The 134,636-nt window shown below is 45.9% G+C and overlaps 3 protein-coding genes across 3 annotated transcripts; all 3 read left to right on the top strand.

The window, feature by feature from the left end:
* Nucleotides 1–42,311: 42,311 nt before the first annotated feature.
* LOC1270272 (peritrophin-1-like) lies at nt 42,312–43,167 on the top strand. Its single transcript, XM_308954.5, has 2 exons — nt 42,312–42,427; nt 42,493–43,167. The coding sequence occupies exons 1-2, from the start codon at nt 42,421–42,423 to the stop codon at nt 43,110–43,112; spliced, it is 627 nt and encodes a 208-aa protein (XP_308954.4). The 5' UTR covers nt 42,312–42,420; the 3' UTR covers nt 43,113–43,167.
* An 843-nt stretch (nt 43,168–44,010) lies between these two features.
* On the top strand, nt 44,011–45,289 carry LOC1270273 (uncharacterized). The gene is made up of 2 exons (XM_308955.5): nt 44,011–44,362; nt 44,429–45,289. The coding sequence occupies exon 2, from the start codon at nt 44,431–44,433 to the stop codon at nt 45,055–45,057; it is 627 nt and encodes a 208-aa protein (XP_308955.4). The 5' UTR covers nt 44,011–44,362; nt 44,429–44,430; the 3' UTR covers nt 45,058–45,289.
* A 2,233-nt stretch (nt 45,290–47,522) lies between these two features.
* On the top strand, nt 47,523–111,758 carry LOC1270274 (protein glass). The gene is made up of 2 exons (XM_308956.5): nt 47,523–50,540; nt 108,058–111,758. Exons 1-2 carry the CDS (start codon nt 50,042–50,044, stop codon nt 109,950–109,952), a joined length of 2,394 nt encoding a protein of 797 aa, XP_308956.5. The 5' UTR covers nt 47,523–50,041; the 3' UTR covers nt 109,953–111,758.
* Nucleotides 111,759–134,636: the final 22,878 nt, after the last annotated feature.

Here is a 134,636-nt window from a genome sequence, read left to right as displayed (position 1 = left end):
GGGAAAAGCGATGGTATGGTCGTGCCGTGACAGAGTCTTTTATCGCCAGTACGTCAGCCCGGGCCACTGACATACTGTCAGCCTGACAAACCTGCGTTCTCTTATCTGCTGCAGGTCACGACACTCGGGGTCTCGGGAAAATGGTGCCGCTGTCTCGGTGGGGTCGGATTGCCCCTGCGTTGTAAGGGTGTAGTGTGAAGAAAAATAAACAGCGCTGGTGTTGTTCGGGTTTCGCGCGTCAAACTCGCTGGCAAACTACTCGTACTACCGTACTACGCGCGCGCCCGGCGGACCATGTCTGCCACTCTCATGAAATATTCATGCGAAGCAAGTTGAGGCTGCATAATTTACGGCACAGGAATCATTATATTAAAATTAGCCAATTCGCAGCTTTTCTCGTTCGCCCACTCGCTGGTCGAGGGTTCAGGTTTTTCTGTGAAGGGCAAGTTTCTGCTGGCGCTTACACGGCCAGCGCTTACACCTGAGCTGGCTGAGCTGATGGAAATCGGTATTGGTTTAACTGCACGCTCCGTGTGGAAGCATCCTGTCCGCAGCAATTGTAGCTTAAAACGGGCAGAAAATGTTGTGTGCCAATCAATGAAAAATGCAAACGATCCGTCGATTGTTTTTTCCTTTATTTGTTGTCAGTATGCTGCCGTTCTTGATGCGTTCATCAGTTTCATACTTTCTCGTGCTCAATTAGCAACAATTACAGCAACATGAGTATGGTTTGCGCGCTTGGCCGAAGTTGACACGGTGGCGATGTGTGAAGGGTTTCATTTAATTAAAATATCCTGTTTTCTTTAGCAACAACCGGTCAGCGTAATGTGTCGGTGGGAAAATATTGTAATTACAGATTCACATATCAGGAACGGTGTGAAAGAAAAAGCGTATGCAAAACATTGACAGATTAAGCGTTGGTGATGGTTTTATTGGTTTATTGTAGTTATGGGATATTTGACACATGTAAAGGGATGAGATGAGTTGTTAAAATGAGTGTCTTATTAATATCCTGACTGATTTTTCACTGAAACAATGGTCCAACAAAACCATTCATTAAAAACTGTTATACAAATACAATGTTTTCTACGCCTAAATGTATGCAATCCGCTTGACTTTATTTAAATCGGCCAAAGAATGAAATTTTGGTTGGTTCTTTTAATTTTATCAACGTATGAAGAATGTATTTCCGATTTGAAAAGCAACTGATGTACTAATTGGAATCAAGCATAACATTACAATACCTTTGTTTATTCTTGCTGTATACTTCTTTGAGTGTATGTACGTTACCATGCGTTCTCGTTCGAATGCTTACCATTGTAACAAGCTAGTAAAATCGGACAGAGCTGCAACACCAACAGCCCTGACGCCTGTTAGCATCGATTGGCAGCGAACCGGTAGCAACAATACTGCATTGTTTGGAAACTGTTGCTGCGCTACAGACGCCCTGCTGCGCAAAACGGACGCATGATGAACTTTTACGCCAACATGCTTACCGTACCGACCGCCGTAATACGGCCGAACGTACCGATCCAAACGGAACGACTCGCCTTTCCCCCAACAGCTTGCAAGAGCGGTGAAGAGCGTGTGGAGGATGATTACAACACCTACGCCTTTTCTCAGTCCCGATGCCGGCGGGGTTTGGCCGGAGGACGTTAAAGCACCAAATTGCATCAGCATAAATCAAATTAGGTAACACCTGGTTCATAAATTGTAATAGTGCCAGTAGAAGCGACGGTTTTCGGGACGGGATGAAAGTACTTTGGAAAGTAGTTTTCATTCCGCCGAAGTGCCGCACGGTCGCACGGCACTCCGTTCCGTACAAAGCCGGTTGGCTGGTAGCGAATGAACATTTTTGTAATGAGTCAAACGAAAGGACGTGCAAAGGCCGGTTGGGAAGTGGGCGAATTGCGAATTTTCGTAGCAGAATGGTTAGAAAAATATCGTTTCCTGCCAGTCCTGCAGCAGGAAGGTGAAGGATTCGAGTTCCGTTTGCGTGATGTACGGCCACATCAGTTACCGGGCGGGTGGTGCTTAAAATTTTGGCAGTTATCAACTTTGGGAAAGTAATCAACCACCGCTCGGTAGCGGTGGCGTGCACGGATCTGAGGCGAGATGTATTATCACCTTTGGGGCTGTAGTGCGAAAGTTCCTCTGCCCCGCGTGCATTCGCCACCTTTCGGGTGGACTTTGCGGTAGTGTGAGATGATTTAATAGACGTCGGGAAAGGATCAGCTAAGGTGAAAAACGACTCCCATACCATGAAGTTTTTATAAAGCGGTGTAGATGTTGTTGTCGTTTCTCTAAACCTGTTGCATGCTGTGAACGTGAAAAACAGTTTTTGCATTACTTCTAGTTTGATATTGCTTTGTCTATTTTGAATGCACCTTTCTACATCCAGTAGCAAGGTTTTTTTTCAATACTTTATTGCCTATAGTGCAATTTACGCCTAAAGGTATGCAAAAAGAGACAACAAGAGTAAGATAAATAAGTTTCAAAACCAAATATCATGTTTAACTTTCATGTTTAATGTTTGTTTGTCCTCTTTAACATGTTGTATTGAACATTTCTTAATTCAATCTCATATTGTCAACCGTTGATATTCAAATCTTTTACATTAGTTTATATTTTCACCTTTCTTTATACTAATCATTCAAAAAATTATGTATTCGTCATGTAAAAAGTTTGTTCGTATAACATTGTTTTACACATTTTTCGTTTAGTTTTATCGCGTCATTATCTTTCCACCGACACAAGCATTCCAAGCTACGCTAAACTTCCACACATTGCATGTCTTCATCGCAGCTAAAGTGCACAGAAAGTAATACGATACAAATCTTTATCGTTAACAAAACATCCATTATGATTTCAGGAGTTGTGTGTTTTCTTTCTCTGCCCTCTTTGCTCGTCTCGCAATCGCTGCATGTTGCATGCTGACTAACACAAAACACAACAACCTGCGCTGAAGAACAAAACTCCTCAAACTACAAAAAATCCCCCGAAACTAAAAACGAAAAAAAAAAGAAACTTCCAATATCTGTTGTTATTTCTCACTCTCGTTATCACAGTCCCGGTTGGAGTCGGAGTCGGTTCGGTACTTTACCGATCTTTCTCGGCTTCAACCGTGCCACAAGCACAACACAGTTCACACCGGCCGAGAGCAGTTTTTCAACTTAATTATCGTTTTGGTAATTGCACCTTTTCAACAGTTGCAGTTCGCCCAGCCAACCAAACCGAAGCGAATTGTGACCGGTGGACAGGACAGGAACACGTTTTGCGGTGGTGCGTCCAGCGGTCTCGAATTAGGTGCGGCAGTTCATTCGCTCGCGTTAACCAAAGTGTTGTTTCGGAACGATGCAAAAAATAAAAAAGGAGTAACAGAAGGGAATAGGACAGAGAGAAAGTGAGAGAGAGAGAGAGAGAGAGAGAGAGAGAGAGAGAGAGAGAGTGAAAAAAAGAACTTAATAAAGCAAAACTCTAGCCAGCATATTCATTCGAAACGGGTATGGGAATCATTTATAACACGAACATCCACTCTACTTTTACATAGTTTTGTGTACTTGTTTGTGTGTTTGTGTGTGCGTGACTCTTTTTTGTTGTTGTTGATCGGACGTATTTTCACCTTTCGGGGCCCTGGAATGAACACCCCCAACGGAGGGTGGAATGAACTCTGGCAAAGCGGTCGTCGTGGACGTGGTAGAGTTTGGCGTAGTTTGTTTTTTTCCTTCCCTCACTTTTTATCCGTTAGTCAGCAGTTGTCGACATGGCACCCGCGATTTGGTCGCAAGGAAAACCACCTGCATTCGTTTTCACTTACCACTCGTTCATCGTCAGGGTTTCGTGCCGTCCGGATGGACGTTGTTGTTTTACCTACCGTAGAAGGAAAGGTGGATAATTTAGCGAAAACAATAATTATTAGCGAAGGATTTCGAGCGTAGCCCAGCTTCGAGCGTCAGTGTGATAAGGTGAGCTGTTAATGTTCATCGTCCGAGCCTTTTCCTTGATGGCTATCGCGGCGTGATTATGGCGACACTGTTTTCCAAACGGATGCTCGCGAATGCGTGCGGGAGCGTTTTTGTCGTAGCTCTTTAGAGTCTTTTTTTTGTGTGACTGACGTGGAGGTTGATTGAAGGAAATTAGGTAGCAAAGTGTGGTGACAGAATCAGTTGTTCCAGTGACAGATTTCATTTGACAAAGCGGTGGTTTGCACTTAGTCATGAGCCTGGCGTGTTGGAATTTGGGCGACAATGCCAAATGAATAATAATTGGATGACCATAAAACGACGGCTATTGTTTTACATGAAAAACAAAATTGAAATTAAATTGCTTTAGATTCCACACAAAGTGTTCATGTATCTGCCAAAGTAAATTCTGACTAATCGGCTCTTGTTGCAAAATAGTAAGGGGCACACCACTGACGGGATCCTAAATTGAATAAAATATATTCACGATTTATTTGCAATAATTAACCACCATCCAAGCTAATGACTTCCCGTGGTTGACGTTCGATCGAGCCCACCTATAATTTAGCAGGCGGTTAGTGGGCAAATCGGTGGCGAGTTGTTTACCGACCGCACCGGGGCGTATCGAATTTGATTGAAAGAACGGGCTGCTCGCCAGGTGCGGGTGACCGGACGGAGGCCGATGGAGTCGCGTGAGATAAAACAAAACAACATTAGAATCATATCGGGAGGAATGCTGCACGAGCTGTGCACAACAAAGCTAGCAGCAACAGAGAGAGAGAGAGAGAAAAAAAGAAAGATGAAAAGTCAATTCCATACCGGAGGCTACATGTGCTGCCACCATCCCCCCCCCGGAACAACTGTGGCGGCCGGATGTGCAATTGAATTTTGTGTCAACTTTAATTATTCAGCCTAAGCAAAGCGAATGCATAAATAATGCGGCACTGTACCGCTGCACACGATTTATGCCGCAGCAGGGCGTGAAGTGTCCTGGGAGGCTGAAATGGTTGAATCGTTGTGTTGCGGAATCGTAGCACAGGATGCCGGTGCAGGTTCGCAGCCCGGAGAGTCCCCAGGTGGTGGGGCAGGGCATGCACAACGCATCCTTTCGGGGCGGGCGGTTTGGGATCGACATTCGTTTTGGCGTTTGGTTTTGATTTTCCAGCATTATTGTTTAGAATTTATGCGTTATTCATTCATCGTCAGTTCCGGCACTTGCCCGGGTTTTGTGTTAGTGTGTGTGTGTGTGTGTTTGTGTGTGCATACGTGTGGGAATGTAAAGTACCCTCCGGGCCGTGGTTCCTGTGTGCACCCGGGTGTGCACACACGTTTATCAAACGCTTCTTGACAATGCGACAATTTATGCTGCACCTAAAAGTATGCAACAAAAAAGAACCAAACGTGTGTTTGTTGTTACGTTGTTGTGGCGGTGGGGAAGATGGGAGTGGTGTGGAGCCCATCGGCGGAAATGGCTCTAGGGGTAGGAAAAAAGCCATCACATTCACCGATGAAGTATGTTAATTGAAACGCATTAGAATATAAAACAAAACATTGGTTAAAGGGCAGCACTGGGGGCGATGGGTGGGCTGACGTTTAAGGGGCAAGGATGTGGTGGCTTTTAGGCGGATGTTGAAAATCATTAGCTTATCCACGGTGTGTTAGCTATGAATGCATTATGATTCATTGCACACGTTCGTTTTCCGATTTGTTTCACGTTTACATGAATGAGCGTAATGGTATAGGATTTATTTGTTTGAATTTGGATTGAATGTAAGTAATAAAGGTTCATAATTGAAGGTAAAATGGTGAAATTTTGATACAGAAAGCACATTGATTTTATCAAATTGTTTAAATGAAGCTTGGTACATCTACAGTAGAACGCAATTCAGATAAATTGCATACATTTAGGCGCTACGTATTCAATCTGTATAACAGAATGTGGAATGACAGAAGCTCGAAGTTAAAAAAGAATCGGGCTAAATTAGTTGTTTATTGGAGAATTTGTTTATCATTAAATAGTTAAAAGGTCTATACGGCTGTTTTTGGACCTTTTCTCCTGAATGAAAAAAAGTAAAGATTTTTAAATTAAAATTTTACTTTTTTTTTAAATATTTGAAATATTAACGTATCATCCACCCGGTGCTTTGCCAGAGTGTAAGGCTCATTTTAATTTCCTACACCTCCCATGTTCTTCTCCCACTACCAACTGCTATTTCCTGCCTGATATGAAGCGTGTTCTTTAGCATCGTTTACTGGGAGGCGTTGTCGCCATTAGGTGCCACCATACGTCATCGGCATGTTGCCAAGGGCTTGCGAAAAGCCTACACCAGCTTTCAAAAAGGCTGATGACCAACGATATTGCGCCCAGCACGTTCACAAAAGGCATGCTGCTCTTTTTCTATCTGTTTACTTGTGTATAATAGCAAAAGGAAAGAGAACAAACCTTCCATCACAGGCGACAAGGACGCATGCAGACGGAAGGATGACTAAAGTGATGAAAAATGATTGCATGCAAATGTGTACGGGTTGGAGCGGACAGCTTGCCGGAGCGGCCCAGTTTCGCGAGTGATTGAAAGGTTTGATAGAGGATGGTAGGATGTTCCAGCCAAGTGGTTTGTGTAAAACGCTAATTTTGAGAAGAACATTTTCAGGATTTTATTACATTAAACTGAACAAAACTTGAACTGATTAAAAATTATAAAACAGACCTTCTACTAGTAACTATGTCAATAGAAATTAACAAGTTAGTTTACGGCAAAATCAAATATCGTTAGACGGCGTCGCTCTATTTGCCATGCAACGCATAAATCCTTTGAAGCAGGTGTCTTTTGTGATGATTTGAAACTGGGAAGAATAACTGAGGTGGCGCTAAAAATTGCTCTAACCATATCCGCTAGAGTCTCGATTACATCGTCCGTCTAGCGTCGACGTACGAAACGAGACATGGAAGCTACCGTGCTTCCGGACACATTGCCACCTTCTATCATCGGGCTTCATGCATGCTGTACACCACTATACACCCTTATCTGTCTGAGTCGTTCGTGTTTGTTTACCCTCTCTTCACTCTAACGCCGGTTTGGCATCAAAATCAATCTGAGAAGGTATGAGGAGAGAAAATGTGAAAATCGACGGCTAAATGCCATCGACAGGTTTCGAGCTTTTTTTTTTACATTGAGCTGGAAAGCCGCGCAATGGCGGCGGTGGGTCACGTAATGGAGTGTAACGAAGTGGTGGTAGCAAGAGACGAAAAAAAACCCTTCGATTGATCCACCAGCTCCTGGTGGCTTGATATTGACATATTTTGATAGATTGCACACTAAACGCTTCATAATGAGGGTAAGCGTCTGGAGGGAGAGCAATAAGGTAGGACAAAAAAAGAGCCCTCCAGTTGACAGTGTCAAAACAAACCGGCATTCTAAGGGAAGCAGTCGGTATATCGACTCCCTGGGATCCATCACAGCGCCGCTGTGGACCTGCTCCGAAACGAAGGTGTGCTTCGATCATCATCAGCATCGACAGTAGAACCACCAGCAGCATCTAGCTGGGCTGATTGAGGCGTTTGTTCGTTCCATGGTGAACAAAATCACAAGACAAAACGAAACAAAGTGGTTCCGGGTCACCTGCAGTGGTAGGTTTAGAAGGAGACCCATTACCAGCGCACATCGACGTTGCTGTGGACGCGGCGGTGAAGCAACTGAACGGAAAAGCTTTTAATAAATGCGCTCTATGTGAGCAGAGCGAGCGCAGCAACAGCAGTAGCATCTTTGTGAGTTCCACCGCGATAATGGGGGCAATGTTGGTGAAATAATTGAAGCTTTACCGTCAAATGATGTTGTGCTCGTGGAGTACTTTACTCGTTGATCGTAAACGGGAAGACCTTCAATGATGACGGATTGCATGGGATGATTTACGGTTGATTGCAGAGGGTGTCAATGTGAGCGTTATACGCGCGATGAAGTCATTTGCAACAAATTGTGGAAGTTATGGAAGGGAGGTAGGAGCTGTGGAGTTTTTTTTTTTTAATTTTGAACAAGAAAATAAGCGCCTGAAGGTATGCAATTGCAGTATTGAAGAAGGACTTATTATACATTTTTTATTGTTTAATGTTGAATTTCATTCATAGATATATTTTCGATTTATCTATTTTTGAAATATTTTAACAAGGAAAACTATTGTATGTTATGGTAAAACTTCTTCTTCTTCTTCGTTTGGCTCAACAACCGTTGTCGGTCAAGGCGTGCCTGTACCCACTTGTGGGCTAGGCTTTCAGTGACTTATTGATCCACCCATAGCAGGATAGTCAGTCCTACGTATGGCGGCGCGGTCTATTTGGGGCTTGAACCCATGACGGGCATGTTGTTAAGTCGTCCGAGTTGACGACTGTACCATGAGGCCGGCTATGGTAAAACTAGTTCTGTCATATTTTGTGCACAGATCATGCAAAACAATCAATTCCATTCTACCTTGTCTGTATGGTTTTGCACCTTAAGTGCACCACGTCGAACGCTCTCAAATCAAACAGGCAGCATCTCCCCCCCCCCCATTTGGAGGCAATTCTTGAATAAAGTTTCCAGACATCATCATATTTTAATTATTCAAATCAGTGTAATTTTCTTTTTCTCCAAGAAGGGGCATAGATCTGCTCGGCTGCCAACAAGATGCGCCCAACGCCAGCAAGACCAAACCGGGCGAGCTAAGAGTCACTGGTAACTGAGAATGACTTCTCAAAGTTGTGAAAGTTGGCAGAATTGGCTTCGGATTTAGCTGTCGGCAGAGTGAAAAGCGAAGGGCTTGACGGGCGAATGGAATGGAACAAGCCCTCGTTTTGGGTGTTGATGCTGCAGCGAGCAGCGCGCCGTGAAGCAACTGGTTGGGCACTGGTGGTAGTGAAGAATTTGTAGTTTATAATTTATTTCTACCCCAAATGGATGGGTCCCCTTTTCTCGGGTCGGGCTGCACTCTCCGTCGTTTCGAACTTTGAATGATGGCCGATCAAGCAGCTTGATGGTGGAGTGCTGTGGTGTCAGAAAGTTCACCCGTGATGGTCGAAAGTTCTTTGTCTTTCGACAGGGTTGTGGCGTTGTTTTTTGGCTTAAGATGCATGATGCATCTGAGCAACAAAGGGTGTAGCAAAGGAGTTTACTGCATATCAGTACGGTGGTTGAGATTTTGGATTGTAGATACTTGAGCAAGGTTCAAGGAGAAAGATGTCAAAGTTTATGTGGCGTTTTACAATGCGTTTTGAGAGTTTGAGAAGGAAAAAATATATATTTCGCTCCGTTTTATTTGTGTAGAACGTATCTACGCATCAGCTGTGATCATTTCGTTATTTTGAATTGTTCTAGATATTTGTTTGCCGTGAGTTTGCAGTTTGCAGCTGTAAAACTAGCGAATTATGATCTTGCGTAATGCATACACCTAGGCGTATAGACATTTAGGCGTATTCTATTCTTGCAATAGAGTCATTTCAACGTGGAATTGATGTTTTTCTTTTAACGATTTGTAGGGTAAACATTCAAGTTGGTTTATGTTCTGGTATCGCAAATGTTTTGGAAGTTCACAACCGTGTTTTCCATTTACGTTTGAGTTTTATATCAAAGCTCAAACGTTAAAAAATAATATCCTTCAGAATATCATCAATCCACCATACTATACTGTACTCTTGGCCTCCAAAACCATTAACCATTATGTGTACTGTTCATGGTGAAATTGTAACCCGAGCTCAATCAGCTTTTGCCGCGAAAAATCTCCCAAAAATCCCATGCTGCGACAATGGTTCAGGACAAAGAAATTTGAACTAATTCGCGACACAGCGTTCTTTCAGCGCTGCACCGTTGCTGGAGAGATGAAAGTTGATGGAAGAGTTGACACACGAGCTCGAACCGGGGAGCGCTTGGGAAAATGCAAGCGACGGCAAATGATGGTGCAAAAACTTCTTGATATCTTTGCCCCTCCCCAACCTCCGAACGAACCGAAATGAAACACATGTCAAGGTTTCAATTAGGGGATTTATTCTAGTCATATATGTTTACGGTAGCCCCCGTTGCCGCCTAGCGCTCCGGTGTGATGGTGGTGGCGGTTGGTTTCTTATGCTGTTGCTGCTGGAAGTTAGATGAGCTCGTGCACTTGAATTAGGAACGGCGCCTTCGTAGGGCAGCCGGTGGTATGGCGGAGAGCGGTAAACTTAAACTTTGGAAAGCACGCCGCTAGCTGGCATTGGCTGTCACGAGAGTGACACGATAGTAAGGATTTCGTTTCAGCAGTCTTGGCGTCTGGCAACAAAGGGAGAGAGAAAGAGAAGGATCGGGAAGGAAGTGGAACGGGGAGTAAGCGTGTGTGTAACAGCAGAGTTACAAGGTCTCATATGCTTACGGTTCGAGGTTAGTTTTACAACGGGCGCATCGGTTGGACTCGATTCTGCCCTACCCCATCCGCCCGCGCTGTCATTGGTGACTAGCTATGATGGGAAAATCCAATGGAAAGTCTCACTTCAAGGAGTGCCAACGCTTGCTCGTCACTACAAGTGTAGCATGTTGCTGAGGAGCTGCAAAAATTCCATTTTAACAAAGGGCAAAAAAGGGACGACAAAAACGAACCTAATGTGTGTGTGTATGTGAGCTGGAGAGCTTTAACATTTCACTCGTTTTTGTTCCACTTGATAAACAAGGGTTTGGGGAAGAACGAGCAATAGAAAGAGAAAGTGTCACCCAAAACGGTGGCAACGGGTTTGGCCTTTTGGCAGGGATGAATGGGGAATAGTTTTTACGGCGCCGGGATGCACACAACTAAACAAATGATGGATTTTAATCTTTCATAAGCATAATTAATTTAAATCTGAAGTAATGATTTACCCACGTCACTCAAAGGGATTCCGGATTCCCACCGGAGAGAGAGCGAGAGAGTCTTCCGGGACAGAAAGCGTGTGTTTGGATGACACAAGGTATGCGAAAGGATTTGGGTATTTGCGGAAAAAAGGGTGTAACAGATGGGTTAAGCATTTATAATGTTTGTCTTTAGTGTGATGGTTCGGTTAGTTCAAGGCTGGCATTGGAAGCGTTCTGATCGAAAGAAAGCTATAAATGGTGATATTGATGTATACAAAAGTAGAAAATAGATGAATGAAAGTGCTATTAATAGGGTAAAGGTAAAATTTAGATATGAATAAACGTGAAAATTGAGATAAAACGTAACTTAAAATGGATGTTTTTTATTCAGCAATACTCTATTTTTAAGCATCAGGTATAAGCATTAGAAATAATGTACCATAAAACCTTGAAGAGTTTTTGTTTTGAACATGGTAACTTCTATTACTGAAGTCGTTTTTTATGTTTTAAATCTTACACAAACTATTAGAATTTCGTTGTTGTATTAAACTCACATAAAAAACATCTTTCCTTACCGCCTGATAGCTACTTCACCTGAGTTCAAGCGAAGCAAGGCACGCATAATTGCATTTGTACAAAGTTTTCCCGCTAGTGTAGTTCCTTCCCGATAGAGCCGTATTCAACAGCGTTTATCTCACGTTCGCCACTAACCCAAACAACCGCCGCCACTACCGGCATGGTCGCCATCGCCGTTGTCGTCGTTGTTGTCGTTAACGACTACGGTTTATGGTTTTGACTTTATTTACAATACACACACAAAAAAACGACACGCTGAAATGAAACGAATCGAGTAAAAATCTGCATCGTCCCACAAGTGGTGAAACGTCCCGGCGTAATTCGTTGCCAGACGAAACGAAACCGGGTGGAAACGCGTGCGCGCGGCCAGTGCAGCCCACAAACGCAACCCGCTTTACATGTACAATATAGGGAGCAACGCGACGCACCCGCGAAACTTTGCCACCGCGTTCGCAACCGCGTCGTTATTCAACCGCGACCGTGACGACGCTGCCAACGAGGATAGGGTTTGTGATGGTTGGGTGGGTTTCGGTTGGTACCTAGAACACGGCTGGCAGGAGCAGCAGCAGCAGCAGCAGACAGCCGCATGCAACAACAGATACATAAATCCTGCCGTTTCCCCCTTTTTCCGCATAATTTAAGAAGGAACGGTACAGGAGGTTTGAGTAGAGAAAAGAAAGAGAGCGCTCCGGCAAACGCAAATAAGCTTACCAGCACACAATCGTACACAGACACATAGAGAGAGAGACGCACGCCGATTTGGTATAAGAGACGGTTGATGGGGTTTTTTTGTTGTTGCCTGTAGTTGTTGTTTTGTTTGGGATTGGCTGGTGGAAAGTCACACATGTACCGGGTCACCGCAAAATGGGCACGCGTACGCGCGATCCCAGTGCGAGTCCGTGGATCGGTAATACAGGAAAGGAGGTAGAGGGGTAGAGGGGTGCACGTGTTTAAATGCAGTTAAGTAGGTATTATGCAGATTTGCATCGTCGCTTGTGCGCGGCATCGAAACCGAAAAACACCGACAACATTGTGTATTATGTTTTATTTCCTCACTCCCGGTCCGCCCCTCGGTGTTTGTGAGTTGGAGGAAGAGGAAGGATGAGGTAAGTGTGTGTGTTTTTTGGGAACATAGAGGTTAAGCTACGCGGGAAAAATTTAAAAACATCTCATCATAGCAAAATAATGTTTGAACAAAGTGAGTTTCTTAGAAAGTCATCAAAAACGTACCATTTCTTCTTCTTTCAAACCCCAAATAACGCACGTATTGCTACAGAAGTTAAAATGGACAACAGCAAACCACGATGCATTAATACGCCATTGACTAGATGCACCGGGAGCGACACACTCCATCCCACATAAATCGGAACATGCATTCACATTGCGAGGCAAAATTGATGGCCTTTTAAAACGCGTGTTTCCATTTCCATGGCCCTCAGTGACGGGGTAGGGTGGGTTTACAACAACAAGACACAGAGGGCCGATGCTGAAGAAGAAGAAGAAGAAAAAATGGTGCAAAAATAATTTTGGCGAAATCCCAAGCTTCAAACTCCAAAAGCAACTCCCCGTGCTTGCGAGCTCCTGCAACTGCCGCCCGTTTGCCGCTGCATCTAGTGCGCTACGGCCGGTTGAATGCAGGCAAATAAATCGTACTTCCTATGCTGCACTTCCTGTGTGTGGTCCGGTACCACGATTTCGTGGGCGGCACTAGGCAGCCGGCCCGTTGTTTTGCCCACCCGGCCATCAAGATGGAGCGTGGAAAAATGTAACAAAATAAAAGTAAAAGCCAAACCGATCGGCGAAGGGTGGCATTGGGGTGGTGGTGGTGGTAGTGGTGGTGGCAAGAAACAACACAAAACTATCAACCTGCTGCAGCGCTGGTTTTGGGGCGGCGGGAAGAGCCGGGGGCTGATGCACTTTTGTGTCCGTGCATTGCTAGGGCTCCTTGCTCGGGGCTGGTGCTCCTGAAAACAAAATGTATGCTTCCTGCTTACGCCCACCGTTTGTTATCCTTTGCCGCCGGCCTGAGGGGCGGCAGTGAGTATGTTTTGTCAATAATCGGACCCTTTTTGTGTACCGTGTTTAGGGTAGCGGTAGCGACGGTACGGCTTTCGGTGTGCGCGATGCCATCGATATCGGTAGGCAGGTGCATTTCTTGCGGAACGGATAAGCTGTAGCAGGATACGGTTTGGTGCATTATTTCAGTACTTCCGGCTTTACTGTTCCAACGATTGCAACAGTGTGTATTGATTTTACGGTGGTATAGATTGTTGTAAGCATGCAGGAACTGTAAGAGTCGAATTTTATACTTTAACTGTCTGGTTTACTAAAACAGTTTACCAAAACATTTACTAAAACACACGCCACCAATTAAGGATTGTAAAAAATATATTCAAACGCCTAAATATATGCAAACAGCAGTACTCTTGGTGGTTAAGTATCTTGCTCAATGAAATACATTAAAATGAAAAATCCTTTTGCATACATTTAGGCGCAATGAATGCATCAGTTGTCAGCGAAATGTATAGTTAAACCATTTGAAACCATTTGAAGTTTTGGTCTATTTTGTCGTCCACTGTAAAACCAATGGAAACGTTTTGCTTGATCCGTTTAATAAACAGGTGTAGTATGTGCTGCTCCCATTACAAAGCGCGGTACAGTTTAACTCCTCGTAACATCAAACGCGGTGTCGTTGTTGTCCTCCGGACTAGAAACGAAAGACTCCCCCTTGGTAATTCGGAATTTGTATGTTTTTGTTGTGGCATTTACTCCCTCATTTAAGCCACGCATGCACTAAGTGATGCAGTGCTTTTTTTGTTGTTGTTAGGTTTGGGGCGGTGCTGTTTTCGTTTCGGTGCAATTTGATCGTAATTAAGATCATCGTGTTTCAACTATCAGCTTGCCCGATAGTCAACAAACACGTCATGACGCCGTGACGCCAAGCGCCTAATGCGAGTCTGATGTGTCAGCCCACGCGTGGTTCGGAAGGAAAGGAGCAAAGGTGGTGTAACAAGCGACAAATGCGACTCAACTGTCCAGCCACTACGACAGTCTGCGAAAGGCGGTGGGCGCTATGCCAACAGGCAGCGTGACAATCGCTGGCCACCTAGTTTACCAGCTGCGCTGCTCATCCATTCGTTCCACTGCCACAAAGGACGCCTTTAGTTTTTTTCCGATATCTTTAAACGGTGTTTATGCTGTTTTAATATCCAGTTTTTCACCTCACAAAACGCATCCCGAGGCACGGAAGCATCGTAAACAAAATGCATTATAATGCTCCCGGGCGGTGCCATTTGCCAAACGGCGTTGACCTGCGTGCCGTTTCGAATTTTCAATCGGTTGTCGAGACCTTTTTTTCCCAACAGCCAACAGTTACGGCAAAGCCTGTTAGTCACCCTTTCGGGCTGCTCCCTTGTTGATGCAGCAAAAACAACTAAATGCGATCGCCGTGTGCGTAGATGTTGCTTGCGTTTAAACAGACGGGGAGCGGAGGGCGTCAAATTGATCATGAAACGATCGGTTACTATAAAAGGGGAGGGGTGGGGGGGGGGGCAACAAACAACAATGGCCAGGACACATTTCCACTTATTTAAAGAAAAAAGCTTGCTGTACGTTTCGTAAAATACAGTCTGATTGAGTGGGCTTTAGCCAGTGTGATAGATTGGAAACGCAACAGCGCCGGGGTAGTGTCAGCTGCAACGATTCACGCGTCACTATTTGGCCACGGGTAGGAAACTGTTTATTTTTAATTATTCACTCTCGGGATACGGGAAAAGCGTTTTGGTGCCGAATCTATTACGCGACGTTGGACAAAACACGCAACTAATCGTTGCGCACAAATCGAAGCACACAGCGAAAGGGCAAGGGTAGCGATGGAAAACCCCCATTTCCAATCAACCAGCCCGGGGATTGAAATCGTAAAGTGCAGGATAATTGTTTGATGGCAGAATTCTAGTTTTCAATTTCCTACTGCTGCCATGGTAACCCTCGAATGGCTGCAAGGTTTACTGTTGTTGTTGTTTTAAAGACATAAAGAAGTGATGGGGAAGGTTTTTATTCTGCACGGTAACAGTAACTTGTTTGAAGGTTTCGAGTGGACAACTATAGAAGTTATTTATTTTGTTAGCAATAAAGTGATTCCGTTTTAAGTTTGTTGGCCTTTCAAAGCAATTTAACTGCTTTTAGAAACGTTTTATCTGCCTAAAGTGTCTCATTCTCATCTGGTGTTGTGAATTTCTCGAGATGTAAACGGTATATTTATTGAAACGCTTTATTGCTGAATTTTGAGGTGCTTTTTGTATCTTGCGAGGAGAAAATTTCAATACGTATTAGTTCTGACAAGAATAAAAATATATTTCTATGTGAAATAATGGCCAATGTAAGCTCAATGAACTGTAAGTACACAAAATGAAACTGACATTTTTTTCTTCTAAATTTCATGCATTGTTTCTGTTTGGATTTGGTTTTTAGTTGGACTTAATATCCAGAAGATTTTTTTTCTTTGCTTTTTTTTAGATATTGCCTTCATTCTTGCCACCAAAGGGTAACTGATGGAAACGTGCTAGATATCGAATTGAGCATTCTACCCTTCCCTTCGAAAGGTTTCCGGTCGGGTTTTGTCGGGGTTCCTCCAGATTGGTGGGATTAGAATTGTCTCAACCAACAGACAGACAGGGGGGAACAAGCGAAGCCCTTGAACAACTTTTTGTCACATTCACATGATTCCGGTTGCCTTTCAGTTCGGTTCCGAGTTGGGAAGACCGAATCGTCGTACTGCATGCAAGTCAATAATGGAAGCTTACCCATCGAGGGTGACATGTGTTCGAAATATCATTTTGATAAGGAAATGATGACCCAGGTGCCATCGGGTACCACTCGGTTCCGCCAGCCGAAGCATGGTGCTAGGAATGCGGGCCCACTTGAAAGACAATGAGAGTGTTATGTGATATGTGCTGATGTTGGCTAAAGGGACACCACGGAAGGAAGGAAGCCAAGCAGGGGAAGCGTTTGAAATGGAAAGGAACTGTAGATGCAAGAAAGGGCTCCCTGAGAAACAAAAAAAAAAATAGGGGGAACTAATCCCAACTGGACCCAACTGGGTGGGGCGTGCTGTTGCTTTTGGAGTTGAGGTTCGATATCCGGAACACATCCTCTCGGTTGTGACCGTAAAGTATGGTAACCCGCAGGACTATTTCAACACGTGAGAAGCAGGTTGACAGGAAGGAAGCCGGATTCGAGTGGTTCCTTCATTAGGCGCAAGATGGTGGGAGGTAAGCGGAAGACACGAGTGCGTTCTTCCGTTCGTTTTTTGTTTTGTTGCTCAAACCCCGGAATTAGGAGCACGTATAATCGACACTCGACCGGATGGTATTAATTACAAAAATTTCAAGTGTAATTTAATAAACTCGCTCACTCGGTTCCTGATCCGGTTCATTGATATTTCGGAGGTGAAGGTCTATATGGGGTGTGCTTTTGGGAGGATGGGGAAAGGGGATCGGAATAAAAATGGCACTGAGTGCTCTTGATTGTGTTTACATGTATTTAATAAATTTAATGAATTAAATGTGGAATTAGTGGTCTGAGCCTTCATTAACATATGGAATAATATTCAATACGTAATATGACAATATCCATTCACTTTGGAAACCGCAAAACTCTATTTTTATGAGCATAACTATCTAAAAATACCATTTCCGTTGAAGAAATCTTCTTGGGTAATTCATAACTAAAACTATTTGCAAGATTGTGCTCAATGTAAATTTAAAGTTCTTTTCCAAGCACAACTCCAATACTTATCCATCAAGTGTAAAAAGGTAACTAAAATACCAATCAATAGCCAGCCCGTGCCATCGGTAATCGATACCATGTTTTGTATCCCTTTTTTGTGAATTCTCTCCAAGAACCAACCCAGAAAGGGCTAGCGAACGAGGATCGATAGTTTTCTTCCTGTCCCGCCATAAAAGCTTCCGTTTCTTGCATGTCTTCCTCCATCCTTCAAACGTTCCATTGATAAACGAAGATAACCACTTCGTCACATCGGGCACGTCTCGTTTCGGCTCCCTTTTGTTTCTTTCCATACCACTCGACAAATGACAGTTTTGAAAAGGTTTCTTATGATCGGAGATCGGGCCTGCAGCTTTTAAAGCGGAACGCATTTGGAGCGATACACTCGATATTGTGGTGTGGTTTGCCTTCCTAGTTAAAAAAACTATAACTATACTAGTGTGCCTTTAGTTGGTGGACTATCAAATGGGTTGCGGTGTATCTAAAACTCGCAGCATGACTATTACCGGTTGCGTTCACGAACGGGGTTGAGTACGCACGTCAATGACTTCGACAGCATCTATCAATTAACGGACGGAGATGAGACAAAGTTGCTATAACAAAAACTCTTAACATATTTCCACTGATCGATGCGAGTGCGTTTGAAGCGGGAGGGCGCTCCGTGAGGTGACTCCGCGAGCTAAGCGGAAATGTATAGTTGAGGGACAAAAAAATGACGAGTAAATCCGGCAACAGACTACCGCCAACTTTGAATATAATTAATGACTAAACTCCATTACGCAGCTAAATCATAGTCAAAGATGGGTTACTGCAAACTACGACGACGGTGAAGGCGACGACGACGACGACGACGATGATGATGATGACGGCGCCAAACTGGGGAACTTCTTTGCTCCTTGTGTGTGTGTGTGCGGGCACTTAAGCCCTTACAGCTTGCTTGACTTTGTGGCTAGAAGGAAGCAAAGATGTTTTTCTTGTCGCGGTTCGTATGGGTCTCTTTGGAGCGTATAGGAGGTTTTAAATAGACATTGGGGGAAAGCGTTTGTTGCTTAGGTGCAGTGTTGTTTTCGATTACACCGGTAGCGTTTAGAATTTCATAACAATTTTAACAAAAGTAAGAACTCAAGTCATTCATTTTTATCACAATTAAACGTCGCTTTAGAGTTAAATGTCAAAATTTTTGTAATCAGTATTGAATCGATAGAGATATTCAACGCATAGCATAACCTTTAGAGGGGTGTTTATTTTCTTCCAAGCGAATGTGTGCGTGTGAAAGAGAAAATATCTCCCATTCTTTCTCCAAAAACATCACAATCTTCCTATAGTCTTGCCAATGGTGTAACAATAACATTTCTTCTGCCTACAGTGCAGAACTTCTTTCATCTAGTCCCATGCTTCTCTTCCACTTGCAACCTGTCCACTAGTAACCTTTCGGGAAGACGAACGACGTTGATAGAATGGGGATGGATTTATTTACAAAAAGCCACTCCGCAACACAATAGAAGCTTTTACAACGTGTCGGGATATTCGATGAGAGAGCGTGCGCGACCATGCGTAATCTTCAAATCATCATTCCACCAATTCGGACGAAGACAATGACGCGTGGGTAGGTTGACTGCATGTGGGCCGGCGTTGGGAAGATGGGACTCTAGGTTCAGACGGCATGCAAAGTTTCTCCTTGGAAGGATTCGACAAAGAAAGTTGCAAGTTGTGACGCATTGGTGACCTTCCCGGTGAGGACGACTATTTTGTCGATAGTCGCTAATCACGCGAACGGTTTTAAGGGATCTAGTTTCGGAGAAATGGGATACGGTAATGATGGAAAGCAAGAGTTTTGCATTAGAATGTGTGTTTCACTGGATTTTCAAACATTAATGGAACATTGGAATGGGTATGTTTGTTGGGAATAGTAATTGACATATTGGAGAGATTTAAACATGGAAAGTGTTTTAGATATAAGACCTCTGGATGGATTCTAGCAGAGGTTTAGTTTGGCTTTGTATTTTGAGTAATATTGAGGGTTCACTATAAAAACCACATAAATAAAACAGTAAAATGAAGAAATTTAATGGTAGATAAGGTCCAATAAAACTAAAAATATAGAACTTTCAAGTACGGAATGTGTTCAACCTTTAAAATGATTTTCAATATAAGATCAAAGTGATTAACTTCTTGCAAAATTCCCAGAATTCGTCAATACACCTTTCAACGCAAGATTTATTACTCTATTCATTAACGCCGAGCACACCGTTCCGTTCCTTTCTTCGCTGGGGTTCCAGCGCAACCGACAAGGGTTTACTTCCCGCTTCATCAATAATCTGTCCCGCGGTGAAGAAGCACCTGCGCGATGGCGCTACCACCGCTGTCACATTAAAGTAAAACAAATTGACAAACTTAAAAGCCTAGATGCTCTGTCACCTTCCCGCGGTGTGCTCTGTCTTATCTAGTGTACCGTCGCCACTGCCAGTGAAGAATTTTATTTCCCATTTCTGCACCGAAGGTAAGGTGAATGCGAGGGATAATTAAAATTAATTATCAACGGTGCGGGCGGAGCGCGTTCAGCACGGAGACTTCCTGATTCCTGTGGTGTGTGCTCGTGCTCCCGACCAACTTGAGCTCATATCGCCCATAGCCCATCACCCTCCCACAGACGGCACACAAGATGCCAGGCTAGGGCCAACGTTGACCATGGTGCACGTGTGGTGTTTTGTTTTGTTGTTTTGAAGTTAAGTACTGACACACGTGTCGACTGTTGGCCCCTCCGTCCGATGCCATTCGACCGGGGGTTCCCCGTTCGCGTACTAATTATCCTTCCGACCCCATGAGCTTGCCGCCGTTCCAGCTAGCGCAGGCAGTCTTCGTAAGGGAAGTGTTTTCTTTAGCACTTTTCCCTCGCCCTATGAGCTGCTGGAATTATTTTTTTTTTGGTTGTTTGGCATCATTAGGTCGGGCGTCTGATTGTAATGGAGATCATTTTTCATGCGTGCCATACAAATCTCATCGACTAGCGTCAACCGGAATGACTGCGGCGCACGCTCGTGTGAGCGGTTTAAGGTTCATTTGTTGATCTGTTTCGGAGTGTGCTTATCTCGGTGGTGGTTTTAGCTGAAACGAATGCACGGCGGAAGAGATATGGAGCTACGGGCAGGGTTGACATGAATAGGACGCATTGGTGTGGTTAACAGAGTGTAGGACAATTGATGCTTGAATATTTCAGCATAATTAGAGTGAAGCAGAAAGGTTGTGTTTTAGCTTTAATTTGTAATTATTTATAAGAATAAACCTGATAAACTGTATGATTGTTGTGGAAATTATGATGATTGAATTTAAAGATTTCTGCAACTGTCTTATCGTGCCGGCCTACATTAATCTATGACGAATGTCATGGGATGTTATAAATGTGATTGACATATTTCAAAATATTTTTTAAATTTAAATATCGACTGCAGAGCCTTTGTATAAACTTCTTCTGCTTTTAGTGCAAAAAAAGTTCTAACTACCATTTAGCTTTATTTTAAAATACCCCTTATCTTCATGTCTACAACCTCCCTTAAGCGTTTTATCCACCATAAACAAACCAGTTCCCGTGGTGTAAGCGTAAAACAAATCCGATAAACCGGAACGACTTCAAACGCAACAGACATAAGGCCTCTTTTTTGCAATTTTGTGCAAACCAAAGTCCCCCTACCAAACCATTTCCGTACCGGAAGTGAAAAATGGCAAAAATAGCCCCTTGCATCCTACTTTTCGTCACTTCTATAATTTCTCAGGCACCACGATTGAAAGGCAAAAATCTTTTTGCACACAGCATAGTGTGTTTATGTGCTTATGAGTGTGTGTGTGTGGTTTTAAAACCATTCGCTCCCACGTCCCTACCATTCGCCTGGCATCGATGACGCAAGCATAATCGCCGCGGAACGAAATATGCCCATTAAAAACACACACTCACACGGCGCAAGGACGATGGGCGTACGCAAACGTACTCAGCAGAATGTTCCTCCCCAAAAAATGTGTTTGATTGTTGTTTCTCTGTCGTTCTTCTTGTGCGTGTGAGTGTTGGTGTGTCACAGTGCGAATGAATGGAATGGATTTTTCATACACTCGGTGCGTTGGTAAGTGCGAATTCTCGCTCTCCAGATGCCAGATTGCTGCGCGCGTACACAGCGCCCTGTAAGGGATGGAACTAATGAGCCCGTTCCGACGACCGTAGATGGTCCACGGATGTGGTGCTCCGGTGAGCTAATTTAATTCCCACACTCGGCAGCACGCACTGTCACTTGCAATGACAATTTCAGTTCACTAATCAGTTAACATTAATCAGAGCGAACGGGGGCAGGCGTTATAGCGTATAGCGGGAAGCATTGAAAATTGGACTCACCCTCTCGGGCGGGGTGCGAATAGCGGCGTTTGTCGGAGTTAGGAATAAGCCTTACCGCACACAAACTCACCCATACAGATGATAGCAGGCAGACACACCAGGGTTGGTGGTTGATGAGCTGGACAGATTTGATAGGATTTATCCCCCTTTTATTGTTTGCGTGTGGGATGTTGATTTTTTTTGCTGTAACGCATCCTGTTGTAGGAATATCTTTTGCAATGGCGTACCGTTTAAAATAAGTATGAAGGAACGACATTCTGTACGTTTGGAACTCGCGATTCTTTTTTTAGTACACTTGTACATGGTAACTGGTTTGTTGATGAGACATTTGGGATTCATCTGAGGTCAATTTAGACAAATGAAGCTTGTTCACGAAGAGATATATTCTGAGTGTACAGGCACAGTTGTAATTACAACAAAAATAAATTGAGTATTGGAATAAAAGAAAGTTGGGACATTGTTTTTACTGTAAACAGAATAACATGAACATTGTAACGTTTTAGACCAAACAGAAGTCGTGTTTCGTACGCGCAGGGGCTTTAGCAATTCTTAAGAATAGCTCAAGTAAATCTTATAAACTACAAATAGATGAAAAGGACAGGAATAAACATTTAAACAATGCAATACTGATGTTAAATTCTAAAAAGTAACATAGCATACTAAAAGCTGAACACATCGAGTAAAAGGGATAGAGTAAAGGGAGCTTCTCTGTATGTTAGAGATCGATCAATTATGAACAGAAGACGGGCTACAGACCCAGTAGAAGCCATATAGTCTCATATGTTAGAGGATATGTCCGTTAGCTTATTTTAAGGTTCTAAGTACTACAACAAGCACCGGGAATCCTTTACATATTCGTAATTTTTGACTATATGACAAGTAAAAAGCATATCTGAACACCCATACCGTTCTTTTCATTAAATTATGATTTAGGTTTGATGAAATTTAGTCCAAGTAATACCTCCAGTTTTCCACTTTATTAGATAATTTAAATTTATATGTTCTAAAAAAGACTCCAGACATTGCGGATCCTTTAGTTCTAAGAACCTATTCTAGATGCATGTCTTATGGCGTCCGATTAAACTAATACACCTGATTTAGACCCCTATTTGGAAAGAGCAAAGTACTGATCTTCTATTTATTATCGTTACTCTTCTTCTTCTTCTTCTTCTTCTTCTTCTTTGATGGCACTCTCATGGTTTAGCAGGTCGAGCTAATATGGCAATGATGGCTAACTGTTTCACATGATTCTGTAATGATGTTTGATATTTTGCTGCAAATTGTTCATAAAACAGCCAACATCCTCATAATATTGCTTTAAAATCGCTTCCCCAAACATTGCTGCCAATGCGTACAATTTAGATTCCTGCTGCATTTGCTAAATGAAACCGACACACACAAAAGAGAGAGAAGAAAAAAAAACACATTCCAACGACATATGCAGCACACGACGCTGAGCGCAAAATCCGTAGGAGTGAAAAAACTCGAATCGAGACATCATGCAACAAATGCATCCCGCACAATGTAATCAATGTAATAGGATACGCCACCAGTACCTCGGCCGATTCACTCTTTCTTTCTCTCTCTCTATCTTTCCTTTTCACCCTCAGTACGGTTTACCGTTGCGGGAACTGATTGCCGGAAATCCGTCGTTCCTCCGTTATATGCTCCGTTCCGATGGAAGCATATTTCTCCGTTGTAGCTCATCGCTACATTCGCTGCATATTTCTGCACGATGAACTAGTGCCGCCCTGTTCTCGTCCGGTACTCTCGTTGTCTATGCTGTCTTCCAAACGTCGGGCAGACGATCGATGCCGGGCTTCCCAATCCGATATCCGGTAATAGCTCCCGCTCCACGGCACACGATCTTTTCCTGGGCGAAACAGCTGTAGAACGAGCTGTTGCCATTCCGGATCGGCCGAGAGACACACACAGCTAGGCGGTGCACTCACAAAAAGGCACAAAAAATAGCAATGATAGAAAGTTGCTTGCTAGTGGGAGGGGAAAGTGGATAAAGGGTCGTACACATTGGCTTGGCAGAAGGAATTGAACTTCTCCACTTGGCTTCCCCGGGTCCGTCTGTGTTTCCCCGTGCGATCTGGGGCGGACCGAACGGAACAAAAATGCAACCATGCACTGCGCATACACTGCACATTGCGAATAATGATATTATCGATATATTGGTTTCAATTTCTTACCGTACGCACGGTGTGCTTTTTTGCTCTTTATTGGTTTGATTTTCGCAGCACACACGCACACCCACCCACACACACACTCACACATTCGAAGGCTCTTCTTCTGCTCCTTGGAGGAAGCATTTTACTTGTCTTCTAGCACCTTTTTGTACCCGTTTTCCTGCCGACGTAATCCAAGGGCGAATGGCGTGTGTTGCTACTTTCCTCTAGGATTGCTGATTGATTGGCATTCATAATAGAGTATTGTAATTGGATTTGAGTGTATGTGTGTGTGTGTGTGTGTGTGTGTGTGTGTGTGTGTGTGTGTGTGTGTGTGTGTCTATGCTCTTCTCTTGTTCGTCTCGCCCAATCACCGGTCTGTGGTCGGAAGCATTTTCGATGCAGATGTTGCACAGCAATGCGAAGAAATGCATCCTCGACGATTTGGCGGTAGCGTACGGTGGATGGGATGCAAAATCTTTAAAACTAACCGTCATCAGCAGCAGGTGGTGGGCATGGGCTGTGCGGCGGACCGCTCAGTCCCGAACGTGATCAAGGAGAATCTGCTTGGGCTTGTGCGTTTTGTGTGAGGTGAAGGAATGCTTTGCCGGTTACCTTGGCCCACATTGTCGTAGCAGATGGTTGAGATTAGACGATTGTTTGCGTACTGCTGTTCTGTTTGGTTTTAGGCACAGTTGAATATGGATGTGTAAGAATTAATAAGAAAAGATTTCACGAGGAGAGTTATTATTGATGAAGCATAACAAACGAAGAATAGTTTTAAATACATAACTTATGAATTATAATCATCTTGTTACATTGCAAATAATACTGGTCTTAATTAATTTCACTTCAAAATGATGAATAATAGTTGTGCTCAGAAAATCGAATGTTTTCTCCTCGATTTTGTCGTATTATTGTGCCTCTTTTTCAATGCATCACAAAAAAAGGCAGCACTTTTTTTCCATTTATCCGGAACTGTATCTCCCTGTTATTGCAACAGGAGTGCAATTGAACTGCAGCACGCCAGGCGTACGTACACATCGGATGGCGGAACATCCTTAGACCGGCGGTACGGCGGTACATTGTTATCCTTATAGCCATCCACCATCCAGCATGGACAGATAAACGAGATTAATGATGTCGGGTCGAGCAGAAGTTTTGCATTAAAATAATTTATAGTGGTCGGACGGTTGGCCAGGCTCCCGGGCTGCTCCCCTTCTGCCGGCGGCGCTTCTCCGGATGTTGTTTGCACGCAGTTTGATTTTTTGCAGTAGTTTGGTGGGATGGGATGAACCCCCTCCCCCTCCTCCAGGAGAAGTCAGCACTCTATAGAACGTGCAGTGCAAGTGCGAATAAATCCATCGGGAAACGGGAATAGCTGCAAATGGTTAAAACACACAAAAAAAAAGAATAACGGGCAGCGCCAAGGTAAGGATTGGGAAATGAAAATTAACGAGCATGATCCGGCGACGGAAGCCCACCGAGAGTGTATCTATGCTCTCGGGGGTAAATAACTCATTGACTTTTGGTGCTGACCGGATGGGTGTTGGATTTATGAGGACCATTTGGAGAGCAAAAAAAGGTGGAAACCGGTTGAACCGCTGGGCGTGCTTTTAAAGCAGCCGTGGCGATGGGGGAAAACAATTTTTGCGGATCACTTTATCCAGTGCGCTTCGCTGACTAATTGGAGGTAAGATTTCAAGTGGATTTGGGTGTAGATGGATAGAGGTTTTTGTTTAGAAAATTTCATTAGTTTGTTTATAGAAAAAAGTGGGTAATTTATCGACCATATGGATCGTTCGTTCATTAACCCCTACAAGAGTAAGACATTATTTTGGAGCACAATCATGTAAAGTAGGGACGCATCGCCGACATTCATCAATGCCACGCTCACCTCGATCAACCAGTTGCATATCCACAGCGGGACACACCTCGATGGGGGCTGCGCGTCATAGGATCGGTAAAACAAAACGCCCGTTTTTGTGTTTCCTGGTTCGTCCTCATTTTTTCCCCTTCTCGAACGTGCACAATACGTAAGGATATGTCATCTGCGACCGATGATGATGATGAAGAACTGCGTCAATCGATAGTAAAATTCGAGCTCTCTCTCTTCTTCTCGTCCAGTGAAGAGGAGACAGAGAATCGAAACAGAAGGGAAAGCAAGAATGCATATGCGACTCTCCCAGCAGTTTCGGGGTGCAATGTGCAATGCCCTGTGTGTGGCTGGATCAAGTTGCACCCGTTGCATTTCGTTCCACGCCCTTGCTACTTTCTTCTCGTTCCGTTCGGTTTGCCGTGTGTGCGTGTGTAGTTTTGTTTGGGTTTCGATGAAAAAAAAACCTCCCGACGTGGCATATGGGCTTTGAGGAGACGGGACCTAACGGAAGTTTTAAGGGTGTTGCAGCTAGGGAGAGGAAAAGCAATGCGGCAAAACTATTAGCATGTGCCGTTTGTTACTGCACACCTTGTTTTCACGATCGGTTCTGCATCATGTTGCATCGTTAGTGGGGAGAACGCATACATTTGGTTTGACCCATAGGATGGATGATTCTTTTTTAATATCATTGTTGTAAAAGGAAGTTTATAAACAAATAAACCAATAAGTTTTTACAGAAACTTTTGAGGCCTCTTTTTAAGCTACCTTGCGGTTCAAAACTAACTAAACTGAGCCACTGTTAAACTGTGATAAAGCAAAGGAAAACATCGTTTACTGTGATTTTGCACGCATACAGTCCTCGGAAAAAGGGTTCACCCCGGGCATCGTTAACATATTTCAACTGCAATCGACAGTGTTGCATCAACAGCAGCACTAATGTACATACACACACATACAGAGACGCAAAGAAATAATAGCCACACGTGGCGAAGGATCACCACACTTGGAAACACGGTAGCCCAAAACACCAATCATCCAGTGTCTCGTGGGGTTCAAAAACTCGTGGCGATGATGAATGCGCACGGCTGGGAATTCGCTGGTACGAGCGAAACTCGAAAGGGGAAAAACGTGTAACAACTCCCCGGCAAGGGTGTACGTATGCATGCGAGAGATTCCCACTCAAACGAATAACGTATGTAGGCATCTTTGGACCGGGTCGGTTGGACCTTCCGGTTGTGGATAAGTTTTACCCCTTTTTTGTTCGGTGTATCGGGAGGACGTAATAATTCCTGCATGCAGTCCAGGGGAACCCGTGACACTAGAGGGGCGAGAAGTGTGTGCCGTCGTCTCGTGTGGCTGCCTCGTTCGCAAGGTGATAAATAATTTTTAATAATGGGAGGGAAATTTGTCAGTAAGATGCTTTGCACCATTTATTTGCACCAGCTGGTAAGGTGAGGGTTTCTGTTTTGGGAATGGAGCATGAGCGGGGATGAAGTGTGGATGGGTTTGTAATAAGGATTCAGCCAAAATTGGCTATTGAATAAACATTGGCAGTAATGGGGGGAATGACAACAAAACCAGGCATTGCTATGGGGAGATTAATGTGTTGAATTTTGGGATATATGTTGACTTCTGTTATATGAGATCAGAAGACTTCAAGGATACAAAATCCCCAAAATTGAAGAATTTCATTAAAAGGTTTGATCTTGTCGCTGGAGTACATTTCACAAGAGTTTATAGGTAGCATTCCATGACCTGAGTTGTATACTGTTAACAATTGATTGACAATGATGTCGAAGAATGAGAGTACAGAGCATCAGAAAGCATTCGGCATGTTATAGCATTTTCAAAGCGTACCAGTGACTTTCCCTATATGTGGATAAAATTTGGAATTACCTCCGTAACGCAACAAAAAAGCTCAACAGTCGAACTGAACGCTACCAACTCCTTCCATCTGCTTATCTTTACTTTATCTACCGATGCATGGCGATGCTAACTCTACGGAAACGGTTCTCCCTGTCCCGGAGGGACCAAACTCTAACACCAGCCAGTGAAGCTGGTGAACCTTCAAAACTCGACTCACCTAAATCATCGAGCACTTTCACCAATCTGGCCTCGGAGGAGCAATTGAAAACGGAATTGTAAATGGTTTGCCCAAAAACAAAGCAAGTGCGACGTGTACGACTTGCCTGCACGAATGAGCCGTCTTTCGTCTGTCACTCGCAACGTTTCGGATGGGGCGTCCTCTCCCATGTGTGTTTTGGCGGGCCGGTGCGTGTTCTACGCTTCGTGTGTGCGTGTTTCGGCAGATCTATTTTGGGTTGGCAAGGGGTGGTTGGGTTGAATCTCCTTCCTTCGATATCCTTTAACGGGCTAACTGACGGACGGATGGACTGGCTGATGGGTTGGTAAATCAAAAAGGCGAAAAAAGTGCTCCCACAGGAATTACGCACAACGGTAGATTTGGTTCTGGTCGCCGGTGTGTCGAGAGTGTCGTTGTGTCGACCACTGCCTGTCGCATCCATCGGCACCGTCCGAATGCCGATCCGGTGTTCTCGGCTGTTTAAGCTTCACTGTGAGCACTTGTGTCATTTGAAGAAGCAATACCTCCCACCTCTGTAGATCCACTCCACTTAGGGAAGGCACTGTTGATCGAGTGTCTTGCAATGGTATTGTGGAGTAAGCTGGAGGTGGCACCGTCGGCACGGCACTGTCCCTTATCGCTTTTATTTACTGCCAATATGTTGACTGACGTATCGATTTCGGCAGCGAAGTGAATCATCCACGATGGTAGCGAGGGAAGAAGGAGAAGCAAAAAAAACTCCTCCGAAGCAGACATTTCTTTGCGAGGGGGGGAGTTGCGCCACTGTGGTCGCCGAAAGTCTAGACCTTCCTTTCGAGCGTATTCTGAAGCAAAAAGGGATTTAGAGCGTGAAGCAGCAGAACGGTTGGTGAGTGACTTTCGACTTTTGCGATTGTGTTTGGTTGGATTGATGCTTCTTGCAGGCTATAAATATATTCAGAAGAGCTAGGGTTTGAACGGTCGAGTAGATTTTGTGGCAAAATAGTGTGAAAAATTCTTGGTTTTAACTGCATTTTTTGCTAAAAGAGTAAATATTTTATGTTCATTACTTATGCTCAAGCAAGAAAGAATGCTTGGGTAACTCTAAAAAAGCATAAATATCAGTTTTGTGTATGTGCAACAGAACTGTATAGACGCATTAATTCTATCAAAACAGAGAAACTATGTCAAAACAAAACATTTGAACTTGAAGATCTCATATGAAACACAATATCAAATGATTCTTCACTTCCGTAGAGAAACATATCTCGTTCCTGTTGCTTGTATTCAAGTATTTTCTAGCTTTGTTCGCCCCATGTTCCCTACACCAACTGACCGTTTGTCTTCCCACGAGGATGACGATCGTAGGGCTTTAATTGCGTTTGATCCCTTCAAACATGACCCCATCACCATGCACCCCACCCATATGTACCGGCGAACTTGATACCATCCCTCCCGTGGACTGTCGAAAGGGAGAAAAATCCAACCATTTGAACCATTCCTGGGTCTTGGGCACACTGTTAGACCGTCCGGTAGACAGACGACGGAAGCACCTACCGTGCAACGTCTTCCCAAGGGATCAATTGGAAAAAAGTACAATTTTAATCTAGTTGCAACAAAGTCCTGCAAACCGACGACCGGTTTGCCTCGATTGCGAGCATCGTATCTACCCGTTGCTCGTTTGAAGACACAGGTTGTTTGAGTTGTGCTTCGCTGAAGATGCGTTTTGTTTTTAAATTTATCGACCCTTCTGGGTTGTAAAACTACACAAAGTGGTTTGAAATGCCTTTTTGTCTTGATTTGCTGGAGTTTAAAGCGATAGGAAGTTGTACATGCGATTGAAGTTGATGCGATAAAAAGGTCGATTTTGTTGTTAAGCAACTTTTGATGCGTGATTTCAAACGCGTGTTTTTCAAAAGAGCACACTTTACATGCTCCTATAACCACGTGCTGTGTTGTGGAAAATAAAAACACTGATTTGCTGCACAATAAAATAGTTTCACTATCATAAGAGGGCGCTCCCCCCTTGGCGCTACTAATTAAGGTCCTTTAAAATGAACGGTTACATTTATTTCACGTTTAACCTTTCCTTGATAAGGGCATAGTTTTAGATAGGATGTGGACTAGTGAATAAAAAAAACCTCACCACCCATCAACCTTCCATGATGGGACAATATGATGGACGATGGCGCAGGACGACGATGGCGGACAATAAAAACTAATTTATTCACCACGGCGCATCGGAGGTTCATCAGATGCCCACTTGTCCCGTGGGTCGACAAGCATGATTTTAGGTAATTTCTGGTGTTATGCATCCTGATTGTTCTTTGCGGGAGGGAAAACACAAAAAACCACGTGTCCTTAAAATGCAGAACGAAAAAAAAACACAATTGAAAGTAGTTGAAGAAGCGGAAAAGCGAAAAAAAATACATTAGCCCCGTTGGTAGACGGTTTGCCCGCATTTCGTATGCATACAGTCGGTGTTCTTGATGTCCCAGCCTGCTAGATGGTGTACGCTTTTTATTGCATTTAAATTTCCCACTCACCAACGCGACCAAAAACACAGCGGGCCGTAATTTTTAATTCAACAACAAACGTTGATTACGCTAAATGAACTCGCGTAAAAGTAGTACGTGTGGGCTGTGGCGCAAACGGAGCGCTGATGTACGTGTGCGTGTGTGCACCTGGATTTGCGTGAGGGTGCGGTAGTGTTGGATTGCTTCCTGGTGGGTGGGTGGTTTTTTTTGTTTTACTTTTGCTTGTATAATTTTTCCGATTGTTCCAGCTGCTCTGTTGCTCTGCATTGCTTTTCCCTTGAGGAAGTGGTTCCGTTTTGCTCCAAAATAATGAAACTGATAATTCTAATACTCATTACCAGTGCGGCACGGGCCACAGCGATAAGGATAAATGGGAGTGGGTTTGTGTGTGTGTGTGAGGGTAACAAATGTGCCTGCTCACGCGTCCTGTGTCCTTAGCTGGGGACGGTGTAGTTCGTTGGCACGGGTCGGGCCGCGGTACGTGCTTCCTGGGCCGCGCAGGTATGGGCCCACTCGACACGAAGGGAGTCCCCTCCGAAGGCAACGCAACCCGCGAATGTCGCGGCCCTAATTACGGTGTATAAAACACATGGCGCGGGAATACAATTAACTTTTACCCCTCCCCTTAACGCGCGCGGCAACGTGAGTACTGCCGGGTGAATTACTGCACCAGTCCTGCCCCGATCGTTGTTTCGGGCCGGGGCCGAATACTGGGTGCGGTGGAAAACTTGCACCACCCGGAAGAGGGGAAACTGCGGAAGTGTTTGCGTGTGTGCGCGTGTGTGTGTGTGAGTAGGGCAATTGTTTTTTCCTGTTGTACCTAGTGATAGAATATTTTGTTTAATTTCCTTTCATTTCCCTCGTTGTTTTGTCGTGTTTTGGTTTTTTCCTTCTATTGGGGAAACATTGTTTTATTGCCATCTCGTTCGCACCTTGTCCATCTTGCTGTGTTACGGGGCCTTGCAGGTGTGTGAGGTGAAGAAGGTGACACGCGCTGGTCGCATTTGATCGGTCAAGGTGAACGACACGGCCGCTCTGGGCCGCTCTGGAGGGCCTATCTTTGGACGCGTGGCATTATGGATTGGGCTTTAAGAGGTTGGTGGTAGGAAAATCCGGAAGTAAACCGATCCGGTCCGGCGCGGGCTGCAATCGGCTGCGTATTAATATTTAATGAGCAGCGATTGCCGGTCTTTTTTTGCATAATGAATAAATAAACAAATGCTTTGTTTGTCGATGCGGGTTTCGGGGAGATTTCGGAGGAGCCTGAAGTGTGCAAGACATTGGAACAAACTATTTTATTTTAAATCATATTTGAGTAGTATGTTTATATCCCTAGTAAAGCTACTAGGAGAGGTAAGTCAATCCGATTTTTATTTAAGTATTTAATAGTTTTTATTCATAAAATCAATTACTTTCATAGGTTTCTGCTTCATAATCTTCTCATAAAACGATACATTGTTATTTAACCATACATTGTAGCACTTTTTAAGTCTGCGTCTAGCATAGAAATTGAATTAGGACGATAACTTACAGAGCGCAATAAAATGAAGTATTCTGTAACGTTGCTGCTAGTTCAGTTGGTTCAGTGAACATAATTTTGTGGAGAAAATGGTCGGAAAAGTCATCGCTGTTGCAGGGTTGTTACAAGTTTATTTAGAGTCCATCAACAAGCGATGGGATATAAAGGTGGTATCGTTTGACAGCAGTAACGCCACACCTGTTTGTTGCTAGGAGGGTGTTGAGTTTTCCCAAATAGTTAAATATGTTTTGGGGAAACACATATGAATGTGTGTTGAACACACCCAGAATGAATGTGTCATGTATGTTGAAAAAGAGTTGAAAAATGACTTTGGGAATTGAAGTTATATTGTAAACACATTCTACAAAGATAGGTAGCTGCAGTTAAAACAACATCTGGAAAAACTGTTACGTACAAATGATCCAGATACATCTGTTAAACCCGCGGGCAGTATAATGCTACCCTTTTCTGACAAAGTCAATACAGCAGACAGGGCACAAACATTCTCAGGCTCTGTTTAACCACCAATCAGCCAATAATAACTACTATCAACCTGTAATGAGGTTAGCGTGAGGTTAGATTGTGGTTGACGTTTAAGGTACAATGCTAACCATACCATTTTTTCCCACCGAAAGCATTCCACTGCACGGTAACGATCGTCACCGTGTAGCACGATCGTGCAACAGACGTCCTTCTTAACGCTACCCAACAGATCGAAAACAAGTACAGCTGGAGCTTTTGTTCAACTTCATTTCCACTTATTTGCCTTTCTTGCTGTCATCGTTCGGGGCTGGTTTTGTTTCCCAACACACGGGGTACATTATTGGAACTTCAGCATGCCGTTTCTCGCTGGGCGCAGGGTGCAATGTGATGCCGTTAGGACATCTGGCAAATCATATGGCGATTATGCCTGTCAGCTAATGCACAATGCACTGCACAATACGACCTCAATAGAGCGAGCGATCAATAGACGTAGTCGGCAGGACGCACACACAAAAAATGCATCAGTCACATTGCTCGATAAAGCGGTTGCATAGTTTTTGACCGTGAAATTAGCCGTATCATTTATGTTCACGCATCGATACCGGAAAAAAAACAAAGACCTTTCTGTGGGAGGGAGCAAAACACAGTGAACACAGAATACAAAACCTATTTGCGGTCGAAAATTGATAGTTGGCCGACATTCGATAATTGCGGTTGTTATTGCCGTGAAGGGATGGGAACGGTATCGGTGTTTTTGTTGTTTAGTGCGTTATGTCCTTTTGTGTCAGAGCATAGCGCAGATCTTGTTGGAGGTGTATAATTAATGGAATTGGCTTTTGGGAACATTATGAGTGATTTTTTTCTCTCCTTTTTATAACAAATGCCTCATGTGTAGTATCAATGCATCATAAATAGAAATAATTTATTATTAGATCCACATGTTTCTTTTCTCCTACTTGATTTGCAAACCGATCTCATCAAGCTGAAAGTAAAACATTAATTTTGGGTAAGTAATTTTCAGAGTTCAAAGACCTCTCGTTTCTCGTTCCGGCATCTACCCTGCACGGCAAACCCCTCCGGCTAGATCCAGCTGTAGGGTCGAACGTCTAACGAAGCCGCAACAAACCGATCCGGCACAAGGGATGCGCATAAACAAAAAGCAGACCGACGCCCGAAGGGACGGGAAACGAGCGAGAGCCAAAACAGTTGAGCGTGAGGAAGAATGACGCGAAACGAATCGGAACGGAGCGTCTGCTGAACATACACACACAAACACACGGAGGTGCCACGGAGGCAAGGACATTACGGTGCATTTGAGCCGCTACCGAGCGAGCAATAGGTAACAGCCAGATGCAACAGTCGTCGCCAGGGCAGTCGAAAAAGGGCAACTGACACGCGCTACGATTCGCTTCCTGTTACGTGTTGTTTTGCCGCGTGGAACGCATTGCGCTATTGTGCAACACAGCATGGAATCACATCTTTTGGTCGCGATCGGTCAACAGCAGTCTAATGCACATGGGCTCGATGAAAGCTGAGCCCACGCGTTCGCTGCCTTCGGTGGGTTTTGAGTCGATCGCGATAATTTTTACGCGGTAGCACAGCTTGCCTCTTGCCGGCTGTCAAGGACAACAGCGGGCCGGGTTGTACGCCGCTCTAGCTGTAATTTTGGGAAGATGTAGATTTAACCGAGCGGAGACATATATCGGATTACGTATAACTGTAACCTGCACCCGCTGTAGGCTCGGCTTCGTGAGCAGTGTTATTGAGTTACGGTTGTGATCTTGAGATTGTGAAGAGGTTGTGAAGCACTCGCAAAGGCAGATGGAAGTGGGTCGGCTGACATCGGATGAAGGAGCGTATATGAGGCGTGAGTTTGCGAGTGGCTTGGAATTGTTTTGAAAAGATTTAATGCATTTCAGATGGAACAACATGTTTGGTACATACAATTAAGGATGGCTCATGCAGTTGTCTTGGTTTGTACCTTATTCCGTGCTTGTTATAATGTTTAAAATAACCTTTGAAATGCATTTATGCAGGGATTCTTGCTTTGGTTTTTTAAAAACAATGGAACTTTTTCGCAATTCAGCATCTTTGCTCACGTTATTAAATACACTTACAACAGAACATTTGTGAAACAGCTGTCAAAAGCAACAACAGCATTCAAAAAGCTTATCTAAGGAACCCTGATATGCATTCGCATAAGCACCTGCATTCCTACAAAACAAGCCCGGTTCAAGGTAACTTGATCTCCGGCACCCTTTTAATGTTTAGAAAATGTTATTCCCATTGACCCGCCAGAAGTTCAGAAACACAAAGAAACACATGATTTATCTAAAACACGCATCTATTTCCATCGCAGCAATTTGGCACGCTTCTCAACCCGTGCCAAACAACGCATTTCTCGCCGGAGTCGTCGCAAAAGGATCGTCGCATTAAGTGCTACGTGTTTTTTGTCCAAATTTTCGGGAGATGTTTGTTACAACACACAGCCCAGTTCGGCCAAAAGAATAACATGTTTTTCCCGTTTGCTGTCGACCCTTTTGTGTCCCTCCAATGTTTGAATGCAGCCAGTCAGCTGCGTTCGCCTCGTACACGTTATTAATGAAAATCTATTAGGATGTGTAATTATGTAAATATGCTGCGACTGAAGTAACGCAACACTGGCGACCCCTTTTCGAGTTTCTCCTTTCTCCCCGGCTGGTCGGTCGGTCGGGCACGTTTCGTGATTTTAATGTCCTGTTTGTCGAACCGCTCATCCGAACAGGGATAACGGAACCGGAACACTGCAAACGGCAAGCAAGGACGGTGAACTACAAATATCCTTATTTACCGTTTGGTGGTAGATGGTTGCCAAGCCCATTTCTTTTGCCGAACTGTGCCATATGGAAATATTGATCTTCGTCATTCGATCTTCGACCGCACCCCGGAATTCAGCCGGCCGAAGAAGACACCCTTCTGCGCTATCCTAGCTGCTCTAGTCATTACTAAGATGAGTTCGTGTTATGACTATGACCCGATACAACCCAATCCGGGTCGGGAGGAGTTGCGCTTGCTCGGAATGAATAATGTGATCAATTAAGTTATTACACTGATTGGAATCCGGTTCCTGCCTGGTTTCATCTTGACGCGACTGTTATCTGGAAGGTTAAGCTCTTGCCGTACTACGAAGGGATGTTACACAGGATGATAGAGGTGTATGTGTGTCTGTGTGGGGTTAAGAGAAGTGTGATTTATTTAAGTGGCGCAGTGTTTGGGCCGCACCGTGTCAGGCCGTAATTGATTGTGATGTATCAATCACGGCGAGCCTTGGAGTGGAGGGATGGGCAATAATAGTGTGTTGGATTGTAGGATGCATTTTTAATACATTCGCTCATTAGCATTGAAAGGGCAGTGTTTGGTGTGGCTCTGTGTTTGCTTACTTAGAAAACTTAGACAGTGGTGCATTTGTAATGAGTTGGGGTGGTTTTCCAAGGATTCCAAAGAGCTAACAAGATATGTGACTGATTTGGGTAGCGTTCATACAGCTTAATTATTGAACTGCCATGGAAAAGTCAAAGAAAGGGGTGTATAAGATATGTTCTTAATAATTGAAATTGGTTCAAACTTCTCTTTAATCTTGATTCATCAAATTAAAACTGGTAATTTCTACAAAATCTTTTGTTCAAAACTATGCAAAACCACTTTTTCGTAATGGTTCCGCTCCTAGTCTTCCTGGCAGGATGTACGATGCCAAAGATCGTTAAACTATTTCGACCAAACCGGTTGCTTCGAAGCCAACAAAGCACCATTACACTGGTTTCGGTAGTTGTACCTTATTTTATTACCCGGTCGTCCATAACCCGCTGTTTCGATTAGGGCGTGAGTGCGAACAAAAGTGGCTAGATCAGTCTCCCGAAGCACTGCTGAAGCTGCAGTAAAAGATTGAGACGTCTGCAGGCAAATGTAGCGAGATGCAGCTTTACATAAATGCTTCGGTCCGAGCGCTGGAGCTCGTCTGGCGGCTGATCGAGCTGGACGGAGTGCTCTCCCGGTTTGGGGTAAGTTTTTAGTGGTCGAAATGTAATTCAACACATGGCTGAATTTTTATGAGCTTGAGCATTCCTGGAAGTGATCAAGGCGGAGCAAAAAAAAAGGGACCAAAACCACAGACAGAAGCTGGAAAATGGATTGGTCACTTTATAAACTCTATGACCGCTTTTTTGTTTTTTGGTGTCGTACTGGAACTGGACTGTACTGTACACGCCAGCCGAGGGGTTTTTGGTTATTCGTGCGTGCGTGTCTGCGTGTAAATGAAGTTCTCCGTTACCGCAGCCCCTCTACCCATGTTGCTGTTGGAAACGATAACGCGCTCGGTGATAAACAAGCGCTCGGACAGCGATAGTGACCGTCAGGGGGTTCCTTTGCAAAGGGTGATCATTTTGTTTTTTTTTCTGTGTGTTTTGCTTCTCTCGTTTTACGGGAAGGTGCACGCATCAATGCGCTGCACTTTTTAGTAGCACGCTGAACGTCGAGGGTTTAGCATGAAACCGCTTGGGAGAGGTCCACCAATCTAGGGGTGGAAATTGCAAAAAGGACGAGAAACACCGTAGAAAGAAAACAACGCATGTAAAGTGGCCCGCTCGCTGGACAGTGCCGGGAATTACATGTACCTTTTTATGACAAGTTAATGTACACGGCAGGCGGGGTGGGGGGAAGGCCGACTGGTGGCGGTGAGATTTACGGACCTTCGGGATATGGTGTGCGGGATTGTACCCGACCCGTTGGGCGTGAGATCAATCGAAATGGGTGGCTTGGTTGCCTCGTTTGGTGGACAGTGAGAGAGAGAGAGAGAGGGGAAAACGGATGGTTTTAATAGGATTTCAGAAAATGTGACTTAAATAGACAATATTTCACCGCCGATAATTCACCTCGTGCGTTCGGGGTGTTGGCTATTTCGAGCGTGCATTTACTCGCACGGGAAGAAGATGTTGGACGATTGGTCATTAAATTATGATGGTAATTTTATTCTGATTGGGTGCATTTGTTGGTACGGTTGGCCAGTTATGGCGGAAACAGTTTATACAGGAGGAGTTTGCTTAGTGAAATGTGGTAGATACCTAGGTTTATATGGACATTTTTTACGTTATTCTTTGGTCAACTTTTCGGTTTGGATGAAGAGAATGCAAATATTTTGTGAAACCAATACTGCTTCAAGGTATATGCACCACCGATTCATATCTTGTGTTTCAATATTCAATTTAGTTTGAATTGTTGTCTCTAAAGCATCAATTTTTTATTTAAATGCTTCAGTTGAATAGCTTTATTTCGTATTTTGTTCTGAATCTTTCTAATTTTAAATTCGTTCAATCAAGTCGTGTAATTAATAATTCAATCACGACTAGTTTGAATATTACGATTAGTACACAGTTATTGAATGATCTTATAAAGTATCTCAAAATTGAACCGTATTCTAGCATGACGAAATGGTGTGAGACTGTATTAAAATTAAGTCAAGGTTTGCTAATAAATTCATTATAAATTATCATTTAAGCAGCATTTTTTATGGTAATGTAAGTAACGCAGACATTGTGAATAGGCAGCTCAAATACCTTAATTATAAAAATAAATTCTAAGAATGAAAAGAAAATGTTTACTTGTAGACAAAAATATGTGCATTATTAATAATCATCCATATAAACACAATATTCATAGCAAAACTTTGTAGCTACGACAACGTTGAATATTGTTCGAATACAATTAATGAATGTACTGTTCAGAACTTATTTAATTTAATGAATTATTATTAATATCTAACAGCCCTTACTTAAAAACAAGAACATGTGGTGTAGAGCTAAAAGTCATAACTATCTTTCTATTAGGCTTTACTACGACTATTTCCATTCATAAATGTAAGTATATTTCTTATCAGCAGTATTACAGGGTTTCCAACGATTTATTTGCTGGTTCTCCTAATTTTTTTTATTACTTCCCATATCTTTTGGTGTGCTACCACGATTTTTTGGGCATTTCCCAGAACTTTTTGGTTCTCTCTTCTTCTTCTTTGACTCAACAACCGATTTCGGTCAAGGCCTGCCTGTACCCACTTGTGGGCTTGGCTTTCAGTGACTAATTGATTCCCCCCCCCCCCATAGCAGGATAGTCAGTCCTACGTATGACGGCGCGGTCTATTTGGGGATTGAACCCATGACGGGCATGTTTTTAAGTCGTACGAGTTGACGACTGCACTACGAGACTGGCTCGAGACTTTTTGGTTCACTTCTATTAATATCTAATCAGCCGATGCCAATAAATTATGGAAACGAACTAAAATTCTATGGGATATGATGAATATGTCGTGAGACGAGCCCAAAAAATTATGGGAACCCGCCAATAAATCGTGAGAAACCCTGTAATCCTTATATCCTAAAAGTAGTAGTACTCGGAAAGGGTGCTTATCCTAAAAACTTTTTTTTTTCATTAGTATATAATTCGTTGGACCAGAATGTCGTTAGATTCTGGCGATAGCTGGTTGAAACAACCGATCCTTGTTCGTTTTGTTAAATTTCAATGAGGCTTTTGCTGACATTTTGAAAATCAAAATCGATAATGTGTTTGCTAGGAGAATTCTTTAATTGCAAAAGATTTCTCAAAGTGCCTCGAAAAATCTGTTAGTCAGCAATAAATAGTTAATTGATTATGAGTAGAAGCTGCACTCAATCTTCCAGTACATTAAGGATCTCTCGGCCAAGGTAGTAAAAGGAGATATGTTATATAGTTCAGCCCAAAACCCCCAAAACCCTTGGCTCACACGCTTCCTAGCAAGTGGTCAGCGTAAGTGGTACGGTCTGAGTGTGATAAATTAAAAACCTGCCAAACGCAAATCAAACGCCCGCACTGTCACACACGGTTCGCCGGAAAACCGAAAAGTAGTGAAGCATCCAACTTTGCCGCATCCAACAGCCCGTGCACCGGAAACGGAAGTACTTTGCGCTGTCACCTTCGACTGCCGTCCTTGCAAAACTTCTGATGCTTCCTTCCTTCCGTACCTTTTCCCGGCCCCGGTCCCGGGTGCCCCGTTTCGTGCCCGTGTATCCATGGTGATAATATATGACATTTCTTCTCCTCGTGCTGCGCGACAACGTGCTCAAATGTGTTAAATATTGTTACATCAGCTTACACCCATTGTGTTGCGGTGGCTGGAAGTGGCGCAGTGGGTGGGGCTGTCGGGTGTATCTTCCTTATGCTGCTCCGCTTTTCCAACCTCCGCTCCCACTGTGCGAAAGTAAGCGGATCCTGGCGCAACAAGGAAAGCACTAAGCACAGGCCACCGTAATATCGGTGATTAATGATTCTGCACACAATTCGGCACTGTTGTGGCTGAGGAAAGTGTACCGCTGCTTTCTACCGACTGCTTTCTGCCGTGCGCGGTTGTTACTTGCAGCATTGTGTAGTCGTCGAGTGGTGCCAGCCCGCGGTGCCATCAACCTTCACGTTCCTGCACTCATGTCGCACCCACACGTGTCCGCACTTATGAGAGGTTTTTTCTTCTCTCGTGTGTGTGTGTGTGTGTGTGCGCGCCATTTTAGAGACATCCAGTGAGCCAGTTAGGATGCTGTACGGACCGGGCTGGGACGCTGCAGTGGATTGTGTTTATTAAAAATTATACATGATTAATAGTGTCGTCCCCGTGTTTGCAGGGAGGAAGTTCTTCGTACGCAGACGAGACGGATCCATCCATCCATCCGCTCCATTCCGTCCATCCATTCGTTCTGCAGCTTCGCTTCTAAAAAGGGAGCTGGCAATACTCCTCAACTAACTACTGTCGTCCCCTTTGGGGGAGGTGTGTCCCACTGTGAAGTGTACGAGATGGAAAAGAGAGCCTTTTTTTTTGCTACCCATCATCTGAATATTACTGTGGTAAATTGTACGCCACTGATTACACTGCTCGCTACATTGCGATGGGAACTCTTTCTCGGGCAGGGACATTATAATCGCGGCAAGTAATAAAACTCACGTATGCTTTTCATGCTTTTCCTCCAGCGCGGTTAGCGTATCCGCTCGCTTTCCCCGCATACGGTGCTACGGGATGATTTTGAGCAAGCACTTCCGAATGTGTCATACAATGCTTTTGGGACGCAATGTGCAGGAAACCGGCGGCTTCAACGAATTCGGACGCAGCCGTTTGCCAATGGTGGAAGTAATGGATCTCGATCGGACTTGTAAGAGCTCCGGCGAGAGAGTGGGAGTGTGATTTTTTCTTACTTATTCGGGCTCATGCTTGTGGTTTCGGCAGGGGGAGGCGAAAGACATGTCTAGCAGTGAGGTTATTTGGCCGGATTTGATTGATGTCCCATCGGTGATGGGAGTGGTGTGGTAGGGGTTGGTAGGTGAAATGATGTCTCGTGGAGAACCCTTTTTGGCACTGGGAGACTAGCAAAGGAGGGCGAAGAAAACAAGATGAATGTAGGAAATGGAAGAGGTTTTTTGCTGGGCGAATCATCTATAAAACGTCAGCCAGCACAAGTAATGTTAACAATCATGCGAGATGATGCCAATCAGGGGGAGTATGGGAGGGTAAAGATGACAAATAAATCTCTTGTATGTATTCATGTTGGCACGATAATTTGTGAAACATGCTTAGAAGGTTTCAGTTTTTTGGTAGAATTCATGCAAGAGCTGTATAAAGAAGAGTTACAAATACATTCTACATTATTTATTGAAGTATTCCTTATTAAGCATAGAAAGTTGAAGAAAAACAGTTAAGAATAAATAAAATAAATAAATAAATAAATAAAAATGTCAATTATTTTGTCTTTCAAACCCGTTCAAAAACTGCTTATACGCTCAACAATGAAAGGGAGAATTAACTTTACTCTCTCTCCTTCGCAACTATTTATTGTACCATTTCAAGCGCAAGATGAACCATTCTCCAAAAAGGACATGTGGCTGCTAATGAAAGGAATCGCTGACACCTATGCCTAGTTCAATCCCTCCGCCCTCGGAAACACTCAATACGCACAGCACTCAAAAGGGCAAGGGCATTCTGGGACGTGTGGTGTGCGTCAGTGGCCCCCGTGCACAAATTTATGTAAATGTAACCAATTGCGTTTGAATGCGTAATTTAATCTGGCGTACGGTGTATATATATATATATTCTAGCAAAACACAGAAAAAAGCGAACCCCCCCGTGTGAGGTTAAAGGTGAGCGGGAGGACAGCCAGGTTCAAATCCGGGATCCGGGACACACAGTGGCAACCACGACGATGAGTAGAAGAGAGAGAGGGAGAGAATGCTCGGGTTTGGGCCCGTCAAAGTGGTTGAAATTTGAAAACTGGTGGTTCCCGCTGGTTGAAAGGGTGATTCAGCGCTGAATGATAACAGCGCGACCAAGGGTCTGGTCGGTCGGTCGGGCGGGGTTACAGGTGGAAACCAATAGTGGTTTAAACTGCACCGTGATGCATGAATATTTTTGCATACGTAGCACACACACACACACACACACACACACACACACACACACACGTCCGTTTCCGATTGACACTGCTGGCTGGCACGGTTGTGTCGGTAATCTTCCTGTTGATATTTGAAGTAGCTATTATTGTTTAATTTTGGAGTGAGCCGGTGTGTACGGGGTTGATAGTGGGCGGGTAAATGTATTCATTTTATTTTCGGAACCATTTAGAGGGTTGTGTTAGGGAGAAGCTAAATTGATTGGAAGGGGTGTTGTTAGAAGGAATGTTTGATTATATTTAATGTAAGGGATTTACAGTAAATGATAGTAATTATTTGGAGATTTTATAAAAAAAATAAAAATAAAAAAGGAAGCAACTCTTCTCAAGCAACCTTAACGCTTGTTACTTATCGTACATTCTTTACAGTAAGCAAATAGACGTACAACCAATGACCTTCGAACTATGTAGTGCGGCACTGCACTGTGTAGATAGTGAAATTGGCTGCACTAATAATAGCACACACCTCGATGTCGCTATCCCTCGTGGCCCATGACGTCAATACATTTGCTAGAAGTAAAACAAGAAACACTCCAGTGCAAACATTACTGAGCAAATGGCGCGTGGTGACTTACATCGATTCACTCTCCGGCCACTTGACTGCATCACACTTGATGTACGACGACCGGCATGGCTATAAAAGATGATATCATGCTGATTGTATGTGGTCGATTGTTGGAGAAAAGTGTTTTATCAGTCTCACTATTGCAAGTTATCGGTGTAGCACAGACCTCACAGATTCGACGCCGCAAAGATGATAGGTTAGTTTTCAAAGATGAGCATACATTATTTCAACTAAATCTTACAACCTTTTCGTCTGTTTTAGGTTTAGTCGTTTGTTTTCTGGTGAATTTTGTGTCCGGTTTTACGGCAGATGTTTCACCCTGCCTGGGAGATAAACCCTACGCGCCACATGCAACCGATTGCACCCGCTACCTTGTCTGCAGCGGGACAAAGGCGATCGAACTGCGCTGTCCACCGGGCTCGGAATGGGATGCTGACGAGACCACCTGCCTTCCATTCACGTCCGAGTCGAAGTGTGCTGTGTTGCAGTCACTAGCACTGGATGCACCTCCGATAGTTAACAAGTGTCCACCGCAGCTTTCCCGCTGTCCGGTGTATGCTAATCCGGCCAAGGAAGTGATCTTTATGCCGCACAGTGATTGTAAGAAGTTTTACGCTTGCGTTTCGGCCGTTCCGGTTGAGCTGAGCTGCCCGACCAGGTTGTACTGGAACCATGAGTCATGCCAGTGCGACTACGCACATTCGGCTGGTACGGATTGCTTTTTTGCCGGAGGTCCACCGCCAACGGTACGAGCCGCTTACAGTCGGGTGCGTCGGTCGGATGAGGAAGCGACGACAACGGCACCGGAAATGTCCGGAGCAACCATTCGTGGAGTTTCCTCTGTGCTGGTCTTGATAGTAACAGTGGTGTTAAATTTATGAAGAATGTTGTAATGGCGTGAGTAAATAAATAGCTTCAATAAAGCTGTGTAAAAAATATGTTATAAATTAGAACTAATTATTGCACTTCAATGATTCAACAAAGATATTACATTGTTTCGCGATTCCGTGGTATAGGCGTCAACATGCACGACTCAATAACATTCCTGTCCTGGTTTCAACTCCAGAACAAACCGTCCTCCGACTGACTATCCGGCTGCTTGGTACTGAATAAAGTCTTGAAGGCCTGTATAGGCCAGCATGTTCGCGTATGACGTTTACGTCAAATAGAAGAAGAAGAAGGTATATTGTTGCGCATAATTGCGTTTCAAAATGATTACTAAATAACTAGTCTAGTAAGTCTACAAGTCAAACAATATGAGCAAGTTGTTTGATGTTATAAACAATTACAATTCTGCAACAAACTGTTTCCTTCTGTGCCATGTTTGTTTCCATACATTGTTAACTAAAAACATGTGCAGGTTCTTGAATGGCAGTTTTTATTTACATTTCGATATAGAAAAAATAGACCACAACATTGAAAAGCATAAAAAAATAACAAATACACACAGACGTACGCACGTGTGGCAAATAGCTGGTGTGAAAACAAAACAAACAAATTGTACCAACCAACGTTGGTTTGTTGGTAAATAAAGCTGTATCGGGCGGCAACCGTTGCAGTACTGTGGTGGAGAGAAAAAAACAAGGCATACATAGTAACGTAAAGTAAGCATTCGTTTTTTTGCACAAAAAAAGGTTGGGTGTGTGTTTGTGGGTGAAAATTATGCAATAGACTTAATTGCAGCTTAAAACTTACGTTGTTACACGGTGATGTAATGGCTCAAAATATAGCAATAGGAAAGAATAAAGTCTGTTGAATCGTAACATAATAGTAAAGTTCCACCTAGACAGTAGCTCCCCTGACACACGTGACGTTCGCGGGTTCTCGTTTTGGCAGTAGTAACGACGAACGATGCATATTTGCGTCTAACGACACGTTCTGGACGAGATTGTTTAGCGATGTAGTGGCTAACACCTGCGGTGATAAGAAGTCTTTGGATCCGTGTGTCTCGGACACTGGTTAAGGGAGCTCGTAAGAATAAAGAAGCCTATATAAAGTGGAGGTCTTGCAGAATGCCATCTAGCATTAAGTCATAGAGGGTTGCAAGTAACGCACAAAATTTGGTTTGCTGTGTGAGAGATCGTTAGCGTCCTGGGAGAACCCAATAATTACTCAGTACTACCATTTTGCAGTAAGTGTATTGAAACGATGATTGATTGATTTTACCAGTATGTAAACATCAATTTCTCTTTTACAGAAATGAAGTATTCGTTAGTAGCTGTGCTTATTATAGCAGCGATATGTTCGTCTGCGTTAGCCTCTCCGAGGCGAGCTCGTATGGCCCAGTCGGAATCGGACTCTACTACAACTGCTGCTGACGCTACTACTGCTGCTGATGCTCAAGATGTAACGATGGCTGATCAGGAAACTGTATCACCATCAACGGAAGCACCCGTTCAAGCGGAAGCGGAACAAGCAGTAGAGTATAAAGAAACGGAGCAATCAGCAGCAGCAGCAGCAGCAGCAGAAGAAGAAAAGACAGAAGCACAAGAAACGAACCCAGTCGAACCTGTCCCCGAGGATGAGCCCAGAGCTGTTGAAACCGTAGTGCCCAACGTTGAAGAAGAAGATGCCCAAAGCTACGCCAAACCAGCTGAAACAGTGCAAGAAACGCAACACCACGAAACGGATCATGTGGAAAAGAAAAATGAAAGTGTTTCCGAAAGCCAACTGAACGATGAGCAGAATGCAGAATCGTTTTTGAATTTGCTCTCCGGTGGGCTGCAGCACGTGAAGCGAGCTATCAGTGAGCTGCAGCTGAAGGTGGAAAATTTCTTTACCTCACCAAGTGCCGTTGAGAAGCTGGGCGAAGAAGACAAGCAATAGAGTGTGGTTTTTTCATTTGTATCACAGTGTGTTGTATGTTTGGTTTTTGTTTTTGTTTAAAGCTACACTTGAACAAGCTGTTCAACACATTTCACTTTACAAGTGAGACTGTATAATAGTCATTAGATGTAAGGCGAATAATGTTAGGTGGTCCATTAGCCAGTTTTTATATGGTGTGAACGTTTTAAAATTATATTCGATGAATAAAGCGTAATACAAGCATTTAAAATATTGATTTTGAAATAATTTTTTTATGGTTTGGACAGTTTAGTCTCTAATAGTTCGATTATTGTATACTAATTGTTTTTTTTAACTCAGCAGTTATGCATTTGAAAGGCTCAACCCATTTGGAATATTATTTGCGAACATGGAATAAGGACTGTGATACCTTTAATTAAAACGTGTAGTGTTAGCAAAGATTATTTAAGATATATATGAATTAACGGATAACAATAATGGTTAATAATGTTGTACGACAACCTGGTTTTCTTGTCGTTGAGATATTCACATATTCACAAATAATTACATGTATTTAAAAGAAAATACAACACTAACATCCTAAAAAAGTATTACATGATTTACAGAAAAACGTATTTACATAGAACATAGAAATAGAAACATATGTACAACATAGAAATACTTGTATACAGTTATACATGTTTCACAGAAGTACATGAGTGTTTAGTTACTTTCATGCTTTTATTAGTTAATTTGAACCTATTACCGAGCTACGTAACACAATTTCTAGATTTCTTTATACTCCGAGGTGCACTCAAAATAAGCTGCTAAAAAACCAGTTCAAGTTTATGAACTAATATTGGATCTTTTATTGACCCATTACAGAAAGTGCACCCTGGTATATATCTGGGTGTCTTGGAACTGATAGTAAATATATACCGGTCATGGAAAAGATCGCTAATCCGTACCGGTCCTGAAACTGATGCAAATTTCAAATCGATTCTGGAACCGATCACGAGCCCTTAACAGCCCTGGAACCGATTACGCACTTATACCGCCAAACCAGTCATGGAACTGTAACTGAATGCATTCTGAGCTTGGATATGATATTGTATATTGAATTGTTCTAGAATTTGTTCCGTTTCCCGAAAGAATCGTAAACTTAGTCTGGTGTTGGAACTGGTTCATAGCCTATTCTGATCCTGTAAATGGTTTCGTTAGTTAACGAACCATTCTTCTCAGAATATGTTCAGTAAAGAAATCAATATAGAAACTAAGCGTACAAACTCAGTGTAAAAAATCTTGGAAGAATTAGCTTTGAAGTTAGTGTAGAAATTCAGCTCATTTTCTACAGCGATTAGTAGACGCAGCTGTTTGGATATTTTCTATCTGAATTAAAAGTAACCGATGCTTTTCAGAAATTTTGTTGTTTTGAATACGATGGGAAAGAAAAATGGACAAAAAGTATGAATTCGAAAAATTCAAAGCACGTGCCGAAACTTTAAATGCGTTGATAACGCGCGTTAGATGTTGTGCAACATGGTGACAAATATCACCAAAGCGTTCGTGTGAGAAGCATGTGAGCTGGTGAGAAAACCATGCGCTCACTTATACGCCATCTAGCAAACCGAGTGAGAAGAACCAGTGTAACCAACAAGATAGCAGCATAAATTTCATTCATAAGCCCGGTGTCGAGTGAAAGCAACGGAAAGAGACGGAACATGTTGGTTGAAACAGAAGCACGATAGAACAGAATTCAATGCTCGGTTCTTGTATGGAAACAAAACATTAAAAAGGGATAGAAAACGATGCATGCAGCCTAGAAATAAGATATCAACAAAGCAGGCTCGCGTACGCTGGCACACGTCAGCCGGAAGCAAAGCGGCCCGACCAGAGCGAGCGAGAATGAGACAGTCGAGGCACGGACGCCGCTGTCGGAACAGGGAAAGGAAATGAAAGAAACCACTGAAGCATAAAGCATAAACTACACCGGGCTACAGGGACATATAGGGTGGCCAGTTCGTGCTTCGGCATACGCATATGTTTCTGTGTGTTTGTGTGCCTTCGTGAAGGGGAAAATCGAACCGAACCAACGTGCCCCGAACTAACACGGTCCACAACGCACACGCACAGAGCGTTACCGACAGGATTTTGTAAGGTTTCTGTTGCCAGAGTGTCATTTGTTGCGTGGTTTCGGTTTCACCTTGTTGTTGGTGTGTGTGTTTGTTGTTAAGCCAACGTGTTGCTGACGCGAAGTTGTGCAACTTGCATACAACTCTCCGCTGGCTGTTGCCGTACGGGTGACTGCAACTTGTTTGCGAGCACGAACCCTACTTCCCCCGTTTTTGCGTGTGTTCGGGCACACACACATCGAACCCTGTAAAATCCAAAAAGGCGACCGAAGGCAACCCGAACCAACCGCGGCAGGATATTGCCCGCCTGGGTCGGGCACCGTTCGGGCTTCGGGCCTGCCGAATGTTCGGTTTCATAAATGCAACCGGACGGCGCCGGCCAGGATTCAAACGCCCTCGACGGTTCGTACAGTGCGGTTGTCGTGCCGATACTTTTTTCTGTCTCTCGTATCGTCTCTCTATTGTATCAACCTGTTTTCCTGTCTTTTTGTGTACACTTCCATCCCATACCTAACCTACCTGGACTTCGGTGTCGGCCCGCCATTTCCTTTTCCCCCGGGGTCTACTACCTAGTGCGCGGCTCTTTCCACACTCACCGACAAAACAAACTGAAAAAAAAACCAAAGCGTCACCATCATCTGTCACGAGCTAGTAGTGTCTGCAGTACGGTGCGTGAGTGTTTGTGTGTGTGTGTAAGTGTTTACTTTCGCTCGGTTAGTGTTTCTCTGTCGTCTGTCAACGCTTTCATCTACTCGATAGTTGCAAACCAAAGCGTGTAAAATTGTGCAAAAAGAGAAGATAAATAAAGCCTATCAGTGGAAGTTTAGTGAAAATCGGTGCTGATCGATGTACTAAGCCCGTACTATCGCGCACAGTGCACCGTGAATCTGTGAAATCAATGGTGAAAGAAGAAGTGGCCGGGCAAGTTCTAGTAGTGGCCAACCAAACGATCGGCTTGAGGCAATGAGCGCTAGCAACTGTGCGGGACGCTGTCGCGTGTTTGGTGTCGTTTCGGTTTAACCACCTTTAGTTCGTCGGTGTTTCGGATGAGTTTTTGAGTGCAGTTTTGGTGTGTATTGTGTGCCTGGTCTTGTCCCACAGCAATTGGGATTCAATGTTTCGTCGCATCCACCGTGCATTGGTGCGGGCTGCTGCGGCTGCTGTAACGAGCAGCTAGAAAGGGCATAAACGGCCCCCCCCGCTCAAAACGCCACCATGAACTAGGATAACGCCCTTCGGTTCGTCCTTACACTATCGGTCGTTCTACTGTCTCTCTTTCCCTCCAGCTCTGTCTCGAAGACTGTCTCGGATCTCTGCCTGTACCGTGCAGTTGACGAGGCTGATGAACTGTGTCGTACCGCTTCTGCTCCTCTGAGCCTGTACTGTACTGTAACACACCTCCGCTCAGAACGACCGAAACGACGAACTCTCTACCGTAAAGCTGTCTGTGCTTATCTCTACAAGTCTGTTGCCGTTTCGCTGGCAAACCGTTTCGTCTATCCTGAACTGGTACTCTGAAGTTGTAAGCTGCAGCAACCTGTCCGAGCAGCGACTACCGCTGTTCCCTCTAGATGCAGCAACAACAACAACAACAACAAAAAACATCGGATTAAGCCGCAGATTTGCAGACGAAAGTAAAGTCCAATATTATTTCCACTGCTCGCCAAACGAGCGGCAAACCGAAAAGCAATAGGAAGTAAAGCAATAAAGCTGTCAACGCAAAAGCAACCGCAGCAGGAGCCGGGTTGCCACAGCAAGTAGGCTGTGCGATCGATTTTCGATGCAAACGAACGAACCGGGCTCCGGTCGGGCGGTGTCCGGTAGGTGCTGCCCCGGCAGTGGCATCGTCCATCACCACCACCACCACCACCACCAAGTGCTGCGGCTTGGATGAAGCGGTATGGCGCCGGCCCCAGTGCCACCAGGTTCGATGTGTTGGGTTATGTGTTAGTGTAAGTCTGTTTCCGGCCTGTTTCGGTTGATTTTGTCGGGCATCTTCTGCTTGATGGACTAACCTCGTTCGAATCTCGCCACTATCTGTGCCGTTGTGTAGCGTTTTACGCGTCCGTTTTTAACGCAAACATTCGCAGTTCTGTGTTGGTGTGACGTGTGTAGCGAAAACGAAAGAAAAAACTGTCCCACCATCCTCTCCCCCCCAAAAAAAAAGGACTGCACAATTCTTCATACTCATCCGCAGTGCACGTGCTCGGTCTTAAACTGGTTCCGGTGCGGAATAATACTGCGCTCCCTTCGTTGCGCCACTCTCGGTCGTGCAAAGTGCTTTCGTATCTGTGTCACGTTCTGGCGTAAAATTTATTCCATTCTTCTGCTGCTGGTGCCTTCAGAGGCGTCAGCGTAGCACCGGAATTCCCCCACGGGAGAATCCACCTCCCGGAGCAGTCCCAGCACGTCCTGAGCCAGGGCGGATATAAAACTGTACGGTAGCCTTTCACGTATCCGGTTCGTGCGGGTGCCACTCCGGGTGCTTCACCTTAACAAGGATCGAAACGCGGGGAAGAATCAACAATTGCTGAACATACCAAGTGGTGATATATCGTGCTGAAAGTCGATCCTGCTCGAAGCTCTGTGAGTGGTGGCGAGTATTTACCTCGAATGCAACCAGTAGTATTGATTGCGATAAGGAAGAACCGAAACAATCGCTAGCTCGCCATGGCACGGATGGTTCAACCGTGAGGAGCGCGACGAGCGATGCACTTGCTGCATTTGCAGGCCAGTATTTAGAAGTACCTGAACGACAAAATCCTCATCAGTCCCGAGTCCTCAACGGGGCATTATTTCGGGGTAGCGCGAGCACGACTTGGAGCTCGCGGAAAGTTTTCGTCCACATTCTTCATTGACGCCCACAAACAAACAAAGAAACGCCCACTCTCAAAATGCCCCGCTGTTTGATGGCGAAAAAATGGAAAGCCTACCCGTGGCCGGACCGGGCAGAGGAGCAACCGACCGGCGAGCAGGAGCAGCTGGACACGGTCCCAACCGCGGGCAGCTCTCACACGACGACAGCATCTTCACCCGCGACGGTGGACCGAAGCAGTAGCAGCAGCAGTAGTAGTAGTGGAAGTGGTGCCGGTAGCAGCAGTAGTAGCAATAGCAGTAGTGATGCCAGCAGCACATCCAGCTCCCCTTCCACGATGGCGCCTGAGTGCGGTCAACCGCCGGCAGCGAGTGAAATCGTCGAGGAGGACGAAGAGATCGACGTGGTGGGCGATTCGCCGGCGGCAGCGACGGCCACGGCAGCCAGCAGCAAGTCGACCGGCAGCACCGTAGCCACCTGTTGGGGTCCCTCCTCACCGACGGCCGGTGCAACGGCACCGAGCCCGCCGCCCCACTCGCCGGAAGCGGCAACGCGCGAGTCGACCATCCTGTACAACGGTAAGTTCGTTGCTGTGCCTCGTTCTTCTCGTTATCGTTATCGTGCGTGCGTGCGTGTGAATACGCTCTCGTGACAGGCGAGTCAACTCACTCGGGCAGCTCACCGTTTAATTGGGATTAGCTAATGGGCAGCGACGACAACAAGGACTGGACGTGTTGTTAGGTGTCGTGTTCGGTTGGCACGAACTGCACGTTGCACGTGCCGTGAATGGTAACTGGAGACCGTGTATCCTTTGCTGGCAGGAAAAAGCTCTCCCCACAGCAGCGCCATCGTCTTCTCGCACTTCTGGGAGGTTGGGCATTAGGGGCCGGCATGCCGGCGGTTCTAACATAATTCTAACTCTCTGTAATCTGCTGTTGATGGTTAAAGTGATACGCATTACAATGCTAATGCGCCGTTTTGTTTCGTCCGCCACGGTCGGATTGCGTGAGCGTGGAATAGCCGTGCTTGGGACCTGGGACGGGAGCCAGCGGCATGGGAGTACAAGCAAACGTTAAGTGTGCACTGCGATAGTGTTTCCGGTTGGGGATTAAGGGGGATTACAAATGTTTGATTAGAGGAATGGCTAAAGAGGGTTTTTGTTCTTCCGTTTTGTTCGTTGAATGTTGGTGCGTGACGCGAAAAAAGGGAAGAATTAGAGCGTTTTGTGCACGGGAAACGATATGTCAGAATTAATTTTAAAGGTGAAATGCTTCATTTTTTTAAATTCTGCCAGCATCAAAAATGGGAAAGTCCCAGGGACTTATCCAGTGGCAATTATTTCTTTATTCACGGCTCCGGATATCGATTACCAATCGTGCTCAATGAACCGAAGCATCAATTCTTAACACTCCCGGTTTTATTTGGTGCCTCATCCGGTTTCGGTTACACCCAAGAGTCTAATAAAAAAGCAACAACAACAACATACAAAAACCGTCCATTGACTGACCTCGGGAATGCGATCGATTCCGGGGGGAAAGATGCCATTTCCGAACCGTAAACATAATCAAAATCAAAGCCATGTGCCATTTCGCCCCATGAACGGGCACGGTTCTTGGGGGGGAGGCGTTGTCCTCAATTTTTGTTGCATCATCCCACGGGAGCTGACCGAAGGAGCTGACCCGAAATGGGGCTGGTTTTGATATTTTCTAGTCCAACTTCCCTCCAAACGCTTTCTTTTTCACAGGCGGAAAACTGAAAAAGAGAACACAGCGAAAATGGCCCGAAAGGGCAGTCGTGGAATCATCCTGGTGGCTCATTTTCATTAACACGCACTTCTGTCCGCTGCTGCGAGCTGGTACAAAACGGGGCAGGCCCCAAACCATGTCTGGCTGGCGTGAAAGTGGCAGAGACCGCGGGGAGGGGGAAAAGCTAACATTTATTTTGCTTCCCCAACGCTTCCTCACCAAAAATAAAAGCGACGAAACGCACATCTTCTGGATGTGCCGAAAGACCCGTCGGCACTCGCCCGGCTAGGTGGCAATAAAAACGGGAAATAAAGCAGCGGCGGCAGAATTTAAAAGCATCCGCGCGTCTCCGTGCTGCAGCTTTACGGCCCGTCGGGATTAGGGGCCTGGCCCGGGGTTTGCCTTGGTGCTGCAGCTTAAAGGGCAGTCCGAGCGCGTTTGTTTTTTTGTTGTTGTTGTTGCTTCCCCCTTGATTCCTAAACATTCACTGGCCGCTGGGGTTTGGGTGGCGCGCGCGAGAGAGAAAGTCGCCACTGACGACGTGATGTTGTTGCTTTGAAGGTGGAAGAACAACCGGTGGAAGATATTCCCCAAACAAACCCGGCCCTGGGTCCTTCCATCGTCCATCGTCTGAAACCGGACATGGAACGGAGAAAGGAGTGGCGGAGTTTTCTTTTTATGGAAAATTGGAAATTCGCAATCGGCAGTGGTGCGCTGCCCCCACTGCGCTGGACCGAGTCAAATGAAGTTGAAAGGTTCAGTTCATTCGGCTTTCGGTGTTGCAAAAGTTTGCGTTCTCGTCGGTGGCGGGGAATGGAAGGCAACACTGCGGCATTCCAAGGGTCGTTCCAAGAGGCAGGAAGCTAAAAAGGCATTGGAAGGGGGGGGGGGGGGCTGGGAGCGTTGACTGCTTTTATTGTTATTCCGGCCGTTGCTGCTAATGGGCACCGAATAGTATTAAGTAGGAACGAGCGCTCCGGCTCTGTTGTTCCGTCTTTCGTCTACACAGGGCGAGAATGTGAATTGAATGTGATGCTACGGCTACTGCTGCTGCTGCTTCTACTTCATTCCAGGAGTGTATTCTCACACCGCCACACCAAGTCCGCTCGTCAGCAGACCTTTCGCCAACGTTCTGGGTGGGAGGAGGTCATTCAAACTGACCGGTGGACGGGCGACGGGCGTCGGCCGGCCGAACGAAAACGGTATCAAATATCCAATTATGTTTGCGTCATCTTGTTATACATTCTGGCGACTTTATGTCTATTAAGGGACCCATATAACAGGTCTCCCAAATGGTTTGGGCGATTCGAGAGTGCACCCGCCCCATGCTCACCTTCGACCACGGATCCCGTTTCCTCTATTTCCCTTTCCGCACAGTGACCGATCTGCCTTTCGCTCGCTGTTGTAGTGGAGCGGAGATGTTGGCTGTTTGCTGAAACTACTCAAACTACCATCACATTAGCTGTTGCGATTTTTAGAACCATAGAAACCATAGACATCGGTCGGAAGGTTTCGTGATTTTTTTGTGAAAAGCAGTGTGACTGTATCGCACCTCGCAAGATGTTTTCCCGTTTTCGAGAAGGTTTTGGTTTTTTGTTAGTTTGTTGTTTCGAAAGATTTCCACCTTCTTTTCGAAAGCGTACACATGGGACTTCTGGGGACAGAAGTTGACGTTTCTCGTTGGCTTTCAGGACGGAATTACGGACAGCCGAAAAGCAAACGCACATTTAAAATGGAGGGAAAACATTTTTGCGTGCTCTCGCTGGGCTAACGGGCGAAACTACATTGGCAGCAAATTATGGTGCGACGTGCATCCGCAGTCATACGTGACAGTTGGACAGGGCGGTGCGGCGCACGATTTTGTGCCGATATCTGCTCCGGTAATCAGTACGGGATGGACCTTACATTCGTTAATGCTTAAAGGGACGAAAGAGTGCTGAACAGGGGGCAGTAAATTGGTGTTTCAAAATTGGGCTCCAAAAAGGTTTTAATGGAGTTTTATGGCAAATCGATGTGCGTTTCGGCGTGCTCCGGCAGCTAATGGACACGCAAAATCCACTACGGAAAGGCGGATTGCATACTGTTAGGCGCTTTCGCTTGTACGGCAATGACAATGCAGCTTCTCGGCTCATAAATTACACACACACACGCTCGGAGCTGTGAGCGGAGCGAGGGGTGGAAAAATATTGAATGAAAACAATTATCAGACAGCGGGCAAAAGCGTAATCGATAGCGAGTGAAAGTTGTCCCGCAATCGGGGTGTAAAAATAACACAAAAAAGAAGGCTCCGGTACGTTAAAACAGCAAACACTTTTCTCGTTTGCACCGATTATGTTGCCCCTGTCGCAGCAAGCAGTCGCCATAAAGAAGGGCAAGGTGTCAAGGGGTAGCAGGATGGATTAAAAAATCAATAAAAACAGAATTTTTCTACCACCCTCTACCACGGGTGCGTGGAATGCGGCGACGGCATTCCCAATCGCAGCGCGCAAAAATCAATTTCATATTCGCCCATCCGATCGCGCTGCCTTGTTCCACTTATCAATGCATAAAATATGCAAATCGAACCGAAATCCAAATAAATTTACACCCAACCAGCGCTTCGCCACCGAGCGTTCGGCAGCAATGGTAGGGGACGCGTCTGTTTTCCAGATTCCTTTCACGCTGATGCGATTTATCGCACTCGCTCGCTCGCTTCGGTGTGTTCCATTTTGCATCGGACCGCTATTTTCCAATGATTTTCCACCGATTGACGTTCGGCAGTCATTTGCAGTGCAGTGTTGGGTGCCATTTAGCTTCCTCTTTTTTTGCGTCTTTTGCCTCTCATGCCATCATGCCGTGCCGTTGTGGGTGGGCATAATGCAGCGATTTTACGATTGGCGCTCACTCGATGACGACGACGCGTGACGATGGGCGAAGTGCTGCAGTTGTCTCGGAGTGTGGAAAATCACTCGAACGGAAAGTCGGAAAATCTGCATTCTTATGGCGATGCTTGGTCTCTCCCACACAGACACACAATCACACTCTCTCTCCCACTCTCGCCTTTGTGAAGGCCACTTCTCGTTCAATGGAATGGTGAAGTGTAAAGTGTCGGAGACGGAGATGACGGATTAACGGACGTGGATGAATTTATGGTTTCTGGTTCTGTTGTTTTCCGTGAGCGCGCGCGTTTGCCTTTCAATCGAGCTTTTTTTCCTTTCTGCCCCGAGCATGGCCATGCCGGTGGTGATGCCGGCGGAAAAGGATCAATTTTCCCACTCTTCACCGTTCAGGATGGGAGTTCAGTGGTATTGTAAAGAAAAAAGTAGAACGCTTTGTAGGACGCCTTCCCACCGGTAAGCATTATGGACACGGCTACCACAGTTGATTTAATGACCGTAATGTGTGCGTCTGGATAATGACAATCATTTCCCCTCACAAAAGGGGAACAAAAAATGGAAATAAAAACAGGAAGGAGCAGTAAAAAAAAGCAACCCATCATTGCATGAAAAAGCTTTAAAAAATAACATCCCTTTTTTTTTTTTTACTTTTACGCTTAAGGTACTTATCTGATTCTTGGCGCTGTGTGTGTGTGTGTGTTGTATGGAAAACAGAAAAAATACCGTGCTTATGCCAATCGATCGGTTTCGAATAAATCGATTCCATGCGGCTTACATTCCTCACACGAACGCACTGGCCCCTTTTGGTGCTGTGCGGTGGGAGAAATTATGTACAAACGGCGCGGCCATGGCGTGTGTCTGCCGCATCGGCTACGGTTTTTATTTAATCGCGGAAATTGACAAACGATAACCTCAGGTTCAGCTGCTGTTGCTGGGGTTGGGTTCGGTCCCTTCGGACGCTGCACAGGTTGCCAGTTTCCCTCGTTGCATAATCGATTCGTTATCGAACGGCCCGGATGGCACGGTTTTTATTTTAAGCTCCGCGTGTGCGATGTGTCTGCCACGGTGGGCCGTGCCAAGAATGTTTTAAGATGATGCAATTGATCGGCCCGGTTCAGGGACGCAACAGTTTTGTGGGAAGCATGTCGCACTAAAATATTGACCCGTGTCGCTAAGTGCTGGAAAATGGTAATTGGTCAATTTGTGCTGTGTGTTTAGACAAAGTTTTCAAATGATGAGTGAAGTGGCTCAAAACTAAAGTGTTGTTTGAGAAATTGTCAGTATTGTGTATTTATTATATAAATGTGAATAAACAGTGTAAAACAAACAAACCTGTCTAATCGTATGTTATGATAGAAGAATTGATGTCTTTTAGCGAAATAATGTATAGTCCATTGCATACATTTAGGCGCTATTTGTTGAATTTATTTTTTATGTAGTAATTGACAATTTTTGTACACATTATCTGCCTTTTCAAATGAAAACCTGATTGAAATGTATTTGTTCCTGGCGAAAATTTATTATTGTTTGTATTGGGTAACTTTTTGGATTTAGCTCGGTTCTATAGAAAAAACGCCTAAAGGTATGCAGCACATTTGCTTATTGCCTCACATGGAAAAGTCCGTTCAGCAATAGTTGGGCCAGAGATAGAAGAAATATGCCTCAATATTAACTGAAAAGTTTAAAACAAAATGCAAAATGTTGTCTTTCTTCCAATATATCCAGCAAATCAATTGAAACATCGTTTTTGCAATCAATAACACTTACCAGTGGCCTCACACAAACGGAAGAGTGCAAATGCTACAAGCAAACGATTGCTTTCGCTGCCCACTCTTGAATGCGCGGGGTCATGATCGGTAATTATTGCCATCCAATAGGCAATAAATTATTAATCGAACATTGCAGCGCAGAACACTCCCGCTTGGCTCTCATTAGCCGTGCGGTGGAAAATGAAACGAAAGACGAAAGCAGCGACTAAAAGTGCGACCGAAATGCCACACATTCAATCAGCCTACAACAACCGCTGGGGGGCGCGCATAAGACCACCCTGTTGCCCCTGTGGGTTGTTTATAATTACTAGTAGCGTTCGGTGTGTGTCCGTGTTGTCGCGGGCACGGAAACCGATAACGCTGCGGACGATTTGCGTGCCAAATTGTATCCATTTTGAAAGCGCATCCTGAGTGAAAATAGACACCACTTCGGTGGACAGTGATAAGGTGCACTGTGCTAACACGAGGAAGGAAGACAAAAAACCACGCCAAACTGGGTCCGGCGTGGCATGTTTGATTATTTATACGAGCGCCCTGCCCGCTCTGTACATGTGCATGCAGAATTCATTCTTCGCTCGTTATTAAATCGATTTACGTTCGCGCTCGGCGCGCGCGATGAGTCCCGAATCGATGACGGCGCTGCCCAGGTGTGCACGGTCCAGGTATCGAATGTTCAATTTGGCCAGTACATGTTGCTTCCGTCTGTGTTTTTTTTTTATTGCGCGCGTATGTGTTGCAAACGTTCCCGTCCCCGGCTTGAAGGTGAAAGTAAACCCCATCAGAAAAGCGGGATAGTGTCCCCGCGTGTGTCTGGTTCGATTGCGGAGGACTTTGCATTTTTTATCAACAATACAACAAACCTCCGCCCTGCTCGGTGGGTTTACGGTGTCGAACATCGAAAGGTTACCATCCCTCGCTGGGGGAGGTATGTGTTTTTTTTGTTGTTTTCTGAACTGGAAATTTGCATCCTTTTTACCCGTTCAATGTCCTTTCTGGCACCTCGGATCGGAGCGGCATTTTCATTGATTTCATCGCCTGGAAGTGGATGGGGGATGACGGTTGGTGGGTGGTACGGTCGGGATGTTTACCTGCCCAACCGGAGCTGTCTGTGTCCGCTCGTCACAGACACAGTGAGGGTGGGCAGGTTGGGTTGGTCCGGGTTCACCCGAACCGTGGCGTTGCGAAATTTGTCTGCTTTAGTTAATTTTAATTTAATTTTCACGTACAAGCATCGGAGATGGCCCTCGATTGGGGGCGAGGGATTGTCCATGTGGAATATGCTCTCTTTCGCCCTTTCTCGCATTGTCGCTCTTCCTCTTACACAAGCGAAGGTTGCTGGATGGTTGCCGAACCAATAAAGCGATCCTTCATGCGTGGAAAAAAGGACATGGCGGAGGGTGATGGAACCCCTAGACACACAAAACGCTGATGTTGTTGTTGTACTGTGACCGGGAGGATATGCTTTTTTTCTCTCTCTCCATACATATTGCCAACCCACGCATCTCACCCCCCTCCTGGCTATTTGTCTCTCGTTAGCACAGGTCCACGCTCGCGTTAGGTTTGCTGGCTGCATTCATGTATTATTACGATGATTATTGCTGTCGTAGCTGGTCCGGCGGACACAAAAACGGACCTCGCACATCCCTCCCCTTTCTGGGCACACTTTTGTCCCCGGGGTTGCAGTGTTTCGCGTTTTTGGCTTCATGATTTATTTCTTCGTGCGCTTCGGCTCGTACAAATCCCTCGCCACGGCATCGGAAAAGAATCAGCATCCGTGTGTGTGTGTGTGTCGTTGTTGCTGATCCGAGTATTCGCGGACCAAAGGAAATGGGATGGAGTGGAGAGAAAGCAAAAAAGAAAAAGAAAACGTCTCCATGTTGGACCGGGCGGCTCATTTCCATTTACGTTTTTTTTACGTTTTGGGCCTTTTCCGGGGTACTGGAGAAGCACTGCCAGCACGAGAGTGGCATCGTTAACAAAATCAGATCCGGATCCGCCGGTACGAATCCGCGCCGGCACGACCGGAACAAACCGTTCGGACAAGATAATTTATGCTATAAATAATTCCACAATCGGTAAATCTCTCCTTGCGTGCGTCCGTTTGCCCGTTGTGGGCAAGCTGGGTTAAGTGTATGTGTGTGGGTGTGTGTGAGTGTTGTGTTGTTGGGTTTTGATGTAGCTGTACCGAGAGGATTGCCGTGCTAAAGGTAGCTGGTAGAATGTTGTCCCTTCGTTGGGCTTTGTATGACAAAACTGAATAAAAAGAGAAGGAGTTTTGTTGTATTTCTGTGTGTGTGTGTTTGTGTCAGAGCATTCCACAACCATTGTTGTTGTTGTTGTTGTTGTTGGACAGGGACAAAGTGGAGTAAAAATTGACCGTGAAAAGCCATGCGTGCGTCCTGCCCGGGGAATGATGCTAGAAATTTAATCCCCCCAGCCTAGTGAAGCCACCATTACAGTGGAGGTTGAAATGCTTTTACTTATTCTACACAATGTTTGGGTATTAGAAAAACGTAATATAAATGAATGTATTTTCAACTCCATGCAACCGCTCGGGGCGGGCAATCTAATTTTGATTTAAAGTCAAGAGGATCGTATTATTTCATTGACAGTTTTACAATGGAGCTAATTTAATGAGGCATTCCGGGATTCAGTCCAGGACCCGGGTACGCTTTTTTTTGCTTGCTTGCTCCCTTATATCCGGAATGATAAATATCGCCGAGACCCGAGACGGAAGGGAAAACAATCATGACCATCATCTATTTCACTCACGTTCCCTGTTGCGCCCGGAAGCCCCAGTACCCGGAAATGTCAACCCGTTTCAGTGGAGGTACTGTTGGACAGTGGGCGAAGCAGAAGGATGTTTGGAACAACTCGAGCGGAACACCTTAAAAAACTGAACCGATGAAAAAACGAAAAAAGAAATAAATCGTTCAATCCGGCCTCTACTAGTGTTTCGTGGAGTATCAACTTCACCAGCTCCTGTCATTAGAGTTTTGGTCAAGCCAGCAGAAGGCAAAGAGAAACCTTCCTGCTCGCTTCTGTACACCCTGTTTGCCGCAGCGCAACACAGTGAAAGTCTCCGGACCAAAACTAAGGATTGTCGCTTTTTCACCGTCCGCTTTTCCCGTTTACTGCTCCCGGGAAAGAGAATTGGGGGGAAGCCACTGTTGCCTGCAATGTCCTGTTGTTTTTTTCTTTCTTCTTTTTTTTTTTGGGTGACGAAAATAATCGATCCAAACGCAACAGAGCTCCTAAAGCGGGTCAGTCGGCTGGGGAAAAGGAAGGGGCGAAAAAAGGGTTTTCCCCAAAGATAAAGAACGTGCGATAAAAAGCAGTTGGCCATAACCATAACCATAAATCCCGTCACTTGCGTCACTTTGCCCTGGGCGGAGTGGGGAAGAGAGGGAACTGCGACAAGGGCCCGAAAGCCCCGGTGGACAATCCAGAATGGTGGTACACTTGTACGCTTGTGCGCTTGTGTTTCCCAAACCCAAAGCGGTGAAGCTCTTTAAGATCGGTGGCAGGAGCACTGATATAACCGTAATTCCTCTATCTTTTGAGCTGTGTTTGCCGAAATCTATACCCAAATGGCAAAGGTGAGGACAAAGCAGACCGAAGGTATGGCCCTCACAAACACATGAGCCCAACAAGTGAAAAATCGCGTAATTTTGTTGTTTTTTGGTGCTCAACAAAAGGGATTTTATACGTCAATTTGATGCAACCACCGAATTTAAAGTGAAAATGCGTGAAAATGCGTGGCACAGCGGTGACAATGCTTTCGTTGCCCGGGGCGTGCAAAGTCCGTGTGTTCGGATCGTGTGCAGGGATTCGAATCTTTTTTTTTACTTTACTTTACTTTACCCCTCAAATATGTAACTATCATGCGAACGGGGGCGACCGGACTTGTGGGCTTGCCGAAGTTTTACCGCGCCACCTTTTGTCGCCTTTGTGTCATGGTCGGGCACGGTGGGTCCCTGGTGCAATCACATCAGGAACCGGGGTTGACACTCTTCCCGACACTTCCGGTCGCATCCAGCCCCCGTCCCACATCGAATAATTTAAGCTTCTTATGAGGATTAATACCTCCCTCCCGGTGCGGCGAGGGGACGGCACAAATCGTCATGTAGGTGGCCGATAGCCCGACTCTACCAGCCATTTGTTCGTCCGGCATTCCGATTCTGGGAGATCCAGCCCGGACGGGACAGGCGCGCAGCGCAAAGTTTGGACGCCACAAACTTTCGGCCCAGGGCCCGGGGCAAAACACCCAGGGGCAAGAAAACACATTTCACACTAAGCTGCTGCCGGGGGGTGGGGTTTGGGCCTGCCCACATGACCAAACTCAACCATGGCGGTTGGATTTGGTGATATCGGGCCGGCCGACCCATTCGGCCGGGTACCGTAATTTTAGTTTTGCGAATCATTAAAAATTCATAAAATTTTATCGCAACTGCTGCATGCATGCAAAGGCAGGCAAAGACGAATTTATTGCTGTACGGTGGTGAGTTTTTGTGTGCATTTTTACGACGCACTTGTGTCGACAGCAATGGCTTACTTGGTTGGGTTTTGGCTTTGTTGTTTGTTGATATCATGATGCGATTGCATACTTTTAGGCTCATATGGTTGAAAGCCGGACTGGAACGGTACTAACGATTACAGCACAGTCTTGAAGTTGATGCTCACATAATACCCCAGCAATGAGGTTGGAAAGGGTCAAAGAAGGACAAATGAAACTGTTTCCTTAAGAATTAATTCACCCTTTACGGTGGACAAATTAATTAAAATAAATTCAATTTATTGTCTCCAGGAATGCAGTCCGAAACCGTTCTTGTTTGAAATGATTTTAAAACAACTAGAATTCAGTAGAAAATTAACAAAAGAATGAATTGATTCCAGCAGCTGCATTCGATTCCCCTTACTGCTAATTAGTTATCTCGTCCCGCTCGGCAAAAGTTTGCCTCAAAACGCTAGGCCTCCGTTTGCACAACAAAAACAAACGGCACTCAACCCTCATCGAAATCATTCGATTTACACGATTTGCTACGTGCCTGCATGTTTTACGTTGATTAAAGATTCCGTTTTAATTATCGTACGGACCAAAAACTCCCCCTTTCCCTTTGGCAGCGTGAGCCATAGCTTCAGAAGGATTAAACCGGCTGTGGAAGCCTGCAACTTGGGAGTTTGGGATGCAATTTGGAGGGCTGAAAAAAAAACAACAGCAAAAAAACCTCCAACGCAAATCCGGAAGATAAAAGAACACTAGCCGTGTGCGTGACTGCACTTCAAATCGACGGCTGCCCCCGTGATTTGATGTCGAAGATTCGGAAATTCCACCTTCCTGCTCTTTGCATCGGCACAGGTTTGCTGCCGCACGTTCGCACGTTATTTGATTGTTATTTGTGTGCCGGCTTCCGTAGGCCTTTTTCTTGCCACCACGAGCTGAGCCAACCCCAGCTGTGTCCCTTCCTTGGCTTCCTTTTAACACCCCCCCTTGTGCTTGATGACAATTCCAATCTCATTAGCGAAAGCGATACTCTGTGTTTCCCCAAGCAATCGGAAGAGTCCCGAATGTGTCGAAGACGAAGAGAGTTCATTGCCTGAACTCTACCACCGTGTGAGGTGTGATACAGAGCTTGGGAATAGTTTTTTTTCTTGAGGTGACAGTTGCTGTTGTTTGCTGCTGCTACTGGCTATCGTTAAACTCAAATTTCAATCACCCTAAAACGCACCCCGAACACCCTTATAGCCGCCCTGCCCGAAGAATCAAAGGCTCGGAAAAGAGCAGCTTCGTTTGTACCTTTTCTTTTTTTTAACTTCAATGTGCAAAGCATGCCGGTTCTAATCAACAGTTCCAACCGGGTTCGGATTGCGCATTTCCTCCTCAGATTTCCCGCCTTTGCCAACGGTGTCATGAATCTGGAGAAGAGTTGAAAGATCTCTTTGATCTATTATTCGTGTTAATAATTTAAATTCGCATCGGTAGGGAGCGCTCACCCACACGCGGTCCTTTGCTCATGCATACACACACACACACACACACACACACACACACACACACACACACACACACACACACACACACACACACACACACACACACACACACACACACACACACACACACACACACACACACACACACACACATACACACACGCACACGAGAACGAGACACTGGGATTTACCGGGTAGGACTCGATGTCGTAGGCTTTACTGGCCCGAGGTGATGTGCCAAGCAGGTTGATGCTTCTCCTCTGTACGTGTGTGTGTGTGTGTGAGAGAGAGAGAGAGAAAGAGCGTGAAAGGATTGAAAAACAATCTGCTAATAGATTGGAAATGGAATGAACTTCGCCCCGGTGTCATCTATATCTTTCTTCCGTGAAATGAAAACCGGCCTAACGAGAGCACACGGGTGTGCACGAGTGCCTGGGAAAAAGAAAGCAAAAAAACGCAAAAACACACACACACACACACACACACACACACGAGAGCTTTACAGTAATGGAAGAGTTTTTTTTTTGCCGTAACGAACGTGCCGTGGGATTCAGGACGGCAGGTGGCATTAAAACGAGTCGCGACTGCCTGCGCTGGTCACGGAAGCAAACACGCGTCCCCGAAGCGCTTTCCACTGTACCGGCCGGAGCACGGGAAGGGAGTCTAAAATTGATTACATTCAGCGATACTGCCTGGCAGTCGGATACTTTTGATCTGTATCGTGGTAGCCGCGATTCGCACCGACCACGGTGTTTGAGAAGCGAGCAGGTTGAATGAAAAATTTAATATGCCCACGCAAAACAGCGGCTACAGCCGGAGGGTGTGGGCACCATATACCGAGAAGCGATTGAAATTAAATTTGGCACTAATTAACAGCGCGTGGCAACAGGTTCATGAGGGGGTGGAGTTGAGGAAGACATGAGGGGAAAGGGGGGGGGGGGGATCATATCCTCCCTCCGTGAAGTGTTGGTGTAAAATTTAATTAAGAGCAAAGGTTGAGGGAATGCCGCGAGTCTGGAGACTGGCGATGCGTGGATGGTGTTTTCGGAGCATCGAGGGAAATATTTACGTGTATCGGGATTTTTCTGCAGCCCCAACCCCCACCGGCCCACGCCGTCTGCCAGTGTGTATGATTTGTAAATGGTTCGACGAATTATTGAGCAAAAATTATCGCTCACAAAGCGTGTCGTGTGTAAAACGGGGTAAACGCTTGGGCGAATTCGTGCTTGCTGTCAGCCTAAATATAGGCAATGTGTATTACTTTAAGCAAAGCCTGCTTAAGAGGGTACCGTTCGGCTTGCAAAACGATTTGTTTAGAATTTAAACAGAAGCAACAAAAATGCAAAATGTTATTCTTTTGCTTATTTTTTCTGTTTGCTTGTCTCATAAACCCTTCAACGCTTGAACGGCGTGTCTTTAAGTCCTCACACTATGGTATGGATATTTTTCGCCCTAATACACACACACACAAGCCAAACACAGCGGCAGTGTGGGAAAGAATTTTTAATCAAATAACTTTTCCACTCCTCGCTTGCCAATCAACGGCGCAGGCCACTGAAGCAGCGCCCTAGGGTTTGGCACCGGTAGATCACCCAGGCCCGGCCTGAAACCCTACCAGGTCCCGGGTAAAGGGAGCAACCCCGAGGTTTTATCTAACCGGGAGGTAGATTCGCTCGGACGATAGGCTTTGACAGTGAAAATTACGAGCCGGAAAATATTCGTTGATTGAGAATAGTTGACGAGGTGCCTTGGCACGCTTGACATTGGTCGTCCGTTCGCCGGTGGGGCGGAGAGTTTATCGGCGAAAGGATTTCTGCAGCCAAAAGTAGCTGGCTGGCTGGCTGGCTGGCTGAGACTGTGGGATGGAAAGAGCGCGTAGCGCAGTAGTTTATCTTTTCGCCCGTGAGGGAAACGAAAAGCAACCTTCAGCAAAGACCAGAGGGTTAAGGTTGTTGATTTGACTTTCTTGAGAGGGTCACCGACACGGGTGGCTTTTGCCCGGGTGGCTTCCTACACATGCCGGCAAGGAAGCCCCTTTTGCTGCCGTTATTAAGATACGCTGCCGTCGTATTGATGTTTTTAATTGGATGAGTGGAAAGTCATTTGTTAATTTGAGGCGTGCACGGAGCGCCCCGTAGCCTAGACCCAATGACCTCCGCCCCTTTTTTCCGGAGCGTCATACCCGAGCCTTGCCCGGGCGTGCGGAGCGTTCGTTCCGGTGTCTTCCCGTTTTTGGGTAAGCAAAGCAAAAGTTGGTTAATGCAGGGCTTAGCAGGGAAGTGCGGGAATATTTTGTAACGCGTAACGACACGCAACTGTCTCCGTTTTAGTTGAGGTGTTTTTGGCAAAAGGTGCTGGGGGAAGCGATACATAAGCGTGTGTGTGTGTATGCATGATTGCGTCTTGGAATCGTGTCGAATCGGGATTGCAAAGTTGAAAGCCTTTAGGCTGTCGGTTAAGGTGGCAAAGACTGGAGGTTGAGCTGCTGTTGGGTTTGAAACTGTTCTCGCTTGCTCCTTCCAGGAATGGTTTCATCAACTGGATAAAACTTTGAAGCTTCCGCTCGGTTGCGGTAGCTCTCGTTAGAAAATTAGAAAGGAAAGCAATTTTCCTCTAATGATCTGTGTCGAACGCGCGCCGTTGATGTTGAAGCGACGTATGTTACATTTTTGAAGTTTATTAAAAATCGTCAAGAAGTGCTAGTATGTGGAAAAAAGGAATTTGCTTTAGTTTGTTCGTTCCTCAGCGGAAAACCTTTTTTAATGCAGAAAAATAGGAAAAGTAGATCCTATCTTATTCCTCAGGAGGAAGTCATCTGGTTTTTAATTGAAACTAAACGAAGCATTTGTGAATCAATCTGTCATCCTTTATTTTCCATTTTCATTTCCTCGCCAGCGGCTGTCACGATGCACAATGCCATCATTTAGTCTTTGTTTTGCGCAATTGGTTCATAAGAGAGTGTATGGCCAACACACTCACACATACAGAAATAGGACACGGAATGGACAGTGTTTCACTCCAGCTCCAGGGATGCTCATGGAAAAGTTGGCCACAGGAAAGCATCACAACGATACAATGATGAATAAAAATTTCATTTCCACTACCAAAACCAGGACGGATCTCACTACTACAAAAAAGACACAGTGAGACAGAAGACGAACCCTTGTACGAAGGCGTGAAACAATGGTGCGGCCTCAAACGTCACGAGCGCGTGGGCACCCGGGCGCGTTCAACCGTTCTCGGACAGTTTTCATCTCGGTCCGGTGGAGTTTGTCTCGCGCGCTCGCGCCTGCTGACCTTTCCTGTCCAGCGTCCGGAACCTCTTCCCTCACCACCATCGAAAACAATGGCGCAAACTGAACCATTTCCAGTCCAACACATTAATCAAAATGTATGCTCAATAAGACCACAACAAAGCTGAACCATTTTGGGGTTTTGTATGTGTGTGTGTGACTGTTCATGTCCTTTATGTTTTTCATCCCTCCTTTTTTTTGGGTGGGTTCCCATTTCCCACTGCTTGCGCCACTGTCGCCTTGGACTCGGATGTCGGAAATAGCGAAACCTGTGGCTGGGACGGAACCCGAGTGGAAGGGCTTTTTGTTTTCTGTTATTGTTGAAAATAAAGTAAAAATAACATGTACCCAGCTTTTGGGGTGCTTCCACGGGGAAGGGCAAGCCTGCCGGAACAGACATTGGATCCGTTTGGCTGTTCGCGAATGTACGTGTGTGTGTACAAACCGCGGAACCGTTTGGAGGTGAGAATCGAACAATGCAAACCATCACCGGGGCCAGTTTGGGCAAACCGAACGAGATAAGCGAGAGCGAAAGGGTGGGCGCAAAAAGGATTCATCCCTTGCGGTGCGGTGGAAAAAGTTTGCTCATTCCTCGCAGTGGTCAAAAGCACTGAGCCGTAACTTCGACGCTCGGAGAGGCGGCGAGGAAAGATGCAAAAGTCTCCCGCTCGAATGAGTCCGAAACTGTGGCAGAAATGGCAGCGAGAGAGAGAGAAAGAAAAAACGGGGCCAGCTCGGAAAACTTCCAACAAGTTAACTGCCGTTGCCACCGTTTGCTACAACCCGTAGATCTAGTTCGTGAAGCGAAGGCGTAGTGAGGACGAGCAAAGGGGCAAACCGGAATGATGACGTTCAACTGGAAACGTTTGTTACGGTGCAAAACAAAGCGAAAAACGGGCCAGGTTGGTTGGGGTATTATACCTTTTCTCCTTTAATTTTTGGTACAATGGAATGAGCAGCAGAACTAGGAGAGGTCCCACGAACCACAGGTTTTGCGGTGGTGGTAGTGGTGGAAAGCGCTGCTCACAGGTTTTCCCGGAAGCATCTCATCCGGCAGCTGGTCGTGTCCGGGACCGAGACCTGCCGGGAGGTACCGACCGGAAACGCTTTCAAACGGCGTCTCGTTGGATTTCGTTTTTGCCCTTTTTTTTGCTTTTGCCGCACAGGACCTGCCCGATTGTCCGAGCATACTTTCAGGCGGTTTTGTGGTGCTCGTTTCGCAGCATCGCTGTAAAGTTCGCGTGCGTGCTGAAGCGGTGAAATTGTGAGCGTGCGGGCGGCACCTTGACCAAACATGGAACAGCAAAACATGAAAAATCCCGCTCTCCCCGGCAACGGTGTGACGGAGCGGAAAAATTATGATCACACATGAAGGCACACCGCACCACCGGCCACACAAGGTACACATGCCTGAAGCGTGTGTGTGTGCGAGTGAGAATGGTTGTTTATTTGGTGGTTGGCAGAAACATCTTCTTTTCCCCCTTTTTTTTTGTTGGAACGAATGTACCGGGGCGATTGTTTTTCCCTGTCGTCCATTACAATCGATTCCGGTATCGGTTACCAACGGGCAGTGCAGCCGGTTGATAGGTGGCGAAGGCTTATCCTCCGACAGCGTGACGATTGGGCCGACTTCAAAGCATCGAATATGGCCCCGAGGCGTCAGATACTTCACGCACCAGGCAATCAATTAATTTCTGTCGCACTTTAGCTCATTCATCCCGTCCAAAAAAGCATAAAGGCCATAAAAACTTGTTAGAACCATGATGGATCGGGACCCGCGCCTGGTACATTGCATGTTATCCGTCTCTTTAATTTGGTTAGTTTTATGTTTGCTTTCAACGCAGAAGCAAAGTGTGAACCACAATCAGTTTGTAGTGCATGTAGATTGGGGCTGATAAAACGAAAGGCACACACATACAATCTTAGTTCTCCTTCTTCGCGTCACTCCAAAAACAAACATTCACTTCTAATAGAGCAATAGCCAGCCCGGTCCCCGTATCACACACTTAGAGGGTTCGCAAAGCAAGGTGCAGGGTTTTAATGTGAATTTTTAAGAAAGCCTAATCCCTCCCAACTACATCCTTTCCCAGTTGGTGTGGCGTCATATTTTAGGGCTCCTTTTGGCTCCGCTTGATAGGGCCAGGCCCTCGCTTCCGGCAGCACTACGGGTACATTGACGCTAAGCACGCCAACTGGCGTCGCTGTCCCCCTCCTTCCACCGACCCCTGCACTATCCCTCGAAACAGGAACCGGATGTCCGGTTTTGGTTTGGGGCCACTTGACTCGTGATTTTTCGGAAAGGACAGAATGAAAACTTTAGCGCGGCGAAATGGTGCCTGCGGGCTTTGCCTACATTTAGGCGCTTTTCGCTCGAACGCTGTCGCTAACTGCGGGAGCGTCGGTGGTGGCCGGAAACGGGTGGATATAAATTTGAGCACCCAAATAACATACTTTACACGTTGGAAATCATTAAAAACACACACACACACATACACATTTACATACGTAAAGTGGCAATGCAGAGCGGCGCACGTGGGCATGGCGAAAGTGTCCAAACAGGCGGAACATTTCCATTTTATCCCTTCGCAAGGCAAGTCGGTTGCTTGCGAGGGTTATTAGAAATGCTTCTTCTGAGTTACTCTGTTTGTGTCTGTATGTGTGTGTGTGTGGAGTGGGGTGGGATCGTACAATCGTTCTGTTATTGCGACATTTCTCTGACAAGGTGTTTTTGCTTTTCCGAAAAAATAAAATAAAAATAAGCGTTGCTGTCTTTCGTACCCAAAGCAACGACTTGCTTACAGCAGTCCAAACAGGTGTGCAGGTGTCGCACACCGGAAATGGCACCCGACCAAAATGCTGAAGCATGGGGTGCGCATGGGGCGTGGTGGGCGGTACAGGCCGACGTTTCGCTAGCGATGGCAATTCATTTCATTCCTCTCCCTCACCGTGTGGATGTTTGTCGTGTTGGGCCGTAAAGCTCTTGCAAGCGTTCCGCCACGATCATATTTTATTCTAATGTGGGACACATCGAGTAAAGGATGCGCACACCCCCTTTTGCCCCGTTCCCTCCGCGTGTGCCATGGCTAGAACAATCCTTATGGATCCGCATGTTATTCCACTTACTGCAACAGCTATTCCGCAACGGGCGCGCGAGCGAAATGCCAACCACACGCGAGACGCACCTTAGTATAGCAACCCTTAGTATAGTATGCCATTTCAGCCATGCCATGGTAGTACAAAATATGTCCCACGGTAAAAATGTGCACGTTTTGTGCCGTTGTGCTTTAATATTCTTATTTACGAAGGGCTTGTTTTTCGGCGCGGGCGAACGGGGTGAACCCGCCCTTTCGTCTAGCGCGTTAGCAACGAGCCGCACACACGAGCTTTGTGGCTCGTCGCCGACGGGCACGGGACTGGGCAAAACAAAACGGGCAGGTGAATTTGTAACTGCGCGGCACCAAACGGTAAAGGTTTAACGTGCAAGGTGAATTATTGGGAAAAGCTTTAAGGTGTTTCGCACGCTTTAACTTTGGGTGAGCTGAGTGTGCTTACACGCACGAATCGAAAACGCAAAAACGCACTGGATTAAAGCGGACGGCAATGTCAACGAGTGGCTCGAGTCGAACGGTGGATTTCATGCTTCTTTTTTTCTCTCTCTTTTTCCCTTCCGTTCCAGGTGAGTGAAAGATTACGCTTTAGAGCACCGAGCGTAAGATGGATAATGGTATTTGGTAGCGGCGGCAAGAACAACAGACCATTCCTTGATGGGGCCCACTCGAGGACTTGGTTGGTCGATCCGCGTGCGTGAGTAATGCATTGAGGAAACTGGGAAGGATATACCTTTCCACCGTTATCTTGGGAGAGGGAGTGCAACAGGGAACAGGGTATAAAATTTGAAAGTATAATGCCGGCCAGACCTTCTACGCTTCATCTTCTACGCAGGGACGCGAATTTCCAATTTCCAACGCCTTTCGTCTTGTGTTTTGCTTCGGTATGGTACCGGTGAAAAACCCATTTTTCATCTCCCACTCTCTCTATTTCTCTGTCGCTTGATGCTTGTTCTTATCAAGCAAACAGGAGCCAGTGTGCTTACGGGTGCTTGCGGGCCCTGTCACATCCCATGAGAACCTTTTTGGGGACCGTCGAAAGATTCATCTTAGAAGAGATTCGGGAACATGGGGTCGAAACAAAATGATTCCTTATTAAGTGCTTGTTGACTATGACAGTTTATGAGTGTGTTGTGTGCCCTTTCTCAAGCCTCAAGGAAAGGATCGCACCGTTCTTTATGTGTTCTCCTTTTATCTCTTTGCTTGCGCTACGTACAAAAAAGGACATCGTTAAGGACATTGCCGTCTTTCCGGTTTCCGGGTAGGCAGGCTTCCAGAGGATCGGCTTAAGCCGCTTGTTGCGTCTCCATAGATCCGTGCACTGGCTCCGGTGAGAATTCGGTACAGGTGGCCGTTCCGGTTGTGGCCCGGTGGGACACGTTTAATGATGGTTCGCTGTTTTCCATCAGCGTTTTCGGAGCACTAAAAACAGGGGACATCGAGTACGCGGCGCCAGCGTTTGCTGTTAAATTGAAACATTTCTCCCACGAGTGACCATCATCATCGGTACACTTATGATGAATGATATTGACTAGAGTGCGAGAGAATAAAGGTAAAAAAAAACACATAAAACAAACCGAAAGCAAAAAGGAAAGCCACCACTCACAACAGTGTCTGTACTCGCTGGCTCGTAATGTGTACACTCATTGCACACATTAAACGCGCCCTGGTTTTTTTATTGTGGTGAAGGTGTGCTTCAAGCCTCCAAGGCTACACCCATTCCACCTACCGAAAAAATGGACCCACAAAAAATCAGCGAGTGTGAGGGAATGTGTTAAAATAAAGGATTTATATGATCCTCGTAAAAACCGCCCATCCACGGAGTGCCAGTTAGCGGCGCAATTTTTCGGGACCTTTATTTCGCGCACTGAATGAGGCAGGCTGGCAACCATGAACGACAGGGAAGAGGGAGACATGGAGAGAGAGAGGTGAAACGCGAATTGCTCAGGGAAGCATTAAAATGAAGAGCAACATTGTGGATTTGTTTTGACTGCTACTTAACTGAATTTCCTCTGCCTCGTGGTTTCCCTCGCCAAAAGGTAACCCGTATCGCTGTCACACGCGCGTGTGTGTGTGAGAGAATGCTGGGGCATATCAACCTTCCCCGGAAGGTGTTATCTTTAATCCCTCATACATCTTTTTTACAATCTCCCAGAGTATGTTTTCGTTTGTGTGTGTGTGTTTCAGTAGGTGGTGAAAATAAAAATCCCACCCACCTCAGCCCTGGTTGTGGGCACAATAAAGAAGAGTGTTAAATGAGACAGGAATGGTCTCCATTCCATCCATTCGACCGCTCCCGTCGGTAGATCGTAAAAGAAAGAAAGCTCGGAAGTGTTGCATGTGCTAGGTGTGAATCAAAGAACAGAACAAGAGAGAGAGAGAGAGAGAGAGAGAGAGAGAGAGAGAGAGAGAGAGAGAGAGAGAGAGAGAAAGGAGAGTAAAACGAGGAAGTACCCGGAAACCTTTTGGCAAACAAAACCAAGGATTCTTAAGATTATGATGGCAATGATGAGGGTTGTGTTGTGAGGGATGGTTTCAGCGCCCGTTTAAGCTGTTTTCCTAGCTCCAGCTACCGGCAGTACTAAGGTCTTATAATCCGGAGATACAAATCGTAACACTAGGTGGGATGCATTCATTTCCGGCAGAAATGGTTATATTGCTCCAAAGTTTTTCGCTTTTTTCTGAGAGCGTTTTCCGGGGGGGATGGGCGCGATAAGGATAGGATGGGCATTTTTATGAAGCGTCAAACAATTTGTTTAACATTCCGATGCAGGTGAAATGGGTTTGATTGTGGCTGCGGTGGGTGTGGGTTTTGTGATCTTAAAATTTGAAGAGCTTCTTCGCATTCGACGAAGTGCGAATGCATAATGAGTCTTGGCATAAAGTGCGTTTTAATGCGTACGTGATGAAGGTAAAGTGCTGGAAGGTAATGTTTCATTTTGAGGTTATTGTATGGTTCATATTTCGAACAGCTAGGGTGCGTAGAGGAAATTGCAGAAAAATATGATAAATGAACATATGGATGCACTGAGTCATTGAGAGGCATCGTAATTTTTTCTTGCGAGATTAATCCAGAGGCACAGTGATGGATTTCCCTTTTTATTGTATTTTGTCTATTCAAATAAGTAGATAGTAAATTCGGTTGCCGGCGCCTAAATGTATGCATAAAATGTGTTGATTAATATTTTTATTGCATATCGACAGGCGCTTCTTAGATGATATGCAATTATGCCTCATATTTTTAATTACAAAAAACATAATTCCTGTCACTCAATAGTTTCAATGGCAAAAGCAAAGGAAAAGAATGAGCAAACATAATGAATTTATGCGTTTTTTTCTATTCCAATCATAGGCAACAGATGCAAATGACACTTGAAAGTTTTTATGTTCCATGATGGCAAACGATTCGTCCTGACTCGTCAAGAAATTTTTAATCATACGTTTGCTTCTTATTTGAATATTCTACAGACAAAAAAGCTAGAAATCCTTCAACGATTTTTTTCTTCTTGATAATCATCCTCTTGAGAAATGAATTTATTTCATGTACTGAAAAAAAACCAGCATTGATGTCAAGAAAAAAACACTAAAAGTCGTCCAATCATTAGAAAGATACGATATTAAAAAAAAAGAACAAAACAAAAACACTTGATGTAACGAATCATCCATCATTTGACTGCATTTTAATTACCACCCAGTAACGCGATAGCCTGTCCACCCTTCCAGCTGTCAGAATCTAACCAGCTGACACTCATCCTTGTCTGAGAGGGTCCAGCCAAGGGACGTTCTTGTTTCTTTTAACTCTCCTTACTCTCGTTTCGCGTTATGATAGCTGTATTATTAATACCCCACCAAAGTGTTATTGTTTTGTTGCATGGGCCATGGAAGCGCGGTTCGTTGTTAAAATTTCCCGCGCGCTTCAAGTACATCCTCTCTCTCCCCTACTTCTAAAGGGGACCGAGGGACACGATGGCATTGACTTTTGGCTCGTGGGATAATCACTAATTTGCAGCTTATTGCGCGTGGCACACCGAATGGCCCGAAGGGCTACGATGACTTGCTGCTTTGGTTTGGTACCCTTCGAAGAGAGAAAGAGCGAACAAAAAAACTGTCAGCATGTTGTACGAAACAAATCAAATGGACGAACGAGGCATGAAGAAAATGGATAGAAGAAAAAAAACAACGAACCCAACCATTTCGCAATGTCGTGGATGTTGCGAGGGGAATGGTAGCACACAGAGGACACAAATGGAATTACAAGGAAGAGATGCATAAAAAAACCACTCTCTCACACACGCACACAAATACCACGCAAGCGAATTTTGTGGAGAAGGCATTTGCGTGTGTTTGTACGCTACACCTCTCATCCTCGAGTGCGCAAACCATTATGAACCTTAAATTCAATAAAACCAACTTCCAACCTAGAATGAGAGCTCAGCGCTGCGGGTGAGAAGAAAGCTGCGAAGGGACGGGTACAGGCGGGGATATATTAGGAATTCAAGCGAGCCACGGGACTCGAGGGAACCTTTGCTTTCCCTGCCTCCCCGGAGGAAAGTGAGAGTGTGAAAAGAAAAACACACTTATCCCACCACCGAAGTCTCCGAAAGCGACGAACAGAAAGGAGAAAAAAAAAAACAAATTTAACAGTAACGCATTCAAACCGTTTCCCCGTAAAGACATCGGGCTGTTTTTTTTTCACTCCCTACTCCCATTCCCGCTACAACTTACAATGAAAAGCCACACGGCACGACGTCCATCCATCAACTCAATCATTAGGATCTATTCATTACACGCGATTCGCTGCTTTATTTGATTTTTGCTCGTTGTGGGTTTGGCGCTCGTCGGCGGAGTCGTCGTTTGGCGGATGAGTGTTTCCTTTTTTTCTGTCATCCACTTGCTTGCTGAGCGTCCTTGCTTAGAGTGTGCACAATCGTTCGTTGGTTTTAAGGTTTAATACTGCCAGAGAGATGTGTGCGGTAAAAGGAGCGCAAAAGCAGGGGGAACGAGAGTTTGTTTTTGTCTCTAAACATGGTTTTGTTTGCAATAGCTTAAAGCAAGAAGAGCACGTATTGAAATGAAACGTACACGCTTATCGTGTGGGATTTGTTGTTAGTTGTTGTTTTTCACTAGCGAACGTACGGTGCTTTTGTCCTGTTGATACTTTTCTTCCGAGACTGGCGCTCGGTTGAATTATTAATTTATGCATCGTTGAAAGAAGTCGTTTGCTGCTTTCCACACGTGATGACTTTCTTACCATTCCAGTGGCTGACCATTTCTCCCTGTCCGCTGGAGGATGATAATCAAAAATTCCTACAAACAGCCATTTTCGGGTGCGCTTTCGAGCCAATGAATTGAGCAACTGTTTTTTTTCCGGCAGGATTAAGTCTGCCGCCGAAGCAAACGCCGAAGAAACGAACGAACAAAACAAACACAAACAAGTGAGCAACAACGACAATGAAACAAAAAGTGTAGTCCAAAATTAGCCGAAAATCATTTGTTGGCCTTCATCGGTCCCAAATCGCTCCCTGCTCACGCTGGTGGGAGGGTTGAAATTTGTTTGACTTCCTGCAAAACCATGCCGGCCACCGGTGGCTGGCAGCGAGCGAAGAAGAGAAAGTCGAGCGGATTAAGTGGCCATACGCTTCGGGAGGCGAGGAGTAAGATGATGACGATGATGATGATGATGGTGGTGGCGCTGGTCCATGGAGAAATGGACGCCGGGCTAAAAAGCGACCATTGAAAATGGTAAATGTTGTTCTTTCCTTGCCATCACCAGTTTCGCCCCTTTTAGAGCTCAAAAAAAGACGAAGAAATTCGGTGTGTGTGTGTTTTTGTGCTCTTTCTCCAGGCTTTGTTTACTTCGTTGTGTTTTGCCCCGAAGGGTGAGGTGCCTTGATTCATTCGCACCTTTCGGAAATTCTGTGTTTTGCTCGCAGCCGGGCGCGTATTCTTGCATCCGGCTGCGATATGAATAATTATTACTTTGGCCGAAGAATGGAAATTAGGGATTTGAAGCGGATGGCGGGGAGTGCGACTGCTGGCTGGGACCGTAAGCGTTGTGGGTTGCTTTCTGCCTCCTGCTGACTCTCAGGAGACTCACTTCTGGCCCGAGTATCTATCATCGTTGGCTTGGGGGAATATACAAATAGCACAAACTTCCTTCCAAGCCTCGGCGAAGGACCAGCGGGAGGGATGAAAAAGACGCTAAAAACACACAAACAAGTCACACAAATTTGGTGACCAATGGTTCTTTAAATGTGTATGTGTGTGTGTGTACAAGGTTTATGTTTGCTGGTTGAACGAACCAAGCTAGAAAGGCAGTAAGGCATACAACTTTCACTTTCCAGTAGTTGAGCGATTCGTTTTTTTCACCTTTTCATTTTTGACTAATTTCTTGCCTTCGTTTTGGGGGGGAAGAGAGTGCCCGTGGAGAGGGTTTGAATATTTTAACACTACCAAACGACCGAGCGGCTAGTTTGATTTTTCACTGAGCAACAGAGGGAAATGTTTGCTTTTTGTGGAAGGCGGGAAAAGAAAAACAAAAACTAAAATTAGAGTGTTCAAATTTTGTCTACACTTTGGGTATGAAAACGGAAACGGATCGGTTTCGTGTCTGGCGAGAGTTAGTGCCAGGCGGCTGAAGCTGTTTGATTATGAAATTTTGTTAAAGTGAGGACTGATTTTATTGTAACGTGTGACTGTCACGATAGCGTCGAGATTTCTCAACGACTTGTATCTGACTTATTGAAGTTTAAAGCAGCGCTGAATTTCAAATTTTCAGGATAGTCACTTTTTTAATGTTACAGCAAACCAACAAAATTATAAAGGCGGTAGAAAATGATTTAGAATCGTGCGATTTCTATCACAAAACTGTTGCATCCGATAGCCCCGTTACGATAAGATAGCTTACGCTACAGTTTACACGCCTAGAGGTATGCAGTTTGTTACTAAAACAGTTTTATTTGATCTGTTACTTTTATGGTGCATACTTTTAGGCGCTCAGTATTGATGTTTTGCAATATACGAAATAATTATGCTGGAAAAGCATTTAATTTATTTAAGGTTTTAGGGATCTTTGAGAATATTTACTAATAACAAAGTTCTATTAAATCCTGCACAGTGCTAGCTAATAAATTAAAAGTTGTTACACCATATTAACTCAGAATCATTGTTTCTCGCACCTTCTGCCACAAAGATCGACAAAAAATCTAAAACCCTATCAACCCCCGTACTTTCCCGTACAAATCCAATTCAATGACGGAACCGGGAAAAATGACGCACCCGAAACAAGCGCGCCACAGCAACAAAACGGCGAAACAATTCGCACCGGAATAATTCCCAATTATTTCGTAATTCCAGCCTTGCCAAATCGCTCGTCCGCCACCCGTGCCACCACACAATGGTGCGATGGTTGTGCGTTTAATTTTCAATCAACACCGAGGGTTTTCGATTCCACAGCCCCTTCCGAAACCCCTCACCACTGGAGCGGCAGTAATGTCAGCAGGAGTTCACAGCTCATATTAAACGCACACCGCATACACACACACGCATTCATGGCTGGTAGGCATCTTCGCAGCGCAAATTAAAGCCCAACGGCGGCTGTTGCTCGCGGATGCCAAATCCAAATTTGCCAGAAAAATCAACCAGTCGAAAAAATGAGTTCCTCACCACACCGCGTGCGCGGCACCGTTTTCAATGAAACAAAGCGATACGGTAGAACGGGAGGGGGGTAGCGCGGGTAAGTGGTACCAAACACAGGCGGGAACCGGTACCGGCACTAGAATGGAATGGAGAACCAAAGCAAAAAAACACAAAATCACTCAGCCTGTGTGCCGTGCCGTGTGTTGTGTGCCGCGGCAAAAATGCGCACCCCGCGGTTTTGCTTCCGTTTGATTGCTAATGAATGGTAATTTGCACACCAAAGAATAGGAACCGCTCGGGTGAAGGTAGTTGGTGAGCTGAGGGAAACCCCAGTACACAACACAGGATGGAAAACAAAATGCAAAAATATCCCACACTAATCCACTCTGGCACTCTGGTTTGTGTGTGTGTGTGTGTGTTTCTTGGTGTGGAGTGTTAGTTTATTTGCGAATATCGCGCGCTCGCGCGCCAACGTTCACGTAAACCAATTCGGTTTCCTCGTCTCGTTTATGCCATTTTTTTTTTACGGTGTGTGTGTTGGCGTTGGTGCCTTTTCTTGCTCCATTTGGTGTGGGGCGTTGTTCGTTCCTTTCGCACCTACCGCGCGACACCTTTTTTTGCGGTGGGTGTAGACTACAGAAAAGCCCCGAGGCCATGATCCGCCGTGATCCTGTTGCTGTTTGGCGGTTTTTTGCAATCACGCCAAGGAATGAGCGCTGGAGCCGAGAGGCGAGAGTGCTAATCGGCGCAAAATGGCAAAGCCGGTGGGGGAAATTGAGAATGGGGGGAAAACACAGTAGAAGCCCTCCGGTGGATCCGGTTTTATTCGCTCATTTGGACCATTGCTGTGTTTGCGGAGTAGAGTTCGTTCAATTTGGTTGCTTTTGTTGTTGAGATGCTGTGGCGTTGCGGCAATGTGAGACTCGAGTTCGAGTTTATGTCGTGGTATTTTTCATGGGAATGAGGTATTTGTTAGGTTAAAAATAATTTAAAAAATAATAGTAATAAGGACATTGCTAAGGCATTTTCTGTTGGCAAATATTTCTTATGTATTTGTGCAATTCGTTCTTCCATTTATTCCACTTCATTTCCATACCTTAACACTTCAACCTTCAACACTTTTCTGGAACGGCTACGCTCAGCCCCCTTACAAAATGCTTCATTTGTTTCATTCTTTCCATCCTCTCCACGGCGTAATGAAACGCTACCATCATTACGCACAACTTGAACGGCAAATTGAATGCTGTGCGCGAACCAAAGCAGCCCGGCGAAGGCGGCGCTGCACGTTTGCATAGCTTCAGGCGCCTGTTTTCGCCTGAAAGGCCTCCATAGACGGGCGGTGAAGTTTGTCTCCCGTGCGCATTAAAGTATCCGTGCGCCTGTTGGTGGTTGTTTTGAATGAATGCTGGAAAGCGAAAAGGAGCAGAAAATGAAAAAAAAAACATTCAACCGCTCGCAACGACTTGTTGGAATCACGCGCCCGTTAAACAAATATACATTTCAAAAGAAGTTTTCTTATTCGTTGGGTGGAATGGTGTGGTGTGCCGACGAAGGGTGCATGAATTGTTGGGGGACTTCATTCCCCTTTCTTCATTCTTCCCCGCGACAAAGTAATGTGAAGAAACGTGCAGCAAAATATGACTGTTGGCATTTTGCAACACCTCGCGACTTCCAGTTAGCTGCTGTGGCTGCTGAAACACACCCAGCAAAAGCTGGCATTTGGGGAGGAAAAAAAAAGGAAAAAACCCGCGAGTACTAGCACCACCTCAAAGCGTCTGAACGTCTTTGACTTTGTCCCCCTCCACAGCACTTTCCGTGGTCCCGCGGCTTGGCTGTGGCCGGTGCGGTGCGACGGGCAAGAAATAGCACGGTACGTTAGCGCTGTCGCTGAGTTTCCGCAGTTCCGCAGTTGGCCGCTCGGGCTGTGGTTTGTGCTGTAAAGGAGGAAAACGAATGGCTCGTTTTGCACCCCCCCCCAAACACGGCGCTCGCTCTCTGTCTCCTGCCGCCCGAATTACGCTTTCATCCGTCAAGGATGTCCATCCATCCGTGAAAGGATGCCATGAAGCGAACGGAGCGGAAAAAATAGTACAACCCGAGAGCACGGGAGCACGATGGCGCCGAAACGAATTCAACGGTCGGAAGTAAGCAGCAGCAGCAGCAGCAGCACCAACACACACAAAAAAAGGAGTGAACGTTGGGGATGAACGCAAGACGCAACCAGTTTCTTTGGGGTAAGGTGTGAGCGACCAGGCTGCTCCATCGTCCGAAGGGAGCGAACTGACAGCGGGCTGGAAATATTATAATTCCAATAACGAAACTCTCCACCCTCCACCGTTCTTCCGGCTGGCTTCGGGCGAGGCGGACGTGTGCCGTTTCGGGGCAAACCGGAAGCGAAAGCGTCGGGTGAAAAACCAACTGTTGAAACGATGGTATTCTCGTGCCTCGTTTGCGTTGTTTTGTGGCCTGTGGCGAGCCGGGCGGCCGAGATACAATGGGGAAGAAAGAGAGACGAAGATAGAGGGAGAGAGAACAAGAAAAAGTTCCTAGAGGTCGGTTACTGGCCTCGATCGAGGTTGAGAGGTGGCTGAGAACTTGCTCCACTTTGAATCGAAATGGTCTTTCGGGGGCAGTGTTGTGTGTGTGTTTCTTGTTGCTTGTATTTCTTCTTTGCGTTTTGGTTGGTTGATTCTGCTTCGCCAACTCAAAATGCTCCTGAGTGAAAATGCTCTGAAGAATGAACGGGGAAATGGTACGAATCGATGGAGCGAGAGAGAAAAGGGAGAAAGAGAAGCCGCAACAACAAAAAAGTGTGCACGAATGTCAGACGTGGAAATATTTAATTTAATTCCGAGTGATTTTCCCGTTTCGTTTTCACCTGCCCGGGGAACGATTTCCCATGGAGCAGGAACGATTCCACCTGGTCCTGGTCCACCGGTTTCGGTTTGGTTTGGAAGTGCAAGGGGGTGTTTTTTCCCATTTTCTTTTGCCTTCATTCCCGCCCGAACTGTGGCATCGTGGTGTGGCTTGTTTCCCTTGTCAGGTTGCAGTGTAACATTAAGCGTTCATCATTGCCCTGTGGAAGGAAGGAAAGAAAGGGGGGGGGGGGGGGGGGTCAGAACGAAGCAGGCAGTAGATAACCATCGGACTGCTTTTCCCGCGACCAACTGGAGAACGGTGGTGAGGCGGCGCAGGTGAATGTTGCTTTTTCGTTTAATGTCATTAGTTGGGTGAACAAACTGCTGCTGCCGCCGGTGCTCAGGCGGAAGTTCTGCAGAGTGGCTGCGGTGTAGCGCATCCCTCAGCATGGCGAAACATAAAGGAACGCAAGCCGCTTGGGTTGGTGGTTTCCCGGGAGGGGGATCGTTTTGCTGATGATGTTTCGGGCTGCGAGCCCAACAAAATGCCATTAACACCTTTTGCCATTTGCGCATCGTCCGTCGGGTTGCGTAAAGGGGGTGGGCTAGAGCGAACGCCCAGTATACCATGTGACGATAATTTCGCCCTTTACACGCTTCCAACGCCACTTCCAGCTCGTGCACAAAATGTTGCAATTCTCTTGCCGTCTCCTCCTCTGTCCGGCCGGCGTTGCTTATCATGCACAGTTTTGTAGGCGTTCAAATGTTCTCGCTCAACGCGCAACTGGTATTGGCTTTGGGCGTTGGACATGTTCAGGAAGAAGTTTTTGGGAATTCCGAACCTTTTTTGGGACAGAGGTAAAAGGAAGGAGCAACAAGAACAAAACTGTTGCTATTTTGATGATAAAGGTTTGAGTTGCTCCCTCATGCAAACAACCGACGAGGGCTTAATTTCCGAAAATAGAGCTGCTGATATGAGAAAAGACCAATTTCGTTGAAATAATGGAACGACCAATAGGAGGCTAAAAAACTGAGACACAACAAAACAATTGTGTTTTTGATTATTTGTTAGAAATGTTACCTAATTATAGGCGTAAAGCACATCGCAAGATAAACTGTCTACAAAATGAACCTTAAATTACGCAATTATTAAAGCAAAATTCATCTTTTTGCCTTATGATTATCAAAAAGGAGCAAATTTGCAGATGAATAGCATAATTTCAGGCGTAAAAGTACTCCGTAAGACGAGCTGTCTGCAAAATCCGCCCCGAAGTATGCAATTTGCTGAACAAACTCTTGTTATTCGCAAATATTTAGCATTTCCACTGTCGAATGGACGAAACATTGCCGACAAAAGAGCTAATTTGAGCCATTTGCTATATTTTTATCACAAAAACAAATTTCGAACAAAACATCTATTCTTCAACATCCGCTTGCACGCTATGAATACCAAAGCATTCCGCTCGACTGACGGTACGTGGTTTACATTTCCAATTCTGAAACAAAAACCAATTACTATCGGTAAGCGTTTCCCGCTCGGGGCGCTTCCAACGGCATGCCACATGCATCCCAGTCCCGAAGCGCAGCGATTTTATTCACCCACGCAACTGCAAAAGGACAGTGAGCGAGCGCAAAAAGAAAACCGATACCGATAGCTGTGTGCGGTTAGCATCTTCACCGCAGTGTGCCGCAACCGAGCCCCAGTCTCGCAGCAGGTACGCGATATGTGTGTGTGTGTGTTTCCGTACGGATTCGAGATTTCACCACCCATGAAGCCGATCGTCTTATTGTCAGCGCAAGGCAGCCTGCTAACCAAAACAGCGAGCCAGTGAAATGACATCGACCGCACTGGAAACCGTGCTTTCCGGGTAAACCACAATTGGCTCAGTCCGGGGTGGAAAAGCGGGAAAGCAACTTCATATATGCTGTTGTCGTGTCGGGGAGGTTGTTTTTTGCTTTACTTTACCCACTTTTGGTACGGTACGACGATCGTCCACAACGGTGAAAACAATCGACTAAGCACCGATGCTGCCGAGTCTGCTTGCAGAATGCAACCGGTTGGTAAGCAGGGACAATAACACATGCACACCTTTGCAGGGAGGAAGGATGGATCGATGCGACAAAACTGTAAATCCCGACCCATTCCTGCCGAGCGCGCACACGGGGAGGAAATTGTACCAGAATGAAACAATGGAGCGCCCGGAAACCGAAACGAACCAACTGTCGAATGCAAATCGTTTGTGTCGGGCAAGGAGTTGTTTCGCCCGTTTCGCGCACTGCATGTGAGATTTTTTCTCCATCTCGTGTTGCACCAGCTTCTTGCCCTGGCCGCGCTGCACGAGAGAGCCGGTGTTGCAGATGGGCGCATAATGGTCTGTGTGCTGTATGCTGCAGAACCTGCGGAAGGGTGGTTTCCGTGCACGTTATGCCATTGTGTCTATCGTTGGGTAAATTGTTTCGGAATGGAATAAGCGATCAGTTCAGCGGCAGGATGCTACTCGGATCGGTATAATTGCAACCGGAGACACGTAAAGTGTGTTTGAGGCGAGTGTTTAGGGAAGGTATTGCAGCGCAGTCTCTGGGGAGGTATGAGCGAAGGCAAAGAAAGCAGTTTTTTAATAGAGTCCAATGTTTGGAGCGCCTGAAGGTATGCTTAGCAAAAAACAAGTGCTTTTTAACAAAAAATATACTGAATTTAATAAATGTTGAAAAATCAGAAGCAAGTTAAAGAAATTAGTTCTTTTTTGTCAATTTTGCAATCAAAATAAAAATAGTGAAAATAATCATTCTTACGACATATTGCATACCTTTAGGCGCCATACAAGCGCGACACAGGGAATCAACCAATTAAATCTAAACATTTAGTAAACTTTTCCACACTCCTCTGCTATTTGCATCCAAATCAAAAGTAATAATACACAACCTCTCAAAGCTACAATGATTCCTTCTCACAAACTAGCGAAAGTATTTTCGCGTCGAGATAATGGCGTTATTCCAAAAAGTTAGTTTACACCGCTCCAACGCCTTGCACGGCGGTGCAAAATTCGCTTCACCAAAATCGCTCCCAAAAATAAAAAAAAGCGACCGGCTGCCAAAGTGGATGTTTGAGATCCTTGTAACCACTTGAACCTCCCGAAATTGGTTAAAGTCTTCTCTGCACTGCTCGCGTCAACGCCGCCGCAGCCCGTACTTTCGGGCATACTATTCGGGCCAGCTGTTGCGCTTAGCGTTTGGTACGGCCACGCCACGGCTACGTGTGGCACTTAGCCCGTGCAACACCGTGCTCCATCTCCTCCCCCTCCTCCCGTCTGTGCCTTGTTCTGCATTTTTAAAAACCCTATCCCTGTCGGAAGGGAAAGGGCTACACAGTAAGGTAAGCAGACGGTATGCCCAAAAGTTGTCTCGTTGTCCCGTTTCTCCCCTTTATGCCGAAGGTTTGCATTTTTCTACACATTTCAGCAGGGTTTCACCATTTGTGTAGTCGTTTTCGTGAGAGGTGGTGGTGCTTTTTTTTCTTCTTCTCGGGCTCTATGGGAAACACACACACATATAATTGTCCTCTGCAGTCTGGATGCGGATGTGAGAAAGAAGAGAGAAAAAATGCTCCCGAAAACCACTTGTGCCGCTTAAAAAGAAGCAACAGCGGAGAAATGCAAACTATGCTTACTTCCATTTCCGTTCATTCTGGCATGTTCTGGTGCCATTTTTTTCCGGAGCACCTCTTCCTTCCCCTGGTGGTCGTGATTGTGGGGCGGTCTTTTCGGTGCCCGAAATGCCACAGGTATTTTTTACGACCGTTGGCGGAGTGGGGTGGGTTTTTTTCGTCTTCCTCCTGCCTTTCAGGTTGGTTGGTAGGGTTGCATGATGCAGCCAGCTTTGTCAGCGTAAAATGTGGCGGGAGAAATGAGGCAGGCAGGGGGGGAAAAATGTTGTGCAGAATGGTGGAAACCTCATTGCGGGCTGACGTGATCTACAAGGACATTCGGCAGAACGGGTGCGGTGCTGTGTGCAGCGTAGCGGCAGGGTTGCATCAGGTTGGGAGTTTGAATATTTCTAGCCTGATCTCTGTAGGACTCGCTCTCGCTCGTTCGTACAGCAGCAACAACATACCTCATGCTCATATGGAGGAATGCAACCTCATCCTTCTCACAGACACACATGGTTGTACGCCCGTTTCGCTGCACAATACGCTCCCTCAAAAACCGAAAACCTTAATCTAAATCGTCCCGTGGCGTCCCACTGTGAAGCTTCGCCGGTGCCGGTGGTCTCCGCGCTCCCAAGCGAACCGAGGAAGCGAACGTGTGCTGTCAGTGGCACGTTTGCTAGTTTCATTATTGGTTCGTTTTCCACCCACCCGACGTCCCATTACCGTCCGGGGAGGGAGGAAGCGAAGAAGGGCGAAGAGCTTTTGTGTGTAAAATGTGTTGCTTTCTGTGTTGGAGCAACTTGTTGAAAATTGAAATTTTTACACATTCACCTCGCCATCACCGTTCGCTTGCGAAACCTCTTCCGAGAGCCGTTTGGTCGGGAGAGTTTCGTTCGTTCGTTAACTTACCGGCCCGGGGAGGGGGCACGTAAACGAATTTTCCAACTCGAAAACCTTTCCCCACCCCTACACCACACAGCTGATGGGTTAAAGTTGTACCGCGTGTCTCAGGCGGCAGAAAATAGCAGCAGCGGCAGCTCTTAAGCAAGAAGAATTTCGAGTTTTTCGGGAAGGCCGAAAAAAATGATGCGACTGTTTCGCGTACTGTTTTGTTGGAGCTTCCCGAAGCTGTCAGGTGTCGCGTGTGGTTTGGAGGGGCAAAAGGCCGTCTTTTGTGCCGATGGTTTGATTCCTAGCGGGCGAAATGTTGAGGATTGTGAAAGATGTGTGTCACCGTTCGAGCGCGCTCGAACGCTGGCAAATTCCTTGCGGCAACAGCTGTCCTCCTTTTTCGGTGTGTGTGTGTGTGTGTGTGTCTCCCAAGAGTTCCTGGTGCTGCTACCTGTTATTCTAGCGTACGTAGTAAACACGCCACAGAACAGCACGTGCGAACTTGGAAGACGAACTTCACCCCCGCAGCACACATCAGACCATGGTTCGTCCTCAAACTTTTGCCACTGTTGCTCAAGTTAGCGCACAGCACAATGGTCCCACCCGATTGGGAGTTTCGTCAGTCGCAGTGTATGTGTGTGTGTTGCCCGTTATTTCATCCCCGTGACTGCTTCCGGCAGTCGACGTGTAAGTTTCGCTCCCAAAATAAATGACTTCAAATGGGGTGTACGAGGTGTGCAGCAGTGTTCGAGGTGTAATTTCCTCTCACCATGGAAGAACGGTTGTATGTGTATGGTGCTGGAGTAACATATGGAGCAATTTATAACCTCCACAACCCCGATCCATCCACCCGGGGCCTCGGACAGGTTATTATCCTTTTCCTGCGAGTAACATTAAAACCTCCTCACGAGGAGTTCGCGATCGATGTTCGGGGTCTCTGCAGAAGGAGCTCCAGAGTTTTCTGTTCGATCCAGAACGACATTAGAACTGTCGCTTCAGCCAACTCCAACTATCACGCCTGAAGAGATGACTGCCTGAAATTGCCTTGCAAAAAAGAGAGGAAAAAAAGAACGGTGCATCGCTTGAAAGGCATTTGCATCCTTTCTGAGAAGATGGCTTATTACGCTGTATGGGAGCGAGTGAGAGAGCGACTAGAAAATACTAATGGCCAAAAAAACGGCAAGGCAAATGAGACCGAAAAACGAGCGACGGCAATGGCGAATCCGAGACATCGGCGAAAACAGGAAAATTAAATTGAAATCCATATATTTCGCTGACGTTCGCTGAGCCCCTGCAGCGGAAAATCGAAATCCAGCGTTCCAGCAGTCGAATACGGCGAATGCGGATTGAGGTGGGTTTTTTTCAGATTTCTCTCCTTCGTTTCGCTCATCGCTGGGTTCGATGTTCTAATTCGCCGTTAAAGTCCCTGTCGATTCGATCGATCAGCAAAGGTTTTTGTCACGGGCGGGACAAAACAGACGGGTCGAGAATGTTGGTGGTTGCGTCTGCCCCCAAACGGGGGTAGACGGGCCGGGACATTTATCCTGCTGACTGGGCTCATTTACAATTGGCTTGCTGGGGAGTTGGGAGTGTTTGGGTTCGCAGCGAATGCATGCTGCTTTCGGTCGGGTGAAGATTGACGGGGGACGCGGGCGAACGAAACCCACGTTTTTTTTGTCCGGAAGCATCTTTTCCGATTTTCCGATTAAACTGATATCTTTCAGTCAATCCCTCGCTGGTTGAAGCGAGCGAAGGTTTTTTTTGTTCGCTCCTCCCGAACTGCTGAAGATAAAAAGGGTTACGGATGAGATGAATGCCCCAGCTACTACGAGCGTTAGGGGTGGAGGAGAAATGCAAATTTCTTTCGAAGAACATCATCTTTCGCTGTGTTGAAGAAACTCGTCCACCATCTATCGCATTGAAACTAGTTAGCCTTCCATTTGCTTCCTGTTCATACCATCTTGCCAGCGCACGGTGTTTTAAATTATAATGCTCATAGTGGTGGAGATGTTTCTGCACGCTCTCGGCAGCTACCTATCCACTAATCCAAAACGTCGATGCATGATTAATGCAACCGCTTCGGGGAAGCTCTGCTGAAACGGTTCTACCGCGTCTTTCCATTCTGCGAAAGAGATGGTTTAATTTATTCCAATTAATTAAAATGCCAAATAAGGAGCGATGGAAACGGCTGTCTGCTGTACCTTCGAAGGTTGTGTCTGTGTTTTTGTTTGCCAGGAAAAGGATTCCCCAGTCCTGAATGGTTTTGTACCATGTTGGATGCTTTAGCGAGAAACATTGATAGTTTCTTGGATTGGGTTTTGATTCTAGGGAAGAGTTTTCCTTCCCTTTAAATGCAAGAACGTTGTACTGTAGTTTCCGAGTACTTATTAGCTTGTAATGAATTTCCTGAAACATTCTCGTTTCTCTATTTCAACATGCAAATAGTGTTAAAAATGTCATGTTATGGACATTTCAGTACCTTTCAGTTTGTCTGGTGCAACGGAAATCTGTCGATGAATTTCTCCTTTCAACACTTATGTCAATACCCCTTTCTTTTTGAAAATCGTTCACTGAACCTTTCTAAAGGACCGTTGGAACGGATCAAAGAACAGCCGTAAGCTCCCAAGTACACTTCTTGCGCAATCATTCCTACCGAACCGTGAGCAGGAACGTTGGAAGAAATCTCACTCAGCAGACCTGTAAATATTGGCAGTCCGTCCGTCTGCTGTAAGCGCCCAGTGACAGTTTGACAAATCAAGTGTGTTTGCTTGTCTCACCTTTCACCGCAGCTGGTTCGTGGTTGAGTGGAAGTTGTTTGCCCGTGGAGTGTGTTTCAGCTTCAGGATAAGAATGTTTGCCCGGGACACTTTTAACCATTAAGTATATCAACAGCAAACGGTATTCCCATTCGAATGTGGCAGAGAGATGAGGGTGATGGAAACTACATTGATATACCTACTACAACGGTTTTGCGCCCTGAGTTAGGCAAACAGCGTTGCAATCAAGGAGCTGCAGATGCGCCTAAAGATATGCAATATGGTTAATTTATTATTTTTTAATGTATTTTATAGCGTTTCGTTGAATTAAACGGTAATTGTGTTTTAAAAAAATAGGTTATCAATTTTTATATAGGCAAGGATGCAATATTCATCAAGGATTTTAAACAAAAACTGCAATCAGCATTGTTCAAAGCAACTATTGCAAAAACAGAAACATGCACATCGATGCCGCATAATAGTGGAAAATTGTCCTGGAAAGTACAAATTCCAAATCGATTGTTTGCCACCCAGTGGGGGTGCTTTTGAAACGACCCGATTTAAGTGGGGGAATTGTTTTGGTTCGTTCTGTTCCGACCGAATTCCACCGAGACGTCTCATTCCAACGGCCCCAAGCACGTATGGTGCAAGGTTACGCGTGGAGCAGCATGATCATAATAAAAAAAAACGGAACAAAACCCAAAAACGGGGGAATCATATCTCCAATCGATGGAATCAAAATAATACCCCAATTGGGCAGTGGATGGGCAATGTGAATGTGGAGATCCATCGCCAGCCGTTTCCCGGCGCTTCACGTGCGTTCGAAAAAGCGCGAGCACAGCGAGTGCCGCAGAGCGCCCGCCCGTGTTTGTTAGCTATAATTAAACCAAACATCAGGCCAGCGCAATGATGATGATGGTGTGCGGTGTGCGGTCGTGTATCCCGTTGCTGTCGTGCTTCGTGTCGAGCCCTGCCCCCCCCCCCCCCCCCCCCCAGTCGCCTTGGTGTGTCAATTTGTGTGTTTTTATTTGCGTTACCTTATAACCAAACACACACACACAGACAAACTCGGCGTGGTGGGGCGGGTGGAACGAAAATGGACAATCGGCCACACGGTGTGTGTTTTGGTACGTTTGATTTCATTTTTTTTGTTGCTGTTGCTGTTGCTCGCCCTACCATTTCCGTGTGACTGTTGCGCTCATTTTCTCATTCACGGGGGCTCATCCCCTATACCCTTGCCTCACGCGAAGGGCATAAAATGCCAACATTTCACAGGGCAGACCGATTAGTATCCGAGCCCGCCCGCGGGGGGGGGGGGGGGGGGGATGTGTGGGGGTTGACGCTAGAAGAAGAGGAGTGGAGGGGTTTGAGGGACACGACAGAAAGGATAACATACAAAATTGCTCCTGTCAGTGTGGCTGATTGGCGCACATTTCGCTGACGTTCGAATGTGTGGGAGGCCACGGGACAAGACCGACATGGTTGAGTGTTTGTGTGAGGAACGGGGACGAGCCCGCATGCAGTAGACCACGATATTCGCACGTCCTTGGCGTACAGGTCCCCTTGTACGCTCTCACCCTCTCCCTTCACTAATCCGATAGACCATTTGAAGGGAAAACGCCACAGCAAGCACTCACACACACACAAACAAACAAAAAATGACAGAAAACTGTACCAACGGTGGCGATGAGTTATTAATGCCCTTCTAGCTCTCCTTCGCTTCCCTTTTATGCCCACCCCACCAACCCCAAGTGCATCCGGTATGAGTCGCGTTTCATCAAAATAAACAAAAAGCCAGCGTTCTTCCCCTTGCTTCCTTGTGTGCTTTGCAGTCGACCATCGAACCGGGGCCGTAATTTGAACGCGGTTTGCAAAAGGATTTTCCCGCCCACCCCGTCCCAACCCTGTTAGGCTGTTCAACGGGAAAGGCAAAACTATGTGATTCAAGTAATCCTATCACACACCGGACTGTGTGCTGTGGCAGTGCAGGACGAAAAGGGACGACCGAAAAAGCGGAGCGCAACACCAGCAGCAAGGGAAAGGCATAATCTCGGTTGAAAAGAGCTCGACGGACCGGACGACGACGACGGACGCAATGGAAACGGTTGTTTGTCCATTAGTGAAAGGGATGCTAAATCAACACACACACACTGCGGAACACTTTCCAACCCTCGCCGAAACCGTTTCCCAATTTAGTTTGCCCCATCGCTCCATTTTTGCTCAATTTAACCACCTGCTGGGGGTTTCTTTCTTTTTTTTTGTTTGCTGTGTCCCTGCCCCATTGCACCAGACGGAAAATGTGCCAGCATGCTCCACCCATCCAATCATTGGTGATCATTGTCCGTGGGTGGGTGGGGAAAGGTGCATTGTTCGTCACTCGATACGATATGATTGTCTGCCACCTGCTGCGGAGATTGAGGCCAACGAGCGTATTTGAGGATGGCCCGGGGAAGGCCGGTACGCGAACCGGCCGCACCAGGCAAGACATGAATGATCGAACGAAATTTGCAACAGGGGAAAAAAAGACAAGCGAACGAGGAACCTGCTAAGCGAAAATAAAAAAATAAAAAAAACCGGCCAGCCCTGCATGATGGCAACTATATTTACCAATGCTTTGGCTCCCGGGTTTTTGTACCCAGCTGGTACCCTCTACTTGCCTTTTTCGACCCCCCCTCGTTCGCGCTTTGCTGTGCTGATTCCAATGCAGTCGCGTTTTTATTTGCGATGGCAAATGGCATAATTGCAATGGCTGCATTATTGATAAATTTCAAATAAAACCCCCCGCTTTTCCGCCCCGTTCGTGCCACTGTGTACAAGCTTGTTTGGCGCTCGGCCAGCGCTGTCTCGAGTGGAAAGTGCAGCGGAAAGGGAGGAACAAAAAAAGCGGCACATGCGGGTCGGAACCGACCGGTGGTGCAGAGAAAATGCACCATTATGTGCACGTGGAGAATGCCGCTGGAGAAGGGTGATGGTAAATGAATCAAAGAGAAAAAAGGGGAAAAAGAGCACACACACACGTGAATACGTGGGTAAACGTTGCTGCAAACTGCAACAGGATGAAGTGAAAATGAAGTGGTTGGAGCAGAAAAAAAGGGAAAAACAAGTGCCGCAGTGTACCGATTTCGAAAACGGCACCGCAGGGAGAGGTTGGTGTGGCCGCGACAGAAAGGGGGAAAGACAAACACAAAACAAGACCAGAAAGCTGAAAGGCAAGAAAAGGGAGGAGTTTTCTTACGCGATCGAACGTGCATGCCGTGTGCCGTGTGTGTGTGTGCCGGAGCAAACCGAGACAGACTGATCGATGCCTTTGTCGATGTAGGGACGAAGGTTGTCCTGGTGGAAACGGTGCCGGGTACGGTGTGTTGCGCAAATGTCAGAACACGACAGCCAGTGAAAGAAAATCGAAGGTAAAATACCTCCCTCCAACCCCCTGCAGGTCTTGCATACGGCAGACTGCACCATTTTCGTGCGAAACATTATTGAGTGTTTGAGAGGAATGGCATCGTGTCCTTCAATTTCCCAATTTCCAAAGCACTATAGCTCCCTGGTGCGCCCATTTTTTGCTGCTACCTTCCCCGTTCCGATTCCATTGCAGACCCGTTCAGACCTTCAAAGGACAATTGGAGGCAGTTTCGGTGCCTTCGGAACGGGGGCGCTTTCCATTGGCGTGTCCTTTTTTTATGAGGTGGCCTTTGCCAAACGGAGCCCGCTGCTCATTATAAATTAAAACGTAAAAGTTTTTAGCAACAGGAACAGGTTGCTCACACACACACACACACACACACACACACACACACACACACACACACACACACACACACACACACACGTGCTCTGTGGTTCTCTCTCGTTCAATGCCATGCATCAATTAGACGAAAGTCAGAAACAGGAAAAGTACGTCAGAAGAGAACAGTTTCTTTCTATTTCGTCGTCGTCGTTGCTTTGGGTCCGATTTTGTGTGTGTGAGTGTGTGTGTGTTTTGTTCGGCACAAGCAACAGTGCATTGCAAGCAAAGAAAAGGCCATTTCGAAGCAGAACAGAACACGACCAGCAGACGGTAGAAGCAACAGAACACAAAAAAAATATAACCAAAGAAACAGAAACCTCACTCACCACTCACAGGAAACATGCAACGGAAAAGCGGACTCACGAAAGCGATTGAAACTGAAGGGGCAAAAGGGGATACAATGCTGAACGGAAAGGGATGAGAAACCCCCTCACCGTTTCCCAAAAACGGAAAACATATATTAAACATAAATTTATCTGTTTTCCGTTGATTAGAGCAGAGCGTTTTTGTTTGAAACCAACTGCAGACGGAAAACAAAAAAGGCAGCCAGGGCCAGGGATTGCCGTGCACGGGATGCATTCGTTGCATGCAACTGACGTTGGAGCTGTACCCGTGCGTCGGTTGGCGCTTTGTTTGGTGAGGGGACTTCGTGTTTTTTCGTGTTTAGGTTTAGGTTATTTGTACTGGTTTTCCTCTTTATGGTTTTGATATATTGCATGTGGTATTGTTTTTTCTTCTGGTGAGTTACCGTCTCCTTGTGGCTTACTGCTGGGTTCAAGTTTCCTGTAAATAATGGTTGATTGGTTTAGAGAATTTACTGCTATTTTAAGAGTTTAATGTTTTGTGTTGATAGTTGCATAATTTGGGAAAAAAATTATGCCATCCAACTGTTTATCCAGTTGCATTGTGGAACATTGCATACACTTTGCATAGATTTAGGCGCCGATCGTTCGAGTCCTTAATTTAATTTATTTTAATTAAAAAAAAGTATAGAATATTTCTCTGTTCTCAAGTAAACCATCAAACTAATCAATTTTGCAAAGTCCAGTTGGAAATGATGCAGCCCTCAAGCTCACCGTCTCCCACTATGAGCTCTTCCACCGAGCAATCACTTTCTTCGATTGACCGAAAATCCTGTCCATCATCGTAACGACTTCATTTTGCTACCCTTGCGACCGTTTTGCGGCATTTGATTCGGATTTTTTTGCTTCTGCTTGACGCTCTGCGGCAAAGCCTACACACATTTAATACCCGCCAATGATTCAGTAACGGCTAACGGAAGGGGAGAAGCGTAAGCGTTCGCATAAGAACAAAACGGAACGGGCAGAACGAACGCAACGGCAGAACAAAACAAAAAAAAAAAACCCCGCAATCAAGTTAATGCGTATCGAGATTACTCATTCACTGTCTTGGCGATTTTTTTTTGTTTTGTTTGTGTGGTATTGCTATTCCTCTCCCAAACACTTTCCGTCGATTTGTGGCTCGGCATCACGAAAAAATATCAGAAACTATTAACGAAAAACCGATACATTTGCAATGGATCGGTTTTCTTCCCACATGCAGGGGTGGCAAGGCCGAATGAATGGGAGAGGGTCCCCTCTCCCCTCTGCCACTACTTTGAAGGCAACAAAAAAGCGGCGAAGAAAGCGGAACCACCGAAAGCAATCAAACGATTTTCCATCATCGCTCATTTGCTAAAACCGTAACAACCGAAGTCACGAAGGCCCCTCTCGCCAAATCTCGCCTCACCGAAAGCCGGCGAGGGAAAGGAGGAAGCACGTGAAGTCAAATAAAACCGTTTGTGGCTATTTTATTTCGTGTGTGCCATACCAAAAAAAAAAAAAAAAATGGGGGAAAATATAAAGACTTAGCAATCGGATTGAAGAAAAGGAAGGAAAATTCTTACCATTTTTTTTCGCTCCATCCATCGACTCAACGAAAGCTTGAGCGTTGTGCGACTAGGCCATAGGGCGCTTTCTCTCCGTTTCGGAAGTGCTTTCTTGGCACGTGTGTGAGTTTTTTTTTGGTTGTACAATGACCTGAAGAATCCCCCCCCCCCTCTATTCCAAAACCGGCACGAGTTCGCCTTCTATTGTTCGGCCATTGTTCACCGTCGGCGGTGAGCAGTCGTCTCGACAGACTGGCTGAAATTTCACTCCAAACCTCCTCGCAAGCTCAGTATCCTTGCCATTTCCCACCTCAAAACCTCGAAACCGTTGTCATGTGGGAAATGGCAACGATGGGAATGGCAAGAGAGAGAGAGGCAGAGAGAGAGAGAATCGAGCGATTTGAGCCTGATTTTCCTTCAAACGCGCGCCTTTGCCCACTAAAACCACGACAAAATACATGTTCGCGAACCAATAATGGCGAAACGAGATTGATTGATTCGTTTTCTTAATGATTTTTTTTTGTTGTGCTCGATCGTTCGTCTTCCTATTACGGCTCATCGTTGTCGTCGCTATCGTCGGTCGGTGGCGGCTTTTTACTTCATCACCGTCAGCCTGCGGAACATGAGCGGCTTCCTGTTGACTTTCGCACAATCACGTGGTTGTGCGCGGCGCGTTTTTGCTCCGATAGAATGGTGAGAGGCGGCCAGAAGCGGAACCGCTCTGGCAACAGTTCGTTTTCGTGGGGAAGGATGTGTTGTTATTGTTGCTGCTTACTGCGTTGTGCCATTGTGCCACCGACCGTATCGGTTACTGTCCATCCGATAACGGGGCCGCCACGCCAGCTCCCTTTCCCTTCCGAGGTTCGATTCTGGCGGGGGCCATTTTCCGGACCGTCTTTTTTTTTCTCCTGGAGATGTCCTGCTTCGGCAGTTGTTAGCCATCTTTGTTGTTCAGCCATCGCGGACCATCAAACAATGGTGTGTGCTGGTGGTGAGTTTTTGTTTCTCCCCGATATCGGCACGGTGCGTTCAGTGACTCGTACTTTATTGTTTCCTTGCATCGTTTCGGCAACAGAGCAGCCACCGGTACCCAATCCGCGCGCACACATAGACAAAGGTCAGATCGATCGGATGCCGCCTCGATGGGGATTGATGACGGAGGGCTTTCGCGTTGCTGAAGGCGAGAAAACCGTCGTTCCGATCCGAAACCAATTGTTTCCTTGTCGAAGGAGATGGGCAATGGGCAAGAGGAGGGAGAAACAGAGGAAAAACAACACGGGAATAAAAGAAAGATAAAGCTTACCAGAGTGGTTGCGTTTGTGGCGAAGCTGGAAACAATAAAAACATAGGCGCCAGCTCAAATCAACAGCGCGTGCGGGAGGGCATGCGGACAGGAGCCACACTTTGCTTTCTCCTCACTCAGCCATGAACGAACGGTGTGTGTGAGAGAGAGAGAGAGACGATGAAAGTGAAAATCGCTTTTACAATAGCCCCAAAACCGACCGAACACGCTGTGAAAGTCATGATGAATTTGTTTTTCACGCGTTCGATGTGTTTTCTTTCTCCTTTGCTCCCATTCATCTCCATTGTGGTGGTTGTTTTTCGAAGCTGCGATGAGCTGTAACGATTCTAAAGTGAGTTTTCGGGAGTTTGCGGTTACATTTAATTTCTCAAGAGCGGTGGAAAGCCACGTGTCCGTCGATTAAGGTCAGTCTCGGTGGTATAAGATTTCCATTTCTGCGACGAGTTGGCAGAAGCAGCACAAACAGAAAGACAATCAGCAGCGATTCGCATCGCATTGCCGATAAGATGCATTTAAAGGGAAAGAGACATCTCGTCAGAGTTGTTGACAAATTAAAGACACTCTGTCATGCTTAGGGCATCACGCGCTAGATGGTTTAAAATACATTTAAAGGTTTTTTTGAAAGACTTTTTAACTCCAGCAAGTACTCGTTCTCTTTTTAAATACGAGCTCCTTACAACGCTTGCCGAAAGTCTCCCTAATCAGAGAGCTGCTAACACTCACTGGAACGATAAAACGAATGGAGGGAGAAAAAAACAGGAAGCAATAGAAACGGGACCAACCCTGAAGAAGAAGAAGAAAAAGCAAAAAACCTCATCATCAAACGATGTCCTCCTTCCGAGAGTCATAAAAGAGCGTATCGTCCCACTTAAAGCCGCCCGATAGTGTGAAACAAAATGAAGATATCATCGAAACGCCGGGAGGCGCCCCGTGTACCGCTTCACCAAATGGTGCCTCTGCGTTAAAGGAAGAAACTGCAAGCGGGAGGAAAAAGGTTCTCTGCCCCTCCCGGAATTACTGACATCGAGTGTGTCATCCTGCCCACCCGGGAGCAGAACCCGGGAAGAAAGATTGCAGCTTTGTTCTGTCTGCCTTCGACCGAGGGATAATTCTCACCGTGGTGGGCTGTCCGACCACCACCAAACAACGGTGGAATCGTTTGCTATTGATTATTCAATGAGGATCAAATTGTCATTGAAAATATCCATTAATTCGACGAAACCGGCCCGGGCTGCTGGGAAGTGCAACACACCGTATCTGGTCTGGTGAACGACCTGTAGCAGCAACAGAGCCCTTGGTCGATGGTTCATCATAATCAGCATCATTACGTGGAGAGCCTACACCGTGGCTCAGTTTCCCCTCAGGATCGGTGCGCTACCGGGCAACAAGAAAAAAAAAAACCTCACAGCGCATTTCCACGGGTGGTTTTGATCTCAAAGAGAAGAACAAAAAAAAAAAAAAAATAGGTGCTCAAGAGAAGCTGTGTGTGTTTGTGGAGGGTTCGTCTCTTCATCCGTTTTTTTTTTGTGCTATTTGCTACGCTCATGCTGTGACCATCCCAGGCAAGCTGTAAGTTGACGCTACTTGTCGACATAGCGGAGGACGTTGTAGCTTTTTTTGTTCGCCCCGTCGTTCAATCTTGCTTGAAGATCGAGCTTCACGTTCACGTCTCTTCACGCAAGAATGCTTGTCTCCTGGTGGCCACGTGATACCACCCGTTGCGGTTTTTAGGACAACGAGGACTATGTGTGTGTGTGTGTGTTTTTTTAAGTCATTCGTTGTCCTACCATTTTTGTTATTTTTTCCTCCCGGTGGTTGTAAGTGCCCCGTTTGAGGAGCGTAGCCGAACGAGCGCGCTGGAAGATGTGGCTTGCGTCCAGCGGACTGAAGTGTTTCTTTGTCTTGTTGCTTACGGCCGCATGGTGGAGGATGGAGTTGAAGGTTTTGCTTTCACCTTCCATCCCAGGACCCAAGCGGCGGTAATCGAGCGGTTGCGGCTAAAGATGTTGTTGGTATCAGTTTACTCTTATCGGGGCAATTCTCTGTTGCCGTTCGTTTAAGGAGCTCGTGCTCGTTTTTGCCTTTGTTTCGTACTTTAAAACACACAGCGCCAACAAGTCTTTAACGAAGACAAACCAGTCAACTGTTGGTGTCCGGCAAAGTTGAATCTTCTCCAAAACCAAGTCCATTTACTGTTTCGTTTTCTCATTTTCGCACCAAACTCCTTCATCTTGGCACAGACGATGGCTCCACAATCAACACCAGCAACGCAATGGGGGAGGGCAATGATCGGAAACATCAATGGCTTTGTCAACGGCCATTCTCTCCCTTCTGTTCCCATACTCATCAGTGCCCGTCCCTCGTTCCGATTTCCATTCCGATTAATGGCCAAATAATACACATTTTCGATGCGTCATAATCGCTTCATCGATAAGGCTTAATGACCGGCCTAACGATGCTGCTCCACCCCTAACGAGCAGCTCGTGGCCATCCTGCTGCAGTTCATTAGCTCTGTATGTGTGTGTGTGTGTGTGTGCGGGGGGTCAGATTTGGTCGCTTCCAAAGCCACACCAAAAACGGCAAAGACACGCGATCGAATGCGGTCGGTGGAGATCTGTGCCAGGAGTTGAAATTGATATCATGACCGTCAAGACTAGGGGGGACGGGGTTTATCCCCACAATGAGTGAAACTTTTACACCCGCTTCCAGCAGCGAACTTACTCACGAAACCCTTGGTGAAGCGTGCGGGGGCAAATGGACTGCAAATCCGCATTTTCTCACCTTTTGGCTTCACCTTCGGCGGCCAGGGATCGGTATCATTAAAACAAACAGCCGTTGGGTGCTTATCCAGCAGCAGTAGTGGAAGTTTTCCCCCTTTTACATTCACCTGTCCAACTCCCTTTTCGGTGGGGCGTGCGTACATGTATTTAATTAAAACCTTTATCGAGCTGACTTTCTGTGAAGGTGGGCCACACTTCCCTCTTCAACTACACCGAACGCTTGGGAACGCTTGGGACGCAGTATGTAGTAAGCGTACGTACGCCGTGTTTACCATTGAGCAGAGCTTCACTTCACAGACGGCGGCGAGATGCTTGCCGTGCCAGCAAGACACGTTCTCTGTGTGTATACAAGTTTATCAGTGTTATTTCAACGAGTCTGCTCCGGTCTGGAGTGTCTGTTGTGTCCAATTATTACCATTATTATTATTATGCACTCGCACGACAATGGACAGCGCCAGAAGAGCGTTGGGCGAGCGTTTTCGCAGGCGAAATTTGATACGTCCCTGCTTAAAGTTTTTCCTCCACCAACCCACCAACCCGGAAAAGTATGTTCTTTGGTCGCAAAATCTCAGCCAACCTACACAATATCCACTTTGCGCTGCCAATCGCGTCAGTCTAGCTTTAAGCTTTAAGAGCTAGCACTAAGAGGGCCGCTGGATGGGCTGGGCTCAGCGGAAGTACGTTCGAAGTGCACGTCAGTTGTGCAACCAACATCAACAGCCAACAGATGACGATGATGAAGACGGTGCTGGGGGTGGTGATGAAAAGACACCTCCCCCACCATTCCTTGAAAGTGCCAGCTGCAGCTTTCACAGCGGCAGAGAGTTTTTGGTGCCTTTAAAATAACGTCCCTACGCCATTGTTCGAAATGGTGCAGCACTAGTTGCATTGCGCTCGATAGCTTGCACCACCACCACCAGCAGCAGCAGCTGCCAAAGTTCTTCCGGTCTTTTAGTAATTTTCCTTTCTCCCCACGCTTTGTCACAGTCTTAAAATCTTCTTCAGAACTTTCAGCACTGTGTGGACTGTGTGTAGTGCCTTTCCCTCATGCTTTGCAAGATTGCAAAAGATGGCTCGATATAAGAAACGGGAAGCGCTATTTTGGCACCGAGATTGTGCCACTCGAGCTAGAGAGTCGCCTTTCTTCCTGACAACTCCCACCAGCAGCTCGCTGAGCTGCTTGCTCGTGAACTTTGGGCCTTTCCGCTCCGCTATATTTGGTTTTAGAACGAGGACTCGCTTTCCAGCGCTGCCTTCCACACCACCCGGACGGATAATGATGCTGGTGATGCTCCCAGCAGTCGGGAAGCAGTGCCACAGGACGCTGATCGGATAGGACGGGAGGAGCGTTGAGAATTCACTTCCGGGTGGCTGGTTCTCACCCACACTCAGACGACTCCTTCACTGGGAAGCTTTTTCGGATCGATCGAGAATCGTGAACCAAAACAGGGCAGCGCTGGCATCCGCAGCCACACGGAGGCAATAATTCTTCTGCAGTCTTCGGTACTACACCGAGTCTTCTTTGGCAAATCGTCATCATCATCATCATCAACAACACGAGTGGAGGAGAGTGGCGGCGGGGTGTTCTTTAGGATGAGTTTCGCCCTTAGTGAATCCTTTTTTCCCTTCCCCTTGGTGTGCTGGGTGGGAGAGCCCGTTTGAAGAATTTATGGGACGGCGTCTTCCTCGGCACCATCCTCTGGCCGGGCGGGAAAAGATGTGCTGATCTGATCTATTGGATTACTTGAAAAAGTCCTCGTTATCCGGAGGGGGAAGGGAGGGGTTGGGAATGGAACTATGGGTGGGGTTTCAAAGCCGGGTTGGAAAGGAAAGAAGAAGGAACGTACTTGATCCGATCCAAAAAGCCGTGCTGTGATGGAATTTCGTACACATAGTATAAATTTAGGCGCAAGATTGCGATTGCTGGGTAAAGCCGGCTTTAAAGCATCAAAACCAGCCCGAAAACATCGCTCGTTTATCGTAAAGCGAGTAACACAATGCTAAAAGAGAATGATCAGCACAAAAAATCAATTCCATTAAAGAAAAAAGCAACAAATATCAACGTTTCACCGCACTGTGTACAGGTGATGCAGCGAATGGTAGGTGATTGGAAAAAGAAACCATAAACGCTCTAATTGACACACAATGAGCGATTAGTTTGGAGATTAAATTTAGGCAAAATCGGTTTTCCATTGCACAGGCAAATTGTCAATCAACGAGCGAGGAAGTCTAACTAACAGCCCACTTACTTCACGTGGAAATGGGGAAAATTTACGTTTTATGTGCTGCATTTTTTTCCCTTTCGCCCTTTTTTCGCTATCGGTGCAAATAAATGCACCGATGTACCTGTGCGGAATGTTTCCCCCGCCATTCACAGCATATTTGTGTGTAGTTTGCACATCATGTGTGTGTGTGTTTTTTTTTTCTTTCTCTTTGGTAACAATCAACGATGCAAAAAACGCACCATTAGCGTACAGCGTTTTGCGCGTCACATTTATTGAAACACGCGTCGCTGGGGCGAGTTTTTGTTGCGTCTGTCGTTCCGTTGCTGTGACAAAATCCATTTGCAGCACGGTTTTATGCACGATGTGGTGAGGGTTTTTTGTTTTCGTTTTGCTGTCCTTTTCGGTTTTAGTTTCTAGCTTGATTATCCATTCCTGCTCAAAGGCTAGAACAGGTGCTGATGAGTAAAAAATCCCAAGTGTTGTATACGAAAAAAGGCCTTTTATTCGTTGTCTCGTTTACTTACACACACTGTATTGCACAGCAGTTGTGCAAAAAAAAAACAAGAGCTAAATTAGTGTTAACGTGCAGTAAACAAGTAAAGCAAAAACTAAAATGGCAAATGAATAAATTCAAATGGCAAAATAAAGAAAACCAACGACCAACAAGCACAGTAATGCGTGTTGTCCATTGTCTGCTGCCAGCTTCATCGAGGGAATTTGCTTCCTCCCAAGCTCTCCCATCTCCAGCCATGTACGTATTAATCCATTTGCTCTGTCCATCGTCAGTTTGTCAGTCGGGCAAAAGTGGGCCCGGCCCGACCCAGGCACAGCCTGCCCGTGGCCGCAGCGTGCCATTTCGCGCCGTTACGCGCTGTTCTGCTGCAATGCCATTTACGATTACATTATAATAATCATAATAACGATTATTATTATTACTACAACTATTACTGTGCACTGGTCGCACACGGCACCACCCCCCCCCCCCCCTTCATGTCGACCGCCATCCTATGGGGTTGGTTTGTTGGTTGTTGGCGCGAACCGTCATCGTGGCCGTTGCTGAGGAAATAAAATAACAAATGATTTTTTCTCGTTTCTCGCTTGCGTGCGCCGTTCCACGCTGCCACTGCTGAATCATTCGCGAACGCGGAACGAGAGCTGGACACGCTGGAGTTTCGAGTTGGAGTTTCTGTTTGTTTTTTTTTTTTATATACACTTTTTTATTATTTTATTACATTCCATCAGCTTTTTCCTGGTGCGGCGGCACAGTGAAAACCCGTTCCCATGTGGTTTGTTTCTTTGGTACCGATTCCATTTTTTTGTGCCTTTTTGGTCAGAAAAGTACTCACATGAGTGAACGCGAACGCTTCATTCACTCCAATTTTTAATGTGTTCATTTTCGACGCTGACCGGGGTCGATGGTGCGATGGAAAAAGAGAGGAAATACAAAACACACTTTCACACACACACACACACACACACACACACACACACACACACACACACAAAGCGCACACCCGACGGTACGTAATGAAAATTCAGCATCAAGTGGCCACCGCGGTTTTGGTGCAGTTTGCTGCCATATTTTAGCGCCACATGTGGAAAAAGGGGGGTAACGCGTTCACATCCTTTTTTTTAACGCAACATTGGACATTCACAAAGCAAAGGGACCCTTCTTACATCCCGTCCAGGCGACGTCAGGTTTTAACGATCCTTGTTTTATTTTTGCTCTCTTCCGTTCCACACCCTCCAGCTCCAAATTGGCACGCCCTTATGGCGTCTGAGGCGTACCGTGTGTGTGTTTGCTTTAATTTCAATTTTCAACCTTTCGGCGGTCGCAGAACGCAAATTTGAAGAACGGCGAACGACCAATTTTATTGGTGGTTTTGCGTTTTGCTCTCTCGAAATGCTTCCACATAAAGAAAAAAAGCCCCGCTGCAAGGTATGCAACCTTTCTGTGGGTTTTTGTTTTTATTTCTCCACTCCCCGGTGAGCCGAGATTACCAAGATAATGATGATGAAATGAGCGAAATAAGGCACTGCTCATCATGCATATTGATGCCATTGTCGATTTTGCCATCAGCGCGCGGGCAAACGGCCTGCGCCTGCAAGGTAGGCTAGCCCGCATGACTTGCTGTCGAAATTTTAGCCAGTCAGGTGAAAATGTTCACCTTCTTCCACCCAGCAAACAGGTACGTGCAATGCAATGGAGAACGAACGAAACGGGGACGAACAGCTTCACCGTTCCGACCGAGTCTCCTGCGCTGTGTTGTAACGGCCCCCCGACCGTACTGACGCACCTCGTCATATTTAAATTGCTTTATTATCCCGTCCTATAAACATGAAGCTTTTACGATGCCTTTTCTGCTTTGCCGCACGCTTCCTATTTTTCTCGCTTTACTGAATACACACATACACACATACACACACAAACGTGAGGCTTGCTTTCCCTGCTAAGCTTATCGTACTTTCGCAACAGTAATGATTTTCCACCGCAACGCTCCGAGCCGGATAATGGATGGATGGACCGGTGTGGCGGTAGAAGCTTTTTATTTTTGACTTCCTAACAATATCTCTCTCCGTCAGTATGTGTGTATGTGTGTTTGTGTGTTTTACAAGCCACATGTTTTCGTTTTTTTTTGTACCATGATGAGCCAAATTATGAGCAGCGAGATATTTTAGTACGTAATTTTGTATTCAAACCTTCAAGTGCCTTCAAGACGGTGGCGAAAGCGGACGAAAGTTATAAATACCGGATCGTTTCACCATAATGCAAAGAACAGTTTCAAGTGGTAAAAGCGAGCGAACGAGGCCTTAAGCCGGCCCCGTGCTGCACGAGGTGCAAATAATTCATGAACCGGGGAGCTGGGGCTTGAGGCAAATGAAAAGTGCTTCCTTAGCGCGAAATCCACTGCAAAAAGCGCCAAGCTTGTTGTCTTCCTGCGGACACCTTTGCCTCGGTGGTTACGTTATTGTTAGGCAAATCAGGCTCCCCCAAAAGGCTACCTAAATAGACGACAGAAAAGAAAATGGAGCTCCATTCACAGCCACAGGTTGGCACCGGCACCGGTGCTGCGGCGCGATAAAGTTACATGAATAAGGGATGAAAATTCGATTTCTACCCCTTGTCCGCGGGGGGTGAAGCCAGGTATCCATCGATGCTGAAAGGGAGCTTGGGGAGAGGACAGAAAAAAAGAAACTTCTACCCTAACCTGTAGACAACCTGTCGACAGGTTCTCGTTTTGCACCTCGTTCTCGTTCTGTATGATGCGTGCCGGGCAGCACGAGATCGCTTCCTGGTGGCCCAAAGGTGACCGAAGGGTTCAGGTGCCGGTATGGGACGAGCCCGGCAGGCCACCATTTCGAACGACGCTCGGCTCATTTTCTTCGCACAGCACACCTTATAGCTTATGCTGCCCGTCAAACACTGGGCGTCCCCAGTCCCCCCTCTCCCGCGCGAGCGCGTACATAAATAATCAGAGCACGTGCCCGGCTGGCTGAGCGGCTCGTTTGCGAAGGAAAGTAATAAAAATCTGCCCCACCTTTGGCTGTGTGAGCGACACAGGAAGCAGTAGCAGCGTGGGCAGCGTGCAAATGTCGATCACGTCCACCCGGCGGATGGGGGATCTGGGGGAAGAGCAGAACACTCAATGGAGCGAATAAAATAAACAACATAAATAACGAACTTTCTATCGTCCATGTCGCGCAACGTCTTCGCGTCGACATCGTAATCGTCTCCGGGTGAGCGGTGGGAGAGTCGTTTTGCAAAAAAAAACCAACCCCTGCCCTTCGCACTTTGCGTGGCCAAAGCATTTGTGACCATATTGCCCGCGGCTCCCTCGGAGTCTGTCACGAATTGCACGCTTATGAAAATACTCCAAAAACAGTTTTTTTTGTATCTGTGTGTGTGTGTGTTTGCTTTGCAAAAAATCGAACACATTTGTGACCAACGATTTATGCTACGATTTGCTTCATTTCTTTCCTCATAAGCAACTCCCTATTCGCTCAACTGTTGCGCTGTGCAAGGGCTTCAAACTCATAACCGTGTGGACTTTCTTTGTTCCCCGGGAAGAAAATTCGCTTGCTCGATCGTTACGATAGCAATTTTTTGGCTTTTGGGCAGAGGTGGAACGGTTGACGCTTGCTGGGATTTGACTGAACTGCAGGCATGCTTTGCGCAATCAAAAATCGATTGCGACGCGCCAGATGGTGATGGTGGCAAGCACGTGTGTGTCACCGATGCGCCCAAAGTTGGCATTATTTATGGTTGCTAGCTGTGGAGCGAGGAGTTTTAAAGTCATTGCACTTTTCGCAGTACTTGTTGGGTAGATTTTTGACACCGTTTTACAAAGCGTTCATATATCGAAATCATCAAGAAATAGTGTTTCTTCATGATTTCTGATGTTGACACACACCCAGTTTAATCCTACACTTTACTTTAAGAATTTGTCAATGTTGGTTAACTTCTTCATCTCTGCCTTTTTACTGCACTGCAGCGTTACATCAACCCAATCTATTGAACTAAGATTAAGTAAGTCCAACCTAACGTGCGAGTCTGACGCTACGCTTCTTTAAGTTTGATGTGCATCAGCATCAACTTCTCCTTCCTACGTCACCAAACCTCCTCTCTGTCACACCACACAGGGGAAAAGTTTTCGCTAGAAACCCCCGGCCAGAAGATGACACTACGTGGCCCGTACCGTCACACCAACTCACCCCCAGAAACCCGGAACAAAAGCCGGCACACTTTACGAAAACACACACCCTGCGTGGTCGGGAGTGGCGAGGGAGAAGGGGATAGTTGCGGCACTGTCTCTTGTTGCTTCGGACGGTTGTTGCTGCCGCGTTGCCAACTTCTTATCATACTCACTCGCACACACACACACACACACACACACACACACACACACACACACTTTCTGCACACTCCCGAACGGTCGAGGAATTCCCGTGGTGTGGTTTTTGCGGTGAAACTTTTCGCCTTTCCCCGCGATCCTGCCGGAGAACACACTAACGCTTCATCGGTTGTTAGTTCGGTAGCGCCGCGCACTTGCCGCGTAAGGAAGCGCCAACCACATAAAGCAGCGCGCAGCCAGGCAACGCAGCCAAGGTGAGTCTTCCGGCGACGAACGCGAACGGTGAATCCACTTTGCGCACAGTGGCATCATAATTTATAAATTAATGTAAATAATGAATGGCACAACTGTCCCGCGCACGTAGCCCCGGGGAGTGGGGAGTTAAAGGGGGGGTGTGGACCCCCAACCGCTTCGCTCGCAAGGAAGGAAGATATTTGTCCCACCTGTCCTGGAGTGAAGTGCGCTCCGAAAGCAAAACAGGGAAACGGGAATGATGGTACCAAGTGGTACCGAGCGGGTGGGAAATCATTTGTGACGGTGGTAAAACTTTGACAGTAAATGAGGAGTCGTTCCATTTCTCCCCCGGAAGGAAGGATGTAGCCCTTGACTTTGGTATTAATGATGGTGAAATTACTGTTATGTTTATTGAAAATTATGACAAGTTTTATCTCGGCTCCCCGGGGGTGGAGTCTCGGCCTGCAGTGTCGCAACAGGGACGGGATGCGGGTAATCCACCGAAAATCGGACGTTGAACGTTGTTCGTTATTTTCTGTCCATCATCCATCCATCCATCCAACCGTCGATCTATTCGTGTTTGAGAGTTTTTCTTTGGCTCTCTCTCTCTCTTCATTTCGTTACTCATGCACCTCACAAATCGATGGCTTTGCAGCACGAAAGGCCCACCACCGCACGCCGCAGGTTTGCGGTAACTATCTGCGCAAACATTATGCAAATTTCTCCATCATCGCCGCCGCACTCTCACAACAAGCACACTCACACCCCAGAGCCAGTGGTAGCGGTGGAGGTAGAGCAAGGGGAGGGCAGAAATCAGTTCCCGTTGCCTACGATATTCATCATTACTTATGGCGGATTATGAAGTCATAAATTACTGTAAATAAACGTCATTATAACAGCGCACTCGGTTGTGGGCGTTCGTTTCTTTTTCCTTCTTTTTCTCACTTTTGTTCGCTCTCTCTCTCGCTCTCTCGCTTTCTCTCTCACTCTCCCCTTAATTTCAGTGCCGTGTTGGTTTTGGTTGTGTGGCAGTTTCGACGAAAGCTTTCCATAAATATCGGTTGTTTTTTTGCCCCAAAACACTCACACTCGCCTCGTCTGTCCTGTGTGTTGGAGCTACCTTCACACGCAAAGCTCCAAAAGTACCCTCACAAGGATATTAAATTATGACCCTATGGTGGAATGAATGAAAAGAGAGAGATAGAGAGAGCGAGAAAGAGAGAGTTTTTTTGGTTTCCTTTTGACTGTTCCGTTTGCCATCGCGCCAAAGCCAACGTTGTTTACTTTATGCCCTACCCAGGAGCTATGCTAACCTGCCCAGTGGAACATATTTATCACTTCGGACTGTCGGTGACTGTGGGACGCACGGGCCGCAGTCACCTAGACAACATGGGCAACGTCTTTATTATGGCGATAAAGATGTAAGCAAAACTATGCAGGAGGAAATAAAATTAGCTTCGAAGTTTGGAGAATACTTGCCGGAGGGTCTTTGGATAATGGCCGCGAATTCCGAAGTGGATTATCTACAATGGCGGGAGTTGTAGACTGGCCCCGGAATGTATTACACTTAATTGACGGAATAATCGTACTAAGAAACATTAGGAAGTGTTAAAAAGCAATTTCAGAGGGACTGAACTCATGACTACTCTATTATTATATCTCAACTTACTTCTAGTGTGTATATTCTTGGTAGGAGTTTAATTAAAAATTAAGTCCACTAAGCACTCGCAAGCTTGCACCACATAAGCTCTTGTGTGTCCTCTGTCCACAGTCATATCAGTGCCCTCCACTCGCACTAAAACCTGCAGTGCCAACATTCCCATTCGAGTGCTCTCATTCGCCTGCAGTGGAAAACCCCCGTTTCGCTTTTGTTACGGGCAGTCCGTCTCGTTCGGCAATGGCGAACAAATCAAACGCGCCCGTTGCTTATTCAGTGCATGTTTTGCTGTCATCATGCAGCATCATCTTCGTCGGCGCAGTTTATCATTGAAGCTTCTCTGCGCCCGTCTCCTTCACCAAAAGCGGGCCAGATTGTTGCTTCAGGTCCGTAATCCTTTCGAAATTAAGTTTTTCGAGTGCGGCGTGTGCAGTGAAGCCGATTCGTCTTATCCGCAACAAGGCCAGCACCAAGACCCAAAATGTTGGATGATGTATCTATTTCGTGCTGTGTCCCATCCTCCCCCTCCGCTCAAACCTAAACGGCGAGAATGGAATAGTGCTGACTGGCGCTGCATGATTGAGGGTAAGGTAGAGAACACTGCAACGCCACTCTTTGCTCACACTTACATTTGCCGAGTCGGACGCCACTCGTGTTGCTGCTGCTGGTGCTGCTGCACACACTTGAACTTTCGCGTCAAAAATTGCTGCAGTTTTGAGCGCAGTCTTTTAGGGTTTTTTTGTTTTGTTTTGGCTTCAAGTGACCCGAACATCACAACCGCAGAAACGTGAAGCGCGATTAAAATATTCGAACACAGATTTTATAAACACCAACACGCCGTGCTTCGGCTGAGGGCCAACAATTTTGCCCCCCCAAAAAAAAAAAAAACCTTACCACTCCTCCGTCCACAGAGCGTGTGCCACGTTTCGTCAGTTCCCGGTCGCCACACACACACACACACACACACAAACACACAGAGAAACCTCCGGCAAGTGCTGGAAAGTGCTGCAATGCGGTAGAAAATCCAAACCCATCCATCGGCTCGTTTCGATGTGCAAAAAAGGAGCGTACCGGAACCCATCCGTTTCGAACCACTTTCTTTCGCAAAACGCAAAGTCTGGCCCTCTCTCTCTCCTTCTCTCGTTTCCTTTCCACGCTCTCGCACCATGGGCTGTGGCATGGCATGGCTGGTTTGATGACGTGACATGCCCTCCCCCGAGATGCCGAAAAATGAATATAAATGTGGTACGGGGACGAGCAGACGAGCGCCAAAACCAGGGATTGGAGGTTTGGGTTTGGGAAAAGTGGATGGGAAAAAATAACGAATGCCCGTACCAGTGTACCTTCCCCTGCCTCTATGTAGGAGGCTTCTACTGTTGCTGCAATCCAACCAAAAAACCCCAAGTCCTTCGGATTGACATTTTGGAGCGGCATGGCCTGGACGACCACGTGGCTACGACCTCGGCTCAACAGCGTGAGCAGTGAGATCACCGGAGATTGCCGCCGTCACCGCCTCCTACCTTTCGGGGAAAAACTAAAACTAGCCACTCTCCGCGCCCGTTGGCGCCAGCCAGCGATTGGAAAATGAAGTTTTCCATTCACCCGTGTAGCGGGGCAAAAGCTTCGGAAATTTGCAATTTCGTGACCGAGAATGCATGAAACCAGACCCCGACGATCGCACCCGGAGCAAAGCAAAGTAGCTTGAGCAACAATTTTCTCATTTTCCACTCCAAAACAACACAGCAGAAGAAGAAAAAAAAGGCAAATAATAGACAAGAAGGATTCCACGGTCCAACGGCACGCAAGCGACGACCGCATCGAAGAGTCAACGCAGTTCCATCATCGACAGAGCAACGGTGGGGAGGAGGTAGTGGGGTAGAACGTTTTATTCTTGCGGTCAGACGAAGCCAAAACCAAAACGAATCAAATGTCAGTGAAATGGCGAAATGGAAATGGGTGAACGGGTGGGTATGGAGCACACATACACAGAGAGTTTTCTTCGCCTGAAAGGATCTGCCTGACGACCACGTATGAATGGGGAATCGTCCAGTGTGTCGTGAGCGGTGGGTTGTTGTTTGGCGTCTGTGGAAAACATCTTCAGCCGCTCATTGCGTGTTCCGAATGCTGTTCTTCGGTTGAAGATGCCCCTCCAAAAAAAAAAACTGGGGAGTAAAAACGGGTCGTGGTGCGGCACTGCAGTAAACGGTGCAACGTGACCAGTGGAGCGTGTGTGTGTGTACAGTGGTAAGAGCAACACATATAGCTCATCGTGTTGATTTTGGGACGGAGTGGAACGACTCAGCAAAGGCAGCAGACCGTTGCAGAATGCTTGCAGCCTGGTCTGTGCACTCGGATGGAATTGGATTGTTTTTCGTCTGGGTGCAGAAATCCCTGCCCCATCTAGAAGCGACACACCGAGCAGTAGAGTGGGGAGATTTATAGCACTGACGCATAGTCAGCTGCTGGAGATGATGATGGGGATGGGGGGGGGGGGGCAAGGGGGTTGGTTGCTTTGATGACGACTGTTGCTTCCACTGGCGACGCTGGGCTCGTTCCGAATGCCGGATTTACGACTTTGGGGAGCAACTTTGCCAAACATCGGGCCAATGAAGTCGGCAGTCTGACTGCACTGGACGACTGGGACCTGATGACGTTTGTCATTCGTTCTCTTTCTCTCTCTTTATTGATTGATACAGCACACTTTAAGCAGAGCTGTTTGCTGGTGTGCCTGCTATTCCCAATGTCCATAACACTAATCGTCTCTTTTTGTTTATCTTTGTTCCCCTCGTTTCCAGGTTACGGTCAGGACATTACGCATCACTTTACCGCCTACCTGCCAAAGCTGGACCCGGAGTCTTCAAGCTACCAACAGCAGCAACAGCAGCACCAACAACAACAGCAGTCCTCTTCACAGCAACAGTTCGTCGCACTCGCACCTGTCCAACACTGTGCAACACCTGCAACCGCCTCTTCCGCCTCACCCCCAGCGGCGCCCAGTGCCGCCACGGACAGCCCACAGCGTTCCCCCACGCAGAAGAAGTCCCTCGCGATGTGCTTCACGAGCACCGGCACTGCCCTCTCACTCCCTCCCAAGAAGAAGGACATCTACCGGCCGTACTCGCTGGACGACAGGCCACCCCGGCCGAGCTACGAGCTGCGCATCCCGGCCGAGGAGGACCTGCACGCGGCCCACGCCATCCTGGACCTGAGCGCGTCGACGGCTTTCCTACCGCCGCCGGCACCGCACCAACTGCTCGCCCAGCAGCAGCCGCCCTCGCCCTCGGTGCAGCAATCCACCCCGGCCCCGGTCGTGCTAGTAGTGCCCCCGAAACCCGCCATCGCCGAGCCCGACCGGCGGCCGCTTCAAGCACATCCTCAGCAGCAGCCGCCCCAGCAGCAGCAACAGCTTCATCAGACGGCTTCTCCCCCGCCCCTACCGCTGCAGTCACCGCCCGCGACAACGGTACCGCAATCGCTCGGCTCGCCGGAGCAGAACGAGAACCGCAACAGCACCAACACGCTGCCCGGGTACGCGGCGCACGATGCCACCAGCATGGACTCGTCCTCGGACGAGCTGGGCCAGTCGGCCGAATCGTCCGACTCGGAGGGCAGGAATGGGTCGAAAACGGTTGCCTACACGTACGAGGCGTTCTTCGTGAGCGATGGCCGGTCGAAGAAGAAGATGGCCGACCCGAAGACGGCCCTGGAGAACAAGGCCAAGTACACGTGCACCGAGTGCGGCAAGCAGTACGCCACCTCGAGCAATCTGTCGCGCCACAAGCAAACGCACCGCAGCCTGGACTCGCAGTCGGCCAAGAAGTGCCACACGTGCGGCAAGGCGTACGTCTCCATGCCCGCGCTGGCCATGCACGTGCTTACGCACAAGCTGTCGCACAGTTGCGGGGTGTGTGGGAAGCTGTTCTCGCGGCCCTGGCTGCTGCAGGGCCATCTGCGGTCGCACACGGGCGAAAAGCCGTACGGTTGCGCACACTGCGGCAAAGCGTTTGCCGACCGGTCGAACCTGCGCGCCCACATGCAGACGCACTCGATCGACAAGAACTACCAGTGCGGTCGGTGTCACAAAACGTTCGCGCTTAAGTCGTACCTCAACAAGCATCTGGAGTCGGCCTGCTTCAAGGAGGATGGTGCGCCACAGTCGCCCCTGATGTCGCCGATGTCACCCGGCTCGCTCGACGGTTCCTCGCTGGACGATTTGCGCTCGACGCCGCTGTCCGAGCGGCGCCAGCCGGTTGCGCTCAAGCGCGAGCGGAACGTCGATATCGAGGGCGACGAGTCGGACGATGCGATGGCGTGTCCGTCGCCTCTGTCACCGGTACCTCACCATCTTACCATCAGCCCGGGCGCCCCGAACGGTACCGGCAGCATCTTTGTGATGAAAAACCTCCAGTCCGCCGGACGGCTGGCCGGCAGTGCGTCGCCGGGCTCGGGGACGGCAGCGGCGGCGGCAGCGGCCGCAGCCGCAGCAGCCGCCGCCGTGCTCGGTCCGGGCGCCATCCTAACGACGACGACAGCGCATCAGCCCCATCACCACAGCCCGCATCAGCAGCACCATCCGCACCTCCAACTGCATCAGCACCAGCATCCGGCGGCGGCGGCGGCGGCGGCTGCTGCTGCGGCTGCCGCGGCGGCCGCTGCAGCCGTGCAGATAAACGTCAACTTTGCCGGGTAACCGGCGCAGCAAGCGACGGCATGAAGCGGGATCGCCGGCGGCAAACAATAACTCGTTTTTGCACTGCTGAATTGCATACATCTAGGCGCATTGAGGGCGCGCGGTTCGTAAGTAGTCACTTAAGCATTTGATTGTGTTTTTCTTTCCCTCAAACTAAACTTCTCATCAAGCGTTATTACTTGCAAGCGGGCCCACAGTTACGTACAAGCCTGCTTTAGAGCGAAGATGGGGAACGGGGGTGTGTAGGAACGAACTGTGTAGCAACTAGAAACACCGCTATTCATAAACAAACATACACAGACAGAGAGAGAGAGAGAGAGAAACACTATTCCAACTATAACAAAACAAGATAGCGATCGCAAAACAATAGATCATTCTGTGCCCCTCCCCGCTCTCGAACAGCATACAACAACAGCTACACGGTGTTGTCTAGTACCCTTCCCCCCCCCCCCCCCGCACTCCCCTTTTACCTAGTCATTACCATTAGTCATGCATATAGCAAACGTTTTAAATGAACCTCTTACTCTCTTTAAAAAAACAAAGCAAACCAAACTCCCGAAAACAAAGCGCCGTAGAAAGAAAAATTGCAAAAGATTGGATTACGGAAGCAGGCTGACGCTGGATTCGATACCTAATGAAACCTTTATATACACAAAGTATATATATATACATATACATATATTATATTTACACCCTTATACATCTAACGAAACGAAAAAAAGGAAAAAAACGGTAAGGAAACAAAGTAAACAGAAAACAGAGGTCCCCAAATGTCCTTAACTCCCACTTAACACCTCCTCCACCAGTAGGAAACAGACTTGCATAGTGTCCCGCGCCGCGTAGACCGTAACAATTCAGGGTTTGAGCGAAAGCCGTAGACAGTTGTAGAACAGTTATAGCGTGCTGGAGAGGTGAGATAGGCGCGTGAGCACACAACTAAATAGAAAATACTGGAACCCGGTGCTCGGCGTGTGTCTGTGTGTGTATAGTAAGAAGAGAAGAATATCTAAAGCAATGCCACCAGCGACGAACCTGTCGGAGCTGCGTATGCGTCCTGTGCAATTCGATTCAATTAACTTACTACTACGATTCAATTAATTTTTGCGGGCCCTAAGCTAGATCTGCGTGATGCGGTGGCAGACACTCACACTCAGATTAATTACCCCATTAAAGTGGAAAAGATCAAGCAAGTGTTCGGTCCAGCCCGCGCACGCAGATCGGTATGATGTGCTCTTATGTATCCTCTCTAGCTCTATTGCATTTAACGCGTAGTGAAAAAACAAACACCCCAAACACACACACACACACACTTTCACACTCATACACACAACACACAAGCAACTAGTAAGAAGCGAGTCAGCAATTACTTTCTACATAAGCTAAACTTTAGAAATTCCTATCCTAAAACAAGAAGAAGAAGAAGAAGAAGAAGAAGAAAAAACACACGCAAATGCAGCAACGTTAAAAGTATATTAAGGAAACGCTGCAGCAGCATTAAAGTGCGAATTGGAAACGAACAGCAATGGCAGTATATGCAGCTACAGTAACAGCAATGAGAGAGTTTTGTAACAGGGAAATGAAAAGCAAAGCAAGGCAGGAGAAGATGGAGAAGATGATTAACAAAACCTTAAAAACCGTTCATTAACATATTTTCGACAATGGCGAAAAGCAGCTCCAATCCACTTTATTTATATAATTTAACGTTCATGCGTCACTTTACCATTTCCTACAGGTTTATGTTTCCCCGCACGGCAAAAGCCCGCTGACTCATTATCAGCAAGCAGAGGGTGACGATATGGGGGGGTGGGGGCAGGGGAGAGGCAAATGGCTTGATTTGAGCTCGCACGGCTCGCATCATAAATCTTGCACTAATCTAATCGTCACCTTCAGTCCGGGGCGTGAAGAAAACATATATTTTTCACCCTTCACCTGGGAACGGGGGTTTTTTGTTTTCTCCCGAGGGCAGCGAGCGAGTGTCCTAGTCACGCCACCCCATGTAAGGTGTGTACACTTACGTGTGCCGTGGTGGTGGGAAGCAAATGGGGGTGGCAAATGGATCATTAGTGACCGAACGCTAGCCGAGGGTCACCCACGGCTATAGCCGGCGGCAAAACACGGGGTAAGGTGTTCTTCCTAGGACAAATCGGAACGCTTGACGCTCTTGCTGTGGAGTGGATGTTCGCGTCAAAACGGGTGGGAAATTCGCTTTATTTTAAAGTCACTCAATTAATCAAAGTCACCGTGTTGATGGTTCCCTTTTTATTTCTATTTTTACACGGCACTCCAAAAAATGTAACATAAAGAGCAATTAAATATGAAGCAACACGAAGCAATTGAACGATCATCATCATCATCATCATGGCATAAGTAAACTTGTTAAGTAAAAGTTTTAAACATCACCAATACGTCCATTAAGGAAAGGGAAACGTGAACAAAGAAGCAAAAAAAAAAGGGAAAGTGGAAAGTCCAACAAAACAAATTATTGTTTCTAAACCAATTTCAAACATTTTGGTTGAAATACAAACAAAATCAAATTATATAAAGAAAGAAAAATTATAACAAAATTAACTCAAGTCAACTTAGTTTAAAAAGAAAAGCAGTAAACCGTAGAACGATATGCTGCAGCAAATCAGATTTGCGATTCATAGCCTCAAAAAGAGAAACAAACAAACAAGAACAATGGAAATGAAAACTTTCAACAACCAGAGAGAGAGAGAGAGAGGAACCTCTTTCTTTCCTTAACTATGTTAAAAGCACCTTAGAATGATAAAAAAAACACGTTTAAAGCAATGCTTAGAGTAAATGAGAACGGGAGCGCAGGAGAGCGAAGAGCGAAAAGTGAATTACTAAAGCAATAATGAAAACTTTCGATCTAAACTATTAACGCTTGGCAATAACAAGTAACAAACCGTAAACAAGAGTGTGTGGGGTATATGGGTTAAAGTGTGTAAATGAGCGGAAACTGTAAGGCCATACTGTTGACAGTGTTTTAGTTTGTACCTTTTTGGGCAGCTGTTTTGGGTGGGGGGATGGGGTAGAGGGCGCAAACATCAGGAACAAATGCAAAAGAGTTTTAAGCAAGTTAGCAAGCTAGGCAAAGCACCGTGTAAAGATCTCGTAGTTTTGTAAGCATTGTAGAGAATTACTTTTTCATCGATAAGCTCCTAGACACTAGCAATGTACTTAACAACACGCAAAACTGAAAATCTAGTCTTCATCTAGTCCGTAACTGGTTTGGTTCGTAGGTTTACTTTCCCGCTGACGGAGGCAGCAGTACTGCCCCTCAGCTACCCTTTTCTACCGCTACTGCGTAAGAAGTTCGTCTGAAGCTCGTCGTGAATCAACTCTTGATCTGTCTGCAGTACCTCTGCGTAGTCCTCTAGTCTGAATGTAACGTTTTTTAAAATACTTATTTATGTACTCTGGTTTCTGCTCAAAGATGTTTGATTTATAATAGCGCAATTTTATATTTATTCCTTTTGTAAAGTGCACAAATCGTAAGCAGCTTCATTTATTGAGCAATATCAAACAAGTATTTAAGCTACTTTTATACTATTTAAACCTTGTTTTTAGAACTTCTAGTCGTACATATTCTTAGAACCAACATCGTAATCCTATTTTTAACTTATTCCTATGTGTATTTGTATCTCCTGAGCAGTTAAATTTCCTTTAAAAATATTTATACACTCCTTTACGTTCGGTGTCACTTGAAATGCAAAGGACATGGCAATGTGCAACGAGAGAAAACAAACAATGATTAAGGCAAAAGAAACAAACGAAAACAAAAAACACTCCCGATGCAACGACATTCTGAACGAAGTAGCAAAACGTTTCTGAAACAACGAATTAGGACATAAGCAAACAAGAAATCGTGTACTGTAAATATTTAACTCCACAGCTCCACAGTGAGGTCCATGAGCATATGCATGAGGGCTTCGGGGCAGGCTACAGGAAGGCAATCGGATGAGAATGTGAATGTTTCTGCTCACAGACAACTACACACACACACACACATACATTTGGCCATGCAAACGGCGCAAAGTAATGCGGGCCTGTGAAGTGTGTGCTGAAGCAAACTATTGCTAAAGAAAACTCTGCCGTTCCGAGGCTGATGGTAGTTTTTGGAAGACACTTCCGTGTGATCCAAAACCTCTGCCTGCAAAAACGTGTAAGTGTGTGTGTGAGTTTGGCTGTGAGTACGAGAGCGTGTGAGTGTGTGTAGATGAGAATGTGCGTGAATGGAAATGGGGGAAAATGGGGAAGCATTTACTTAAAACTCTACACTCTACACACGAGAGCACTTGGTCGGGCGGCCGGTCGGGCGGCACAGGAAACCGGAAGCTCTTAGCAAAAGACTGCTGAAGCATCCTTTGATGATCAGCTCAGGCAGGCCGGCGTGCCGGCGTTTTCTTGAAAAGATGCTGAAAACGATTAAAGTTGTTTAATTAAAACTAGTTTTCACCCGCCCACAACGCCACTTCCGTCGGCCGGGCCTGCCTGCCGCCAATGCAGGATGTTTGCCGGTGACGTCGACGCTGCCATCCCATGGTTTGAAGATACACGGCCTACATCCGACGTTGGTGGAGGAAAGGGAGGAGGAACTCTTATGATAGTCCCTTTCCACCACACCTACGATTACACTCAGTGAGAGTAGTGAGCGCAGTGAGTGAGTGAGCAAGTGAGGGAATTGAAACGAAACACTTTTTCATTTTACGAACCAGCTCGTTTTAAAATAGCAAAAGTTTCTTTTCTTCTTTCGACTAACTTCCGGGATGCTTTTTTTGTTTGGTGAGCAGGGCGGGAAGGCTTGGCTGTACGAAGCATTGTCGCTTTCAGTCGCTGTCGTTGTCATCGTGGCGCGTGTTGTGCGAGGAAAGGAAGTTGATTTTATTTGCTTCCGCCGTAAATTGCCATTCATGACGCGTTTTGCTGCGGTTGCTTCAGACGCAGACGCGTTGATTGATTATTGACAGTGGAAGATTTTTTGTCGGATGGCGTCTTTTCGCTGGCAAGTTTACGCTGAGGGAAGAAATGCCGTGGCGCAATAGCTTGAGGCTTTTGTGGTGCATTTTTTATTCTCTCTTAATAATACAAAAGTAGTATCGTCATGTTTAAAGGATGAAAAAACCCGATGCAGACATTTTCTCTTATTAAAAAGTAACACAAGACTGTCGCTCAATCTAGCCGCAACAGAAAAAAATAACTACTTTGTTCATATGGAAATGCCAACGTCACCTGTAGGCAGTGTCCCGCCAGACTAGCCATTTAGCCGGAAGTGAGGGAAAATGATTCTCATAAACGAACTTCCTTTCTGTCCGGCCTCGTCAGGGCGCACCGACAAGTCGTCACCAATTTGTCAAATCGTCATATTTTTTTCGCCCTCCCCCTGATGAAGTGAGCAGAATAAAAAAACGTCCTCAAACGTCCTTCCATCACTTTTGCCATTTTCATTTTTTTTTGGTGAAGATGTTTGCACCTGAAGAAATTGGAAAATAGGGCACAAAGACACACTCACACAAAAAACACTGACCAAGAGCAAAAGTGAGGACGATTACTTCGTTATCTTGATGGAATTTAATTGGACACTGGGCCGCTGTGTACCGAATGGTGACGAGTTCCTCTGCAAATTGATAGCGCTGAAGGAACTTCACGAAAAGGACAAATTGTGGCCTACGGCAATGGAAGACAACAAAACGTGGAAAGCTGTCCTGCTATTTTTTATTCCCCTCCTCTTCGCCATCTCCGTGTGGTGAGATGTCCAACAAGTGACAGGATGCTCATTAGCAAGGGAAGATTAAAGGGAAGGGCCGGAGCGATCGAGTTTTAAAAGCAAAAATGTAGACGAACGTTCGTGTGGTTGTGTAGAGCTTCCCCCAGTGTGTATGAGGGTGTGAATGAAAGGAATGGAATTGAATGTATGTGTACTACGTAAGATATTACTAGCGAGCCAAGGTTTGATAGTGTTTCATTTGTCGCGTTTTTTGCAAACGATTGTCAGCGCAGGTTGCCACACCCCGTGACAGTCGTTTGTTTATAGTTTCTGTCTCTCTTCTCTCGACGAAGCAGCTACTGCTCCCTGGTGCAGGTGAAATTGTAACGGGAGAGTGCTACTTCAAAGAGTAGGTGGGTAAAACGTGCAATATATAAGGAAAAACAGCATTAGTAAGTAGTGTAAGGATGCGATCGTGTTCGAGAAGAATGTATAGGAAGAACCACCAGGCAAACAGTTAAGCTAGTAGTTTTATGTAAAACCATTCGTTCCGTTTACTTACACCTAAGCTATTTATCCTTCACCCAACTTTCTGTACAGTCAATTATAAGAAGCGGTTACGTTGGTACAACGATGCACACACACACACAATTACAGCAAGTAAGAAATCGCAAGTACGGCAGGTCCCTACCGACGCCATCTTTGGCAACGATTGTCAATTCGTTTTCGTGGTCTCTCTAATCTATAAGTGACATTAGTGACGTTTAGTAACTTTTGAGGTTGCGTTTGGGATGAGAACGGTGTGATGAGAAACCCGTGACACCCCTTTTTGCTTCACCTCTAAATCCTAGCGGGCCTAAATTAGCGTTAGCGTTACTGGTAGTAACCAAGCGGCTGGCTGGAGCTGATGCCCGGCGGACTATACCCAGCACAAGTTCGCGGCGCAAACGAGCAAACTATCTAATCATTATATTTAATCATTAAGTTAGCAGAAGGTGCTAGATCCTTCCTTAATACAACAAACAAGCAATTGAATTGAAAAGAGAGAGGCCGAGAGAGAGAGAGAGAGAGTTACTTCTAGTCATTCACACAAGGAAGATGTAATTTCAAACAAGAACCCGCTTTCAAATGATCTCTGCAAATAACGCCCAAAAGCTTCGAAGTACGAAACAAATGCGGTAGCGCTGTAAATAGACGTCTCTATAGTGTGGAGAATGTAAAAAGTTAACGAGTAGTATGAATTTTACAAGACTTGAGCGGTTTGAGAAGAAGGGAGGAAACCATAAAACACAATTTTAAGAAAACGCATATACTCCTCCACGCGTTTGCGTTAGAGAAAAAAAAACTATCTTGTACTGTTTTCACTTATACTTTTCTCCGTTTACTAAAGCACAAGTAGAGGCTAGAACTTTAGTGAACCAGTACCGTGGTATCGAATGGGGACGGGCGGGTGAACGCTTAACCGCAAGCAAATACCAAATACTCACACAGCAAACGCGAAGTGATCGCGCAACGTGCTTCATCACTTCGCAGCCAATTTTAAATCAATTTTTCCCCGGGATCATCGCTGACCAGGTAGTGGTTCGTGGTTCGGGTTGGATGCAGAGAGTTCGATTACATTCCCAGCAGTGTTAGTAGAACTCTCCAGATCCCGCTAGTGATAAGCAAACTGAACGCATAAGCAATTGTAAATAAGCAATATCTTTATATACAAGTAGACGCGTGGATGAGTGGATGAGACGAGCAAACTATAATTATTGCAAAAAAAAAGGGGGCGAAACATCATCTTAATACGTAGAGCTACATACATGCTATTCGTAGTGTATTGATTGATTCCTTTCCTTCTCTCTATCTCTCTTTCTCATCGCATTCAATAAAAACGAACGGTATATATTTGAGCATATACACACATACACGTATATAAAACCTTGCAAAAGACAGTTATAGCAGTTTAGCAGAAAAAACATTCCTTATCCCGCTTGTCCTCACCGATTGGGCCGATGCAGACTTTTTAATTGAATTCCATCGTAGAGTAGTTGTTGAAGAGGGCTAGGGGATAGCGCGTGATGATGACGCAAATAAAGACAAATATTTTTATACTGATGCAAGCAAAACAGTTTAACGTGAAACAGAAGAGCTGGAGGAAGGAAAAAAGAACAAGAATTGACAAAAAACAAAACCCAGTGATGCAGGACAACAAAATGCGGACAAAATGGCGTATTGTTTCGGTTGTTTAACTTATTGTGTAAAAATTAACTTGTAAAAATTAAAAAAGACATTTAAAAACGCCAATGACAAAACGGATTCAAACTCAGAAAGGAAAACTCAGATAAAAACTAGTTCAACAGTGCGCGCGAATTGACGCGAACGTTATTTAAGCCGGAGGAAAATGACCGAGTTAGCACCAGTGTTGAATAGTTGAGAATTGCAAAACCACACGAATTGCGTAGGTTTTACGTAGAGTTTCTATTACACACAAACACTCACACACCCTTACTGAGTATAATATAAACCAAACACACACAGAAACACAAATACAGAGAAAACAAAAACTACAAACACGACAACGCAAAACAAAACAAAAACAAACGCAAATATATTATATTCTATTATTATACATTGTATGATTATTATTATTATCATTATTATTATTATTACTATTATTATATTGCTGATTGATTGATTGCAATTATTGATAGTGAGCGTACGCTGAACAAAGCTAAGCGAGATAAGCAAAAACAAACAAAAACAAAAGAAAGCCCCTCCCCCACGAGTGGCCGGGAAAACATTTAAAGTGGATGAAATATAGTGAAAACATTTGAAAACGTTTATAAAAGCAATAAAATCCGGTTGTGTGATTGTGTGTTTTATTTGATTTTATGTTATTATAATTTTTTGTTTGATTTTATCGATCTTTCGTTTGATTTTCCAGTACATCCAAATTGGAAAGAAACGCTTTTGGCAAAATGTAGTAAAAGAGCAAAATTAAGAAAGAAAAAAACCCTAAGACAATGGTATTTTTATGACTAATTTGGTTCAAAATTTAAACGTCGGTAAGTAAGCGCAACGAGACGCTCAATTCTTTGTTTTAAAATGCTCCGGCACAGTTGCACGGTTTGGTAAAGTTTGCGCTAGCTAGGTTGGAGTTGAATTATTGCTTTCTTTTTGTGCGTAATTTTTAAACTCTTTTGTTCTTTTTCAATTGATTTTGGCAAAAGGTTTTGAAAGCTGTTTGCCAAATTATAAAAAAATATTATTATTTCTGACGGCAGTGGTACGGTAAAAAGTTCCTCCTAGCTTGGAAGTAGAGTGTAGAAAGTAATTTAACAAAAAAAATTGTAAAACGTAGAAAAAAAGAAAAGTTTCACAATCAAATGAAACGATTTGCCACTGAGCTTCATTATGATTTGTGTGCGATTTGCTTTGATTTTTACGTTTTTTTATCTATCATATTTGCGCTTGTACATTTTCCGCTTTCCATACACATACATACAACACTTACAGCTACAAAACTACTCCCGCATTTGTAAAATATCATGCCAAAGGAGATATAAAGCAGTAGCAAGTACGTTCTTTCACACAAGCATGCCTCTTTATGAACGATCACACCCGAACCTTTCATCCAGCGGGCAGAAGCGCGCTTTAATAGACGCGTTCCCATTTGCATTAAACATTCGCCGAAACGTTTCAGCCTCCCGCTCTCCAGTCATTAAACAATTCCACTAGGATCATGCTGTACCAACCGTGGCACACCTTCAACTACTAGATGAAGTCTTGCGTCTTGCGTTCAGCAGGTTTTTGGAGCGGTGGAGAAAGTTTTGCGCGCATCTATTATTGCAAGCTTTTAATTGTATAGCAGAAACATACACACGCAAGCACACGCATCATCCCTCCAAGAACTCTGCTGACAGGCACACGATATTAAAGACGTTCTGCTACCAAAGGCTGCTAATTTATGAAAGCTCTACCGAAATTGATTGACATCAGAATGGAAACGGATCTTCCCGCCGGATGGTGGCAGTTGGAAAAGCGGGCCTTTTGTTATGCTTAGACGTCGCTGTCTAACTGCTTAGACGACACGCTCCCGCACACGTTTTCCCACAGGTCAGAGGGCCCTGTCCTGAAACTCCTGTCCTGAAATATGAAGCTACTTAAAGTTTAGGATTAAGCACGACGAGCAGCCGCGCTAACGTTGCATTATTGGGAAGCTTCCCTCCCGGGAAGATGGGAAAGGATGGGATCAATTCTCGGCAGCCCGGGCAGTGGGCTCATCGTCTTTCGCTGTCTTAGTGCGGTGCCCCAAGATGAAGTCATGATTAATTGTTGATTTTGATCCTACCTTCCATCGCAGCATCGCCCTTGTGTGTGTGTGTTGTCTTGCACGGGAAGCCACCAAAAACCACCACCAACAAGCGTCCCGTGAGTGCTTCTCGTAAGTTTCCTGAATAAATGTCGCTACTAATTCGTATTAATTAACTGACTTCCAAAACTTCCGCTCCCGCTCACTGTGTCCCGTCCGCGTGGCATGGACCATCCTATCATTTTCCACCTCATTCATCGACTACGGATGGACGGGATCTCTCTCCCTCTCTCTCCATCGTTGCTTGAACGAACACGAAGATACGGGAGCAAAAGTATTCCTCCAGACGCGTGAGGCCTTTTGCAGGAATGAAAGAGCGACTGACGCTGGTTCCCCACCGCGACCGGTGGGTTGTTAACGAGAAGGCATCAAGCCCGGTAATTTATGTGAATTATTGATGACTCAAACATTTGTTTGTGTCGGTGCGCTCTCGTTGGTTGTGTAGACACTCCGAGCGGGAGCGAACCTGCTCGAAAAGTGTCCCAGCATGAAGACACTCTCGATGTTTGCGGGGTTCAGAATGTGCCGTGTGTGGTGTGCGAGTGGCATCGAATCAGTAATTAATTTAGTGTTCTATTAGCTAAATACTATACCGCCACCCACTGTCCCCTGTCCCTGTTTTGAAAATCAAAGGTGCAAAGTGTCTGTGATACATTCCAAGATACACCCCAAAAGCTCCAGATCATGATTTGAGACACACAGATTGCAGAAGCGATGTACACAAGAGGGTTTTGGGTGGAATAATTGGAAGAAGTCATCCTGGAGTGCAGCCTGGATTCGCTCCATAAATGTCAATTAGTTGCGTGGTTTCACCGGTTGCCCCGTAAGGACTCGTTCCCCTGGAACAATCGAAGCGCGAACGCGAAGATTCCAATAGGTAGTGCGGCACACCAGCGTCTGTACGTATACGGTGGCAACACTTGGAGCAACACCATCCGGAAGTGTGCGTCCATTACGCGTCCTTCCAATATATTGCTCGTGGGTCTGTTGGCTTTATCTGATCCTAGTAGGGACCACTCGAATTCGGGACGCTTTTTAACCGAACACATGTATTGCTCGTTCAGCGATCCACAATGTGCTTTGCCGATGGGGCAGACGCTGCAGACAATTTCCTATATTCCCGCGGCTCTTCCTCTCTGTGTTTCGCGCACCGACCGCGAAACGTGCTCGGCAGTCCGTCTTCCGGTGGGAGTTGCGTTTTATTTATCGCCTCACGCTTACGCGAGCTGGTATAATTTATGAAGGTCTAGTGCTAGTGAGCTGGCCCGTTTGACCGTCTGTTTTTATCGGCCCACTACGCATTGCCATACTTGTTACACGTACGCGGTAATGTGCTCGCTGGAATTGCTCCTGACAAGCAACTATAGTAACGAAACGGTGGGCTGCTTTGGATTGAAGCAGGCTGGGTAGGGATTGTACAATTGTGTCGCTCCCAGACGTTGGCAATCCGTTTGGTCGGTGTACTATTGTGTTAGCGATTAACGTTGATTGCACAACAACTCGTTTCTGGTACAACCGTAGATGAGAATTATTTCTATTTCAGTGTGGTGTCACATTTGCAACAAAGAGTGATTTAAAATATAACTTTCATTGTTTTCTATTCTATGCACTTTGTTATAGTACTGCTCAATTCTAACAGATGGCGCTGCGTTATGCGCAGCGCATGAGTATACCAATAGCGCAATCAAAAAACCTTGATAAGCGCAACCCTGTTCTTAACCTGACAGTAAAGTAAACCCCTCTAGAAATACACTTCATCCGCATTTCCTGCCGCATTGCTGCACTTATTCAATGCTTTTGCACAGTAAAATAATGTATAAACTCCTTCCCCTGTGCGAAACTTCCTCCATAATTATAGATATTTAAACATTTAATGCACCCGAACCCTAATTTTGCCGAGCGCTGCTTGCATTCTACTCGAGAGCGCTCCGTTGTGTAAACTTCTTCAAAAACTCATCAGCAGACACTTCCTATCCTATCTCTTTCACATGTATTCACCCACACACACACACACATACTCACGCCCTGAAGAACAATTTTTGAACAAGGATCAAACTTTATCTCCCTGCACTCATGCACTCCCACACCTGGCCCCGCCCTACCCGCACCAAAAGGGCCGAAGCGAGCAATCAAATTTCACTTCTGCAGCCACTAATCATCGCCAAACTGCAGACAAAGTGCAATTTAATCCACCGTTCACTCCGCACCACTCCGTGCGGCCCGGGTTTTCCCCCTTGCCAACTGCATTTTCCCGTTTGTTTTTTTTTGCGGGCCCAACTGTGCTAGCGACGAACCTCGGGAATGCACTCCGATACCTATAGCTATCGATTGGTTTAACGCTCGAGAGGATATTTTGTGGTACATTTTCTGCAAATCCGCAGCGCTCAACACACACACATGCACGCGAATGGCGAATGATGGGGCGGTGTAGGAAGGTTGCAGTTGCAACGAGCCAAGCACGCCGCATGCATCTGCAATGAGCACATTGGCCGTTGGCGGCGCAAGTGGAAGGATGGAAGCATGGAGTATCAAGGCACACACACACACACACACGTCTCTCGACAACCTGCTTTCGATTCGGAGCCAAAAAGTGGAAGTGCAACCGTGTGCCAAAAACGCCATTGTGCTGCCTCACTTGCCCCATACCTCACCCACCTTCCCCATGGGTTTTACGGGAATGAGCGCGCACCTTTTTCCGGGACATGGTCGCTCGATCCTTGACAGAAGGTGCCGGAATCACGGAATCGAAACAACAACACCCACCCACAAGAAGAAGAAGAAGAAGAAGCAGAACAGCAAGAACGAGAAGAGAGGGAGAGAAAAAACGCAGAAAGCCAATCAAAACGATATATTGGATTGGCACGGGGTGAGGAGGGTTTTGAGGGCGTCGTAGAGATAGGAGTGAAGAGGGGGGGGGGGAGGAGACAGTGCGGTAAAGAAACTTAAAACAATTCCAACTGCGGAAGGATTTAAGGATACTCCCAATTGGCAGTGGATGAGTTGCAAGCTGCAGCAGGCGTTGCCTCCTCGAGTGGATATTGGAGTAAACTTGTTCGGGGTTCATGGAATGCTGTCGGGCAATGGTGATGTGAGGGGTGGGTGAACGAGGGAGAAGGTGGCTTTCACAAGATGGCTGACCGCAAACGGGCTGGCAGCACTGGACGACTGCAACCAGCTCGCAGGTGGCGGCCGCGCGACCGGAAAAGCAGGTAAATTGCCGGAAGTGCAGGTGTTTCTTGCGCTGCACCACGAGCGGGCGGAATTGGGGCTTGCGTATTTATTGGTGGTCAAAATTGAATGGCCAGAAGATGGGTCGCATTATCATTCAACGTGCTAATTTGATAGGAATATGTAGAGCAATGGGCATTATAATTTTAACGAAAGGAGAAGAGACATAATTTATGTAGAATAATGTATGTATTTTGAATTTTAGACTCACAATTATTTAATTTTGTCCCAATATTACTCTCTTCCACCATTTATCAACAGTTCTTATTAAAATAAAACCTTTATTTTTTAAATAAATGTTTGATAAAATTGAAAAAAGATGTTCTTAAATCGGGAGAGCCATACAAAAATATTTGGAAAATAATTACATTTTTTTTAAATATGAAGTTAATAACAAAATAATTCTTATCCAATAGCTTCAAATGGCTGAGTAGGAGTGAATAGATTCCAACTATATTATACTCTAAAATTCTTAATTACTATAATTGTCTTTATTTTGTTATAGTTACATCAAAAAAGTCAAAAATCAAATTAACAGTCTTGCTCAGTTCAAACTTGATCAAAATAAGCCACATGCTAAGCAAATTTAGATCTTTACTTTCGTTTTCATACATTCACTAACCCCCATAACTTTCATAACAGATTTATCTTAATTTACCCAATGTACCTATAATTGCCACTTTCCTAACCTCAAAATCAAAGCCCACCAAAGCACCAAAGCACGCCTTCGCGCTCGTCTCGTTTAGCAATCCACAACACATCCGCCAACGACCAGTAAACCAACCAGGACAATAGTAATTAAACCAATCGACAATCGTTCGCCGAGGTTTGCCTTCGGCGCATGCAGGAAGGATGCATCTAATCCTGCCGTTCGCGCTTAGGTCGAGAAACGCTGGCCAGGCTTTGCGGAACGATGGTTATCGTGGTAGAACGATGGTTTATCGTGTTTCGCAACGTGCAAGATGCAAGGCACAGCAAAAAAAAACGACTGCAACGGAGCGAAGATAATCTTGTGCGGCTTCGCGATCAGCGCTAACGCACGGGCTTCCAAACCAATAAAGTGCTTCACCTTCACAAGGGTGCTGATGAATTGGTTTGTTTATGTGCGCACGGGAGCCTCAAGACGCAATCACGAAAGCAGTTTGCCGCTGGTGTGGGTTCTGGTGCTACTGCCCGCCAAAGCTTAAGAGATTACGATCACAACGACCACCAATACCACCACCAGCCCGCAGCTAATTTATTAATTCTTCCAGGCGAAATTATCTTGAAAATTTATCAAACCCAGTGCAGCTTGTGCGTTCGATCCTGCAAACACAGTACACACACGGCACCCAAGCAGACGACAGGCAAACATTGCATTTGCACTGCAGCACCGATTTGCACCGCACTTCAATGCATCCCCGGAACGTGCAAATAGAGGAGATTAATTTGCATATGCACTGGGCACCATCGACTTCGAGGTCGGTCGCAAAAGCGTTGTGCTGAGTGGGTTCCCGTTCGCAACCCACCAAGTAAAGCGATACGCCCGGGTACGGGAGGCTTATGCACGTGCTGCTGCACAGTTTCTTCACCACAGGCAGGCTAGAGCGTCACTGGCTCACGCGGCTTTTGCATTAACAAATGGTTTCGATTCAATGAACCACCTACGCCACGGTGCGTTTTGCAGCCCATAGGCCCATTGTTTGCCACCCGAACGGTGCAGCCCGGGACGAAAGTGTGGCGGGCTTTACGGGTACCCCGACGGGAGTCACTTTCGGAAATTGTTTGTAATTAATATAACTGATTTATGAACCGAGATCAATCGTGCCTGCCGTGGTGCCTGCCGAAGCACTGCTAAATCGACCACGGTGCAACCGGTGCATTCGTGCTGCAGGCTGCAACGGCAGTGAAAGTGAACTGTGCCAATGGGGCGAGCTTAAGCGGTTCGTTTTGTGTTTGAATGCTTTATCAGCAGAGGGATGGGGAGGGTGAACAGTTTTACAAGTGCTGTAAAACGATGTTTTGTGTTGGTATGTTGTAGCTGAGCTTAGTATTATGGCTTGAGGTGATGAGGTTTCTGAGTTGCAGCTATAGCTTTAAAAGGAGAAGCAATAATATATGAATTTCATCTCAAAAAGTGTACTCTTTGTATGCTTTATTATACAGACACCACGAAAGGGCTTATTTTTGGCTGATTTTACAACCACTAGCCCCTCCTATTTGTTCATTTTGTACCCTTTCACTTTTCACTCGCTGCAAGTGAATTGTTTTGATTGATTTATGAATAAGATATGTGCCCGTTTCTGGCCGAGCAAAAGAGGGATTAAACATTACCCACTTCTCTCCATCCGCTCCGAACCCTCCTGCGCCTTCAAACTACCCATTACGCTGTCTCTTGCTATTATTTTACCATTTAACGTCACAAATGACCTCCGCCGAACCCTCGCTCACACTGACAGTTTGTCAGAAAAACCGACAACCGAGTCCCGCACCTCCCCATGCACACTTGCATTCGGTGCATCTTTACACCGAAAAAAACCATCCTCCCGTTCTTCCCTTCCATTGTGTGTGTGTGTGTCAATGTGGAGCGTGTTTTTGAAAACTCCTCACACATCCCGATCGTTGTGACTGGCGCGCGCGCGCGCGCTCAGCTCGAATCAGCTCGTGCTGTTTGATGGACAGGATTTTCATTAGTTGCTGCAACCGGAAAGTCGGGAGCGGGAGATGGGGACGTAGTTGGTTGGATCATGCAGTACCACATTCGGCGGTGCCAGTGCCCGTTGGACCAGTTAGTTGGCGAATGATTGATGTCGTAATTCGACTTTGGAATATTTCGTTTGTCATGTTGCACTTTTTGTCTGATTGGTGGAGAGATCGGGGGAAACGAATCGATCCACACTCACATACCTTCTTTTTTTGCTCTATAATTTACCAGTGTTTCTGGCATGGGCATGAACTTGTCAGTCGGTAGAATAATGTACGTAAAATATGTTATTTTGTGTGGTTTTGCTATTAATTGCAACACGTTACTGTGTAGTTAATGGGCAGGCACAAGCAAAACGACAGAACAAAGGAACTTTTTTTACTGTTTATTTATATTTATTTTGTTAAATTTGTCTCTGTACCGCGGGAGATCATGGAACGAAAGGAGACATCATGTAACTAGATAAAATCTATAAAATAATTGACTTTTTTTAAATAAACTAATACCTAATTTTGTTATTAACCCCCAAACTTGTTTGGAGTACATCACAAACCATGATATTGAAGGCCCGTAGGACCCTCTTCCAACCGTCTTTCACTAGCAATACCTTTCCCAATTTCAGCTCTCTTTCATTCCCGCAATGGATCAATTTTCCAACGTCACGCCGTTCGATTCCTACGACCGATATCGAACCCGAAAACGAGCCCTCTCATTTCCGGCTCTAATAAACGTAGGAAAACCGAAAGGGTGTAAATTTCATTACCCAAAACACGGTGAGGTAACAGGGTGACGTGTATCGGCCTAGGAACGAGAATGCATAAACCAGAACACGTCAAACAACACCTTTGGTGGTGGCAATTACAGATGGAATCTATTGGAATGGCTTTTTCCTTCCTGAACCCCCCCTCCCAAACACATTGCAGCAAACGTTACCCGGCACAACACAAGGTGTATCGTAAAATCATGCTTTCAGCCTTCTGATTAGCCGAACTTTAATGTCGAACTCTGGAACGGAGAGGGTCATCAGAAAGATGGATCCATGGACCATCTGTTCCAACAGCCGATCCACGCACACAAGTAAATCAACGCCGGTTTGTGTGTCCCGTTTTTTCCCCCCGAAACACCATAAAACCTGCCCCTCTCCCTCTCTGCGCGCTATCTGGCCCATTTTCATCACTTGCCAAACCCCGAAAAAGGAATCACGCACAAATGACAGTGGCGGCCTCAGTTATCTCGATGAAACGCGAACACATTTCTTCGATTTTCACCATATCGAAGAGACTGTTGATTCCAATGCATTGTGGGAGATGGAAGGGGAGAGGAGGGAGGTAGAGAGAAAGCACTTTCATTTTTCTCCAGGAACAACCAAACACTGAAGTCACACGCTCACGAGATGACACGATAGATAGGACACGATTGGCTCTACCTCGTTCGGGTTGACATGACCGCGTCAACATAGGGCACAGCAAAAAAGCGGGCAGTGAACAGAAAGGGTCGAACCTGTTTAACCGGTTTCCAGCGCTTCCGGGCCAAAAAAAAAAAAACCACTTGACGCTGGGGCTGGCCACGGTGATGGAAACAGTGACAAATATAAACAACGCCATGCGTGCGGCGAGTGTGATTTAACAGCTCAAACCCATTCCGAGGCTATTTTACTCCGGGACGGGACCTGATATGATCCTTCGATTTTGGAGGGTCGAGGTTTTTTTTTGTTGGTATTCTTGTTTTGAGGGAGTGCCACCATTGCCGAAGGTTTGGCCGAATCGCAACAGGGCGTGAAATCAAGTTAAAGGATCAATGCCTTTTCCGATTTACGCCTTGGCGGGGAGGTTGTTTCAGGCTGATTAAATTTCAAGCAGTGAGTTGATCGGTGACAATTCAGCACCATTGGCTGACTTGAAAAATGGAGCACAAAAAATAGGATAAAATTCGCAAATATCAATCAATTTCTTTGGTTATAGCTTTAACTTTTTGAAATATTGTCGTTTCATCATAATTTTATTAACGGATATAAATTAATCATAAAAATGTACTTATTTGCTGCATTTTACTTAAATGTCTTCTTGCGTCCTTAAACACGACCAATTTAAAGCTTATTTGACTTTTTTTTAAAGTGATAATTTGGCAGAAAAAAACCTAATTCCAAAAACAAACAAAAAACCAAAATCAGCTCCACAGCATATAGCAGATTTCGAAAGCTTCCTACAGCCAACAAAAAAACACGACTGCAATCCTAAACAAAGCAGCGCCAGCATGCCGAAAGACAGATTATAGACAAACCATTCCACCCCCACCGGGGGAGGGGGGGGAGGCAACAGGCACCCAAAGCCTGGCAATTGCAATGCTGGCAACGGTACTGAGAGGGATTTAGTCGCTCGGAAGAAGCAGCAGCAAAAAATTTAGCTGCTGGCGACAGAAACATTTCGTTGTTTCCCCATCGCTTCCGATTCATCAAGCAGATGAGTGTGCGTGTGTGTGAGAGTTTTTTCGTTCCCATTTCGCTTTCTTGGGACACTTTTCGACTGATTTCCGCACTTACGGAAAGCATTCGGCTTCCGCACTTAATCCGACTGGTGCGGGCTTGCGTTTCCTAGAATGTTTCCTTTTACTTCGGCTGGATAGTAACAAAAAAAGCACCCAACTAGCATGTGTGGGTGTACGTGAGCGTAAAACAAAGAGAAACGAAGCGAACAGAAAAGGTGCTTATTACACACAAGCCCGGCCCGGCGGATTATGGCGAAAGCGGTGAAAGCAATCTGCTCGAGAACGGGAACGGCTCGGTCGGCTTGGTGCATGGAGGCGCCCAGTAGCTCACGAGTTTTAGGCGCTTCGCCATGTGCCCGCCGCAGTAGGCTTTGCTAAGCGTGGAAAAGTACAAAGGGATACGTTTGTACAGTAAAGGACAAAACGGGAGACATAAAAAGCGAAGCGAAAAAGAGAGCGAAACAGCTTCAAAGCATCAAAGACGCAGGAACGCTGTTACTCAGCCGGGTGGCTCAGGGTTTTTGCTTCTGCTGTTTCATTTAATTCACAAATCAGATGAGTGGTTTGTGCCGCCGCCATCGCCCCGCAAGAATTCGTTTACTGCGCCGACCCGTGCCGCAACCTCCAGGCAAACCGTAATCAACAGTTTACTAAATCAACGCCACGGTCTTACCAATGCTACCGCACGATGCGTTCCAGTCTGTTGCTCCTGGAGTGTTGTTCGCTGATGTCGACAGATTTTCGGTAGAAGGCCATTTTTTTCTTTCTCCTTCTCTTTCTCTCTCTCTCTCTCTCTATCTCTCTTATTCACTCTCCAACAACCTACTTGAAAAGGCCGATTAGCGCCGAGCCTTGGACCCTTGGAGTGGAACTATGAAATGAAAAAACAACACTCCACCCAGTGTTCGCGCATTGTGTCTAGCATCGATTGCCCTGGCACTTGCGGCACCCCGGAGTACCCTGGGATCCGTAGTCGGATGACGGAAAATTAAAACCAATGTCTCGAATAAATCATAAACACACTCTAATTAATCAGCGCTGTGTGCAAAGGGAGCACAGAAAGTGAGAGCGAGAGAGAGAGGACGAATGAAAGCAGAAAAAAACAAGAACGGTGAGAGAAAATCCAACCCACCCTCGCGCCACGTTTTGCCTCAATGCGCAAGGAATTTCGTGGACGACTGAAGCTTGATTGTTTTCACTTTCCCGCTGGCTTTTCCGTTTTTTTTTGTACCATTACCTCCCCCCCACTCAATCTCACAGCTCCAAGTGAAACCGATTCCAAACAGCGCAGAGTACAGAACGGATCGACTCAGCACCACCCCCACCACCAGTTCGGGATAAAAGCGTGCTACTAATTTAATTCCACCACCCATCCACCGGCACAGTGTCTGCGAGTCTGCATGTTGCTCCTGAAACGGCGAAGAAACAGATTCCGTCTCAGATTGGTCTCATTAATTACCACCGCTTGCGTTCGCCGGTTGCCCGATGTCTTGGGTGCGCTCGCGTGGATTTATGAAGATTAAACATGAAGCACAACAACAACAACGACGAGCCTGAAGCCAGCTGCCATAAGGACGCGGGATGGATATTTGTGATAACGATACGCCTCCCTCCCCCCGTTGCTTGCAACTCACCCACGACAGCGAAATTGACAGCTGTTTTGCATAGTCGGTCGGTGGATGGTATGGTTGAATTGGCTTTGGTGGAATAGTGGGAGAGTGGGCCTAAAGGAGTTGGTCATTTACGGGATGTCGGCTTGGTCGGTCGGTCGGGTGGAGTTTGAGATGAGTGATTTATTTGCCACCCGACGCCGCCCGGGCTGACTAATCAACCGCAGCCCACCTCGCCCAAGCTGTCCAGCAGCAGATGGATCGCCTGCGGTTTTGGTTGTGGTGAAAGCCGTATTGCCTACCAGCGCCGGGATAGGGTTGTTGCAGGAGCGTTTTATTGAATTTTACCAAGAAAAGGCATTTAACAAAGTGGGTTTTAAATGCTTTAACACACTTACCGTTTGGAAAATTAATACTCTATCCTTCATTCAACGTGAAAAGGATAGCGAAATTTCTCTTTAAAATAAAACAAATTGCGGAAAAACTACCTTCTCCAAAAAAGAAAACCAGAAGCGAAATTCAGGACACACACACACACACACACACACACACACACACACACACACACACACACACACACAAAAAGAGCAACTGACAACAGTAACGATATTGCAATGCGAAACAAAGCACCCGATAATACATCCAATTGACATGCGATCCAATTGGAATAATGAAACCAATGCGATGCCGACCCTCACTCATTCAATGAGCGCGTTTGAAATGAGCCATCCTGACGGTCGCTGTGATGGGACAGTCCGCCAGGATGGAAGCAGGATCAATGCAACAAACAACAGTGACAGCAACAACAAAAACAATTCTTTCCAACCATACATATCTCCATGTATGTGTGTGTGTGTGCTCGGAAAAGGACAAGAACGAAGCTGCTCAATCATGCAGCAATCGCTCAATCATGCGTCATACAGACGCGCCGTTGTACCGCATTTCCAGCATTTAGTGAAACAATTCAAACAAATTTCATCCAGCCCAAGGGTGGGAGTGATTGAGCTGATTGGTTAATTGAAGCCAGATCAGTGCAATGCAATGCGCGAATGCAGGGGAAGCAAGCGAAGTGGTGTAAAAAGCATGCAGTCAAAACTGCAATCCTCCAACCGGGGCGAAGGCAGTGGAAAAGGGATGCGATGCCAACGAGCCGGGACAAACGGAGGTTAATTGCAGTCGATGGAATTTTTATCGAAACTCTCCACCGTGTGCAGCTCCGTGACGTGTATCGATGTGTTTATTGTTTCGTTTGAAGCGTGTTAAAAATTGAAATTTAATTAACTACAGTTGCTTACCTGGGTTGGTGCAGTTTGGGGTGGATGGAGTGTTGGAGGGTGTACTGGAATCGGGGTTTTAAAGATCAATCGAAACAAAAAAAACGAATCATCAATTGGCGCGTAGCGCGATACGAGCATGAGAGCAGATCGAGCAAGTGTGCAGCCGTTGAGCGATGGCACTTTAAATTGCTTCAATTTTAAATTAAAAACAACGCATGACTGATTCAACCCTAAAAATGCATTGATCGATGTATCATAACGTCATGCTTGCGGGGATGTTAAAATATTTATTCAATTTTATTCTTACAATTGGTGGATTTCAATCCAACTGTAATGAAGTATTAAAATAGAACCTATCACTGAGCCCAGCTGCCTAATACCTGTGTACATTACTGGCTCTTGTCTTTTCTTTTTCTGGCTGGGTAAAACCACAAACCACTTATCGACATCACAATCGGTCAACGGTCGGAAATCGATTGTTGCTCCTTCAAAGACGGACCCACTGCTTCGAAACGCTCCACCACAAGCCGTGTATCGTTTTTACCAAACATTTCCAACGCTCGAACGCTCCTACACGCCGTGTCAAAGGTGCTTTTGCTGTGTGCGACTATTTGATTAGTGGAAGCGACCAAGGACGGCCGCCCGAAAACGGAACCAAACACACCAAAAATATGCTCACACACATACACACACCCACACCGGCTAAAGGGCACCCGCTACAGGGAGCGGATATGGTGTGAGAATAAAAATAAAATTTGATTTAATGTTTGATTATTTGATGGATGGCGTGTTGGGCGCAACGATTTCGACGAATTTTCGTGCGCACATTTTGGGTTCGGTTAAGAAAATGGCCTCCCCCACTCCAACCCCCCAAAAAATGACGAAAGGACGCAACAAACCCAATCCGTATCAGCTCAACAAATGGAAGCTAATCGTTTATTGGTGTGAAATAACTGTTGGGACTTTTCTGTTCTTCTTGCTTTTCCCATTATGGCCCAACCGAAAACAAATCGAAATTTCGGCCGTGGTCGTGAAACAATAAACAGTGAGTGACCATTATCACAGGAAACCACATTAACATTGTGGTGTGTTTGTTTCGAAAACAGTTAGCATGAATGTTAGCGGTGAATGTGTTCGCTCCTCAACTCGCAGCAGTCTAATTGGGAGATCCATCTCGACCCGGATCGGCTGTAAAGATTTTCTATCGCTTGTACCAATTATGCTGAACACGGCACTAGCTCGTTGAAAGGGAGCAATCATGTGACAAGGTTACAATTAGAACACAGATTAATGAAAAAAACACATTTTTATAAGCTGATGAAAAGTACTATTGAATGCAAATTAGTGTGATAATCCTTAAACTTTTCTTTTAAATCACGTACGATTGATGATTTCTCAATAAAAAACATGCTTGTGTGAAAGACAAAATGCTGTAGAAATGAAGTATATAAAGCTAGTTCAGATAACATAGGTCTTCCTTTGCAAACTGCAAACACTAATCTAATAATAACTCAAAAACTTGTATGATAAGAATAAGCAATGCAACATATAGAACAGTGATTTAAGAACATAAAACAATGCAATTTAAAGAACCAAATTCAATTAATTTTGGGGATGTTCTTTACTTTAAAATATGTATCAATCTCAATATTTAATTTAATCACAATATTTATTTAATATTGAATGTTTATTTCAATGTTAGAGAATTTGTTTAAGGCTATTGTAAAAAGAGCATTAAAATAACTAACAACAACAATCGTCATTTGTAGGTTACGCCATAATTTTTCGCATTAAACATATAATTCTTACCAAGAGCACTGAAATTAACATCGTTTCATTCCTCCCCAGCGATAAAGATAAATGAAGTGAAGCGGAAGCAAAATGCAATATTAGCGTAAGCCCAATATAGAGAGATAAGCTAACGAATGTCTTCAAACGAATAGCAATATTTTTTCATTTTATTATAAGCACTTCCGGCACGTCCCCCGTCTGCCTTCGCACGATAACGACGGGTGGATTGGGCCTTAGGAAGCTTGAAAAAAAAAACAATTTTTCGACAGAAATAAGCAATAACGCAGCATGGAGCAAGCGCGAAACGGTTGGACAACGGAATCAAACGCAACTAAGGCTTGAAGATACGAACGGTGGCTTAGATGGAGTAGTATCGCAACAAAATTAAATCACCACAGATGCACTCGAAATACAGAAAAATGCAAAAGAAGAGGAAACAAAAGTGAAACACCCCAAATAATGATTGAGAATAGTCCTCTCTCACTTTAAACAATATAAAACACAGTAAACAGTAAAATGAACAGCAGGCAAACAGCAAACAGCAAACAGTACTGCCTGCAGCTCGAACGACACTCGAGATGGAGATGAAATGAGGATGAAAATCCATCACAGATTTGCAAAACTCTTCCACCATTTGCCCGGCAGGACGAATAAAAGCACCAAAAACCAATCGGATGAGGCTAGTGATGAAGCTTGGTGCTAAAAAAAATGGCCAACCTTCCTAGAAACCATCATCCCCCCGTAGCTCGGTGCTCTGTGCTCGAGTTGACGAGATCATACGATTAGCTAATGAATAAATCCAATAAAAATTTGCACCCTTCGTCGTGTCGACTCCCCCCCCCCCCGGGTCGCGGGCGCAAACATTTGCGATAATTACGATTTTATAAATATTTATCAACCAATTCACCCTGGAGCCCCCTTTCGGTTCAAACCGTGCCAGAGCGCTGAGCGGCTGTCAGGCGTACGAAACAACATCCATCAGCTCGGTCGCGTTTGCGTATTGGCCGAGGCCGGTCGAGCCAGTCAAATAAACCAATTAATCGTCCCATTCCGCGGCTAAACGCGACTCCGCCACTGTCATTCTTTTCTTCTCTCTATCTCTCATCCATCCCTTCGCGTTTTATGATTTCGCGGCTGGCCGCCGGGTGGAGGGATTTGATGAGCTAGCTTGCGCTGGGCGGCGGCTGGGGCGCGCGAGATCGAGCATGACAGCACACGCCGCACAGCAAATTAGTGCCCATAATCAGGGAGCTATAATTCATAAAAAAAATTTGGAACGAACAAAGATTACACTCGCCAGCAAATGTGTGTGTGTGTTTTTTCCCGCTCCTTTTTAGTTGTATTACAACTATCCACCACCCTCCGGCCGTCTCATCGACGGCCATTAATGGGAGGGAATGACAGCTAGCAATTCAAGCCAATAGTTAGCGTGGCAGTTTATGCATGGTGCTGCGGGGATGGGGTTTTATGGTTTTATGGGACTAATCCACCGTTGCCACCGTTCGGCTTTTGCTTGTAAGATGTGTCGCCGGGGACGATTA

The sequence above is a fragment of the Anopheles gambiae genome, chromosome 2, assembly GCF_943734735.2.
Source record: "Anopheles gambiae chromosome 2, idAnoGambNW_F1_1, whole genome shotgun sequence".
Taxonomy (NCBI): domain Eukaryota; kingdom Metazoa; phylum Arthropoda; class Insecta; order Diptera; family Culicidae; genus Anopheles; species Anopheles gambiae.
The sequence above is the reverse complement of the archived record's forward strand: the minus strand, read 5'-3'. Positions and strand labels throughout refer to the sequence as shown.

Bases quoted from the DNA above. Each gene is read 5' to 3' on its own strand.
- LOC1270273 (XM_308955.5), top strand. From the start codon at position 44,431: ATGAAGTATTCGTTAGTAGCTGTGCTTATTATAGCAGCGATATGTTCG.
- LOC1270274 (XM_308956.5), top strand. From the start codon at position 50,042: ATGCCCCGCTGTTTGATGGCGAAAAAATGGAAAGCCTACCCGTGGCCG. The intron at 50,541-108,057 runs GTAAGTTCGTTG...CCTCGTTTCCAG, and splicing joins GTCGACCATCCTGTACAACG to GTTACGGTCAGGACATTACG.